Source organism: Gasterosteus aculeatus, chromosome 20, assembly GCF_964276395.1.
Source record: "Gasterosteus aculeatus chromosome 20, fGasAcu3.hap1.1, whole genome shotgun sequence".
In the NCBI taxonomy this organism is placed as follows: Eukaryota; Metazoa; Chordata; class Actinopteri; order Perciformes; family Gasterosteidae; genus Gasterosteus; species Gasterosteus aculeatus.
The window spans coordinates 15,934,197-16,056,092 of record NC_135707.1 but is presented as its reverse complement, the minus strand read 5'-3'; the positions used below and the strand labels follow the sequence as shown (position 1 = coordinate 16,056,092).

At 45.0% G+C, this 121,896-nt stretch overlaps 3 protein-coding genes across 5 annotated transcripts; 2 read left to right on the top strand and 1 right to left on the bottom strand.

Annotated features, from left to right (window-relative positions):
* The first annotated feature begins 1,039 nt into the window (after positions 1–1,039).
* macf1b (microtubule actin crosslinking factor 1b) lies at positions 1,040–20,529 on the top strand. Its single transcript, XM_040165199.2, has 40 exons — positions 1,040–1,782; positions 4,634–5,373; positions 5,559–5,615; positions 5,738–5,908; positions 6,449–6,615; positions 7,067–7,226; positions 7,336–7,420; positions 7,690–7,934; positions 8,031–8,150; positions 8,301–8,408; positions 8,523–8,741; positions 9,043–9,246; positions 9,336–9,567; positions 9,679–9,905; positions 10,001–10,123; positions 10,201–10,302; positions 10,732–10,833; positions 11,015–11,179; positions 11,391–11,546; positions 11,693–11,890; positions 12,439–12,567; positions 12,679–12,846; positions 12,932–13,087; positions 13,179–13,385; positions 13,491–13,610; positions 13,688–13,857; positions 13,935–14,094; positions 14,400–14,594; positions 14,837–14,962; positions 15,229–15,372; positions 15,568–15,756; positions 15,949–16,063; positions 16,150–16,316; positions 16,407–16,569; positions 16,735–16,889; positions 16,981–17,055; positions 17,225–17,342; positions 17,768–17,913; positions 18,557–18,677; positions 18,808–20,529. The coding sequence occupies exons 2-40, from the start codon at positions 4,714–4,716 to the stop codon at positions 18,831–18,833; spliced, it is 6,351 nt and encodes a 2,116-aa protein (XP_040021133.2). The 5' UTR covers positions 1,040–1,782; positions 4,634–4,713; the 3' UTR covers positions 18,834–20,529.
* A 4,513-nt stretch (positions 20,530–25,042) lies between these two features.
* Positions 25,043–30,376, top strand: slc52a3-2b (solute carrier family 52 member 3-2b). 2 transcript variants are annotated; one of them, XM_040166106.2, is made up of 4 exons: positions 25,043–25,341; positions 27,707–28,776; positions 28,907–29,030; positions 29,685–30,376. In XM_040166106.2, the coding sequence occupies exons 2-4, from the start codon at positions 27,743–27,745 to the stop codon at positions 29,895–29,897; spliced, it is 1,371 nt and encodes a 456-aa protein (XP_040022040.2). In that variant the 5' UTR covers positions 25,043–25,341; positions 27,707–27,742; the 3' UTR covers positions 29,898–30,376. The 2 variants fall into 2 exon arrangements, with proteins under 2 accessions (XP_040022040.2, XP_040022039.2); XM_040166105.2 differs by lacking the exon at positions 25,043–25,341 and adding an exon at positions 26,535–26,788.
* A 7,961-nt stretch (positions 30,377–38,337) lies between these two features.
* LOC120810967 (nuclear factor of activated T-cells, cytoplasmic 1) lies at positions 38,338–91,092 on the bottom strand. 2 transcript variants are annotated; one of them, XM_040166018.2, is made up of 10 exons: positions 90,536–91,092; positions 86,608–87,679; positions 84,770–84,929; positions 76,525–76,727; positions 73,916–74,088; positions 72,853–72,993; positions 64,488–64,543; positions 62,480–62,612; positions 56,158–56,823; positions 38,338–40,237 (listed from the first exon to the last, which is right to left on the bottom strand). In XM_040166018.2, exons 1-10 carry the CDS (start codon positions 90,654–90,656, stop codon positions 40,182–40,184), a joined length of 2,781 nt encoding a protein of 926 aa, XP_040021952.2. In that variant the 5' UTR covers positions 90,657–91,092; the 3' UTR covers positions 38,338–40,181. The 2 variants fall into 2 exon arrangements, with proteins under 2 accessions (XP_040021952.2, XP_040021953.2); XM_040166019.2 differs by lacking the exon at positions 90,536–91,092 and adding an exon at positions 88,806–88,988.
* Between the last annotated feature and the right edge of the window lie 30,804 nt (positions 91,093–121,896).

The window sequence follows — 121,896 nt, the reverse complement described above, 5'->3', positions numbered from 1 at the left end:
ATCACATTTATTCTTTGACATCACAGGGTGAAAGACTAAATACCAGAAACTAATATATTTTATCAGTATTGTTTCCCGTGAATATTTATCACTTTGTGTTCTGGCATATTGGTCTTGTTATATTAACTCGTATAAAGCATATCTAAATATATCTGTCATTCAATCAGAAGCCTTCTCCTTTAACTAATAACTAACTCTTGTGGATTTGAGAGGAGGCGGAGTAGCGGATGTCTGCATGGATGTGTGTGTGTGTGTGTTTATTGTAGAGGCTGTATGAGAGAGTGTGTGCTGTACATGCATGCAGACATTTGGTATTTGGTTGGCTGGAGAAAGACAGAGGGGAAAGGACTATAAGAGCACCGGCTTTGAAGCGTAGAAACCCTCTTTGTGAGACAGTCACCTGCATGCACGTTGGGTTTCAGTGCACCTGTCCATTAAGGTATAAAAAGTCAGTCATCTTTGTGGTGTTTTAAAAACTAGTCGATCCCACATCACTTGAATAAATAAACACCTGCCATCATTTCAAACGCCAGGAAATGCCAGCAGCGTTGCTGTAGTGGTATTTGTACACCGAATGTTTGGCGTTCTGCCTTCCCGGGGCAAATATTGTGACTTATTGAAACAGGGCATGATAGCATTTCACCATGGGGGTCCTTCCTTTGCTTTCCCATGCAAAGACTGTATTATCTGCCCATTGCCCCCTTATCTTTGTGTTTGTGAGTGTGTTTGCTTCCAGCCCCTTTGTTTCCAGACGGGCCGTAGTTGCGGTGGCTGGAGTTGAAAAGTAATCTGAGATGTTTTACAGTAATTAGTCGTCTTTGTTGCTGCTGTGGAGACTGCTGCACTGACTGTGAATGGGGAAGGGGGGACGGCGAGGGGGGGGTAGCAGGGGTGTGGGTCCCTCCTTTTGTAGCCTGCACTTCCCTCCCTCGCCGTCGAGAGAGGGAACGGTCTCAGGCAGCTGTCACTTAACATGTGAATGTTCCGTGGGCGGCCCCGGGGGTCTTTAGAAAACTCTCCCTTTTTTTGCCCCCCCCATCCGTCCCATTTTTCAAGCAGAAGCAGCATGGAGTTTCAGAGCTCCAGTCAGACCCGGAGGAGGGGCTTTGTTGGGTGAGAAGGGGCGAGAGAGTGAGGGGGAAAAAAGCCCGGGGGAAGGTAAAGGGGGCACTTTGCCGCCTCGCTGGCCGGTGCAGGAGCAACCTGGGCACCAGCAGCTGGTGGGAAAGGCCACCGCCTCATCGTTACCTTGCAACCGCCTCCGTCCGACCTCCGTGGGAGAAACTGCTGCTGCTGGCCGGGAACTGTGGGAGTTCAACTGAGCCGTCGGAATACATTGTCTCCATCCGGGCGCGCTATCCCATCGGCGGCGTTAACAGGGGAGGAATTCCTCTATCACAGCTCCCACAACAAAGAAGAAAGGAGAGAGGAGCAGAGCTGGTGGGAGGGGAAGTGAAGTGAGGGGAGGGGAGGGGGGGTGCGCTGTGAGGGGAGAGGAGGACATTGTTTGCCTGTGACTGTGGGCAACGGAAAAGCATGAGTTATCAGGGCATGTGTGAGTATGTTCAGAGAGAGTGTTTGTTTGTGGGCATGTGTGAATGAGTGTGCGATGGAAGGAGCATGCGTGTGAGGACTGTTCCTGTTTGGGATGTTGGAGCTTGGAGGCCATTCAAAAGGATGCTCAAACAAAAGCTGGATTTTTTTTCTTCTCTTTTTTTGAATGGTGATTGAGGACTGGCTGGATTCCGTTACTCATGCGGTTTGGCTCCACGGTGCTTCGGGGTAAGTGGGGTTCACGCAAGCTTCAAACCGCCAAAACTGCCAGGAACACACAGGGATTGGCTCCAACCGAGAGTTTGGTTTTGGACTTTGTACTTGATGGAGCCATGTGACGGGGAATGAGTCTTCACCTATTCTAAAAGGCAACATGGCAATGAGATATTCCAGTACAGAGGAAGCATCAGTGTGAACCTGATGCAGTTTGTTCTTTGTAAATAGTCTCTTAGCTGCTCTGATTTCACGAAATGTTTCAGATTCCTGATTAACATGGCCATTCATTTACCCAAAGCCATGCTGTTTTTATTCTACACACTGGCTCTGTGTCGCGTGTTTAGAGGGCTGCCTTTGAGATTAACGGGTGACCTTGTACGATATCCACCCTAAGATGTTTTCATTCTCACGGGTGGATGCACAGCTGCCATCCTTGATTAGGGACCACTACCCTGATTACTACTTCAGGACCTCCCTTAACGCAGGCACACCAGTGACACAACATCATGGCACTCTACTGTTGTGATTGATGATTATTATTCTGCTATTAATTCCAAACCCACCCGGAAAGTGCTTCCTGGATCATATGAATGTGTCAGTTGATGCAATGAATGAGACAAACATTAGATCTTTTGTGTGGTGTTTTGTTGTGAGGTGTTGCTGAGAACATTTGAAAACATTTCCTGTTTTGAAATTTAGATGAGAATTAGATGTGAAATGTGAAACTGAGGTATTCGCAAACAACAATTTTAGGATTGTTTTCATGTGTCGCTTGTACGCTATGTAATCCAATTCATCAGGAAATGGACTGTGGTCATGTATCATAAATCATTGTTGAGGGCGGAGAGAAGACTGTCTAAATGAAGGGCCATTTCAAAATAGGTTAAGTAATAGGATGGGTGGGTCATCCACAATAAGTCAATGGGTGGTTCCCTCGTTCTCTTTCTAATATCATTACGCTATGAGAGTGAGAGGTGCTTATCCGATACAGGCGCCAGGCATTTTGGGAGGGAATCTGGTTTGCTGTGGCTGTAGAAAAAAATAGGTCATCGTATTATTATATTCTTTCATATGAGGGCGACAAAAGTGATTTATAAGACTCATAAGAGAAAAGTAAATCGTATGTTAGCGCTTGTGGGCGAGTCTGGTAGACACAATAAAACAACACATTTGCATATTCATTTTACTAACATGTTCCTAGTATCCTTCCATGTGCACTCTAATGGGTCTACTCAGCATGTCCTCACATACTGTATGTTGCTGCGAGGACAAGGTGAAGAACACAGTGTTTTTAGATTTAGGAAACGACCACACATGCACGCAGCAGTAACCAGACACGACGCGCCCTCTCCCCTCTCCCTCCCAATTGTTAACCCGTATGAACACGGCCACAGACGCCGTCTCTGCCCTCCTCCGGAGACCGCTGGGCAGTGATCTGAGCTAACTGGGTAATCATTGATCGAGAGGCCGGGGCTTTGTCTGGGCACCGCTCTCTCATCTGACTGTGTTCTCCCCTGTGGATCCACTGACTACATCATCTGCTCTGCAGAGACATACACGATGTTGGTAATTACTTGCCTAATGCACATGGAGTCATCGTATTAAACTAGGTCATATTTGAGATTTTCATTCATTTAAAAACATGATATACAGTTGTTAATTATGATTAGTTTTGGGGGGACACAAAATGAGGTTTAATTCAGACACGGTGTGGATATTGACAGGAGCACAACGTTCTCCTCTGATGCAGACTGCCTGTGGTAAAGATAAGATAAGCTGCATATTCAGCATAATTATGCCTAGAGCAGAGCTGTAGCATAGTTACCCATCACAAATTCACCTCTTCTGCTTTTTTCCAAGGCAGAAAGAGATCCCTCCCAGTAGTTAGTTAAGCCAACATCCCAATTTCCCTCTTGTTGACCCATATCGGCTTCCCGTAGATCTCAGGTCACCAAGCGTGACCTGAGGTGACCTGTGTAATTCTGAATTAACTAGTCCAACCCAGCCTGCAGAGGAAGGACCCGTCCTCAACAGGGACCTTGTGATCTCCTGATGGGCTCACCTCCTCCAGGCCAAGATAATTACATTCACCCTTAACCCTTCAGTCAAAACAATGGAGGCACTGAGCTGAGCGCCGAGCAGACGGGCTGACACAGTTTGAAAATGTCACTTGCAGCGAGAGTCTTTCCGGGTAATGCAGGGATTTTGTTCAAACAATGTGTGATCATTCCTAGATTCAGCATTGTCTTTAGGCGATGTAGCAGTGGAGGAAAAGCCCAGGTTGTTTTGGTACTGTTTTCCCAACTACCCCGCGCTGCCCCCACGTTCCTAATCCCGCTCTTATTGTCACCCCTGAAAAATGAGGCGATGTCAGCGTTTTTTATGCCTGTCATAATTTATTATCGATCAGATCCTTAACGGGTTTCCCAGGATTGGTCCAAGCTGAGCTGGAGAAAGAGCTGGCTGTCTGCCACCGGTTCTGCGTGCCAGGCTCAACAGTGGGATCCTCGACAAGCCTGTCACATTGATTTCTAAGCCCAGAATATTTTGGTTGGTGTTGTGAGATAGATGGGGAGCATGTGTGTATGTGGTCCAGAGGAAGACAAAGGGACAGCGAGTATCCAGGCCAAGCGTCTCGGTGGTCTTTCGGTGCCAAGAAAAGGGCAATGTTGGCACAAATATGTAGCATTTAAAAGGATGTGAGGGACTTGTTCACGTTGTCTCTTTGCAATATTTATGGACTTTGCTGCGGGGAAGTTGTGCTTTTAAAGACAGAAGATCAGCTGTATATATTTTTCTTTGATTTACACAATGAGCAATTGTTCACTGCCTGATGACCCAGAGCCCCCTTGTCTGATTTTAGGTAGCTGAAGGATCTTCTGCATGCATGGCCGAGGGGCTTTACCTCACCTACTACCCCACTAGCCTCTGGGCTGAAGGATTATGGGTAACCTCATCAGCCGGCCCAGCTGCCTGGGTCAGAAGTCCAAGCATGTCAGGTCAGACGAGGCCTTCCTGAAGGAGTGCTACCAACGGCGAAGGGAACGTCAACCCGCGGAGCAAAATGGGGAGCCCAAACCCGAAATGGCGGTCAAAGACAAAACGGGAGAGGAGGCATGCAAGGAAGGAGAGGTGCAGAGGGACGAGGAGGCACAGGAAATCGATCACAACAGGGAGGTCAGGGCTCAAACTCCCATTTCGGAGAAACCCCTGCGTAGCTCTCCAACTTCCACAATCAGGAGCACCAGTACGCTGGACAACAACGCCTGGCACAGCAGCCCTTCCCCGATAAAAACATCCCGAAATGGGACGCTGACGAGGAGAGCTGTGCCTCCAGAGTATACCCGTTCCCCTCTGGCTCACCCGGACCGGGCCTCTGCCGAGAGGAGGGGCAGCTTCCAGAGGAGAGACTCCAGAGAAGGAAGCCCCTGGTCCTGGAAGACTCTTGCATCCCGCGAGGTGACGGAGGTGACGGAGGTGACGGAGACGGTCGTTACAGAGATTGTGGAAGTGACAGAGTATCCGTCTGGAGACAAAGGAGGCGACCCCGTTGTCACCAGAACTGTTAGAATCCTGAACGGTGCCGCCGAGGAACTCGCTGAGGTTGATAAAGAATACGTTCAAACACAACAAATCTTCCATTTCATCCTTTCTTCTTCTCATCTGAATGTCATAATACCACCTACTGTTTCTGCAAAATCAATGTTTGGTTCCTTTAACAGGTTGGCTCTTTTTAAAACAGCAATTTTGTCCATTGGAACAACATGTCCACTGTCTTTATTTTCCAGCTCCAAAGTGATGGACACTCAAGCTCAGATCAGGATTCCAGCCTGGATAGATGGAGAGTACGTTTGAACACTTTACTGATTTGAACTCTTTTCTCCTTGTTTTGCAACAGCTTCTCGAGAGCAGCATTTTCATGCAAACTTTAGCTAATCATATGTTATATACTCTATACTCTCTCAAGGGAACAAAATCTGCCTTGTCTCTGAGGGATGTTTCAACAGATTCTGAGACATTCCTCCAAAACCTGGAAGCTTTGCTCACATGGGTCAGTGAGATAGAGGAGCTCACAGCCAATCAGAAACCGCCATCCTCGGAGGTCAAAGTAGTGAAAGCACAGCTCCAAGAACAAAAGGTCGGTTTAAAACATTACATCACCTAATTTCTTGTTCCAGAAAACCGCATTCTACGTATGTTAGTAGTTTGAATACACCTGTAAGGTTTACCTATAGAAAGGTGTGCCGGGGTCACGACAAAATGCTCAACGGCTTCCTTAACAACGTGAATTCAGTTCCTTTCAGCCGTGAATGGGTGGTGTTCAAAGCCACAATGAGTCTTTGTGAACCTTTCCCGGGGGTATGAGAAAAAACAGGGTCTCCCACCTTTCCGCTGTAATCTCACCCATTGTTTGCTCTTTGGATGAGGTGAAACCTGCCTGACTCTTGACAATGTGAGCTTGACACACGAGACACGCTGACCCAAAGGCAGAAAAAACAAGAATGGGGCTTTCATGAAGGTTAATTCCTACTGGAAGCATCGATATTTCCCAAACAGCACTGAGGACTTTATTACTTTTACTTTTATTTTATACATAAGATTCTTTAAGTGGAGCTTTGAAATATTGTCTTTATTCTCGTGGTTCTGTCTTTCTGCATACGGGTACATACATCTACAGCTCCTGCAGCGCCTCCTGACAGACCGAAGGCGTAGCATGGACTCCATGATGTTGCAGGGCCCTCGACTTGTGGAGGCCCACCCCGGAGAGGAGGGGGAGCAGGAAAAAGTCAAGCTGGCTGCTCTCACACGGAAGTGGGAAGCCTTACAGCTGGGTGCGGAGAAAAGGTCAGCTACTTTTACTGGCAGTGCTTAATGCATGAGTCACAGAACCATCATTGTAACAAATTACCATCATTGTAAGTTTATCCAAAAGGTACAAGCTGATGACCTTTGACGGCTTTGTGTGTCTTGCTGAGGCGAGCTTAGTGTACAAAGTGGTCAGTGATCTGGCTCCGGCCATTGAAAGAGTTCATATCCCGGCACTCGGATAATAGGGCCACCAAATGAGGTGATTTACCAAGTTTGGCAGGCCAGCCTATTCGACCCGGGGTCCTACACCAAATTATAAACGACAGTGCTGCAGCATCACTGATTCTCTGAACAAAGAGGTTATTTTACGTTCGCTGAAGCAGCACTGTAGATAGTAAGCTCATACCAAACAATGCGCTGTCCCTGTTCAAGGTTAAATAACTGATAGCAGTGTTAGTGACCGATGGTTACATTTTGTTGTGGGTAGGAGAGCGACGCTGGAGCTCATTCTGCCGAGGGCCCAGCTCTTCCAGGAAGGAGTTGACAGCTTGCAGCAGTGGCTCATGTCGGTGGAACAGACTGTCGCTGAACTACGCAACGCGGAGCGAGTGATGCTGCGTCTCTCAGAGGCCACGGACAAGGCCAAGGTTGGAAATCCACCATGTGTGGTTCAACTGCACGTGCGGTGTGGTAAATGTGCATCGTGCTGTTTGAGTCAAGAATCATCACCGTGACCGTGTCTTCTCTTTGCTTTAGGCGGTCGTCGAAGAGATTCAAGTCAAAACGGCTGAGCTAGGGAAAATACAAAAGTCGGGACATGCTCTGATGGAAGCGATTTCAGGTAATAATTACTACGTATGGCGAACCTTATTGGCACAGTATCTTCATTGAGGCTGGAAAAATAAAAAAAACAATCCCCCAAAAAGCATCAGCTGACCATTTCACAACAAAATGTTAAAATCTATTCAAAATAATATGAATAAATAGCCCCATATTTGTTTTTTTTTGCAATCTGATTTCACTGTCAAACCAATACAAACAACCCAGAGGAGTTTCCACCAGATCTGTTAGAGAATCAATTCCACATGTTCCCTGTTTGTCCCGTTCCAGACGAGGAGGCCCAGCAGGTGCAGGAGAAGATGGACGCTCTGCGTATCCGCTGCTCTGTGCTGAGTCTAAGCAGTCTGGATGTGCTGCAGAGGCTGGATCAGGCCCTGGAGGCCTCCAGCCGCTGCACCTCCAGCCAGGAGGACCTCCACCTATGGCTGGGCCGCATCGAGAGGGAGCTGCTGGGGGCAGCGGGAGCGCAGGCGCATGCTGGAGACGCAGTACTATGTGCAGCAGAGAGACAGAGGGTAACGTTCCCGCACTAATGCACAATGAGCGGATGAAATAATTCTTTCTTTCATTCAATGAAAAGTAGTTGAAACGTAGCGTAATATGTTTATCAGCTGGAGCAGGCCGTGGTTAAGGAGGTGGCTTGGTTCAGAGACACAGCGCTGAGTCTTGAAAAGCTGAAAACTATTCACCTGGATCCAAAGCTCATAGCAGAACAACTTTACGAACAGAAGGTTTGGATTTTATACAAATTCTAACTGTAAAAGTAAACTGAGTGAATATTTGACCACAAACATTGCATGTCTCTGTCACTTGTTGGCTGTAGAGATTTAGTTTTAAGATTGGGAGATTAATTAAAACTGGATCTAATATGTCCTGAACAGATTTTGGCAGTGGAGATCCTCCAACACAGGTTCAACGTTGAGAAGATGGTGAAGATTGCAGAAATCTTGCTGACGTACAGTGATGAAACAGAAACATACGATTTGCAGGTATTTGCCACAACTCATTTCTTCTTAACTAAACGACTAAACATGTAAACAAATGTAATTTTTGGGTGTTTATACTTATGCAGTATATATTTTGCCGTCAACTCTCCCACGCAGACCCCGCTTGAGGCCTTGCAGGAGCAATGCAACACCATCTCAGCCACCAATTCCCACGTGGTGCTGCAGCTTGAGCACGCTCAGTCGCTTCTTCTCCAGTTCTCTGAGGGCATCGAGGAGGTCTCGCCCTGGCTCCAAGAAACCCAAACCCTGATTGGCCGGCTTTCCATGAGCACAATTAGCTATGAGGCGTTTCGGGAACAACAGGACCTCTTACAGGTAGAGGAAAGCTGCCTCTCCCAAATAGAATGCCAGCTTTTCTATTTTTTTTACCCTCTAATACCGTTCTTTGGCCAGTTGGACAAAGACGTCCTTTTGTACTTCACAATCTGTCACCGTATTCCTGAGCTGATCTCTTATAATACAGAAGATTACTGCTAATGACTTCCCAAGAGGGTTACCTTTCAACCTGTTCACTATAATGCTGTTTAGATTCATCTCAAATCAGCTCCTTTCTGAATTAAAACCATCCTCTCCATTAATACAATTAAACGTTTCTTGTTATTACTTGTGTCCTTAGGGCCTGAGGGAGTCTATAGCAGAGCACAGACCTTTGATAGCACGCTTATGCTCTTTGGCAAAACGCTTGTCAGAACTAAACCCCCTTCAGGGGGATGAGTTCAGTCGGAAGGCGACGGAGGCCGAGGAGCAGCACAGGACCATCAGAGACCGGGTCAGAGAGGCCGCCAACGTACTCGAGGAGTCGTTACCTCGATTTACGCAGGTAGGGCTGCATGGGTTCACGCAAAGAGATGAATGGATTGCACCAACACTTTGCAATATATGACACAACATATGTTCTCCCTTCTGTAGCTGAATGAGAGGATGACCCTGATCAGAGAGAGTCTGGACCGCCTCCGCAGTCACATGCAGACTCACACCTCACTTCAAGGCCTCACCCCGAGGATCCAGGAGCAGCTGCAGGACAACAAACACACCCGGACCGAGCTGTCCAAGCTGCAGCTCGACCTCGGCAGTGTGAAGACACAGGCAGATGAACTTCTGGCCAACACGCTGGCCGCTGGTGATGGATCTGTCGGTACAGGTAACCATGATTTCTCAGAAGCTATATTGCATACTGATGTTGACCTAGTACCCGAGTAAGTGGGGAAAAGGGCTGATCCTAAGCAATATCGTTGTTGTTTCCTGATTTTAGCAATACAAGAGCGTGTGTCCAGCTTGTCCCAGCTGTGGGACGAGACGCATGCTCAGGCTCAGGAAGGAGAAAGTTGGCTTTTAAAACTCTTGGATCTTGCCTTGAAGTACTGGAGTGACATCAACGATGTCACGGCCGCTCTCAGTGATGCTCAGCAGGCCATTTTGGATTTAAACGCTAGTCAGACCGACTCTGAAACAATCCGCCAGAGCCTCGAAAGCATGCAGGTTTGTCTGGAAGCTCTTAAAGGAATTACGCATGAGACATCCTCATTGTTATAAAGATGACAAAACATAAACTTTTCTATTATTCCAACTCACAGACTCTCAGAGAGGATATCGACAGTTTACAGGGAGATTTGGACACCCTAGGTGCTCTGGGAATGGATCTGATGTCAGCATGTGGCGATACGGACAAACCCGATGTCACAAAGAGCCTGGATGAAGTATGAAACACATTTGAATACAAATACGTTTTTTTAACTCATGGTGACTAACTTAAAACCTGTTTGGTGTCTTGAAGCTTTATTGCACGTGGAACCAGCTGATGAAACTGTGGAATGAATGTCACACAAAGCTGGAGGAGTCCTTGCAGATGGCGCTATTTTATCAAGACACCCTGCAGGTGAGTGTCCATTTGCAGTATTAGTGTATGTGCATAAGCCATACGCTAACAAATGTGTCATGGTCAATGTGTGTCCATATCAAACAGGATGCTCTGGCCACATACGCCTCCAACAAGCAGAGTAATAGAATCCAGCCAAAGTCACAGCAATCATTTGATTCTATTACAATACTGAAGTTCAGACTCTCACTCCCCGTAGTTTTCTTATGAAGCGACTGACAGATCGTGTGGACCTCTGCCAAAGGCAAATGAGATCAATGGTGCAAACTGTGTGAGACAGTGAAATGTATCGAGCTGCATTTACCAATTTGGGTTACGCAATTTGCTCTAGAGAAGATTTCTTCAATGTTAAAATCACACAACATGACGGAATGGTTGTACATTAAATCTGTATATATCAGTTATCATGCCTTGTTGTGCTGCTAATAGGGTCTTTTTGAGTGGTTGAAGTCAGCCGAGCTGAGGTCTACTGAGGAGTTCATAGTAGGAAGTGACCTGGAATCCGTCAAACAGCAACTACGTGATCTCAAGGTGAGTGTATATGCTGAATTACAGCCGCAACTAGCAAAGTTTATTCTCATATATGTACAAAATGTGGTCTCGTGGAAACAGGGCGTTTGGCTTTGTGTGGATTTTATTACAACAGAAAACATATCCTGCATGAGCATAGCTCATTTATACACATATATTCTCACTCTATTCTTTTCTGCAGGAGTTTAAGCGAGAACTTTACCAGAAGAAGATAGAGATAGAAAGCCTGAACCATCGCTTTGTGTGCCGGCTCTCTCCTGGCTCAGAGCGTCCAAGCTCCGTGTCCCCTCTGTGTGACTTCAGACAGCGCTGGGACAGCTTGGAGTCAGAGACTGTCAGCAGACAGGTGGGAACATGCAATCAGATTCTATTATTATTATTATAAGAATTAATATTGATATTAGCATGCTATTATTATATGCACAATGCTATCATGCTATCCATTAAGTTTAAAGTCATGTAAAGAACAGACTCAGCTCAGTTAGAACCTACCTTTAACTGGGAAAATGTTAATAATAATGATATATATTATTCTTTTTCTCCTGTGCCGACATCAGCATCAGCTGGAGTGTGCTCTGCTGGGTCTGGGCCAGTTCCAAAACACACTGGATGAGCTGCACACGTGGCTCTCCAGAACAGCTGAACAACTGCAGGGCAGTCGGCCAATCAGCATCGACCTGCAGGCCTGTGAAATAGAGCTGGCCAAACACAAGGTTGGTGGGGGCCTAAAAACAATGTTGAGTACTTATTATAACAGAGTTCCTCCTGTCATGAAGAGTGAAGCCAATATGATCTCCAAACACCTCCAAGCAATACATTTGAATCCCACTTTTCCTTGTTTGCTTTTTCCTCCTGCAAGGTGTTGCGTAACGATGTCATGTCCCATGTTCGCACGGTCGAGTCCCTGAACCAGGCGGGCAGGGGGCTGCTGGAGATCGGGTCGGGGGACAGCCCGCATGGTCTGCTGCCTCAGCTGGACCAACTCAATGACAGCTGGGAGTTTGTCCGCTGCGAGACTGAACGCAGGCAGTTGGAATTAGAGAACGGACTGAGTCAGGTAAAAATAGATACAAATATATATCTAAAAATAGATACAAAAATATATCTAAAAATAGATACAAATATATATATATATATATATTTTTTTTATGAACAAATAAATAACTACAAAAACCACAAAATTTCAACTTTCTCATAATTTCGATTTCTTAAGTCATAATTTCGACTTCTTATCTCTTAATTTTGACTTTAAGTTATAATTTCGACTTTCTAACCCTCCTTTGGTTTTTTTTGTGGCAAATGGCTTTCCATAGTTATGCTCTTTATCGAGAGCCTACATTTTTCTTTTGTAGTTTATCATGCGCCCTCTTGTGGTGATTGTAAAGATTACACACGAAAATGTGTTGACGTGCTGTGAACTATAAATTGTCGGCTTTAAAAAAAAACATTTTGCAGTCATTGTTCCTCTTATGCTTGAAGTAAATAGAATTCAAAGGGTGATGATAATTGATGTTACATCGAATTGAACATTGAAACTGTGTCACCATAACTGTAGTGAGCAGACACCAACGTCACCTTTTGCATTCATTGTTTTTTTTTTTTCAGGTACAAGATGTTACCATGGAGATCCAGGATCTCTTGCAGTGGCTTGAGAACACAGATCTGAGATTGTCCTCCTCTAAAACCGTATGGGGAATGCCGGACTCTGCCAGTGAAAGGCTCAATGCACATTTGGTAAAATGGATCAGACTTTTGACCCAACTTTTCATACACAAGAATGATGCAAAAAATAAGAAAAAAAAAGCTTATCAAGTTGAGACTCTTTATTCTTTCCCTCAACAAAAGGAGTTGTGCAACGAGATGGAGTCTAAGCTCCACGCTTACACCGACGTGAAGAACGCCATCCACAGGATGCTGGAAGGCAACGTTGTGCGGGGATCGGGCACCGAGCACAGCTTATCTATTCTTGAACAGAAATGGGCATCGGTTCTCAGCAAAGTCCAGGAGCGAAAGGTGATTAAACGCTTCGCATGACATCCCGTGGATCTATCGTCAACTGAGTAAGTCTTTTAATCCGATTGCCGTGCTCTTCCCACAGGCGAGGCTTACGGAAGGACTGAGTCTGGCCAAGGACTTCCACAGCAACGTCCAGGAACTTCTCACTAAAATGACCAAGTGTGAAGAGTCTATTGGGTTTCTTCCTGCTCCCAGCTTTGTTCTGGAGCGAGTTTGTTCTCAACTGCAGGAACATAGAGTATGCATTTTTACATCTGCTGTCTCTTTCTGCTCAGTATACAGATTTTAAACTGGCCACTAATGCCTTAAAATACTTTTTATTTGTGCAGACGCTGGTGAATGAGGTGAACGGTTACGGGGAGAAGAGGACCACCATGGAGAGCACAGCCCGCAGACTAATAGAGCTGAGCCGGAAGGAAGACTGCGATGTAATTCATAACCTAATCATGACCGTCCAAGACCGCCACAAAAAGCTCCAGCAGCGTGCTTCAGAAAGAGGCAGAACGCTGGAGGAGGTCAAAAAGTCTGCCAAACAGGTATGCGTACAAATACATCAGCTCCAATATGGGGGCGGGGGGCTGACCTCAGTCTTTCTCCAGACCTTTTATTTAATATCTGTCTTTATTTCTCTCACGCTTAAGTTCAATGAATCGTGGCGCCTGCTAGTGGACTGGATGGCGGAGGTGGAACAGACATTGGACACACACAAAGAGATCGCTGTGACCCACGAGGAGATTAAACAACAGCTGACTGAACAGAAGGTGCGATAGGTGTGACAATAAATGGCTGCATGCTGTATGTTTAGGAATGCTTCGCCGACCAATTGCTTTGTGAACAGGAGTTCCAGAAACTGCTCCGGTCAAAGAGGCCCATGTACGATGCAACATCTAAGAACGGACGTTGCCTTCATGAAAGGGCTCAAACTGGCCATGATAGACAACACGTGGAGAATCTCCTGGCTGAGCTCAAAGACACATGGGACACCGTCAGCGGCAAGTCTATGGAGAGGTACGGATCTGGGTTTACAGCTGGGGCACATTCATGTTTGAAACATCTACCTGAATGTTGTGGTTTGCTTCTCTCAGACAACACAAGCTGGAGGAAGCACTGCTGTTCTCGGGCCGATTCACCGACGCCCTCCAGGCACTGAACGACTGGCTGTACAGAGCCGAGCCCCAACTAGCCGAGGACGTTCCTGTCGGTGGGGACAAAGACATGGTCAACAACTTGATCGACAAACACAAGGCACGATGTTCAGAGAGCATTTTAATGTGTGGCCTCAATATTGAACAATGTTAAAGCGTAATAAATATCTTCATCTACAGTAAAAGTGCAGGATTCATGCTAACGTAGAATGTATTTAGAAGTATTTCTAATGCCTTGGTAGAACTGTTATCATAAGCTTGAATTTTCTTTCAGTGAATATACGAAAACATTTAAACTCATACTGAATTGTTGGTTATATGTCTGTCTTTGAGCGGCGTACTTTTCACCGTTTTGTCCAAAATGATATCTTACAGCACAATTGCAAATTCCGTTTTTCCCCTTAGGCCTTCCAAAAGGAGTTGGGGAAGCGAGCGGGATGCATCCGGACGCTGAAGCGCTCTGTGAGGGACCTGACCAGGAGCAGCACAGCCGACGCTCACTGGCTGCAGGAGCAGATGGAGGAGCTGGAGGTCCGCTGGGAGGTTGTGTGCAAACTGTCAGTCAGCAGGCAAGACAGACTGGAGGCCGCACTTCAGCAGGTAGTTCCCACAGATAATAAAGGTGAACGATAAATGAGCTTTTAGGTTCTTAATTGACAGCCTGACTGAAGCTGAGGCTGTGTGCATGAAACCACACCCAGACATCATTAAAATCCAGAACGCAGCTCTATCATATCAGGAAGGGAAAACAGATGACGACAGAGGATTAGACCATTAACAAAGTTGATAAATTAGCACCAACCAACTGCTGTTATATTTGTCGTTGTCTCTGTTCTCGTTAGGCTGAAAAGTTTGATGGTCTTGTCCACTCTTTAATGGAGCGCCTCACCGAGGCAGAGAGGATACTGAAATACGGCGTGATACCAGAGGAGGAAGAGGGCCTGCTCTCTTTCCGCAAACAGCACGAGGTCAGTATAACGCGATACTTCATCACTCCCTTCGGAGAAATGCATTCTGCTTCAGGGGGAGGTCAAAGATCAGGGTTTCAGTGTTATCAAGCGTTGTTCAGTAAGTTGGAGACTGAGTTCACTCGGTTCACGTTTACTCTGATCATTCATTTGTACCGTAACACTTAAAACCCCAAAAGAAATCAGCAAGTTTGAAATGACTGAAATGTTACACTGATGGAGAATGTGTATTTTACTGAATAACTGCCCCCATCCCACCCCAAAAGGTATCGATGGGAGCCCTGCAGACTCAGGCCGTGGAGCTGCACAACATCCAGTGTCTGGGTGAGGAGATCCTGGCTTCCTGCCATCCAGACTCCATAATCACCCTGAAGTCCTGGATCAGTGTCACCAAGACCCGCTATGAGGAGGTGAGAGCTTTTATTCCCCCTCCCCTCCCCAAAAAAAGCATGGTTTCCACAGTCATCAGATTTATTATGAGTAACGTAGTTGCTATCAGACGGGTAAAATATTATGAACGGCTTTGGCAATTAGTAAACTGGTAAAGTGTCAATTGAGAGCATCTGCTGGTATAACTTCCTCCGACTCCCTGTTTTCCGACTCAGGTTCACAGCTGGGCTCAGCAGCAAGGCCAGAGAATCCAGGCCGGCTTGGCAGCACTGGAGTCAGAGAAAGAGGAAGTCCAGAGGCTGCTGGACTGGATCTCCTCAGCAGAGGAAGCCCTCAACCTCAGAGACCAAGAGCCTCCGCCTGAGACCACAGAGCACATCCAAGAACTGATTGAGCAGCACACAGTAGGATTCTCCTCCCTCCTATAAGCTATACCCTTCTGCTAACATCAACCCCTAGCATTGAATAGTAAAATATGTGCTTAGCACTAATCGAATAACAACGCTTTACCGCCAGAAGAAACCACAAGCGGTACGTTACCCTGGTAACACGGAACTACAGTACTCTGCCGTAAAATGTGACATTCTTCTCTGCAGGTATTCATGGAAGAGTTGAATAAAAAGTTCCCAGAGGTTGAACATGCCACAAAGTCCTGCAAACACAAGAGCGTTTCCAAACGCCAATGTTCCCCCAGCAAACGGCCACTCACGAGTAAGCCAGCATGAAAACATTACAGCGCGACTTCATTAGTTTCCTAAGCTGATTCCAGACTCCCATGTTGTTGCATCTTCTTTCAGAGAGGAGGAGCACTCTGAAGCTCCAGCCTGTTGTACCTATTCCCCTGGAGCACCTCGACCCCCAGACACCAAAGCTCGGTCAGCTGGTCACTCAGTGGCAGAAACTTTGGCTCCTGGCAGTGGCGAGACAAAACCGCCTGGAGCAACAGCAGCTAACACTCAAAGAGGTTATTGTGCTTTAGTGTTTATTTCAAGAGATCATGATGTGTGTAGAGCCCTTCTCCCCAACCTGACCTTATCATATTTTCCCCTTTCAGATGGAGGAATTTGCAAACTTCGACTTCAATATTTGGCGAAAGCGTTACATGGTGTGGATCAGTCATTTGAAGTCACGGATCCTAGACGTGTTTCGCAGTATCGACCGAGACCAAGATGGACGCATCAGCCAGAAGGAACTGGTTGACTATGTCCTTGCCTCCAGTAAGACGCCCGCTCAGTGGTTCATTTTAAGTTACCATTAACAGAAACGAAGGAAATCATTACCTGAATTCAATTTACCATCACCGTCATCTGATGTTGTTGGCGTTACGACACCCTAGTTTCTCAGATTTGCTTTTCTTGAACAAAAAAATCTCTCCGCTGCAGAATTTCCCACCAACTCTCTAGAGATGAACGCAGTGGCAAACATCTTCGACGTGAACAGCGACGGCTTCATCGACTATTACGAGTTTGTGAGTGCCCTTCACCCGAGCAGAGATCCCTACAGGAGAACGCTGGATGCAGATCAAATCAACGAAGAGGTATGGACCCCGTGCGCGCACTGCACAACACATCCATGTGGTGGTTCACGCAATGTGACGCTGCGCCTGTTGCACTCTCGCCCTGATTTAGGTGAGTCGCCAGGTATCTCAGTGTAACTGTCCCAAGAGGTTCCAAGTGGAGCAAATAAGTGCCAACAGATACAGGGTGAGTCATCTTCGTCGACCATGAATAAGACACTTCAAAGGCAGCCGTGACATTTGGTCCTGTGAGTTGTAGGGAGTGACGGCCACACGGGAACATCAGCAACGTCCTATGATAGGCTGTGTGAAGCTGCTTGAAAAATATTTAACTAGTTAATGAATTTTGTCCACAGTTTGGAGATTCCCAACAGTTGCGGATGGTTCGTATCCTGCGTAGCACGTTGATGGTGAGGGTGGGAGGAGGCTGGACTGCTCTTGATGAGTTCCTGGTTAAGAATGACCCCTGCAGAGGTCAGTGCGTGACCTCTTATTTTTACAATTGATATTATTTACTATAATACTACATGTCTTCAGCATCTGGCACGACGGGTAAAGATTCTACACAAAAGTGTTTTCACTTTTCAGCCATGCCATATATTGGTAGAGCTTTAGCTGTTATATGTCAGATATTACTTAATTAAACATGCACAGATCTATAAAAACTGCTTAAAAATACGTCTAAATTTCAGTTTTTCGAAAAGTTTAGATATTTTTATATTTCTCCTGTACGTATACCATTTGAATATTTTTTTTTTTAATGACTTGCGCTGGCAGTATGGCTTTAATTATTTCTGCTCACAGTGTCTGCAGGCTATTGTCATTAGGAGTGGCTGCTATAAATGTAAACAAACACCTTTACAGTATTCTGTTAAATGCCCCTGCTGTGTCCCCGACAGTGAAAGGCAGGACCAACCTGAAGATCAAGGAGAAGTACTTGTCTCCAGCAGGAAGCACTTCCAAGGGTTTGACTGTCAGCAGGTCCAACTCGAGCCTCAGCCTGTACAGCAGCGCCTCGGCCCCCACCAGCCCCATGACACGCAAGGCAAGGCAAAGGCTGCACCCCGTTATCCGGGCATCTATACCTGCGTGTGCTATTTTGAGTCAACATGTTCTGAGACTTCATTGCTTTTTTTTCTTTTCCTCCATTTATTTATTTTCATATTCACCTCTTCGTCCTTTGAGTAAGACTGGTTCATGCATTTCTGCTTCAAGTTTTAACTTCTTGGTAGTTTAAAGGGAAAGTTTCCCTCCAAAATCCAAACTACATATGTTTTTTTTCTCACCAGTCATTCATTAATCTAGATTGATTTGGAGTTGTTGAGTGTTCTTTAAATGGGACGATGTTAAAGTCTAACAGATAGGAACTGCATGAAAGACATGTTTCTTTTTGGCCCTTTTAGCACCACAAGGCGAACTCTACATAGTCTCATTATATTCAAGAGGAGGCTCATACCAAACAATTGAGATGGATAAATAGCACCACTGCTAAAAAATATATATTTTTTATCTTTTTGAATTGTCAAAATGTAGAATGTTATGCTATATAAAAAGGCATACCAAGAAAAGAGTAACATCCTTGCAATTCAGCTGCCTTGAATGTGTCTTTTGAGCAAGATAAAAAAACTTTCCTCATTCACTTTAAGATATCGGACCTCACTTAATAAGCACAATATGTCTTTCTTCAGGCATTGCTTCGCAGAAGTTTCTCAGGTGACCGCTGCGTCCGTCCCAGGAGCTCCATCGCTGCTTTGGGATCAGACCTTCAGTTTACCACAACAGGGGATGAGAATTCTCCCTCACCATCAGGTTGGTCCCACAATTACTTTTAAAGGACATTTGCTTTTGTCATGCATTCATCCCGCAGTAAGTACAACTCTATCTGGATACAAAAAGATATGTTAACTCCCGCTCTCTCTCTCACTGTCTCACGGTCTAGACGAAGCTGAGAGGTTACCCACATGATGATCTCTGCCTCTGAGAACCACGAGTATGCTGCAGTGTTGAACCCAAACACTTGCCTTCGGGCCCCAAAACAGAGAGATAAGCAGAAGTAATGTGAGAAAGGGGCCAAAAAATGCATCAGTCACGTCTGAAGATCAGCCACTGACAGAAGAGTGATGCTCAAGGGTTTGAGAAACTGTGTGGAGGTTATGAGTGGACAATGGGGAGTCAGCAGATGCGTGAACCCTGGTGCATTGCATACAGTAGAATCTGATTAGGAAGATTGGAAAGTAGGAAGTTTTGCATGGGTGCTTATTGCATGATAGCCAGATTCTTGCTTGCACAGTTCTTTCTCCTGCTTGTTGTTGTAAAGATATGATACGTGAGTCTGGGAACAAAGGTCTGTCTCGGGCAGTAATGTGGTGTCAAAAAGGGACTCAGATCGCATGTATACATGGTATGTAAAGGTGTTGTGCTGCCCCCCACCAGCCTCCAAAATAACCCACATATACCAAAACCACAAGGATGTGAACGGTACAGTATGCTGTCTTTCAACTTTGTGATTTTATTTTATATTTCATTCCATTGAGATGACATTGTTGGCAGGGCCACCTCTGTTTTTTGTCTTTTACTTTTGTTTCACAGTTTTCAAATGTGATGTATTTGTATTGTTCTTTATTGTAAGAATGTTTTAAACACTGGAGATTGTGTAACGAACAATGCACAGATGTACAACAGGTCATTGTTGATTTGTAGAGATTATTTTCTCAGGATTGTTTTTACCTTTGGATGTATGTATTTCTATGGAACATTACTGTGAAAATGTAGATATGCGATTTCTTCGGGGAATGTTTTGTTTAGCACATTCTTTTCATAAAAATGCACTTTGCTGTGTCCTACTACTGTAGATAGGTTGTTTTACGAATTGGAAGACCTGTCAATTGTCTTGAGCAGGTGATATGTCTGGTATTAACAGAATAGTTATTTCAGTTGGTGTCCTTTTTGTCTCTTTTACCAAAAGTGGTATCTTTTCCAATTTCTCTATTTCTGTCTATATCTGTCTATCTGACATCCTCTCCATTTGAGAACTTGATTTTACTAAGAAATAACATGTAAGACACTCCATCTGTTTCCTCCAAAGTTTCCTCATGAGCTTGAAGATACCAATATGCATTCTTTCAGAAGAGATACTGAAACCGCTACTCTCACAAATTTTCTGTGAGAGCAGCGGCTGCAGCTCCACCATCAGTCTCCAGAAGAGGCTGTTCAATGCTGCACTCTGCCTGGCTTACACGCTGAGACTATTATATAGCAGTTAATACTGCACAATACGTTATCATCAATGGAAAGTTACATTTGTATGTGCACCTTTTGTACTAAAAATAATTGAGGTTGAAGATCATAATTCAAAGTATGTATCTTATTGCATTTTGTCTTTGCGGTTTTTAAAAGTCAAATGTTTTTATATGATGAAGTACCTTTTGCTTTTGGCTACATTGTGTCAATGTTGAAGAACGTTGACATGTTACTGTACTATAAACACAATATTAGATTTCACTTCTATTGCTATGCACCCTAATCTTTCTGTACTGTAAATGTTTCTATACCCAGCACTCATTCCAATGTCTTATTTAGGGAAACTCAATTAATATCACTAATGATTTCATGTCCACTTGTATAATCTTGTCAGAAAAAAAAAAAAAATTGATATTACACAGAGCTGCTTTTGTGTGGTGTTTTGGCAAAAATCTGAGTTCTTAGTTAATTTCCACATCCAGCAGTAACAAGGCATTCATCTGGTGAATGAGAGTTTAACATTCACTCTCTTTAGCTCTGTTTTTAGTCTCCACCATCTCTGGCTCTTTAATCGCTAAATGCGTTGCTAGTAACGAACTTTGCGATGTTGCGCAAGGCAAGTAGTGTACGGTGTTTCGCTTCGAGTTTTTCCATTAAAAACAACTTCCTGTGCTGCTCAAACAACGCTGTGAGAGCGGTGAGTCTACAAAGCTAAACAGCGATATTATGGCAGGAGAAGCAAAAGACGACAAGATTAAAAGGTTATCTGTCTGTTCATTACAGGCAACAACCGCCTTGGTCGTGACTTGTGACCCTTGCTGGAAGGCTTACAGGTCTTGGGACCCAAGTGGAAGTGTGGGGACCTAAATAGTGAGGGGCTAATGGGGGAATGGGCTGCAGGTGGGAAGGGCATGAGGACCAGGTGAAAAGAATGAGATGATTTCTTGTTGATGACAGGATCTGGAATGACAGTAGAGTTAATTGACAAGCAGGCAGGAGAAAAACTAATAGGATGGAGAATTCGTGACACTTGCTGTTTGATAAAATACTCTAAAGGCTTCAAACTTGATTGTGCTGTTATACGTTATAACAGCACAATCAAGATAGTATGTTGAGGTTATTAGTATCTGCTGTGTTTAGCAGTAGCTAAGTAGTGTTGCGCTTCAAAAATGAAGAAACTCCGGATGGACAGAAGACATCTTGGATTGAAGATTAAAAAGGTGATTCTCTTTTACCGTCAGTCCAGATGTTCTACGTGAATATGTCCATCTGCTGTATAGTTCTATATCACGGAAATGTTTGGACATTATGACCCAATTACAGGCTCTGGACTAAACCAAGAATTCTCCAACCACATTTAATGGTGGATAACAAGTTTATAATTTTAAAATACAACAATGTATTCAAAATAAAAATAAGTGGACGAAAAATATTTTTGGGATGCATATAGTTTTGACTCAGCTCATAATTTGACTGACTCGGTTCTGAATCTCGTTCAGTAAAATGAACAAATCTTTTTTCGAGTCATTCGTTCATTTCAACGGGGGGGAGGGGTATGTCCACTGCAAACACGTACATATTCTCATGTAGGTTAGTGGATGTAAACCAGCAGATACGTTATGTTAATGCAGAAATTTCTTTTAAATTAGTATAATGACAGTTTGGATTTTATCACACTAGCATTTAATTATCACCGCAAACTATTACGCTGCTCTGAAATGTAAGTAAAGTACAATAAACAAAACCTGTAATTATTGTTTGTGAACTAATATCATTCACGTCTTATTAACCCTTTTCAGGCGAAAGTGAACGAGGTAAACAAATCCTTTCTGTTTCCTCTAATAAACCCATGCAGGTCACATTAAAAAAGGATCCAACGACTCGTACAAAGACCCAGTCGGGAAATGAACGAATCATTTCTGTTTCCTCTGGTTACTGGTACTGAGCCTCTGCAGGTCACGTGAAAAATGATCCAAAGACTCATACCCGAAAACCCAGTCGGGACATTAACGAACCATTTCTGTTTCTTTGACTGAGTCTATGCAACAGTCCGAATGTCACGAGAAAATTAACGAATCTCTCTTTGAGAGGACTCGTTACTCCCGAGTCCTTGTGAAACGAATGACACATCACTACTTGACATAAAAAACAGTTGGCTATCTCAATAGTTGGCTGACTTTGGTCTGTGATAAAATTTCGGCAACATATTTTGTGAGTTATTATCATGTATTAGATTTGATTATTTCACCACTGCATCCATCTGGAACAGAAAAGTCCAAGCGCTATAGACTGTAAGGTTTTTTCACACATTTTCACACACATAAACATGCAGGCTGAATGGATTACATGTGGGGAAGAAGAGCCAACAAGTGAGACTACATGTCCTCTGCTGAAGCTCTTAGGCACTTTTTTTCTCTTTACTAGTCAACATATTCAACATTTGGTGCCCAAGTTATAAACATCTTAATAATTGAAATTATATGTGTTATAAACATGGATTTTAAGAAATCATTTAGCCACAATTTACATTTCAAAAAATAAAATAGATACCTGTTTTCCAGAACTTTAGAATATCTGAAGCTGAAATAACAATTTATTTTAGGAGTTGATGTGTTTCTTTTTGGGTTCTTGAGGGGAGGATTAAGCTAGTTAGGTTGGTTCAACTGATTTTAAATGATGGATCAGGTTCCTTTACGACAGACTTTGGTTTGCCAAGTACAGCTGAGGCTGATGTGAATGTCATTTCAGTGACTGCGTTTAAATGTTCTATTTACTTAGTTGAAGTAGCTAAAGTAAAGCGTCGTCAGAACAGATTATGTGTGTTTTTCCTGTTTTATTTTGACACTAACCTCTCCTGTCATTTCAGTTCCGGTCCCAGTGTTCCTACTGATTTTTGATTCACTACACCTGCACTCAATCACATGCCCCTGTTTGTCCCCCCGGTCCAACACCACATATAAACACTCCACTGCTTTCCATGTCCAGGTGTCAGATTGTTGTTTTTCTCGTGATAGTTTCTACTATGCTTTGTTCTGTTTGTTGGATTTATTGTGCCTCTTTCCTGTCAAATTTGTTTGCCTCTACGCGCTGACGTTCTGCGTATGACTTCTTGGTACCCAGGAAAAGACCTTGCCTTCCACCTCACCTTGTCCCCTTCTACCGCTGTCCCAGAAACGCTCCAGCATTGGGCTCACGGCACAACAAATACAAATCCAAATCAATGGGCAAAGTTAAATTCTAGCATTATCGTTATGTTGCTCAAATGTTATCTTGTAAAACTTGTAAAAATGTTTTTTTTTTAGGGGGGTGTTTTTACAGAAATCCAAATGTTTAGCTTCCTAACCCTGCAAGAAACATGTAATACATCATTAGGTCTTTTAAGGGTTCGGCTGCGTTATCACTAGCGACACCTATAGTGTTTTTTTTTGAGTGAGCCCTGAACACCATGAGAAGACTTTCGGCGTGCAACTATTAACTGGCCACCCATAATATCATGCACTCACAATTACAGTTATTCGTCATTCGCGTTACCTTGTTTGCTTGGTTAAAGAAACGGCTTCTTCTGTCAGCTTGACTTGATCTTGCTATGAATATTTGTAACATCTGTTGTGGAAGACTTTGCACAGACATCGGTAAAGAGATCGGTAAATAAGAATAAGGCTCTGAGTCAAATATGTCTTTCTCCGTTTATTTCCTTGCAAGGGAAAAACGGTCACAACAGCTACGTGCTCAGTAGACTGCCAAGAACCCTCCTCCTCCCACAACAGGGCCAGGCAGTTCTTTCTTATACCTACAGGCGGCCTCCAAACCGACTTGTTGTGTCTCTACAGGCAGCAGACTGGCATCTTATCGGCGTGAGACACTCCAGCTCAATTCTTTATCACACCATCCCAGCATTTGCAATTTATAACCTTGTTCATTCAATGAAACATTTTGAAGGGTTACATACATTTTTCCACATTCTGTGGCAAAAAGATTTCCCTGTGTACATTTGAAAAGTATGAGGTAAGAATAGACACTAGATTTAATGAAAAGTGTGCATTAGTACTCACACTTTATGGTATGTACTCACTTTCTAAACATCCTCGCTCTGTTTTGGATTGAATGTCACTGCCTCCCTTTTATATCATTACACAAATCCCTTTTGCCGCTGTTGATTTTACCTTTCCCCCTCTGAGTATCATATTTAATAATACATTCTCAATCGCACAAATTCAATCTGTGGATTCCCAGCTCCAGTTCCCCTCCCGTTGATGCCTAACAAGGGAGTCTTTGAGACTCACACGGACATGCGGAACCAAAAACACAGACATATTTGTTCAAAAACACGGACCAGCAGTCTTGAGAAAGAAAGCAAAGTATTGTACTTCTACACAAATCTTCACAATGACAATCCTGACTTTGTGTCAAAACAACACTGTCCCGTGACTGGGCCTCACGGTGCAGCAGAGCAAAGAGGGCATGCAATCAGCATATATGAACTTTCACTTGTTAATTCAAGCATCCTGCTGTTACATTATAGAGACATTTCATCATTTGAACATGTGTTAATCAGGGCATTAATAATTTAGTTGGCCAAATTTAACAAGGTTTTAATTTGTTAGTAACACAACAGTAGACTTAACCTCACATCCAAAGCTCAAGTAGTTGTTTTTTTTTCAGTATTAAAGGGAATTTGCTCTACTGTACTTTTATGGAGGACACATAGTGCCAGTGAATGCAGAGGTGGGGGCACTCAAATGAAGTACCATGGCGCTGGTGCCCAGCAGGGGCCATTCCATTAGGCTGGAATTCACGCTGAACAAAAGCCAGACTGACCCTGACAAAACACCCACGGAGAAAGCCCAGAGAGCCGTCCAAAGGCCTCTTCTGCTTGGCTAAGCTGCCCACACGTGCCTTGTAGAGAGATGGGAAAAGAGTATTAAAATACATCTGATTCAATCTTTACCCGTTTCAACATTTACTAAAATCTCCTTCCTCCATCATTCCATCCTCTCTAGTTCTTTCCTCTCTCTCCTACACCACCCTCTTCCCTCCCCTCCCCCCCTTTTAGACTTTCAAAACTTCCCCCCCCTGACTGGGCCCTCTGCAGTCACCTGACAGACTCAGAGATCCAGCAAAGTCAAATGCAAAGCGCTCCGGTTCAGGCATACCCACAGATATCAGCCGGCCACTGTGTGTGATCTGAGTAACCCGGGATAAACTGCCTTTGCCCGTCCTTTCCCACGAGCAGGTAGGCGGTATCTTGTCTTATGTAAAATGATAAATAGAGGTTATTTAAAATACTCTGTTTTGTTCTAAGCTGTGTAGTTATAAAAGGAGGAACTCTGTCACATGAAGAAATTATTCTGTTGAAATTTTTCGAAATAAACACGAAAAGTTACGCAAAGTAAACCCCAAAAAAATCTAAATAAGCTCTGGCAGGTTTTCCACTGTGCTTTTTAAGCAACTGCCCTCATCTACAACAACCTCATCTATTAATGAAATGATGATGATGATTAATGATAGACATGCAAAAGCAGTTTTATATTATAATATTACTTAAGCCTACTGAGGACATTTGTTTTTAATTGGTTCAACAGTAAATGTGTGATTGCTAATTAAAACAAAATATCAGTGTCAATCCACAATAGTCAATAACACTCATTTCCACTCACACTGTATATGCTGCATGACAATGAATCCTAGAAATAGTTAAATCAGCCTTTTAATGTGCAATGCTCTACAGCAGCATGATGTTTTTTAGCCGACAACCGTGACAAAATGTGCTTTGATTGTCTGTAGAGTTTTATTTTGTTCTTGTTTATGGTGTCTCCTCAATAATGTTGCCTTTACATGGATGGCTACACTTAGTTTTTTTTGCAATTAATGCAAAAGACTTTTCGCTAGAAACCGCATTACTTGTGTTGGGCACTAATGACACATGTCACAATTTCAAACATCCAACAGTCTTTGCTGCTGGTAGGTCACATATTTCCAAGGTTTGTCGGAGGGACGCAACCAGATGCCCTGCCAAACCTTTTTGAAAATACCGCTTTTGTGTTAAAGATTGTCAAACTAGAAAGGCAACTTATTAGGCCAAACAAAAGAAGTGCTGGCACAGAGGGAAGCCAACAGAGACCAAGCAGGCCATGAGAATTAAACCGAGGATTAGCGTGTCATGTACATTATCTCGTACATCACTTCATTGAGTGTCGGACCGAAAGCTGGCTTTACTCTCCCACTCCCACTGCAGCCTGTGTGTTTAAACGAGGGCAGGCCACAAGGTCGTATGCTGGTTGGGGGAGGGAAATGAAAAGGAGGAGCTATTCTCGCCGAGGCCTCTCCCGTGACTCCTTTCATCCTACTGCTGATCTCACAGGCACACCCGGAGCACATGGCTCCATGATTTTGAAACGGCACACCAATGGAAGGATAGAAGCGTCAGTTGAGGGCAAGTGCGCCTGAGCAGCTCCTCCCCCCCTGTAGAGTGCAGCACCGAACAGGAAGTAGAGTAAGACCGAGTGTGTGTGTGTGTGTGTGTGTGTGGAGGAGACAAGGGGGAGGTGAATGCAGACATGCACACACGCCAACGCACCCAGACTCCGAACCTGAAGCTGATGTAACTGATCAATACAGATTGACTGTTTTTGGAAGGAAGGAAGTGAAGTGAAGCACTTGCTGGTTATGTTCTGACTGAGGTAAGAGGGATATTCTCACTGTGTGAAGGATGTGAGGTTATGGGATTTCCTGGTTAACCCTGATCAAGCAGGCATAACCACATATTTAAAGGGACCAAAAGGATCCCGGTTGATTGTAGTAGTTTAATATTTAAGATTTACAAGAGTAGTCAACACAGTTACCAATTTTGAAGAATTTTAAATGATACAATGATGCAAATTAAATTCATTGGTTGACTGTTTTTTAGGACCTTTTTTATTTTTTCGGTAAAAGAAATACGATATGTATGTTTCACTAAAAGACCGTTTCACTTTGATCTCCATTTAATGTGTTGTTTATATCACAACCTTGTGGGGCTCATTTCATGGGAGCAGTGTGTCAGTGGGTGAAAGGTCAGGTGTTACCAAGTAGAGGCAGGGATGGCGTGAAGTGACCCAGTAAGGGAGACTGGGAAGGTCAATCCCAGCCCCATGGGGACGTGCTTTTTCATTGACACTGGAATTTTATTTTGATGTTTTTGGTTCAGTGGAGAATGTTGGAAACAACTATTTGATGGATTGCTGTGGAAGTAGGTACTCTTACATCCTGGTCACTCTGAATGTAAAACTACTCCTCATTATGTCACCATTTTAACTTGTTTGGTTTGTGACTAAATACCTTAAAAACTACAACGACATTCTCGTCGGACTTGGTCGTGCTTTGCGCGTAATGCTGATACGCCTTTTCCCAAGCAAAACTGGGTAAACATGGTAAACGTTACTTAACATCAGCATTTAAACTTTGTTATGGAAAGCATGCTGGCAAGCTAATGTTCGCTAAAAGCTACGGACTCAAACAGGTGTCCACAGAATTCTTGTCTGCCAGTTAAACAGGTGCATCCGCTTTAGCTTTTTTTCATAAAGTTGATAAAACTATTCTGTTTTGCTTCCGTATTTCAGATTGTGCACGTCTACCTTTTTTGATCGACCACCATCATGTCGCTGCTGACCCACGTACTGGCCTGCCTGTTCGGTATGGGCTCCTGGGTGGCCATCAACGGGATGTGGGTGGAGCTACCCCTGGTCGTACCGGAGATCCCGGAGGGCTGGTATCTGCCGTCCTACCTCACGGTCATCATCCAGATGGCCAACATAGGTCCTCTCTTCATCACTCTGATGCACCGCTTTCGCCCCCGGGCGCTGGATGAGCGGCTGATCATCTACTGCATTGTGGGGTTGGGGATCGTTGCTACGTTCCTGCTGGCTTTCTTTTGGAAGCACACGGTGGCGATAGAGGGCTCTTTACACAGTGTGCCGCTGCTGGTGTTGAGCTTCCTGCTCTCCGTGGTGGACTGCACTTCTTCTGTTACGTTTCTGCCTTTCATGATGCAGCTTCGGCCACAGTACCTCACCACGTACTTCGTAGGCGAAGGCCTCAGCGGTCTGGTGCCCGCAGTGGTTGCTCTGATACAAGGCGTTGGTGTGGTCCACTGTCAGAATGCCACATTGGCTAGTGCCGCCAACAAGATCGCTGACAACGCTACGGTCGGCAGTGGGGAGCTGCAAGCGGTCTACCAGCCAGCTAAGTTCTCTGCCCAGGTCTTCTTTGTGTTCCTCAGCGCCATGATGGTCGTGTGCCTCGTAGCCTTCATCCTGCTCAACCATCACCCAGCTGTGGCTCGAGAGAGAAACAATGACTTGTACTTCAGTGGTGATCTGGGCTCTGGGAAGAAAGACGAAGGTCTGTCTCTGCACGCCCAGACTCCAGAGCAGAAGCCTATGATCAGCCCAAGGGAAGCCAATAGGAGGGAGCCCAGGAGCTCTTTTGGGAGGGGGACGTATAGCAATCTGGAGGCGGTGTTCATCTTTGTTGTACTGGCATGGGTCAATGCCCTGACCAATGCAGTGCTGCCCTCAGTGCAGTCCTACTCCTGTCTGCCCTACGGGAACAAGGCTTACCATCTAGCTGCTACCATGGCAGCTGTAGCAAACCCAGTGGCCTGCTTCATTGCCATGTTTGTGCCCATTAGGTACGTAATGAGTACTGAAAAACATCTATTTACATTGTAGAGATGTATTGAAATCACAGACAACCAGTCATCAATATGTTTCGTCGAGTGGTTCAGCGTAACATTGAGTGCTCGGTTATTATTTCTGCAGGTCTCTCATCTTGATGGGTTTCTTGGCTATGGTTGGTACTGGATTTGGAGGGTACATCATGGCAACGGCTGCTCTAAGTCCCTGCCCCCTGCTGGTCCACAGTGACTTTGGAAGTGCAGTCATAGTAAGTATTCTGCCAAAACATTTCATCATCAATATACTTTATTTAGACGTTGCAAAAATGCTACTTGATAGCAGTTATGTTGGAAACTCATGTTCTCTCTTGTAATTGGTAAACTTTATAAAATAATTAAACATGGTCACACTTATGCTCAGTGTTGTGTGATTGTGAGGTTTTTAAATCTAGTTGTGCCAAATCTATTTCCTATCTGATTAAGAAAATACTGTCAATCCATGTTTGTTCCAACTTCATGAACGTTCTGAGGAAAGCTTTCAGCGCCACAGGTCTGTTGATTGTTGTGAATTAGCTGGTACTGGTTGTATAATGCTGTCACCCCCTGCTTTTCTCGGGGAAATATCCCCACTATATGTCAAAGGGCTCATACAGTGATTTTGAAAATGAAGCTTCACAGTAGTACTGTGAAGAAAGACGTGAAAAAATAAAACTTTGACTAAAGAGCTTTTAAAAGTCAACTCTTTGTTTCAGACTTTGCCTTTCAATGAATCATATCAGTTTCTGCATATGTACTTTTCCTTTCCACTCAATAATAGTAGCTGTTTATTTGTAAACCAAATTCTTACTTACTTATAAGTACTTAAAAGTAACAAGTTAAATGAATAAACAGGTTTTATATAAGTGTTTTTTTGTGTGATGCAGGTGCTGGCCTGGGTCCTGTTTGTCCTCTCCCTGTCCTACGTGAAGGTCATCATCGGGGTGATTCTTAGGGACGAAGGCCACAGTGCCCTGGTGTGGTGTGGAGCGGTAGTGCAGCTGGGCTCCATGGTTGGAGCTGTGTCCATGTTCCCATTGGTCAGTGTATATGGACTTTTCAAGTCAGGTGATGCTTGCAACACAAAGTGTCCAATGTAGTGAATGAATATGTTTAAGTTAAACACTGCTGTACAAAACTGAAAAATGATGTGTGAGCTTTACATATTCCTGTTGTTACAGATCCACACCTACAACAATATCACTCCCTGATTATTATACTCATTTGCTCTAATGAGGGTCAGGTTTAATTTTCTACAGATATCTGTGTTGATTAACGAAGCTCAGCACAATGATGAAATGACGTCGACATTAACATGTCGGATCTCACAACACCACTTTGTTGTCGAGCATGTTACAATTCCTTCTCAATTTAGAGGTCAAAGCCAGTTTACTTGAACTGTTAATACGATGTGAAAGTATAATTGATGTTCTTTGAACAAGTGGCACCTGTGGCTTTAAAATGTGACGGTATTTTGAGACCGTACATTGTTGTACATTCTAACGCGCTTTGTATATGTTAGTTGTGTGGAGAAACTGTTCAACATTACCAAATAAAACTTGCCTTAACACTCCTCAAACATTCTCCCTGCCCTCCGTCAGCTGGGGCAGAAGGTTTTACGGCCATGGGTAGACCGGGTAGATGGGCAAACGGCACAATAGCCGAGCAGGGTCAATGGGCAATGGAGGAGGGAGGGAGGGGGGGGACACACAAATAGCATCAATTTGCCTTAACTATTTTCGATTGTGTGTTTTGGTTTAAGCGATATCAAGTAAATAAGGTCACTTTTTGAATGTGTTTGTGCAGTAAAAGTAAAACCAATAATACACACAATATATCCACACCCAGATGGACCAATCGCCATGAGGGTCCCGATCATCTGCTGATTTTATGGTGTCATTATGGTCCGCGTCTATGCACTCCTCTGGATTGCTCTTCAGATAAATAGATTGCTTTATTTTCAATATGTACTGCAAAAAAGTAACATATAATGATAGTCTAGTCTTACCAGCTATGGTTTGAATGTTTTGCACATCATAATAAAATAAGTGCTCAATATATACATACAATCTTTATATGGTGGAGCATTCAAAAGTTGATGCGCTTGAGTTGTCTGCGTGACTCTAGAACCAACACTAGATGTCACTGCATGATTATTCTAAGACCCTCAATAGCAAATGAGGCGCTCATCTTGCCTGCACCTTTCAAGATTCCAGTAGTGCTCCACGTTTACACGTGTGCAGGGCTGCTCAAAATGAGTAAAAATTGGTTGTAAAGAAACAATTCTGGTTAAATAAATGAATCTTGGATATATCTTGTAACATAGAAACATCTTAAACTCTGAGCATGTTCAGTCATTACTTGGTTCTTTCTGCTCTTCATATTTGTTTTGCATTTGCAAGTATACATTTACTGTGCCTCTGTACGGGGGGGGGGGGGGCATTCTCTGGATAGTTTGCCCAGGTCATCAGAGTCATGTCTGCATCATATCCTTCTCACACTAAATCAAAGGGTCTGAGCCATGTAGGTGTATACGTGTGTGTGTGCGTGTGTGTGTGTGTTCATCCTTCCTCCACTCCACTGGGACGTTGAGGAATGAGGAGCTCAAGGCCGGTCAGACTCTGATTCAGATTCAAGTGGTTCCTCAGAGAACATCTGGGGTCATCATCTCCTGTTTCTCTCACTACACCTCTTTATCTCTTCCAGTAGTTTTCTTTGACTTATGGTGTGCTGAGTTTAAAGGGTGCAGACTTGTTTGGAACGGATTCCAGCAAAAGCTTGAGTTAGGTGAAGTCTCACAGGTGTCTGATTCAAAAAAATAAATAAAAAGGACCCTTTCGGTTTTTTTATGTCATGATACAATTCCACTGAGATCCAGACAGGTGTGGAGTCTCGCCAATATGAATGTGAGTGGCAGGACGACCCAAGTGAGAAAAGGAGAGAAAATGTGAGTCTGCCTTATCTTTCAGTTCAGTCCAACTATTTTGACTTCTCCTTTTCCTCCCAAGCTGCTTGTCTTCCTCAATTCAGGCGCATGGCAGACTTGACCTTAATTTCAATTCAAAACACATGAGGGGAAATCTTAGCCCTCGCTGCTCTTTATTAGGCCATCATGGGATTGGAGTATGCAGAGAATGATTGAATTTTGTGAGAAGGCCAGGAACGATCACGTCTCGCCTTCCGTTATGCAATCGACCATTCCCCTCTCGCAACGCGACGTCTGGTAAAACCTAGAGAGGGGTGAGGGGGATGAGGGGGGCGCTAAGGACTGGAAACCTCAACGTCTCGACCAAACGACAAAGATTTCTTTTCTACGAAATGACTCAGACAATATAAAAGTGAAATGCAGCTATCGTATGTACATAAAAAAAAGGGCCAAATGAGATGTGAGTCACCACATCAAAGACCGTTGTAAAGGAGTGTTTTTACACTGTAATGCATGACATCCTATATTTGCTCACAGACGGAAACATATGGGCCCTATACAAAGCCCCTCGTACCGTTTTATTTATACGATTGTGTCACGTCTGTTTTCCCCCCGATGACTCGCCCCCACCTGCTCGGCCCACTTTGACAAAGTCCAGGTTAAAACTCCATACGCACACGTTATCGCCAACTTTTTCACACCCGCTGTGTTTGATTACACCACCGCGACGTATCCTTTAAATGAAGCAAGAGAGACTACCTTTCCCGTTAAGTCCATTATATTCAAATGGGCTGAGCCTTTTTCTTTTTTTCCTTCTTCACAACAAGACATAAAGTAATCAAAAGTTAAAAGCAAACACTCAAGGAGGCACTTAGCAAAAAAGAAAAAGCTTTTATGATAAAACATTCATATATAGTGCAGGAGACAGGTAATCCTTGAGGATGATAGGGTTGTCTTGTGGTCAGTTTCAGTATAGTATGGCTTGGGGAGCCTTGTAGATGAATTCTCCTAATAACATCCCCGCCCACCCCATCAGCCAGCGGAGAGAATCCAGGCAGAAGAACTAATACCTGAGTGTATTTCTTCAGTGGTGTGAAGTAGGCCTTGAAGAGCTGTTGGAGGCTGCGGTAAAGTAGGGTTCATTACCTTGACAGACTGATGACAGCCAAGACCGGCTGAGATGCGCACGGATAGATACAAAAACACAAAAATAAAGGTTAAATAAGCCGCTGTGCAATGGTTTTGTATATGAAGCAGAACACCTTGGCTATTAAAGGAAATACATCAATGTTTTCTGGGGCTGTAAAATGTAAGATACCTTTTCTCAAAGATCTGTTTGCTGAAGACATCCAGATCAACATGTGACTGTCGTGAAGCGACGCATCCGTCTTTGCTATGAACGGGGGAAAAAACGGAGTGTTCAAAGGTGGATTTGTACCTAATTAATACATTTAATTGTTTAATACATTGAAAAATGTATGTATGGCTGGGAGGTGTTTTACTGTGCGATTTACTTACCCACGACTTACCCACAAGGATAACATCGTCCTGAAGTTTGCTGATGACACCGCAGTGTTAGGACGCATCACTGGGGGGAACGAAGCGGCATACAGGAGGGAGGTGGCCAGTTTGGTGTCATGGTGCGAGGATAACAACCTCAGCCTCAACACTGACAAGACCAAGGAGCTTGTAGTGGACATGAGGAAGGAGAGGAGACCTCACCAACCACTTTTCATCCAGGAGCTTGAAGTTAAGAGGGTGAGCAGCTTCAAATACCTCGGGGTCCACTTCGGCCAGGACCTCACCTGGACACTCGACACAACACAGCTGGTCAAGAAGGCTCAACAGCGGCTGTACTTCCTGAGGAGGCTGAGGAAGTTTGGGATGTCTCCTAAGATCCTCAGCAACTTCTACAGCTGCATCATGGAGAGCATATTGACCAGCTGCATCACCGTGTGGTACGGCAGCACATCCACCATGGACCGCAAACGCCTGCAGTGAGGACAGCAGAAAAGATCATCAAGACCCCACTGCCCTCTCTGCAGAGCATCTACCACCGCAGGGTTCACAGGAGAGCTGCCTCCATTCTCAAAGACCCCACCCGCCCCCAACATGGACTGTTCACGCTTCTGCCCTCAGGCAGGAGGTACAGAAGTGCCAAATGCAGGACCACCAGACTGAAAAACTGCCATTAGAGCCATCAACAGCTGAGAGGACTCTATAACCTAATCCACAACTGGTCTGCACTTTAGCTTGTTAGGATTCACTTACTGTTACTGTACTGTTCATTTATCTTGCACACATTTCATTTAATTTAGGTTTTCTTCTTTTACAACCTGCTCAGTTTTGCACTTTTCCTCGTCACCTCATTTCTTCCTTATCCTCACCTCATTTTTTATTTCATGTACATTTATGTAAATATTGTATTCTTGTTCTTATTTTTATTTTAAAATTGGTCGACTTTCCGGAAAGGCAAGTACAAGAATTTCAATACAAAGTGTGTAAACAGTGTGTAAATGACAATAAAAAATCTTTGAATCTTTAAATACAATATGCAGAGGCAACTCTTTCCTACTCTTATGTCAAGGTAAGCTAACTTTTCCTGCCGTGGCTTCATACTTTATCCAAACGCAGTAAAATCTGTATTTTCTCATCCTCACAGAGGTTTACAGGGAGCCAGTGGAGACGCAAGAAGGTTACACGCTTCACCAAGAAATCCACCTCGTAGATCCCCTCTCTTTCTCAGACTCATGTGTTTCTATTGATGAGCAAATCTTCGATTTTTGCTACACCTGGTCAGGCTGTTCTGAGTTTCTTCCTGTTTCCAGTCTTTATGCTTTAGGCTAAGCTAACTGGCTGCTATCCCTATTTATATATTTTCCTTATCAATGAAAATGTTAACTTTTGCTTTAACAATTTGAGATAAAAAAAACAGTCAACCAAATCAGTGCTGTGCTCCATGAATGTAGACCACATGGAGTTTGTGGTTTAACACTATTTAGTATAACCTCTACTCCTCTTTGGTCAAATTATAACCAAACCACTAAAGCAGAAAACTCTCACTCCTTCATGTCGGGAAGTCGGTTTGCATGGGGGGTCAGCTTTAGGTCATGCTGGGCATCCATTAGTGGCCTTATTTAGAGTCTGATTCCTTTAAGAGGAGTGATTGGCCAGCAAAGACAAAGAATCATTACCTTTGCCCGCCCCCTCCCTGCCAGCAGTCAATAATGAAGGATCATTAAAATGAATAGATGGACATTCCCCTTTTCTCCGGATCCTTATTGCAAAATCAGTGTCAGGGGAAATGAAGATTGAGCTCGGAGGAGGCGTCTAAAAGCCTCGCAGTGATTGTCGTGAACTCATCTCCAGTGCCGGGCTCCTTTATCTGCTGTAAGAGTCTGCACCTGCCTGAACTCTGGACTATCAAGGGCTTTTACTGATGCCCATTAGGAGCATCCCTAATGTGCACTACAATGTACTTCAACATGAACATTCTGCATATGTAATAATCGCAGAATTATTGTTTCGGATGTCATGGAGGATTTTTTTTTTTTCTCCAATGAGGATAGAAAGCTCTCTGAGTGAAAGTGGTACTGAAAACATTGACTTTGAGGTGGAGAATGGAGAACTCCAGTGTTCAAACAGAAACACTTTAAAACTAATACCCTTAATTAACAGTCACCAATGATTCCAGGAGCGTTATCGCACCGCAACCAGCTACTGGAGCACAAACTCCAGCTCCCGGCGTCCCAGCAGGCTGGTGGAGCGCCGGGGTTGTCTGCTCACTGGAGGTCCTTCCGTCTCCACGGGTGGAGTAAATAACTAACTGGTTAGCACGCTTACTTCACTACATAGAGGTCTTTGAGCAACATCTTCAAGGTTTGTTGATAATATTACTTAAAATTCCGCCCGTATTGCACACATTGAACCTTTTTAACGATAGTTCTCACTTTTCGCATTCCGTCTGTTTTTTAAACATCTGTCCCACCGCTAAATTTGTATAAGATCTTGCACAACATTTCACGCATCGCAAAAAAAAGAGCGAATCAAGCTGAATGATTGCAGATGGAGAATAAAATACGGCACAAGATTTTCCAGGCCCCCATCTGGTTGCCTTTCGGAGCGTCTCTCTTTTAAAGTGTCTTTTAAAAATGTGATTTGTCTGTGGGTCCGAAAAGATGTGACAACGTCAGCGGGTCATCTGCTGATCCTGTCACACGTGAAACGGTCCCATTAAAGGGGTCGGTGTACACCTGTGGGGCCCTCCCAAAACCCCACCCAAAACAGATTTAAAAAACACATGTAAACACATGCTCAAATCCGCACACATGTGGGCGTCTGGTTCTTTCTTTATCATCCATTAGGTAATTGATTACTCGGTCTGTTTATAGTCATCTGACACACAAAAAAAGAAAAATCACCAAAACTGGCTCGCGGGAGTTGAAAAAAAAAATCCAATGTAGGACTGGCTCATGGGACAAAAGGGTCCTAAGCATGGTCAAGCAATCATCTCTTTAAGTATCTCTTAAAGCCACCCCCGTGGTTCTCTCAACATGCCCTTCATAACAGAGGCATACTGAGGATTTACTGCTTTCAGATGGCCGATGAGAGACGAGGGCAGCAGCTCCAGCGCTTATGCACTCACTTTATAAAAGCCTGAATCAAGGGCTCTGTGGGAATACAACGAGGGGGGGAGAAGCAGGGCCGCAAAGACACTGTTAATCCACGCTGTGAAACTTCTGAGTCCATCCCTCTGCCAGGTGCTTCGAGCGGGTGGACCCTGGGGAGGAAACGGCACGCGCTGCAGTCATCATGATCGATGAGCGGCCCTCGCGTTGCCTGCGCCGATGTCTCCACGGCGGCATTGACTGGCGGATGCTGCGTCTGCCAGTCATTCATCCGTTCAGTCAGTCAGATCAGTCAATCAAAAGTGAAATCGCTACACCCCAAACAACGTGATCTCATCCCTACTCGACATTTTTAGCCCCTTGGGTGGAACCATAAGCAGCGGTTCGCGTAGTATCTTGATGCCAAAGGGACGTGTATGTGTTAGTATACGCGTCCCTTATATGGGGATATAGTATATATTTTTTTTAAAAACCACTTATTTGGGTTATAAAAATCTCTGTGTTTCGGTTTATGGTGAGTAGGTTTATAGAGTAACAAAACCCATGAACATAACGTCATGTGACTCAGAAGCATAACGTGCTAAAACACACACACGTGTTGTCCTGTGCTTGCATGACGTTTTCAATTAGAGGACTTCTCAATCTTTCTGCCACTTTTGTTGCTCTGAGCGTCCGATACTGACACGGATGGGTCGACATTGGAGTTGAAAGCTCACAGTAAAAAGAAAGGGTGCCTTATGCCACCAGGCTGGTCCACAGATAACACAATCAGCGCCGACAGCTGTTATATCTGGCAAATGTTTTCATCCCTTTTTGTATTTTTAGCAACATTTTCATTATTCTTTCGTCCCAGCAGGCTGGCTGAGACTGAGAGACGAATGCATTTGAGTTGTAGTTTACGTGTTATTAGCAGACGGCGTGTTGTTAGTGATAATGAAGAGTTAGGAGCAAAGCAGCATGATATTCGCAGGTACGTTTATATCCTGTCTAACGTGCCGCGGCCGCAACTACGGCCCGGAGTCATCTCGCCACTGTGTCAAAGGGTACGGCGCCAGGCCAAGGTGAGAAGGACAGGGTGCCAGGAAAAAGGGGCGTGACCACATCTGCAAATAGTGGGGCTATTTTGGGCTCAGCCCGGTTGTGCAGGGGAGCGCCGCCTAGGCCTGCCTTCTGTCACTATGGCGACGGGCGCTTCAGAACTTTGCTGGGTGGAAAAAGTGTGGAGGGACTGGTACACGGCAGCGTGGCGCAGATCCCACGGCGCGGTGCTGTTTCACTCACAGATACCCACCACTAGGAATACTCGCTGGAAAAAACACAGGCCTCTGCTTGTACTTGGCAGATGCCCAGCTTGTTGCTTTTCATCCTGTTAAAGTACAGTGGTTAGTGTGTTTGTATTTGAAACAAAAGTGGAAGGCCAAATGCCGTCTGTTGATGGATTTAAGGACCTTGTTTGCTGGAAATCCCGCAGGAAAAGATTGTAAGATGTAAAACACGGAGCACCTGTAACTTTTTGTGAGGGTAATAAAGTTAAATAGATAATTAGATGTGAAAATTCATTCAAATAATTGAGAAATTTGTATTTTTGCACCTTAAAAAACATGTTTTTCCCTCCTCTTGTCAACGTCGAAATGTCTCCATTTCGGGCTTTATTAGAGATTTAGGTACAGGTTGTCCTGTCAGAGGTTTACTAAGGTCAAGCCATATAACACAATAAAATCACACAGCCAAGTGAAAGTGAAGGCCTTAAAAGTAAAGCATAACCACATGGGCCATAAATAGTCAAACAATGGTTTTTGAGGAAAAATACTGAATCCATTTCCAATTTATTTACTATTTATTTAAACAAAATGTATTATTTCGGACATTTTTAAGTTCCTGAAAATAATCTACTCTGAGCATTCAAACATATTTACTTTTAGCAAAAGAATAAACAAAAGGCTTTAACCATTGATGCATATACAACAAAGTGATTGAGAATGTAATGTATTGGTCAACATTATGCCATTTATTAATTCATTGTTGAGAACACATTAAATGCACTTAAACACATTTCATTTTTCATAAATATTTCATAATAAAGAGAAAGATGTTTCACCTTGTGCCTACAGAGAAAAGCATTACAGAGTTGCAACTATCTTGTCTTCAAGAAAGAGAGTAAGGCACAAAAGAGACACCTTATCCATACAGGACATAGTCATGCTATTATACTAAATATCTGGAAATGTATTAGGAAGCTATATAAGTTACTGTCAGCTAAATGATCCCCAATGTAAGTACACTGTGCATGCGCCAAGTGACAGATATCATGGAAAAGACTGCAGCTGTGTGAAGGAGGATTTGATGAAAGTATGTTTATGACCCGACAGTGGAAATTAATCCATAGCATTTGGTCTGGATGCAAGGAAACCTGCTCTGTTTTTACGGTAAAGTGCATAATGTTTTTGTTTTTTTTGTACGGGGAACCGCGCTGCGCTAAAGTCTCCGACAGAAAAAGGAAACGTGGACAATAATTTCACCAAAGATAAAATCCTTTGGTTAAAGCACATCAATTATTGCCAGCTGTAAGTAACAGTCCTGCCAACTCCTCAGTGGAATCGAATGAATGACGTAAGTCAGTAAAACTGAGCCTGCCGCACGCTTAGATGACCCCGTGCTAATTTACATGGAAACTTACAGTGCAGAAGGATTACAGAGAAATATCTACATCTACATCCCGGAGCATTCTCATCTAAATTGAGCAGGTAAGCATACCGTTGTTTAACTATCATATAGCAAGGGGAAAAGACTCCTCTGATACCTGCCTTGGTAAGCCCGTGTAACCAGGTAACCAGGTACTGCTGTCATAGGATATGTACTATATTTTTCTCGGATTGTCTGTGCATGATCATGTCGTGGTCTAAGTAGGAGGGCTGGACGACCGGGGCAGGTGGATACAAAAAAAACACAAAAAAAGGCACTAAGGTGAAAAAAGCGTAATGCAGGGGAGTAGAAATGGTACAAGTCTGGTACAAGGGGAAGAAAAAATGGAATAAAGGGGAAAACTAAATAGCAAACTGCATGATATAAGTATAAGGCATACATGAGTACATTTTGAAATACATGTTTATACAAAAGAATATCATACAATAACATTCAGTATAGATGAACAACGAGATATTGATGAGGAAGCGAGACAAAATTCATTTCTAGTCTATTCACAGATTCCCTACATGATTTTCAGCCTTTTATTCTGTTTCCCTGTAAACAAATCATTGAAATGATACAAAAAAGTCATATAAAAACCATTCGCATTTGAGTCACTGCCGCTGTCGTCTGCTGTCAATTTCACTGCTGTAAGGCACCAATTCGGTTGAGGCGGACTGAGCGCACAAACAAATGAACCAAAATGATGAAGCACGACATCCATTGTCCCATTATCTTGTCCATGCATTAAACTTACAGATCACACTCAAAATGAAGATTGTCATTTGTCAACGATAGAAGTATTTCAGTCTCATTGAGCTGTTTGGTCCGCGAAACAACATCTGCTACAAGTTAAGGCAAGTGTAGTCGTATACGTTGCCCCTGATTTCACTTCCCTTTTTGGAAATTTAACATTCATGTGTTTGTTCAAATAGAGCTTGCCACTGGTTGTCATTGTGGGTCTGCAGCGAGCCTTTGAGCCGATGGGGATGATGGTCAGTGTGGGAGATCCTGGTCAAAAAGGTATTCTTCTCCATCTGGATCTCTAGTTTTTTGGTCCTCTGTGTGTTGATGCCGCAGATGTTTGAGTGTGTGTGTGTGTGTGTGTGTGTGTGTGTGTGCTGCTGCAGAAGACGTCTGGACATCTATGCATGAGTGTGCACAGAAATGCTTGAGAGGTCGTTCCTGATGATCTCGTTAACTGTGGAAAGAAAAAAGAGGTTGCAAATTGTTACCAACTTTTTACTTTATGTAATTTCAGCATTTAAAACACTAGTAGGTTTTGTGCGGAGCGGTGGCGTACAGAGATGAGGCTTACAACAAGAAGGTTGTCAGTTTCAGACTGGCGTGCTGGTTATGTATCTGTTTCTATCCTGCAGATGACGGAGGGGTCAAACTAATACAGGACTTTCACACAGGAGACAGCTGCTTGTCTCCCATGTGGAACCGACAGATGACATTGACTTATTTTAAATCACGTGTGTGACTTAATTAAATAATGTTACCGGAGAGGATAAATTGAAATGAGAATACAGTTCAGTGTCATGGAATCTAACTTTGCAGGACACAGTGTTGCCAGTTGCCGATATGGGACCAAGCAAAAGGGGCCTTCCCCTGGAGTCCTCAAGGGACTTGAAATGTTGCCTCGAACTAATGAAATCCCATCAAATACGGCATTCATTTATTTCTTAATTACTTGCTGGCTGCAATAACTACCGTCGCGTGAGGCAATGCTGAACTGAATGTCAATGTCATCAAGTTGAAACACAGCAGCTGCAATCCAAACACTTCACCGTGGTTACCAGCCTTTTTAAAACTCCTATCTGCCCCGTACACACATCTCTGTTTTGAAGTCACCATCTTGTCTTTCCTGCACTAGTTCCTGTGCCCGCCACTTTCCCACAGTCGGGCAGACACAGATCTGTCCGCTGCCTTTATCTGCTCTGTGTTCTTTGGCAAAACAGAGGGAAGTGGCTGTGAAGATGGCTAGGACCCCGAGCCCTGCAGCGCAACGCAAACAATAAGCTCCTCAGTCATAAAGCTCGCCGAGATAAAGTGGGCCGATGTCGACGGAGAGAGAGAGAGAGAGAGAGACAAAGTCTGGTGAAACACGGATCCGCAGTGAGGAGCCGAGACAGGAAGTCCACCCACTCATGCCTGCAGTTTGTTATCACTAGATACTGTTTGGCAATTGGCATGGCATCACCACTGATCAACACCAATACAAGAGGTTACAACAATTCAATGTTATCGGTACGATGCCATATTGAACGGCTTAGGTAACTTTTTATTTACAAAAATGGTGCAGGGAAAGGAAGCGCAGACCAAGGATGGAGACATAAAGGAATATCGAATAACACAATAAATTCCGTAACACAATAAACAATCTGTCACAGATTGCATTTTATTTTTAAAAGAGGTAGGCCAGACACGTATAGCAGCAAGCCCTGCTTTATATAGCCCACAACCCCCCCCTCAAACAAACAGATTGCTAGGGACTCACCTCCATAAACAGGAGGAACTCCCATTGGAAAAATCCCACCTGTGCCAACACTGCTGGGTGTTTTCAACGCTATTGCCCTCCAGGCCAAACATGCATTTACACGCTGAGTTTATTTTTAGCTCTGCCATCGCAGGACACAAGCGGGCACATGCGAAAATGAGAGGATCAAACTGAAATGTCGCTGCTCTTTTCTGCTAGCCGTGGTGAGAAATCTGCTCCAGGTAGTTATGAAGAAGGGAAGGGAAAACCCAACAGCTCGGTGGCAGAAAGCCACACGCTTTCTTTCCTCTTTTCAGTCATTGTAAAAAAAAAAAAAGAAGAAAAATAGTGACGTCTCCTCCGCCCACACTTAAACTGAGGTGTTATTTTGCTCGGTGTCATCAACTAATATTTTCCATCGGCATGCTCAATGATGTTCCATTCTGAAGAGACAAGAGATAAACAGAGAAGAAAGGTGAAACTATGGTCTCCATGTACTCTGTCAGCAATGTGAAAATCTCAGAAGCAGGATGTGGCCAACTGTTATACCGCAAGACAACACCAAGCTGCTATATATAGCTGTTCAAAAGGGTAGCTCACTTTGTATTTGCACCAACTTCTCAGAAACGGAGAAATTGTAAAGAACAGTTGAGGAACCAGAATGTGCAAAGAAACACATCAACAGGTATTTCCTTTGAATGCATGTGAACGTGCTTCATGACAAACCTTTCAGGTTGTTTTTCATGACAGACACCCGATTCAATTTAGTTTAGTTTGCAAAAAAGGAAAGAAAGTGAATTGATTTAATTTTGCAAAAAAAGTAAACATTATAAATGTTGATAAAATATCAGGTGTCAAATTTCTGCCACTGAATACAATCCTGTTTTTCCATTTAAGTCAAACTTCTCGTTTTACTGTCCATGAAAGGACTAGATAACCACAAATATGCAGGAAATGAATGAGGACATTCTGGGGAACATTTAGTCCAAGGAGGACACCGGCTCCAAAAATGAATGATGTGCTCTGTAAACCAGGCTGCGTGAAGCTAGTTGCAATGTTAAAAACATTACGGATGATAATTTGTGTTATTTCAACAAAGAACGGTATGTTATTTAATCCAATAATATGTTTGCTGTCAGGCGTGTACATAAATTTACTTTTTGTAGCTTATCTTTATCTTTCTCGACAGCATTGGAAACTTTTTTTAACTATTTAAAAAAAAAAAAAAAACCTTTTTTCCAGTTGCCCAGGTTAATAATGGAAAGCTGTAACTGGGAGGATACTATTTCATGACTAAACAAGAGCAGTGGAAAATTAAACCCCAAATATTCCATTGCTTTAAAAAAGAGAGAGAAAGAAAAGAAAAGGCCAACCCTGCTAGTCTTAGTTAAAAAGAGTGACATCCTCTATTAGCCGTCGTGCCACAGCAACCAGTGAACTGCAGTCCAGACCTGTCAGGGCGCAGAGCTAAGACCCAGGTGGCTGTGAGGTCCATTTAAAGGCAGGTGTGAGAGGGCCTCACTTTACACTGATGCCAACCTTGTTAAACCGCACAATGGACAATTCGGCTCCTTTGTGAAGGCCTACCAGTGTTTCTTGGCAAGTGGCTGGCGGCCAGTACGGCTGCTGGCTGAATGAACGTTGACGTCGCTAAAATAACCGGTCTGTACGAACCGTGACTCCGAAACGCAGTGTGGCTCAACTGTTATAAACTCTTCCTGTGCAACCGGGCTGGTTGTCTTTGACAGAACATAACAGAAGGACCCGACCAAAAACAGCACAGCTTTAAAATAACACAACGGGCTGCACAGGTGTGGCCGTGCGGCTACGGTGAACTGAGGGATAAAGATTGATGGTCAGAAGAGTAGGCTCGGCTTTCTTTGACGGAGGCCTTGTGCCAACGCGGTGGTCTCACCAGTGTGGACGACGAGGATTTGTTTGATGCCGTGCTCATTGTCAGTCGGGCTTCTCCGAATTATTCTGGGAGGAACTTGCGGAGATGTGATGAAGTGAGCGGAGAATATGTACTTTTTGAGCACAAATATGAGTCGCCGCAAATCAGACGAATGGGTCGCGATTTCAAAAACCAATCAAAAGACACGTCGAGAAGTATTGCGTTTTATGAGAACAATTTGCAAACTGTAAAAATGTTACGTATTTTTGACTGGTATTAGAAAAAATAAAAAGTTATAGCATTCTAGAAGTTTGTACTCAGTAATCCAAGCATGACCTCATTTGTCTACTCTGAGAGTTCAGAGTGAACCTGACCTGCACTGGGGATTCAGTTAGCATTGTTAGAGCAGAGTGCTGCGCATTGGGGTTCGATAACAGCCGGGCTTCCTCAGAGAACAGAGGATGCCCTATGTGGTCGGGGGAGAAGCACAGCCTCGAGGCCTGAGAGCCGCTGCAAGGTTCCTGCGTAACACAATCTCCTTCGGCCAAATCAGGACTGACTGGCAATGACCTGAGAGAGAGAGCGAGAGAGAGAGTGACTTCACCTTCTCCTGGCTTCCCTCAGCTGACCAGCAAAAACACGACCTCTGAACTCTAGTTTGTAATGGAGGCTTCCTGCAAGGCACTCGGGTTCTCACTTGGAGTCTCTTGATACCAAAGTAGCTGGAGGCACCTTCCTGAGCTTCTCTCACTTTCACTGGATGAACAAACGGCAGCTGTGCGAGGGTCACAGACCTCCGCACTGTAGCCAAAGGGAAATGTTTCCAACGCTTACTCGTACCTCCTGTAGTAGCACATCGGGTTTGTGAGAAAGCGGAGGTGACTTTCCGTCTATTGTGGCCCTCACGGCATCATATGAGGAAATAAGTCTGAGTCACAAAGGCTTTTTTTTTACACAAACACAGATACATTCTGGGATCATATTTTTGAGGGCTAAAGGAGATCCGAATTGCTTTCATGTGATTCGGCAGGAAAGTTAAACTGCCCAAAACTTTGCTTGGAGAGAGACAATTGAATTTCCCGGTACATATTACTTTTGTTTCCCCACTATATCAAATCTTCTCTTGGCCTCAGCAGAAACACTTAATGGACAATTTGCTGCCTCCCACGCACGACCCAAGCGACTGGATGCAGGGAGCGAGGCTTGGAGGCTTATCGTGCGCTGATAACTAGTAGGCGTCAAAAATAGGGAGGGGTCAAAGGTCAGAGCGCACATAAATGGCACAGGCGGAAAAGGGAAATACAGATGGAGAGACTGCGACAGAAGGAGCAAAATGGAGGGAGACCCAATGGGTGTTCCCACAGATAAACACAACTGGAAAGAGACGGAGCGTTCCACTAATACTTCATCATGATAAAGTGCTTCATAAATTCATCTGAGCCTCGCAGGTAGACAGCTTCTAATCCATCGCAGGGATCCCTTTGGGCCTAATGATGTGATGATATGTACAGACAGCACAGTTCATCCCTACAGCTACAGGCGGATGTGTGAAGCAGTGGGCTTTCCCATGTGGAACCACTCAGTCTTCTCAAATGACATAAGACACGGGGAGAAGATGAAGAAGAAAAAAAGGAGATAGGGCTGGAAAGCCGCAGTTTGTTTTAAAACAAAGCGAGAATTCACTCTGAGAGCTGAGGTTTTACAACTGCCCTGCAGCAGCTGTGTGGTACTGCGAAAACACAGCTGTGCCGTGGACTGCAGACTACACACAACGTGAACAACGACGCATTGAAATGTGTGACTTCAAGTCAAGGGGGTTATTTCCACTGGTTTGATCCTCCTCTGATATTCTCTCTGTGACCGTTGTCTTACCGTCCAGCAGTGCTGAGGATCTGAGTTGATAAAAGACTGCGCTCCAATCTTTTGGGCTTTGTGATTGACCTGGTGTCGGCCCTCACCATGCAGGCCTTGTTGCTGCAGGTTGTTTTGGGTGGTATGTACGATGTATGTGATTGACGGGTTGCTACCACGCTGTTGACCTGCACCGGGGTCGTTTGTGTTTTCGCCTCTAAACTTTAACCCTTTCACGTTTTTTGCTCATGAGCATTGAATGTAACATCGGTCGCCTGAAGATGTCTCATTCGGCGTTGGGTTGTATTTAGCTCCACCCACTGGTTTCCTTTCTGATTCCGAAAAAAACAAGATGGTGAAATGCCAAACAGCCGGCTTCAAAGAAGAGACAAATGATGAGATGGCACCGACGTCATTCAAAACTAAAGGGTGGTGCCATCAAACGTTATCATTGACCGATATAGACAAGACTAAAACCATCTCTTCCCTCCTCCGTCGTCCTTTGTGTAAACAATAAGTGCTCTGATGTCACTGAAGAGACTTCTAGTCAATATGTCTGCTGCTGTTTTTAGTCAAGAGCTCCTGGCTCAGTTGGATGGGACACGAAGCAGCATGGAGAAACACCGACGACACACTCAGTGCATCATTTGGCGACTCAGAGGGGGACTGGGCTCTAATGTGCCTCTCTTTTCGGAGGACATGCTTTATAGTTGACAGCAGAGTTGGACATGTTGCTGAAGCGAACGGCCGGACCCGGGAGGAATAAGCTGTCTGCTTGGTCCAGATTAGAATCGCTCAAAAACACTAAAGCAGCCACTAGAAATGCCGCGATTCGCGCTTGAGACCCCGTCGAGCGGCGGTATCCCAAATTAGCAAACCCAAAGACAACAACTTTTTACGGCGAGCCCCGCCGCCGATGTGCTTATTTTGGCCACAGCAGTGCGCGACCTTTTGTCTTTGATCTCGCACGGTCTGCTGTGCCTCTCCCTATCTCACCTCACTCTGTCTCTCTTTGTGAGCCTGCCACTTCCCTCTCCCTCTCCTCCTCCTCCTCCTCTCACTTCCTCCCGGGCCCGGGAGGCCACGGGTGTGCTCACTCGAGGCCGGTCTCCTGGGAGGATGAGGGGGAGGTGTTTACATGGTTGGAGCTGCTCTCCAGTGCCCTCATCACTGACTTCTCTCTAATCATTGTGCAGCCGGTTTCAGAGTGCAACGGCAGAACAAAACAAAACGTACATATTAACAGTCCAGAAACAATGAACTCCTTTTAGTTTAAGAAACTGATGTTTTTCATAATCTTGTGACCTTTGATATGTGTTTTGGATTTGGACCCCTGGGTCGGGAACCATTGATCACACTCACTAGGTGCCATGTGGAGTGTATACAGAGCAAGGGCATAACCATGGTTTAGACATCGGGGGGGTCCAAATGAATACCATTCCCCATATTATTATTTTTCGTAAGTGCATGGCCTACAATAATATATTTATATATGAAAATTCGCACATTTAAAACATAGTTTCGAGGATTATATTGACCATTTAAATTCACATCTAAAGGAATAGTGTCATTTCTCTGTGACAGTGACTGAGTTGCTTACTATTTACTGACCTTAAACACACCGACCAATTACAATTATGCTTTTCCAGTAGTACTGTAGCAAATAGGATCGCTTCCAATGGAAAAAGAATGACCACTTACTTAAAATGACTGCCTATGTGCAATTCTAAATTGCATTAAATTTCACATTAATTTCTCACCTGATCATCTGCATGTCCAGAGCGTGTCCCCGTCTGGCCACTGCTTTCATCTCGCCTGTGTCTTTCCCTGTCTCTCTCTGTGACGCCTGCATTGTGACCACATGTCATTTTATCAGAAAAACAGCGACTCGTGCTTTTATGAGGCTACTCGTTTTATTTGCTTACACATTTAGCTCGGTATCAAGTTACTTGCTGTCTGAAAAAAAACGCGTATGCTCGGCTGCTGGCACAGTTTTCTCCAGTTTTCTCTCGGCGGTACGGTCGATTATGTGTACATAGATATATTTTACATATTTTCTGCTGTATATTGGGGGGGACAGATTGGTACCATGTCAATTTTGGGGGGGACACGACCCCCCCCCCCCCAAAGAATGCGTGGTTACGTCTATGATACAGAGTATATTTTCTACAGAAAAAGAAAAGGGATGAGACAGTTCCGCCCACTCAGTAATTTTGATTACACACTTCAGTTTCAGTTGTTTCTGAGTTGTATTTATTTGGCTGCCGTGGAGCACAGCAGAACTCTACAATCAAAGTGTTTATCAGAAGCTTGCATTGAAGTTGAGAGGCTGAAGAGCTTCTGACATTCGGCGCGCACGGACGACTTGAGACGCGGAGGAATCAAAAGCTCAGTGTCACACAACTAGTGAAGCATGACCGTGTAAAGCCTGAAAATATATCGGAGTGAGTAGAACAGACATTTTTGCCGTTGAGATATGAAAGGAGAGATTAAAACTCTTTGCATGGCTCATTACTGATGGCTTTATGGTAAAATAACCAGCCATCTGATAAAGTCAAGGGGATTGATTCAGAATTAGAAACGTATGCTCCCGCGGAGGCCAAGGCGGACGCCTCGAGATTTCACTGGTTTCAAAATTGGCACACTAGGAAAATAATATGAACATATTGAAGCAATCACACTTCAGTGGCCTGCAGCCGCCTGAGAGCAAATTTGGCTGCGCCCTTGCATACGATGTATGATTTATAACGGCGTTGTATTGAGCTTCTTTAAATCACCTGTAGTCAGTTGTTACGTGGGATTGCCGAGTTGTTTTCTTTTGTTCAAATGCCGAGAAACTGTGCTCCCCGTGTCAAAAAGGGTTTAAAGTGCAAGCTTTATTACTCTCATTGCATTACAACGCATACTAAAGGTAAGTAAATCTTTAAAAGCTCCTCCTGCTCCATTCAGCATCCCCGCTGAGCTCCAGCGCTCTGCACCGAAGCAGCGGTCTGATTAACACTCTGCCGGTCTGCTGAGCCTCAAGTTGAATGCGCGGGGATCCTAAACCGCTGAGGAGGAGCCGACCTCGGGGCACAGCGTGGGTCAAACCGGGTAGATCAGCCTGGAGGTATACAGAAGGCAATCTCGGCTAATGATACCCGTACCTCCTTTCCAGCGACGAAAGGAGAGACGAACTTTCATTGTACAGTTTGTGCAGACGGGGAGGGCGACTCTTCAGGGGACCGTAGGTGAGGAAGACACGTTTGCTGTCACCTGTAAATCATATAACTGCATTTTTCACCTGCTTCTGTTCGTGCCGCTTCGAATCACACAGGTTCTTCAGTTGCTGGGGCTTAGGGAGCGAACCTGCCAACTAAATGCCTTCGCAGAGAAAAGAGCCTGTTATTTTTCTCTATGAAGCAGTAAATCTAGCTGGTTTAATTAAAATGTTCATGACACTTCTGCTCACGATGTTTAAAGGGTGAGCGCTGTAACCCAAGCTCTCTGTTTATGTAAAAAACAACAACTTGGAAATAGAAAATTGTCTGATATGTAAATATCTGCTGTCAAAGTCGTGTCAACAGTTTATTACTTTTCTTTGAATTGCTTTGAAATGCTAAGTAAGGGATGTGGTAGAGTAAGGTCAGTTAAGTGCCATGCTTCAGTGCTAAATAGAGCATAGCAGTGGGTTAAAAGCCTCTTGGCCTTTTTTGGAGCTAAATGCATTGACGCGTTGCGCCACCATAGCCTTTCATCAGTTAATCCCTCAATACTTAACACTATTAAAAAAAAAGGCTTACTGAGCGCGAAAGGATTTCCTTGTTTGTTAGCACGTTGTTTTTTTTAGTAGGAACTGAGCTCAGCTGAGTACAATCGGACGAGTCAGGGGACCCGTTGGTGTTTACAACTGCCATGGGTCACAGTTCAGTGGTTACGATCATTCCCTCCCCTGAAGTAAACCCTGGCACCCACTGGTTTGGTAAGTCTCGGCACTGCACGCGGCCACTGGTGGGAGAGGAAGAAAATGTGATCTTTAACTTTTTCTCTGTTTATCTTTCATTGACTTTTAGTGTTTGAGCTGTGAAAACTGCCAGGGAAAAATCACCAAGATTGCGTGCTACTTTCTTCCATCTCAGATTTTCCCCTATTTCTTTTTAGTCCGTCTGTGTGTCTGTTTCGGCTTTATTTCCGATGTTTGACCTGATTCTCTTCATGCTCGCTGAGTATTCCTGGGTGTGAGGACATGCTGTATTTTCAATCCCCCAAATCTTAAAACACTAAAATACATCTTATGACTGGAGGCTGTTCCTCCATTTGAGGCCCATAACTTACAAATAAATCACCGACCCTTTCCTCAAGTGTTTGTCTCAGGAAAGAGTTGGATTGAAAATGATTATTATCACTTCCGACACGTTCACCATTGTCACAGTTGCACTTTGCGTTCCGTTTTTTTAGAGCGATATGTCAAAGGACGGCAACTCCGAAACAGTGCACACGGGCATTGAGTTTATTGCCCTGGAACTCTCAGTCCATAACGTTTTTTATCTGCATCTGTATTTCCCTTCTGCATGCCCCCCTCCTCTCCCCCTTTATGACTGACTCGCTCACCCACCCTCTTTTTTCCTGTGGTATCTACACTAACTCTGCCAAGAATTGGAAAATCCGACGGCTTTCCCCAACCCCACCGGCTGGATCAGACTTCTCTGTTGACATCCGTGGGGACAGTGTACTATTTCACTGAGCTAAGAGATTTCAGATGAGGGGCTGTTATTAAGTGGTCTGGGACGGAGACCCGCTCCTGTTTACTGGTGCCACAGGTATTTACATCCCAGAAATACACTGAAAAACACTGAAATTGCAGTGTGGGTTTTATGTTAAAGTGTCCAAAAGCAAGACACCCCGCGAGCTCCAGGGATGTTGTCCAGAAGCTGATCCTGACCCCTGACCTGCCTGTGGAGAGATTTGTTTTTCTGTGAATGAATTCTGCTTGTTGGGTATTTAATATGTTCCCTCAACTGTATGAGTTTTCCATATGCTCATATTTTTAGGCAGGAAACATCCAAGATTGAAGGCCAATTTATGGTTTCTAAGCATGCTCGGTGATTGCAGTAATATCAGACATTTCCACAGAGGAACAGTGTGTTATACTAATTGCAGTAGTGGTGTAATGGTTGCGGGGATTACAGAATGTTCTTCTAATTACTAAAAACACTAACATATCATCAAATCATAACCTCGGAGCTGTGCACGTCGGCCACACCGCCGCTTTGCCCCATCAGCACCTGATGCAGAAAAGAGGCTAAATCTGATCTGGCCAAAAGGAAATAAGCAGATGCGGACCTGGACCCCAACCATCACAAAGGCACAGGTAGGAACCTCGCAGCCCGGAAGACGGACGGAGACTCTCCCAGTCATCATTTGTTCCTGCGATGAGTGAGGAAGAGGAGCGTCTGGCGCGGTGCGGTATAGTGCCACGATCACAGACGTACACAGCAAAGGTCCCGGCCAAGCCGCAGGCCCTGTGTGAGTCCTGACCCGCTGTGATCCGCGTGGCTCGGTGGCTTTCCAAACGCGTGTTTCCCAAACCTCAGAATGTGAGCCAAAGAGGCCGAGCCCCTAAAACTGCTGCGTCGGGAGAAACTATGAGAAATACATGAGGTATGACAAACCGAAGTAATATAACTTCGATGAATAGAATCCAACGTGTTTGGAGAAGAAAGGCCTGTGGCTTTTACTCTGGTATTCGTTTTTTACCTTTGATGCCATGTAACTGATTTCCACACACAGTCAATATTGTGCGTCTTTTAGACGGCTTGAAATAATGGAAAAAAATCAGATCCTTACAGTAGCAAATCTCACAAATCTGTGTCACACATTTCTGACATTTGGGGAAAATAAACACTAAACCCATTCAAAATCAAAAGTCTCACACATAAATGCGTGCGTGTTTCAGACCCTAGACACAAAGGAAACCCAATTTGTTTAGATTATTTAGCTGAAGTTTTCAGCAGACACATTCTTTCTCAGTGACTGTGGATATTATGACAGAGCGACTGAAACCAGACCAGATCCTCCTGGCTAGCACGAACACACATAAGAGCCAGCGCGCTGCGGTAACTAATGGACTGAACTCTTACAGATTCATCTTGCTGTGCTTATCAACTAATAATATCCCCAATGGTTTTAAAAAGAGATAAAAACCAAAGCGTCCCGTTGTCACCGTCATGTGTAACCACTTAGACTCAATTATTTGCTTAACTGCAAGCAATCTTAGACAATAGTGTCTATAATTGAGAGGGTTTTGTAATATGTGTTTCAAGAACAATGAAAAAGTGATCAAAACCTGGAATGTAAAGGCTCTCATGTTGAGCCAATGGGACAGAGATAAAAGAGATGTAAAAAGAAACAGAGGGTACGAAGGTAATCCAAAGGACTTCCACTTAACTGTGAAGCTGTTCCTCTTCTACTGCACACACGTCATGGCCTTCTCTGGCTTACGTTACTGCACTTCCATTGTGACTCCCACACCACAATGCTTTATACTACAATATAAGGTCATGTTTAAGCAGACAGTTGCCTGCGTTCACAATCAAAAGTGTGCAGCACTTTGTAAGATTTGTATGGTATGCTTTATGAGCCACAGCGCTAACTCTAACTCAGGACAAGAAATAGCTTCACGTTTGCTACTGAGCACATGAGTTTGAGTATTTGGTGAGGACCTTAACATCCGACAATGGTAACAGCCTTTGCGCCTCTACTTGCAGAGTGAAAGTAATGGTTTTGGATATTAATGAGAAGAAATTGAATCAAATCTATTGCTGATCCAAAAACTGTAGTTGTTCTCCCCATCAAAGGGGTTTTCATTATTTCCTGTGCCTTTTTAAGAGGGGGTGTCGTATGTGTTCAGTCTGTAAAGCCTTCTCAGGCAAATTTGTAATTTGCGATTATACAAAATATAATGCAAACGATTTAAGGTGGTACATGTCTTAAAAGGCCACCTACTATTTTTTACTATGCCTATAAAAACAGCAAAGCTCTAAATTTAACTTACACCTCGCTGTGTGCAAACAGGAAATACTTTGAGAATGCAAGCAGTGACAAGAGTAAAAAAACAACAACAACACATCCTCCAGTCATAAATAATAAAAAAGCCATCACCCTTCTTCTTGCAGCCGTCAATATCAATATGTCTAGAAGGAGACTGTGTTCTTAGCATTGCACTTAACTACAAGACATCCTTTCTTTCTGTGCACTTTTAGCTTGAGATTGACCTGCTCCTAAAAGGCCAGGTGGGGGTCAGAGGTGGAGTGTTGTGAAAGCACCGGCAGTCAGCACTTCCCCATCGCCCCGATCCTATTAACTAAAAGAGACACGGGACACACAAACACATACCGTCTAAAGGTACAGGAGCAGCTCACTGCTTCGGTGAGTCCCATTAGACACTTCAACCTCCACTTTAATGAACACCGCACGCACTTCCACCCCCCCCAAAAAAAATCCTCTGCCTGTCCTCTGACCCTCTCCCAATCCCAGCGGCAGCCTTGCGGCACGCTCCAATGTTAGCGACTCAGCATGTTTTCAGCGCGGTGCGGACGCGCTCTCAATCATCATTAGGGGTTTTTGCGGAGTCCTGGGGTCTGGGAAACGTGCCAGAATGTGTTAAAATTTCCATGAGGAAAGCCTTGAGTTGCGTTCGGAGGCATCGGTGGTGGACGGAGATCCTCAGGAAGGCCAGAATGCCTTTTTTTTTTTATTATTTAAGTGGCAGGCCGGCGGGAAGGCGGAAAGGAGGGCCGACAACAATTCTGTTTTCATTTTGAGAAAAACAAGCCTAGTAGGGTTCCAAACGGATCAACTTTGAATTGGGGAGGAAACAATCACAAGGAAAACTAGCCAGTAACGCGAGGCAATCAGAGCACATATGTCAAATGTCAAAAAATCCACAGAGGCTGCGTTTGCGCTCCGTGTTTTTCTTATTTTGGGGGAATAAGGGCCCTCTGTTTCATGGGGAGGCAGCTGGTAGAAATCTGGCCCTCCTGATTAACACAAGCTCATTTGCTGGGTGCCGCGTTCAGCTGCACTTCAGGATATCACCCGTCGCGGCGGCGGCTAATCAGACGGGACACGCGGCCTCACAGGAGCAAACTGCTAGCACAGCCAGCGCACCGCTTACTGCTCTACACACACGCGCACATCTGCAGCAAAACACACGCAAACACCCGGGGTATGAGCTCCGAGCGAAGGGCCTTCGACGCGTGATGTGAGGCCACGATCAAAAGGTGTCCAGGCGTGTTTGTGCGTGTGTTTGTGAATGGACGTGTGCGCCAGTGGCTGTTTGAGAAAAGGTTGTTTTTAGGTCTAATTAGACCCTGTTTTTTTTATAAACTATCCTCTTTCCTCACAGTGATGCAGAGATACTCAAGTACGCAAAATAAAAATGTCCTGCCTTATTTGAGTCGCACTATGCGTCGGTACTCGAGTCCTCCAGGAGTGTTCGGTGTTTCATTTTCAACTTGCTTCCATTTCGTAAATCTGCTGCTTTTCCAATGAGGACTCAAACAGGTAACAGCCAACATGGCGCTGAGTGAAATCAACGTTGTACATCTGACTGCCAACTGGATTCTTCCCATAAAATCTCATTGCAGACAACCAAATCGTTGCCTTGTGTCTTGCAACGTAGCGAGTAAGCTTCTATCGCAGCAGAGGGAAGAGTTTAGCAGATTACAATGGGAGACTGTGTACGGCAGTCGGGGGGGGGGAGGGTTCAAATCCCAGACTCCCTCCATGCTAACCAAGCTCCTTGTGGTACAGTAGCTCACCGTTGATAAGTTGAGTGATTTCTCATGGGCTGTGTAAAATGTGAGCCTGGCCGGAGAGACACATTTCCTCTGGCTGATGAGAGCCGGAGGCCTCGGCGTTCGAGCGTGGGAGGCGCTCCGCTCTTGGGGAAGATCAAGTGTGCTCCAGCAGACTCCAAATCACCACCCCCCCCATCCTAACCCCCCCAACCCCCCCACGGCCCCAATTGCCGGGGAGCGACGCTGGTCTACGTTGCTGGCGTTAAATCACTGCCGCTGTGGTGAGGTCATCCACTTGTCTCCCCCCCCCCTCTAATGGAGCGCTCAGCTCGCTAACATACGCTGGTAATGCGTGTGGACAGGGAGACGGACGCCCTGCAAGCTGCCTTCCGATCTTATTTATTTTAGCTTAGGGCTCGTTCGAGGGGTTTGGGTTAGGGCCGGGCCGGGCCTGCGAGCAGCAGATGCCTTTGGAGTGTGCTGTTACCACCGCACACTTACAGGGCCTTCGCAGGCTCACCACAGATGCTCGCGCAGACGCAGCGCACTGAGGTTTTTCAAGAAGCTGCTTCTCCTGTCCTTGGTCAATCAATACGCATTCCTGCACGTCCCTAATGCAACTGTAATCGCTGGCTGAATACATCTGGCCACCGGGGTTGGAGGGCGATTGGACCTGCTAAAGTGACAGCGAACGGAGTAGTTGGGGTGAGAAACAAGATTACGTGAGTTCACCGTGGCATGGCTGTGTACATTTGGTGTATTTGCGTAGTGTTGGTGTAAAAGGACCTCCTCCCAACCTTGTTACAAAATGCAAAATGAAGCTACAGTTTCACTTCATCCAATCAAAGCTGAAATGAAAGCTTCTGCCTGCCATAACTATTGAAAACAGTCCAAAATTCAAATTTGTTTCAAATTAGATTTGCAGAACATTTCCACAAACTCAAGGAAACGAAAGGGGGAGAAAAGCAGGAGAGAGAAAAGAAGAGTTGGAAATCAGGTTATAGGGCTGACAACAGACAGTCATCCCCCCTGTCTCTGTGTCGTCTGTTTATGTGGTGAGGACTAATGGGACTTATCGCGACTGACAGATATGCTGACAGCTACATTTCAACTCAATTACAGTTCCACAGCAAAACTCCCGTTGTCCCCTCGTGCCTATCACTCCTCCACTTCCACAGCTGTTGATTGAAGTGTGCACACACTCACACTCAACATCGGTTTTCTGAAAAAAAGTTGGACAGGAAGGCTGATATTCCTGAGTTCAGTGGGAGGAGGGTTAACATTTCAAACGCCATTGATGTGCTCCACGAATGTGTGTCACAACAACAAGTGGAGCCTCTGCTAACAAAGATAACAGGTTAGTGACCTGAGAGACACCATGTGAGATGGACACGGGAGGCAGTAAACCCCACCACGCGGTGGTCCCTGGGGTGTGGCTGGTTTCATTGCCAGAGGGAGACCAGTGACCCCGCAGCCTCCCCTGATGACGACAGCCGCATGGTGTCGACTCCATGGGGAAAAGACGGGAAAACAAAGCCTTTGCCTTCCGGCCCCCAGCATCACTCCCAGAGCGATGGGGGAGGAGAGAAAAAAAATGGCTCGGCTCAGGAAACCCCTACCTATTGTTTTGCTTCCTTCATTAGTCCTTGTGTCAACAGTTTGGTTGGCTACGCGTGTGCCACTGTTTTAGTTCTGCTGCTCCCCCGACTGACCTCACTCTTCTCGTGTTTTGACAGATTGTTTCAAAATCCCATCAAGGCAATTCACCGTTTCACAGTGAAGCAGCCACTTGGACAACATAAGCCGGACCGCATGTTTCACCGAAAGCAAATAAATCTGCCACGGTCTAAAATTAAACAAATGGGATGTACATCTGCTGCCAGAATTCTATCAGGAAATAGTGACGGGTCCAGCAGGGTGCGGCCATGTGTGGGGGATTGCAGATAAGCAAGAGGTGTTAAATAAATTCAATGTAAACAGCCATTTCTCTGGCATGTACAGAGAGCTCATTAGGAGATGCTTTCATAGTGAAAAACAAAATGCCTCCCGTTAGTCAAACTGTTATCAAATGGAAACTTCACTTCACAACGTCACTTTTGTTCGTCTTAACTCACCATCATCTAGGTACATCTGGTCCAGTTCCTGGGGTTCCTGTTTGACGGTGATGCCCATCGAAGGGGGGCGGGCATCTTCGGGTAACAGGCCGGGTGACCTCCTTCCGGTCGGGGCTGAGCCGGGTGCCGCCTGAGCCGGACCGGGGCTGTAGGCCTGAACGAACGCACTCTCCGCAGTCCCCCCAGGGGTGGAGGGGTGGGAAACCGGGGAGGATGAGGGACTGCTGTTGGCATAGATAGGATGGTAACCGTGGGGCCCCGGGCTGTTGAGGTGGATGGGGCTGCCTTGGGAATGAAGCACCCCTAGGGGTGAGCTGTGGTCTGGCGATGCTGGGTGGGTGAGGTTGGGGTGGCCAGGGGTCACCTGGATGGGGGGCACCGCAGGGCCTGGCTGTGCCGCATGGGTGGGGCTGTTGGGGAGGCACTTGCTGTATGCCACGGGGGACAGGTCATGCAGGGTGGGGCTGGAGCTGGGGGACGACGACGGCATGGCAGCATGGCGAGGCGGGCAGGGAGGGTAGCCACCAACCAGGCAGGCATCGGGATCGGCTACAGGCATGACGGGAGTGAGTCTGGGCCGGCTGTAATAGGGCTTTGAATGCATGGGCAGTCTCGCAATCCCCAGAGAATCATATTCATCATTGGGTTCTGTCTTTATTATCGGTGCTGGGGGGAAAAAAGTAGAAAGAAAGGTGGAGATATTAAAAAAAAAAAAAAATGTGCAGGGAATCCACGTGGCGCATTGAGCGCACAAGTGAGGCTGAGTAAAGCAGTGAGCAAAGCACAGTTGTGGCAGCGATACCCTCCATAATCCAAACAAACAACCACCAGTGGCTACGGGCTCGGTGTCAACTTGGCTGAGCTCTCTAATAGAGACCCCTCTCTACCGCGCCTTGAAAAAAAAAAAAGAGCAAAAGAATAGGGGGGAAAGAAAAATGGATGAGTCATCAGTGTGGAAAGCCACAGCTGGCTCTAATAACGAATACGGCCTATTTTCTTTGGACTCTCCTCCAGCTCTGATATCCAATAAAAGACAACTTTAAAGGACTGGGCTGCTGCTGCTGCTGTTGTTGCTGCTGCTGCTCAAGGAGCCCCGGACCCCAAGGTTTCCTCCACACTCTACAAGTAATTGTTTCTCTCAGGACCAAAACATAGAGGGAGAGGGTGAAAAAGGGAGATGATTTGATTTTGATTAGGCCGCCTGAGCTCCTTAAGAGGCTATGGAGTTGCGCCTGTGGTTTCAGGAGCTTCAGGCCCCGGCTAATGGAGGAGAGTGCAGTGGCCACACTTTATCATCCTGCCTCTTCTCTCCTAATCTCTAATCCAGTGCAGATCGTCTGCACCGTTTCCTGATTGCTTTTGACGGACAGGTATCGCATGCTTCCTGTTTGCCGTCAAATGCAGTTATCCAAAACAGCGTTCTATTAATTGAGAAATTTCACAACAGAATGATACGACCTGGGCTGAGAGAGGGAGAGGGAGCCACGTTGACAAGCTCGCTGCTGATTTATTCCATAAGTACATATAGACAGAATGAGCCAGAGCGTTGAGACACCCGGACGCATAGCAAAGGCCTCCGAGTCACAATGGACACACTGTTTCTATTTCTACACATTGTTAAAATGCGTTAATGGGCGTGGAGGGCGTCTGACGCCAACAATTAAGAGTTCCCGGTTCCAAGTGACGTTTCCTCATAGGCGTACATACGTGTGAATACATGCCTGTCTAAACTATATGTTCGCAAAATTGAACAGTCAAAAGCAATGTTTTTCTTTGTCAATTATTCATCGGTGGGAGCTGCATTGGCATTAATCACGCTCGTGGCCTCTGAGGGCGCTGAGATGCTGCGCCATGATAACTAAAGCCGGGAGCACATTTACGTCGGCCCTGTCTGCTGTCAGAGCCCAGGGACCGGGTCAGGTATCTGGGGCAGCATCGTAGTGCGAGTCCCATGATACGCTTGGGGGGTAACAGCCAAGTCACATGGCTCACGCTACACCCACAGCCTCAGTGATTCTCTGTTGCCTCCATGCCTTCAGTTTTTTTTGTGTGTCAATGGATGGCACAAGGCCATGGAGTCAAGAGGTGAGATGCCCCAGTTGCAGAGTGAAAATATTGTAATAACCATAAAAACGTCATGGTTACCAGTCCTCGTGGTTAATGATGATTTACACCAATAGAAAAAAAAGGGATGAAAGAGGCAGATTGCCTATGGCGTTAAGAGTCTGTATCTTACTCTAGAGGCCCTTCTTAAGATTAAACTATTCATGTCACAAGATGTCCTCCCTTTGACTGAAACAAACATGAGAATTGAATTTAGGGGAATCAGCAGTATCTCAGAAGAGATGGGTGACTGTCGACCTTTGCAGCCCCACTTGTAATCCAGTTAAAGTTTAAAGTGTATTTTAAAAGTCCAGTTGGGTGTATTGCCGTTTTCATTTCGAGTGAGGTCGTTTGTCAACATTATTTTCCTGTATTCCCTCTGACTTTGAGCGAGACTGGCGACTGGCGAAACAGGAAATCAAATCATGTAGGACTAATAGCCCTTCTTTTAACTTTCAAACACCCCCCCCCCTTGCTACACATATAGACAGAGGTCTCTCCACCCATCTGTGTGTCTCCTTTCCACTTTGTGTGAGAGCTGAGAAAACAGATTCACCAAGCCCGTCCCAACATCAGCTGGCTTCTATTTCCTCCCAACCTGTGGGTTACGGCCCACAGACAGTTGATGTGGCGCACATGGTTTTCTCTCCATCTGTCTGCTCGCATTAAACTGATCATGTAGGATCTGGGTATTTTATTGAGCACTCGTTTACCTCTCAAAGGGAATAGAAATTGGGGGGCCGTAGATGTGCGTTTCGGCGTATTTGATTAGGAAGATGATGTAGACCTTGTCTACTTGTAGCCATCGGACAATCAAACGAGTCGGTTGCGATGCGAACGCGGCCGGACCACTGTGGCCGCGCTGAATCCGCTGGTGACGTTTAACGCGGAGCAGGTGGTAGTTCTTTGGCCTTAGTGTGCTGTAGGTATGTCTGACAGAGCACAAAGGCGTAGACATGACAGAAACAGTTCAGCCTTTGTCTGGGTTTTTTTGGGTGGGGGGAAAAAAAACATGATTGTGCAAACATTTACAAAAAAACAAAACAATGTGTGGTTCATTTAACTTTTCCTGTAAGTGTCATAGAACATGTTCCTGGGGTTCCAGCTCCAACCACAAACCAGCGGAAAGAGCCGGCACGCGTTTGCGTTAAGAATAGAACTCCATATTACAGAGGAATCTCCGGACGGCCTTTAAAAATAAAGGGGTTCCGAGAAGTTCTTCGCTCATGCGTTCGGTCGGTGCCAGGACTTTTTTTTTTTTTTACTTTGTGCCGATTCTCGTCCAATGTGGTTGGTGCCAAATGTTTTTCTTATTCGAAAAGCGACACGTCACGTCTCCACTCACGCAATCGTTATTGGAAGTGAGCTTGGAAAAGAGGGGCTCATTCCGGGAGCCAGACAGGGACGCCGGCCTCTGCCTCAAGGACAAGCAGGCCGAGTTAATCAACAGTAAATGTCTCCGCGACTCATCTGCTGAACGCAGCTGTACCCCACGTTCAACAACTTGTGAGCACATTTTGTGGTTTTCACGCATTTTGCTTAAATAAATTAGGATTACACAGTTTTTATTGACCTTTGTGGAACGCTAACGGCTGAAGGGCATTAAGACACCTGACCCACATGCTCTCTGGCACACTGCGCAGCGTTAAACACACATTTTGAAGAAGCTGTTTCTGCTTTAACATACCCAATGACGAGGCATCAACAGGTCAACAGCATCCCTCTAATCATATCACTGAGGCCCGTCTTTGTCTGTCAGCGAGAGTGAGAGCAGTAATGTCTCGTCGTTACGCACGGCCTCTGATAAGACGTTATAGTTTGACGTTTTGGAGGCAGGGCGAGGTCGAGGAGAAGATGAGGATCTGCTCACAAGTAATATTCTCAGTTGAGCTGACACATCATAGTGAAACTCGGCTTCAGTGTTCAGGAACAGTAGGTTTCAACTGCATTTGTATTAAAAAAAAAACACAAGATGGTCACATGTCCTCAATGGAAAATAGAGGTGGTTTTCACGAGCATCACAAGTGTTTGCTTCATCCTTCCGCTGTTTCAAACGAGTCAGGCTATGTAAAGGGTCGGCTTTGCCTTTTTATAGAAGAGTGTGAAAGAAATGTTCTCTCTAAACAACGTCAGAGGCCACAACTGCTCATAAAGTGGGACAGCGGGCCGGAAGAGTCTTTTCATACGAGCCAACAAAAAAAAAAAGGTGTTGACAACAGTGTGTGAGTGTGTGTGTGTGTGTGTGTGTGTGTGTATGTGTAAGTGTGTGTGTGTGGGGGCGTTTTCGTCCTAGCCCACCCCGAGTACCTGGCCACTGTGCTGGTTGTTTTGCTCAGTGTTGACACACTTACACACACAAGAAACACTGGAAGCTGCAAAAGAAAACAGCTTCATTGGGATTTCCTCATTCTTTGCTGCTGTATTGAAACTTTTAATGTATTAATTATCATTGTCAAAAAGGGACAATGATGTTAATCTTTAATATCACAGAATTACAGAGTGCTTTTTAATCGGATAGCAGTGATCAGTCAATAGCATTTTTGCAACTGTATCAATATTTTAATTATCCAATTATAATTACTATTGTTCTCAAATCTCTTATAATGTCATATACTTTTTCTTTTGTCTCCCAGAGGTTTTCTCTTTGCCTATGACATTATCTCTGTAGTCTGCCTATAAGCTGTTATTTACATTCACCCTCTGATTTGAAATACAGAATATTTGGTTTTAGAAATGTTGTATAATTTTTTACATTTAGGGTTGGAGTGTAAATCTCAAAATAGAACTCAATAGCTTGTGTCCTTTGCGAAGACATTGGCCCTGCTTGTGTGGTCCACACTGTACTTGTGGTTAACTTGGCAACAAAAGACAGAACACAACAAGTCGTCTTTTAATTAGAGCTGTGTTTATGTTCTGGGAAATGACTTAGAGATGCTTAGAAGAGGCTGATAAGCCTCTACAGCTCCGCCCTTCTTTCTCCCTTTCTTCCCCCGCGGAAGTACATTTTGTGAAAATTGATCCGCTATACAAGGACACACTGGTCCACTTACCCGCAGTGAACGTTTTGCTCATATAATCCGGCATTTCCAAATAGGGAATGCATGACTTTCTTCCAGGTGCATTGTCTAAAAACTCAAACACACTTATCTCCTGTGGCCATGAATACATCTGCTGATAATCTAAATGTCATATTGTATTAACTTAAAAAGTAATGCATGCTCTTCCAGCAGCATTAGATCCATTAGATAACTGATCAATGAATACAAGGTAACATTGTTTTATTCTAATGGATCTTTGCTGGTTATCTAGAGTAAGATGGAGGTCTCGTTTCTGGTTGGAGTCCCTACACAGGCCGGGACAATGTGGGAAACCCGCCCTCAGTAACTGTGGTTCGGTTGCCAGTAAATATGTCCCGACTGCTTCAGTCTCGCTGCTTGAAAGCCAGAAGCAACGGATTTGCTTTGCTAAAAGAAGACCCAGCATGCATAGTCAACAGATAAAGATAAAATATAAACCGTATTCCAGTCAAAATGGTTCTGAGTGCTACACAAGCTGATAGTTTGCTTGCGCCCATTGCTAAAAGGCAATAGCTCTCAATGACCATTTTGAGGCTGAACTCTCCAAACTCTCAGCAACACATTCTTCAAATTCCACTGTGAAAGCCATCTATAAACACTGAGGCCAGGGACACATGATGGACACAGAGAGAAGTATTCCTGGGTTTTCAGGTTACTACATGAATGACGGGGCAAAGCACTGCATGGTATATGCACATGTGTGTGCATATGCATATGTGTGTGTGCGTGTGTGTGTGTGTGTGCGTGCTTGTGTCAGAGGGGGCATTTTGTGAGGCGGGGTGTGAAAGTCAAGTCGTCGGGGGATTGACTCCTCATCGTCAGCAGCGCTCGGAGGCTCTGTCACTCAGCAGGTAGGCCTCATCGCTGGGGAACGCCGTCTCATTGCAGAGTAAACACACCTCACATCTTCTGCTCTCGCTCACAGGCCATGCGGCCAAACGGCGACGGGCACGAGGTCGCAAAACGTTCGGCCGAGAAAAAACGGCCCGCCGACTTCGTATGGCACTTAGACGGCCCGCCGATAAACTACGATGGAGGGATGTCAACGTCTGGACAAATGCTCTAAGTGACGAACGCAAAGTGTGCAGCTTGTGACATTTTTCAATTAAAAAAGAAGTCAAATCAATATTTGGGATGTTTACCGTGAGGAGGCAGGTAGGTGAAGCGCTGGTACTGGCTCCTCTTCCTCTTGCCGTTGCAGACGTAGAAGTTCACCTGCACCGGGCTGGATATTCTCTGGTTCCTGTACGGCGGGATCTCCGCAACAACAGTACTCTAAAATACAAATGAGATACCGTAGGATATTTCACAGCTGCCGATATCATGAAAATAACTGTGCATTCGTCAGTCGTATATATACGCATCAGATTTCACTCTCCGACTGCAGCATATTAATCAACGGCTATGTTTATTTAACATTTAGGATACTGTTTCCAGGAGGCTGGACGGGAGCTGATGTAAATGAGCTCGTCTGGACCGTGTAGCCGCAGCAGGAGGCCCCATGAGGTCGGTTCAGTGCCCGTGTTTATCTCTGAGGAAAAGCCCGGGCTTGGCCTTGCACTGCATGGCGTATTTGTTTGCACAGCCATGCCTCCCTGTGGAGAGGCTGGCCTGTACCCCCCCCCCCCCCCCCACCCCACCCCTCCAGGCCAGACCTCGGCAAGTCTGGACGGATGTGAACTTTCACTGCTGTCTTTATAAAAAAAAAAGGGAACATGGAGGGAATTTGTCAGAGTTTGAGTGTCTAATTCCTGGGACGGCTGTCACTCTCGTTGGGGTCCAAACAGACTAGAAAGACAGGAAGCAGCTTTTTAGTAGGTCATCGCTGTGGATGGAGGGAAGCCGCGGGGTGGGGGTTGGAGGTGAGGGACTCTGCGGGCCTCAACCCCGCCCGTCTGCCCTCCAGATGACGACCAAGAGAACATGCAGGTGGCTGATTGAGCGTGTTCCGAGCGCGCGTAGAAGTGTGCACATGCCTTTTCTCTCTCCATAACCAATGAAAATTAGCACGCCCTGGATGGCAATAAAAACACTGTTGGGCAGGCAGTCTGGAGCACTTTAGGGTAGCCTGGTGCCAACTGACACAAGAGAAAGGCCAGAACCCTCTCGCCTTCCCTCCCCGCTTGTTTGTTGGAGCCTCAAATAAACACGCATTAGTATTTGTCTTTCATCAAGCCTCGCCTACCCGCACCGCCGCCCCCGGCCGAGCCTTGCATGCCCGCTCATTTTTCAGCATCTGGGAGCCCAGCCGTGGCACATCAGTAGCCCTACAGGCCAATTAGACCGCAGTGCATATTTACCCTCCTGACGCAACCAAAGTAATTTACCTGAGTGAAATAGCAACAACAACAAGAAGGAAAAAACACCCTGAAGTTGCAGCATTTGGATGCATGTGAGCTTATTTGAAACCCTGTGCGAGTGAAAATTGCATCAGTTAGTTTACACAAATAAAGGGGGGAGTTGGAGGGGTGAGGATGAGATGCTGCTGATGAAAGGTGTCAGCAATGCAAAACACGTTTTTGCAGATCCTGCACAGCCATAACTAACCTCAGTGAAGTCTCAATTAAATCAAGAGCCCAACCGACCTTCTGGGACACGTAGAACAACATTTGCTTCGTTGCCTCTCACCCCGGTTTATGGTAACACAATCTGAACGTGTGGCTAAGCTTCAGCGAAACAACTGGACTGGGTTATTTTCTCATTTCAGGTCACATGAAAAGCAGCAGGTAAACGCAGGGGTGTAATCAACTCTTGGCTGCATGATCCCAGCACAGACGAGGTGTTCAAGTCCAATTCAGCACACCACAGTGCTTTGCTGTGAAATAATCGTCTGGCTATTCTGGGAGGACTGTGGCGCGTGTGTCTGTGTGTGTGTGTGTGTGTGTGTTTTTGTAATCCCTACAAAAGGCAAAAACAACAATGCAGCCAGTGTTTACTCCGTTAGGGGATGGAGATTTTGTGAAAATTCTATCCAGGATTGCATGGGCTAATCAGCATATTCTACGTTGCATCTTGTAATGCCTGAGCAAAGATTACATCATTGCAGGGGACACAGATGAGGATGAGACAAAAAGGAAAGCGTGAACGTGTCATGGGAGGGTGGGACTGCAGACAGTCGCAGTATCAAATGAGTCCTCGAGGTGCACTTACATTTTTGACGGAGTCCCTGTCAACTTTGGCTTCTGTCTCCCACAGATGATGCCCATCTATTGGCAAAAGAGTAAAATACAATATTTAGTATCATGGCACAAGCAAGCAAGACCTTAGAGGGGTGGCTTTAATCTGCATATAGTAATTGTTATTAGTGAAGGGTGCTGATAAAATAGTCAATATGGTTATTTTATAAAAGACATCAAGCAAAAATGTGAAACATTTTAACTTCTCCAATGCATTTCCTAACTTACCGGTAAGTCTTAGAAAACCTTTTTTTCAAATTGATTATATGTACATCCATCCGTGGTATTATTTTCGTCAAATATCTACATTATTTTCATTTTTTGTTATTGCCAGGGTTAATCCTAAAAACACAGAAATAACCTTTTAGGTCCAATAATTATAATTTCCAAAAAAGGAAAATGTAGTTGAAGGTTTTTGAAACTTTTGAAAATAATTATGAAGTTAAGCATCAAACGGCGATATCTTCAAATAGGACCACCCATGATCTCTGTTGAATTTGTCACTATTTCCGATGCTCGATGAGATATCTTTCTCTTCTCCTCCCTTACGTCTATTCTTAACTGCGCTGTGTGGAAAAAAAGGAAAAAACAGCAGCTTTTGTTCTCTTTCTTCTCATCTCCGTCTAGTCGTGATAAGGAGGTTCCCTTTGCTGCCATGCAATAAAAGGCCAGTAAGGTACTGCAGCTGTTGGAAGTCTGCAGAAGCTCAGCTCACATTCTTTGGGTTTACTCCGGGATTTCTTGCCACACCTTAGCAAACAGACTCTCGGTGCTCTGCTTGGGCAATCAGCACAGACCACACTGCATTTCTTTTTTTTTTTTCTTCCTTTTTTTCTGAACCGATGACTCATTAGGGCTGTTAGAAGTAACAGAACAGTCTTTGTGTCACTGGCGCACCACGTGAGGTAATACGGGCACTTTGGCAGCGCTACTGTACGTTAGCTGGGGCCAGCGGCAGCCATGACTTTAGGCTGAAACGCCGTGCTTTGCTTCTGGGACAGGAAGCCATCGGATAAGATAATCAGAGTAAGTCTCCAAAGAACTGATAGCGGCGTCGAGCAGCTCTGGAAGATGTAAAACTCTCCCAGCAAAGAATTCTGTTTTTCACATCAAGCGGAGAGTGAAAGAATAAAGGGTCTCCCGGTTTGGTTTATTATTGCTGAGCTGTGGCAGTGGAGGACCGTGGTCAGCTTTACTATTCAGAGGGTGAACATCATTGGATATCTCTTTCCAAAATGGCCGTATTAAAACTCAGGGAAAGCAGACGCTGAACAGATCAGATAAGGGTTTTCTATTTGAACTTGGGGGAAGCAGAGTGACATGTGGAGAACTGTGCCTCGCTGCGACGGAGAGGATGTGGGTGACCAGGGAAATTGAAGCGGGGCCCCATAGGACTGCCGCGGGGCACGGAAATTATACCGCGTATTTGGCCGGCGCTTGAGATACCGACAAAGAATGAGAGCCGCACAGTGACGCTTGCGAAGCGGCTCAGAGTGTGGAAGGACGATCAGAAGCGAGCACTTGACAAGAGGGAAGGTCAGAGACGAACAGGGATGAGCGTTCCTCATGTTACGTCTAGGGGAACCAAGAGGGAATCTCACCCGCCTCCGCTCTGGGACACGCTCCAAGAGGGAAACCTTAGAACACGACGTCAATCGTAACCTGCACAAGTAAACATGTTTTTCGAACGCTCCTTTCGCGTTCACTCTGTCTAACTTCTTCTCTGTCTCTGTCTCTGTAACCTTTTCGCAGCTCCCGGACACTTTTTGTTCCCCCTAAAACTTGTCAACAATTACTTCATCAGACAGAAAATGTGAAAGTGAGGCAGGAATTGGGACGGGGCCACATGTAGAATACCTCTGCGAGTCAGAGAGCGAGTGCCGTACGACTGATAACCGCAGGACTTTCCATTCTCTTCTTCTTCTTCTTCCCTGCAACATCTGCAAAATGCTTCTGTTCCCGACAACACCTCCGCCTTCGCGCAGCCTCCACCCACGAGCAAAGTAGACACACGCAGCCACAGTGTCCTCGAGCTTTTGTTCAGGCCTTCGACTCGAACGGTAAGAGCGGGAACCGCGTACAACAGAAGGAAGAGGAGATGCGTCCAGAGAAGTCTTGCTTCAATCCAGTGACATTTAAAAATAGAAGTGAATGGAAGCACTCACACAGAGACGACTAAACCAACCTCGTTCCTATCGCTCCACATGACTCACATGTCACACTAACATCTACACACACGGCCAGGACTAAACGCTCATCATCAGGCAATTGGGCGTCTTGGACTCTTCTTTGATTCTTGACAACACGTAATGTTGCGCGTGAGTTGTTAACACTGCTGAAGTGAATCAAATCTTTTGAATATTTTCACTTTGGTTAATAATAATAATAATATTTATGTCTTTCAAATGGTTTCATAAAAAGGCAAAAAAAAAACGGCTGACAGCAAATATATTTTTAAGCATTTTCCATTCCCTGGCTTTAACAAAGACAGCCGAGTAATAGCACCTCTGTCCTCATAATGACCCATGTTTTGGTTTTCAACAGGTGATTTTTTCTTCTCTTAAGAAGTGTTATGTAATGCAAAACGCAAATATTTTTGTGAGCGGAAAATATAGTTCACATTCATAATTGCTGTGGTTTTCTTGGAAACAACCCAGATGTATTTTGTAATACTCCTGAAGAGGTTTCCTCTCTACATACATCAGGTTTATATTGGGCTTTACTGCCGCTCTGCTGCTTCTCCCCACACTGAAAATACTTCAGTAGTTTTTTTACAAATACTTTCACAGCAATCATGTGTTGTCCAATAAGGAGCAAAGCCAAAAGGCCAAAAAGGGGTTCCCCCCCATGACTGATCCTGCTGCCCCCCCCGGAGCACCTGACCTCTGCCAATCTGGGCAGTGGTGAAACCGGAGAAATGAGGGGCTGCTTCAAATTGAGAGGCTTCTGTGTAAATCAAGACCTGACGGTAGATCCATGATGGGTTTATAGGCAGGAAGTGAGTTATTCTTGGTGTAAAACAGGGAAAGCGTGAGCGGACTTGACCCGCATGCGTGCAGGCTGAGGAGGAACGCGGCCAGCAGCGACTTTTTTTCCCTTTTCATCAAGGCTCCAGCTGTGTGGCATTGAGTCTGAAAACGATCTAAAGGCCGAGCGGGATGGCTGGAACATCATCCAGACATTTACTTTTAGTATAGTATTTGTGCTCACGTGGAAGTACTCAATGTTGGTTGATCTCCATAGTGGGTCACACACTATATCAGAAACTCCACCCTCACTGACGGAGCCTAGAACTGAATGTGTGGGGAATGTTTTTGTGCAGGATCGCTTTAAGAGTTCTCCGTACATTCAGGTCATTAATGAAGCATTTAACAGATATTAGCTATAAAAAGATGTCGTTTCTACCTGTGTGGGTTGTTGGTCCTAGCTTCCCTATGCCAGCCGTGCAACCATCCGGACCTGTGGCGTTGTTGCTGATATCATTACGTTTACCATGGCCATGCCAGGGGATGTGTTAACACCTGAGCTATGACACATTCAGAGAAGTTTAAAGAAAGGACAGAGGCCACGGGACGATCTAGACGTGTTCTTGATCTGATATCGCTGTGATCCCTTTGAAGTGTAGGCGTGTAAAGGCATTCCAAAGTGTTTTGCAAAAAAACATTTTAGAAAAGAGGCTTTGAGAGGGAATTTTTTTCACCATTTCGCTAAGCTTCATCTTATAACTGAATCCTAACTTTGCATTGTTACTCCTAAAAATGTGTGCACTGCTCGGATAAGGCTCTTTGTGTTGAGCGAGCCTCTAGTAAACCCTGTTAGCAGTTAGCCACCGGCTGGGCCGCTGCCATGTTGAGAGGCAATCTAACTGCTCCCAAATCAAAATCCACCGTGCATCTTTAAAGATGGCAGCGGCATCTTCCCTCACAATAATGGATGTCATGGTTGGCTGTTTTGGTGTAGTGACCCATCCGTTTCTCTGCAGCTTTGGACCTGACGTGATAGATGCTTCATGTTGGGGGGGGGGGTGGCAAAGGAGCATAAGAGGTAAAGTCCCTGCAGCTCTGTTGGAGGGCTCCTCTTAGAACTACAATTATCACACGTAACCATTGATTTTGGTGTCCTGATTAGACGTATACTGTAACTCACACTCCTGTGATCTCTAGCCTGAAGCAGGGGTGGAGGCCGACCTTCCACTGCCATGGTGGCAAAATATGAGCCAGGATTATGCAAGGTTATTCTAGCCCGAAGCCAAAGGGCAGTCTAGACATAGCGCTAGAAGTACAATACATCGACCGATTACTCTGGTGCTTAGACTTGTCCACGGTATTCGGTTCAGCGGATTATAAACAGTCTGTGAATGAACTCTAACAGCACACGTAGGGTGAGGCTTGCGCTCCTTGAATAATAAAAGGTACGCGGATCCGAGCGGTTGAGCCTTTTGCTCTCCACGTGACAGCATAAATAGCCAGGGGCTAATAGCTGTTAACTCTTCTGTCCTAATGTTACAGATCAAACTGGAGCTCAAACTTCTCTTAGTCTTGGCTGTCCGACCAGCCTGCAGCGGAGGTGGACAAGACCAGACTTCTCCCCGCTGCAGTGCAGGCGTGTGTGGTGCAGCCGAGCTCAAGGCAACGTTCCAACCCGACCAGATGTAAAAACTATCAAGCTCACCAGGGAATTCCCTTACCTCCCCTCTAAGTCAGAGTGTAGCCTTTCCCCAGCGCGCTCTCTCTCTCTCTGTCTGTCTGTCTGTCTCTATTTTCCCTGCCTCCAGCACTTATTCCATCCAGGGCGAGCTAGAACGCACACTGCAATAGGTGCGCCAGGTATGTCCTCAAAGTTCCGCTCCAAAAGAGCGGTTAGGGAAAACCGAAACACTGACGCAGCCTCAACACATACATATAATGAAAAAAGAAAATGAGCACAACTATGCAAAAAAAAAAGATGGAAAGTTTCATAAATTATTATATTGCGGCTACGTGGAGGGTACAACTCTCCACCTCAGAGAGAGAAAAAAAGATAGTCTATTAAAAATACATGTCAAGAATAATTACGATTGAAAAGAATGTTTGTGTTACAGCAGAAAAAATACGTGGAGTTTTTGAGTCTATCATTATCCGCCGGTTTCATTTGGTCTCTATGTGTGGTCTGCGATGAACAAAAAAATAGCAAGAGCATTAATTCATTCAATGAAGGAAGAAATACTACTTCTTCGCTTCATAAAAGTCACATGAATGTTCCTGACATTCATTCAATAAATCAAGTCATGAGTGCGATCACTATTCTCCGACGTCTCCGTACACAAGGTCGCCCAAATCGGAATTCTAAGGACGCCCTGTCTTTCACAACTCTCTGAGGGTCTTCCCTTTTCCGTTTCACCCCTCCACAGGGAAGCCCTTGCAGATGACTCACTGAAAACACTTCCTACTGAACAACGCAAACAGGCCCGCAGGCGCCCACGACATACACGACAAATAAAACCACACACACACACGCACACACGCGCGCACACATGCGCGTGCATCTTGTGGATGACGAGGTGGAGCAGAGGGGAACGACGTGGCGTTTGAAAAGAACAAGTAATTCTTTTTCAAGGCGCATTAAGGTCTCGCGCAGTGACAACAACAATGCACTCTGCTCATTTGGTACCGGGGACGTCCCGCGGGGGGACGGGCAGACAATCAAAACAACAGAGAGTAAAGTGGAGAAGGAGTTAAGTGGCTGTGAAAGACATCATTTAACCGTGCAGCAGGTTGAAATAATATTTATATGCAGGTTTTTCAGAAGGATCTGCCTTTAAACTGCCCATAAGAAATAACTACAAACGTGCCAATCTATGTTTATTTGTACTAGTGCAATACGTACAATTTATGTAAATGTTCACCCCAGAATTAATAATATTAGGCAGATGAATTTGAATATAAAATGTTGACTTTTAAAGTGTCAACACGTTTAGCAGCGAAAATGATTTGTCAAGGAAGATTTTGGGGGTCTTTGTTGTCATCGCTTAACCAGAAACTGTTATTGGGAAATTGTTGATGTCATCCATTATTTAAGAGTCAATTAATGTATTGACATCTGCTCTTGTTGTTTTCCCAAGCAGGCCGTTCCAAAACAGTCATCTGGGTATGTTTGTGCTAAAAGCGGCAACATCCCTGAGAGTGTGAAAGCAAATAGAAAGTAGAAATACATGTCTTCATGATTCGCGGCTGTCTCATTTGGGCTAATAGGCGGACTCGTCTTGGGTTATTGAATCATTCAGTTGGATTGGGAGACTCGAAGGACCGTCTGTTGCTCCTTAGGATTTGTGGAATTTTCTGGAAGGTGTTTATTGGAGTCAATTTTGGAAAATGAGCAGCCGTCCTGATCTTTGATGGCAGAAACGGTAAAGGCTGTCACCACTGTGGCAAAAGTAGTGATTGGTGTCGTGCAAAGAGCTCAGCCGTGCGTGTCCCCCTCTGTGCATAAGCAAACGTCTGCGAGTAGTAATTATTGCGGCGTAATGCTCTGTATCCACGGGTGCATTTAGCCATGAACTTTTCCAAAGGACAATAAAACCAAAGTTATAGAATAAATCTGTGATTATAATTTTATTGAATTAGTTTTTTTTTCCTCCTCGTTCCAGTTTAGTCCTTCTAAATACACAAGAGAATTTTTAAGCCTGAAACACATCATGATGTGTGTGTTCCAGTGTTTAACCTTAGAACGCCTTGGAAGTGGAGAGTCATTAAAGTTAAGATAAAAGCAGAATAAGTACAATGTATAAGACTTTTATTCTCAGCTTTTTAATTCTTTGTGCAATTATTGTAAAGTGTCGATATTGTACACCCTCGCTATCATGGCACATTTAAAGAAACGTTTTTATTAATGTGCACTGTCCCGTACCCAAATAAACCAATAATAAAAATACTAAATAAATAAAGTAGTAGACAGACAACCTCTCTCTCGATCTCTCTCTCCGTCTCCACACCACACAGACGGAAAACAGACCACTGAATGTTGATGGCAGGCGCGAGTGTGGGGATCCCACTAGAGCAGAGCTCCATGCCGGCTAATGTCTTTAACGGGTATCAAGGATAGAGGTAAGAAGAATAAAAGGACGAGGGAGTGAATGGAGAGAAAAAGAGGAAGCGGAGAGCGCAAGGGGGTGAAAAAATGGTAACACAACCTTGAAGGGGTCATGAGTCTCAAATAGCTGGGAGCAGCGAGGTGGCGGCGTTGTGTATGTATGGCCTCTCCTCTCCAGGGGATCCCCCTCCATGACTAAGTAAAGCAAGGAGGAAGGAGACCCCATATGACCGAGTTCATCCACCTCCCTTCACCCCATCGCTACCTATCGCTGAACCCGGTAAGTGATTCAGAGTGCGAAAGCCTTTCAGCTTGTCGTATTTTAAAATTGACTTTTTTCTTAAAAAAAAAAAAAGCAGGACTTTTCCCTCCCAGCGATACAGCTCGAACTGCTGAAATGATATCTGGGATTAGATGGACCCCTTTCTCGTTTACTGGGGGACATTCTTTTGTCATCAAACTGTTAACTCTTTTAACTTTGTACTGTTTGTAATTATGTATGTAGAAGACTTGATCTGGCTTTCATGAATTGTGTCTTGAGACATTAAATCCATACCAATAAAAACATGGTTTATTTGTTCATCTATGCATCAGATCAGGGTATATTTTGTATTGATAGTCTTTATATATAACTGCCATGACCAAAAACCCTCTTGGTGACGTTTGGTGTTGAGTAAAAAAAAAAAAATTGTATTTTTTAGTTTAACTAGTAGATCCACAATCATCAAATAGTGAAATGACTGATCATTCACTGGGTGGATATCGTCAGAGACGCCTCCCACATCCTTCCTTACCTGTTGCTCATCGTGTTTCAACAGACTTCAGCGCTATCGCTGTGCTTGACCTTAGCTTTGCTGTAGTGGGTGCAATCAAGGAAACCATCATTCACACTTCACTGCCGTGGTCAGTATCCGGCAGAACGGGTGAAATACACAGAAGTGAGAGTAAGTGAGATGGTTAAATGTCACGAGCAAGGGGAGGGAGGGCAGAGAGGGAAAGTGAGAGAAAGAGACGTTGCACATGCCCTGGTTGTGAATCATTCCTTAACTTGTGGCGAGCACCATTGAACAGGCAATGGAAACTACAGCAAATGTAAATACGCTTTGGTTAAAAATATAGTGGCTTAATGAACACCACATGTGGCTCTCTGGCAGCGCCTGCTCTATTTTGACGGGACGAGAGACGGAGGAAATGCAACGGAGGCAAAGAGCGGGAGAGAGACATTTGCAACCGAGGGGCGGTGAACACGGCATTGGCGGCGGCGGACTTACCCTGGGCCTTCTCCACGAACACCACCTTGGAGTCGGGGAGGAAGTTGAGGCCGCTCAGGAGCATCATCTTGCCTCCCGTGGCAGGGTAACTGTCCACACTCTGCTTCTCCACCAACGGAAGCTCCTGAGCCGAGCGCTGGGCTGCGGGAGGGACACACACATTTCAATACAGTGTGTGTGTGTGTGTGTGTGTGTGTGTGTGTGTGTGTGTGTGAGCCCATATGAACTCACTGGCTGGTCTCCATCCACTCCAAGAAGCACAAGCCAGATGAACAGCAGTAAAACCGACTCATCAACTTTAATACGATGATTTCATGACCCCTGGCTAATTGGTTTTTGGCCAACCGCCGCACTTTAAATGACATCAAAAGAGGCGGACGACTGGTCCAAACAACGTATTCATGAACTGATCCTTATGTCACAATTTTCCATGGAGGGCCTGTGGCCACCGTCCTCACTGTCGCTGTTTTCTGTAACTGCGGCCTTTTGGATGGATTTGGGGATCAGATTCACAGAAGCACATACATTGATTTTCACATAAATGTGAAATCTATTATGCACTTAAATCTGCTGCATCATTTTAGAAATTGGTACTTATATTTACTTAGTAAACCTCCTCAGTAATGATGAACTAACTCAGATTAACATCCATTTTAGCCCATAAACTACAATGCCAGCTCTTACTTACCTTTAAACTTGAATGGGCTTTCCTGGGTGCTCATAACAACACACCTTTACGCACAATGACAAAGAAACAGAGGTTTCTTTCAATGCGCTCATTCAACCGTGCCAAAACTGGAGGCTGGCAAATGACCTTTATGGAACCTGTGCTAATGCGGGAGGGCTTACCACAATAACGTGTGCATTCAGTCATAAAATGAGAGTTAAAATAGATAACACCTGTGTCTGGCAACACGTACAATGCATCTATTGCCTCAGGGAATTGCTTTGATCACATAAAGCTTCAGGGGCCTTGAATTTTCTCCAGCAGGTTATAAAATAGCAGCTCAGTTTATTGGATTACAACAATGGTGGCGAGTCCGTTTATTTCTGCCCAACTTACAGCATTCAATGGGGTTGGACGCAGCCTGTAGGGACAAAGTCCTGCCGTTGGGCTGGTTGATGTGCACACGGAACACCAATCTCACGCGCGTGTTTTTGCGTCCGATGTCGGTTTCTCCTTTGCGCAGCTCGATGTCTGAATTACGCAGCTTCAGGATCCCTGCACAATCAATTCTGGGACAAGGGGCGGGAAAGAGTACGATTTAAACATATATTTCAAAGGGGACATTTTTTATTCAAGGTAATGGAAAAGTGACTTTGTTTCAAGGCAGACATGCATGCTTTTACAAAACAACTGTGTCAGGAAAGCCTCCATTGTTGCTTTCCTTATTTTTCATCTTGTATTCATGCAAACTACTCGGAACACAAGATTTTCACCAGAAAATACAGACAAAGAAGAGAAATGGGAGCGAATTGAATGACTCTGTCAGTTTAAAAGAGTAGCTGAGCATTAAAGAACAGCAGAGAAGCCCGCTAGTGTTACAGATCAAGCACTGGAAGTCCACTGGAGCACGGCCGTGTCGTTATTAATACCGCATGTCATCAAACACACAGTGTTGCACATTGATGGCTTTGCATCACAGTTTTTAAGGGTCACGGTGGTCCAGGAATTAGCAGCTCTCTGACGGAATCCTCAGGACTGAGCGCGCCATCCCACCACGTTCCCTTCAGCTGCAGTCGGTACACACGAGAGTCCCTTTATTGCTATCTGAGCGCACCAAACCTCTCTGGTCTCTTCACACCATTGGAGCCGTATACGCTTGACATGTTTAGGGGTGAAAAACCCTCCGTTAATCATTGACATGTGTTGCGTTACGACTCTTTTTTTAAGCCGTCTGTCTTTATTTTATTTCACAATTTGGAAGGGAAAGGAGTGAATTCCTTTTGTGGAAAAAATGCCTTCATTTTCTAACATGGTCTTTCATGAATTTAAATATAACAAGTGTGGCTGGTAAAAAAAAAAAGTGAGCGAATACGAATGGAATATGGTTTAGCACTTATTGAATATTGTAGCTTTTGGGCATTATTATTATTCCTAGAGCAGGGTAAATGTCAGGTTGTGTACCACTCTATTTTTCCTCTTGACTTTTTCTTTCACAATTTGGATGAACAAGAAAAAAAAGAATGTGCATGGTGCAAGTGTTGAATATTGTACTTTGTATTTATGAGCATGTTCATTTGTTTAAGCATGTACTGTATTACTAAAGAAATAAAAAATACTACCTAATACATAGCATGATGTATGTGTATGTGCATGAGAGGGATTTTCTAGAATAGGAAAGAAAGAGATTCAAACCGCCCGACCGTTTGATTGCATTCTCGACTGTTTGCATCCCACACAGCGAGCAATGATCACTGGCACGAGACCGAGGGGGGAGGTGGGGGGGGGGATGCTGCGTTATCAGAACAACTGTTAAACAGCTCAGTGGAAAGAAAAGGTTCAAGACTTCTCTTTGACTTTTCAGGTAGTCGGGGGAGAGAAAGAGAACTTTCACTCCTCTTCCTCTAGCGTGTGAGCTCACGTAAAGGGGGAGCAGAAACTTCCTCTTGAATATGTTTTAATATCCTATTCATCCTTAGGGACACATTATGTCAAATGGGTGAGGGGCGCTCATAAATACATAGATACATAATAAGGGATATTGTGGTGTTGTTGAAAAGGACTGATTTAAACAAACATGAAAAAAATCTGTATTAAATCGTAAGCGTTTTGTTTTTTTTCATTTTCAAACCGGTTGGATAAACCTGAGGTGCAGCGAGAGGTAACGCGCTTATGTAACCTTGGTTCGGATACAGCGGTTTTATCCATAACCCAGAGCTCTAGGCCCAAGTCCAACTAACTCCACTGCAGCGTAGTCTGAACGGAGCCCCAGGTCAGGAGCTAATGCCCGGACACCCTGCAGAGCCCAGTCCCCTACTGCAGGTCTGCAGAATAAGAGGCCCAGGCTGATTTACCTCAGTTTTACCACACTTTTATGAAGCAAAATGTGTCCATTTATTCCTGTTTGAGCTCAGATCTCATTTACAGTAGCAAATTAAAGTAGGTAAATTGTGCAATATCTCAACCTTTAAGTGCTTCAGAGTTGGCTAACAAAGCTACTGTTTGTTTGCTTTTGTAAATTCAGTTTTCTAAATTGTCATCCTCACACTCACATAGTGTCTTGTTGGGGATTGTTTTGCAGTGTTGTTGATTTAGATGTTTGCTCACACCGTCAAGATTTACTGCAAGACTTACTGCAAGTGAACACCTCTGTGGGACACCTTTGTTTTTCCTAATAAAAGAAGAATGTCTACTTCGATGGCCTATATTTGCATACGCAGGCACTGAAGACTTGAACAGTAATTTAGTACACTTTTTATTCTTTTATTTATTGTTTAACAATTGCCAGTTCTCATTGCACATTGTAATCAACGAGGTTTAGGGAGATATCGTGCACACCAAACAACGTGAAGTCTGTTTGTGGAGGTATAGTAAGGGGGGAGGTGCTGAGGAATGGAAACAAGTGTGGTGTGTGTTATTGTGGGTGTACTTTAAAGAAGGGGCTACTCGGGAAGAATGTGAAAAGTAAAAGATTTAAAGGTGACTTGTGAAAGTCTAAAGGAACTCACATTGCTCTCATGTTGTTTTCAGGCAGCAGAGGGATCTCCAGAACTTTGGTGTTGGTTTGCATGACTTCATGGCTGGCGGTGGAGACGGTTTTGCCAGTGATGCGGTGGACCTGGTAGAAGGCATGTGGGCGCAGGAGGCGGTCGTCTGCGGTCCCTATGAACAGCTGCAGGGTGAGCGGCTCGCTTTCCATGTAGCCATAAAGCTGGCGGGAGAACAAAGGGACCCAGGTGAGAGGCAACTTTTTTTAAGACCTCCATCTCAGGCAACCCCTCATTTAGGAAACAGAGATTGAATCACATCGGCTACTGATTGTTAAAACTAAGGCTTTTAATGACAGCTCTGACATGGTGGAGGGGCTGATACACGCGCCACTTGTCTTTGTTTGTCTTTCGGTCGGGTCGGAGACCCTTTTTCATTGCCGCTGTCCTATTTTAGCTAGTTCTCCATTCCTTTAGGATTCGGTGAAGGTTTCTTTTGTCTGGTGTTGGGATGGAAGATGACAATCATCTCGGGTCGGCCTCAAGGTGAGAGTTCATGAAACTAAAGACATTGACGACCATTACTAAAATAATAAGCGTAATAAAAAGAAAATCAAAACTGTTGTGTGCGCAACATACATTTAGATTCTAATAACTGTCTATATACTGTAGGTACGGTAGTGTCCAATTCAGCATACATTACACCTAAATTTAATAAGACTGAAACAGTTTGAGGGGCTTGGCATGCAGTCGGGATCCAGCCTTTTCCCTTTGGGCAGTTATGAACTTGCATTATGATTTCCATTAAAGTTTAGAGTCTGTGTCCCACTGTGATGAAAGAGACTCCTGTATCAGAACCACCACTTCAAACAACTACCACTTCCTCCGGAGGCCTCCATTAACTGCTACTGCTCAAGTAATAAAAAGATCAAATATTGTAAAAAAGAGAAGAAAAGCTCCATAGCCATGCAGAGTTTTAAAAGCACTGTTGACATTTTGGGGTCGAAGCCTCTTCATATATTGAGTGCAAAGGGCCAATTTACCTTCAGCATCCCTGGATCATTTTCTGACAGTGTTTAAATAAACATTATTCGATGATTCACACAAGTGAAAAATGGCTTAAAATATAAGGCAGGGTTACAAATTCCAAAGTGAGTTTAAGGACAACTGATACCTTGTGGGTGATTTCTGAATAAATTACCAACCAAATGTGGATTCTGGTGGAACTGAGTCACTGCAGACCTCCCAGTTTAAGTTTGCTCCGTGCAGCAAAAAGTGGTCTTATGGTCAAATGTGTGGATGTGTTGTGTGAAGATGGAAATCTGTGTATGTCTATGAACCGACGACTGCAAAATCCATCGGGTTTCAAACCGAGAGAAACCCGAGAGGACTCGGCTGGACCTCTTTGGATCCGCTCAGGTGGCTCCTTGACCGCACATAACATTCACTGCGAGGGATCACTTACAATGGACCAGGGCTCGCCCCGCCATGGCCATCTAAAAAGATCCCGCAAATTGGTCAATTACTGCAGCGCATTGCTACTGACCAATTTTCTTTCAGCTCCATCCGAGTGAAAATAGTGGTAGTCGTTGGATGGAATAAAAGACCCCTGTTGTTTATCTAAGACACTGAGTCATATAGCAAAATGCAGACCACATGTAACCTATGACATAGTCTGATTAATGGCTTTATAATCACCTTTTGTGAGGGCGGGCAGAGATGGGACTGAGGAGGTAGGTCGGCGGAGGACTGGAGAGCTACGTCATTAGTTGTCTGTGGAAAACAATTCTGCAGTCTCATGGACACCTAATGTCTTTTGTTTGTGGACTGATTTGTCTGCACACCGTATTAAACGTTGTCTGGCCGAATCATAAACATGGCGATGGAACGCCTTTGGTCTGTACTTGACGACAGATCTTTTTGGATTTGCGACCAGGCGGGTGAAGTAGAGCAGTTTTCAGTATTAATTATGTTGAGTACAAATAGGATATAACTATTAGGACAGCGGAGGAGACCATAGATGTCTCAATATTATCAGCAGCCAGTGGTGACCTTGCTTTGCTTTGATTCAGATATCAGGGAAGTGCAAGGAGAGTGGTGAAGCCAAAGCTCTCGTTCATCTCCAGTTCCAACCTACTTTTCGCTTCAGCTCCACGTAGTGTATCTAGCAGCTGTCTTGACCTGCAGACACATGCTAGTCATCAGTGAGTTAGGCCGAGGTCAGGGGCTTCTTGAAGTCTTGGCGTCCCAAGGGACCACTTCATCTACGCGGTGATCTCACCGGCAGACCCCGCTCTGCTTGTTATATTTTACTTATGGTGTCACCAGTGGTAATTATCCATAGCCACACATGCTACCAGTTACTTGTGTATTGACTCGTACGAGCGCTACGGTGGAGCATGAGGTACAAATCTGGAACGCCGGAGCGTTAAATTGCATGACGTTTCCCTATGATTTAATAAAACACAGGCAGCCACGCTACAAAGCCATGTCGTCTGTCACTTTAGCCTCAGTAGACGTTTTTGGATGTCTCGGTGACCTCCAACCATTACATCAGCTGCCACGTGGCTGTAGGGAGGCCCACAAGAGAGGCAGGAGGGGAGGCGGGGAAGAGGGGCGGGGGGGGGTCTTTATCCCTTCACTCGTCTTGCGGTAGCACACAATGACGGTGGCGTCCACGCTCAGAGCCGTAGTGACCTCATGCAGGAGAGGAAGTGATTAATGAGGTCAGGTAGTCCTCTTGGTGACGCTGGTCTTCCCAGAAGCAAAGGAAGGCGGTCTAGTCCCCCCTGGGCGACCTCCCCCGACTGCTTTACCATATGTGCCCCTTTGACCCCGCTTCGCTAAGACCCCCCTGTGCTTCTGTGATGCTTTCCTCAAATGCACACCACAAACAGAGCACGCAACGTACTTCTTTATCATATTCTCAAAGGGGAAATAGGATAGGAATAAAGTGAAAATAGTGTATACCTTAAGTGTGGGCTGACAACAGAAGTGTCTCACACACACACACACACACACCTGTGACCTCAGCCTTGTGTTTGTGTATAATGCGGCCTGTGAAGCTGGACCAGAGTGCATATAATTTTGTCCAGATGAGCTTTCCTAGCTGTGACTGCAGCCTATCTGGCACCCGTGCTGTATATTTATTTTGAGATAATCTAAACCGTTTGAATCTAGGATTGATTTGCAGCTGTTTTCAGGGTGCCAACTCTTGCCACTGTGTCAGCTAGAACCATTTACACATCCCACCGCAGGCCGACTCGGCACGAGCAAATTCTTCAAGCCGAGGCTCAAGTAAAACATTGCGGATATGGCAGATGAGGCATTAATTGCGTAATTGTACGCATCTGTATCGTCTGGGTCAGTTGCGATGATGTGGACGAGGTGTCGGGGCAGAAAAAAGGGAGTGCATGCCCTTTCAACCACTCATCTCTCAGTCCTTTTGAACTCTTACAGCTCCATCATCTGTATCAAAAGTTACAGCCCTTGGCATACAGCTCCCAAAGTGTTTCTTTTCTCCGCTAGATTCTCTTTATTTCACTCACTGAAATCTGAACCTGTTGTGATTTAAATTATGATACAGGGTGTATATATCTTTCATTCTTCAGTTTTCTTCAGCAACAGTGATATGTCTCAAAGCTGCAGGTACCTCGTTGGTTCAAAGACAGGATTCCAACATGCCCTAATAATGACCTGCCGGTGAATTAGATTGCTCTGGCCTGGCTAGAGATGAAGTGTGAATAAACTCTACAAGCCTGCAGTGGGCTGCCTGCTATCCCTCGGCAGTGATTTCATCACTTCTTGGAGAAATGTCATGACTCGTAGAGGTCCACGTGGCGCAGAGAGAATTGAGAAAAGGAGAAACAGAAGACGACTGGAAGCAGCAGAGGAGGGTGTGCGTGGAGGGGTATCAAGCCAGGGAGGAGAAATACAACAGCAGATTCAGGCCTTTTCCAATTATCAAGCCCCCCCCTCTCTGTCAAGTGCTGACAGTACCATGGCCAGCCTGTGCTGTATCCAATTAAATGTACACTCGTCCAAGTTGTCTCTCCTTCCAGACCTTACTCCATCAACCTCATGCCCCACTAATGTCTTCCGTGCCTCATGTTGAATGCATAAGGCAACATATGCAATCCTTTAATGCAGTTCCGATCCATAGCTCCAAAAGCTGCTCCTTTTTTATAATCAACCAGCGAAAGTTTACGTTGAAGCGAGCACTTCGATGCTACGTCATGGAGGACATAGTTTCAAGCTCTAACCCATGTCTAGACCAGAGAGGGTCCAAATCCCACATTACTAGCACATGAGAGCTATATCCCAAACCTACAGAGAATTAGAGTAAGATGATTCGCGAGTAACTGTTGTGCCCCCTCCCCCCCCAAACGCCACCACTACCCACCGGTGTCTTACCTCCTAAATCTGCGGGCTGTCTGATTATCACCTCAAACCAGTGAAAACGATGCACATTTCGTTCCATTTTTTCCACATGCTATTAACTGGTAATTAGTGGTAGCCCAATACCAGTGTAAGGGAAGCCCCACAGATGGAAAACCACAATTTTAGAGTGGCATAAATACCCCTTTGGGCAATGAATAACAGCCCTGACTAAGCTTTGACAGCACTACAGGGTACACCGTGGCTCTTGAATATTCAAACAAGAGGCGGCAGTAGATTTAACGATCAATTAGCAGTATAGGATGCTGCAGGATGAGGGGTCCTTTTCTTTTCGTCCAGACATTACACAGCCAGCAAGCGCCGGATCATAAGGTGAAACCGCACACATGCGGAGGACCGAGCACATGCTTGCCAAGGTCTTTCATGCTGTTGTGGCGGAAACGTACTGCACATTTGAAGCGTATTACATACAGTTGCAGAGGAAGGGAGATGGGTATGAAGTCACGCACATGTTAATAGGGACGATGGCCACATCCTGTTGAAATTACCCCGTGTCTGTTGCGGCTTTCGACTTAATGAGAGACTGAGTGTATGTGTGCGTGTAAGGGGTAAAGCCCTATAGGCCAGTCATTATCCTACACAAACTAGCCGTACACAGGACTTTGCTGCACGCTGTGCGATGGGTTTAATACTCCACAGGTGTTGGTGTCTGATGTTACGGAAGGTCTGGCAGATGTCTGTGTGTTTCCTCGCCGAGGTCCTGCCTTTGGAACTTCTTCAGCTGAACCCACAATTCAGATCAGAGCCAGGTCACCGCCCTGTTCATCCCCTTCCAAGACGTCCTCCTCTTGAAAACCCACCCCATCAACAAATGTTGTGGTTACATTCTGAATGCAGGTAGACGACGTGGTTGTTTTTATTCTGAGCACGGCTTTGAAAGTTGTCTGGCATAGCTGTGGTGAGAGAAAGAAGAGCCTGGAACAGTGTGAGAGGAGCCGATGGAGTAGCCTAGATCCCCTAATGGTGCTGTGGTCTGTTGCAGTAAATAAATTGGAAAAGCAGCCGCGGGGGTCACGAAGTAGACCAATTGGGAGACAGTAGGTTAAAAGGCTGCGGATGCGGAGGAGGACGACGAGGGAGGGGGAGGAGGGGGACAAGTCCAGAATAAATGAAGGAGATTTGGAACAGGAAGCGCAGAGAGACAGCGCAATGCAACAAGGGGGTAGTGAGTCGAGGTAACCCACCCATAACCGATCTGGAGGTTTTCATCAGTGTGCGGTTGGAGCACAGACACTCCATTCTCCTCGCCCCACAGTGGGTGCGTGGGGGCCGCACTGGTGCGGTTGATCTGCCACAGCCTAGGGTGACGTCAGACCTCACAAATGCTAAACCTTCTGGGCCGTTTCGTCAAGCAAACACCTCTGCATGTTAATAAGCAGCAAGACAACAAGGGTAATCGAGCAGTTGGGCGTGCCGGTTGGATTATCTGTCAGTTGCCGTCTCTGCTGGGAAAACCGTAAACTGTCTCGTCTTGTTTTTCAATCTTGCTGTTATTTCCATCCACCGTTGCTTTCCAACACACATGTCAACATCACTCACACGGCACGTCTGGTCATCCATGAGCCAAAAAAACAAAACAACAGCTATCGTTGAACGAGGGAGGACTGCCGGTGTGGGTTTGGGAGACGGTTGAAGGATGAGCAGATCACAAGGAGTGACATCCTTAGTCCCTTCAGGGAGGTAGGCAGGCACATGTGCATGGAAAGGGGAGGCGGCGACCGATGGGTGCTGGGGTTCTCACTCCCATCCACCCCCACCACCGCCATGCTCAGCCAACCTCGGTGCCACCGAGGCCCTAATCAGCAGGATGCAGAACATCTCCAGGGGCAGCCTAGCCAGGCATCAGCTGCCTGGTGACTCCCTTCGCCCCTTCTCTCTCTCTCTCTCTCTGTACTTACTCCAGTCTTAAGCACAAACACACTTCCTTTGCTGCTTCCTACACCCGTGTCCCTGTGTCTTCTCCTTGACTGCACCTCACCCATCTAGTGCCTGCCACCGATTACCACAGGACGCAGGGGACTGAAGCGTGCTCTATCCTCCTCAACAACGACATTTCGCTCCAGCGCTACAACAGAGACTAAGAGAGCCACAGAGAGCGAGGGAGTGTGATTTTTTTGATTTCCACTCCAAACTGTCCAAAATATCTTCTTTTTTTACAGTGTCATCTCCAGCTTCCACACATGATTGCGTAATCATTGAAGAAGTATCTTTCCCTCAGCTGCCATGCTGCCAGGGGTTTCAACATTTATGAAACCTTCGAGGTATTCAGATTGACTGCCAGTGCCGCATCAAACGCATAAATCACTCACCGAAAAAGGAAAGCGCAAACTATGCGAATATGAGGAAGGTGTTACGGTAAAGCGTCTGTTATAATACCTTTTCAATGACGGCTGCTCGCCAATGATTGGACAACATACATAATAACACTTGCAAGGTTGGCAATGAATTGGTTTCATTCTCGTATGAGCCATCGATGTAAATTTGGACAATGCAAAGACAAACAGGATGCTTACTCATGACATATTTTTACTGCAGCCCCCAGTGAGTCAGAAAGTGGTGTGAACTAAATCAAAACCAACCTCAACTGCCACAGCTGTGCAGTGCAAGCCGAATCCGTTTAGCCTCATTTGTGAGGTGTGACGGAGAGATGTTGATTCAACCTCATGTGGACTTACAAAGGTTTGGAATGAAAGTGAATAATAACCTGCATGCACAGAGACAGGCCTGTTTATAACAACACGTCGTCCAACAGCTGTCAAGTGCCTTTGACATTGGGGACACGGGGATGTGCTGACAACATTTATTTACAAAATAATGATAATTGTGTGACACGGAAGGGGCAACTCTGTTGGGTGAAGTGTTGGTTGGATGATAAAATACAACATCTGCTACCTGATATCTTTAAATCCAGTCAGCTACAAACTCAATAACTGCTCCTATATATATTATTAGTACGCACAGCAGTTTCATTTGGAATTGACGACATTGAAGGGTAAACTGACGCTCAACCTTAAGGACATACACACACGCCTCTAGATCCCCCACCTTAAGTAAACCAAGATGTCAACGCAGTGTGATGGTAGAGTGCAGAGAAAGAAGCACTGTGCTGTGGCGAGGCTGACGTGTGATATTTGCGTGTACGCCAAGCACAATAGTGAGAGACGATGGTCCTGCTCTATACTAATTGAGTCAGCATGCACTGATGCTGGTCCAACCGACCGTTTGCAGCAGTAGATGACTCCAGAGAACATTAATAAAACGGCAGAAGAAAAACCTGCAGAAACATATGTCACTACCTAGTGAGGGTGCACGTATGCATCAACTTATATAGTCTGACTAGCAACGCTAATTTAATGAGCTGTTGAATATTCTGTATGTTGTTAAAATCTCATACACTCATGTCTCTTTAGTGAAAGAATGCAGAAGGTTTATCCATTGACTTTGTAGTTGACCTGTACTATTTTGACAGTAGTTGACCTGTACTATTTGTAGTCACAATTTAATCCTGCAGAATGAGCTGTAAGAGTTTTGCAGATAGTGTTGATTTGAAAGCACATTACATAATTCAAAATTAAACTAAAAGAGGCCGATTTGATTGAAAGATTTCTTTAGTAAAAATAGGAGGAGAGAAAAGACTCAGTCATCCAAACTTCACTGTCACTAGCTTGTTGCTGGACAGCACTAAATGCACATCTCAGTGACCACCTATGCTCTAAGGACAGCAAACTAATAAGCACAAAGCTAACCGGGTACCAGATGAACACGAGTGTGTGCAGTGAATCTACGAACCACAGAGCTGGTGACCTACCTGCACTACAGGGTGGCTGCCACACAGCGCCTTCACGGCCCCTCGGCTGCCTTCGGTCTCATAGTGGGCCCTGTGGTGGGACTTTGGCTGCACCTCGATCTGCAGGTTGTATGGGCCGGAGCACGACGGGAGCTGCCAGTCAAGAGCTGGCAGGGATGGACTGCAACAAGATGACACATTTATATTATTAGGAGAAAATAAAAACACACAACACGTCTGTTTCATACTCTACCGCTGATTTATACAACAGTGTCTTTACTTTTATGGGAAAAACATTTGGTAAATCTTTGCTGAAAAAACGGTGTGTAATGGTGTGTAATCTAATCAATTAAAGTAACTCCTTGACGTGCAGAACTCCTCAGCCCTTGTATTTTAAAAATAAACCAGACTTAGACCTGGTTAGGGACCATTGAGTTTTGTATTAGGTGTGACAGGTGGGAGTCAAGAAAGTGACAGTGAGACATTTCTATACATTTTGAAACAAATATCAATCATAAAATGATAGCTGTGTAATTCAAAAGAACAGCCACAGTGGTTTGAAGACAATAGATGGAGTTATACCACCGACTAAGGTCAGCGATACCCCATGATATTTCTTTCTCAGAGCTGCAGCTGGCCGCCCTTAACATCATTGTTCTTGAGATGGAGAGTCAGAGCTTCCCACGTGAACACCGAAAAGATATCTAAAACAAAACAAACATGTGCAAGACAATATTTCGCTATGCCGGATGCCTGGTGAACGCAGAGCCCTGACCCGGAGGGTGGCTCAACTGAAAACAATCTCTGGCATCTTTGTGGAACCAGCGGGCTGTTTGTTGACCCAAAACGAACTGATTTCCCCCCACGGGGCTTTATCGGCCCAGTCAGGGCATGACATCAGGTTAGCCACACAGAAAGAGATGGGCTGATGGCGCGACGGACCACAGCAGCCAGCCGACTGATTAACCCACAGACTGCTTCCCTTTCAGTCAGGCCTGTCACCATTGCTTCCTGTTGCTCACTATCTTAATCAAACACTTGATTTCCTCCAGGAGGCTGCCTTATTGGCTTGGGAAAAATGCCACGACGGACACAATTGAAACTGAAAAAGCTTCTTTTGCTCAAAAGTCAAAATCAATGATCTAGTATATGAGTTCACCCATGTTTGTGTGCGGGTTGCCATGGCAACGATGCTACGCACATGCTTGCGGGGCAACTCCAGTCCAATAATATTTGTGTAATAGTTTTGATCTTCAAAGTCCTTTTGGAAGTGAAGGGCATGAAACATTTGGATTTTTTCCTTTTTACATGGCCTTTACGATGAATTAGCAACAGAAAATGGAAATGAAAAATGAAAAAATGCAGCAACGTAATAGTGTTATTGGATGAATGGTTTTTCCTTTAGACTGTCTGAAAAATCTTAAAGTAAAGCTTTCGGCCAAATGTGTTTGTCAAAATAAGTTAACATCTGTGTGTGCTTTAATATCTTCTCAAGGCAACTGAGAGACAAGACGGACGGGTTGGTTTTCATATTAACTGCAGTGTTTCCCATAGGATAACAACTTTACAAGGGGGGTATTAGTCGGGCCAGCCAGGGGGTATTAGTCGGGCGGATTGCGCTTTCTGCCACGTGTTGGGGCGTAGCTGGCGTGCAAAAAGATATATATCAATATATAATATATCCCATGGTATATGATTCAGAAGCAAAATGTTTAATTTAACCTGCTTGTGATGGGATGCTACCACTGCAGAGTTGGGTTAAAAAATAATATCATGGTAGGGGACACACTGAACTGGTTGGGTTTTTATGCTTTATCTTTGCTATAGTAATACAAGATTGCTAAACTGGTTCCACCTACCTGAGGTAAGGCTTGGGTTTAGACCAGGAGTAAGGATGCTGGGGCACATCCAGGAACCCTCCACAGTAGCTCTCCTTCTTGAGGGCCAGGCGGGAGGGGTAGTCCTCATGGCACAGCTCCCCATCGGGGTCCAACTTCAGGCTCATGGAGTGGTCCAGCATGGTCTTTCGCGTCTTGATTGGGATCCCCTCCCCCATGTCCACAACCCCATCTGTGGTTAGAGCGTTGATGGCGGCCACGATGGCAGAGTTGGTGTACTGGTTGGTGTTGGCCTGCCAGATCTCATCTGTTACACTGACCCTGGGGGATCCATGTGGGGACGGGGTGGGCGACTGGTTGGGTGAGCAGGATGTCTGACGGTAGGTGGTCCCATTAAAGCTGTACTTTCTCTTGCCCATGCCGCCGTTGTTGACTCCGCCGCCTCCACTGCAGGAGGGGGAGTTAGGCCGGGAGCCGCGGGGTTGTGCCGGCCAGCCTTCCTCAGCCACGGCTCCTATCTGAGGGGAGGTGGAGGGTGAATGGAGAGGGGGAGCGACGGGGCCACTGGCGTGTGGGCAAGACATGAGCGTTGATGAGCCTTTGGGAGAAACGCAGGGAGACTGCCAGGGAGAGTTCTGTGGGGAGTTGTCGTAGTTGTAGAAGCCCGACTCGTAAGAGGACGCCTCTGAGTTACAGCTACGGGACGAAACGCTGCTTGCTGGGCTGAGGCAGCTGGGGTCACGGTAGCCGTCGGCATTGGGCAGCGTCAGCGTCACGATGGAGTTGACGCCTCGCTTGATGATGTGGTCCTCGCTATTGCTCTCCTCTACCTCATCCTCGGGATACTGGCTGTAGGCGGTGATCTCAATACGGGGGCTTTCCAAAGCTGGGGCCCCATTGGGTCTCAGGCCGTGGGACAGGTAATAACCTGGGGCTGCATGGTTATCATTTTGGAGGCTGTAGCCTGTCTGGTGGCAAGAGGAAACGGAGATGACTGGGCTTGACTGTAGCGTGTGATACTGGGTAGCGAGGCAGGGGTTGCCCATTCCCACCGGAAGGGACAAGCTGACATTTGGTGTGTAGCTGTATGCATCTGAAAAGAAAAAGAAGCATATTGTAATTATATGGTATAGGATATGACAAAAAAAACACTGCAAAAGCTCAGAAGCACTACATTATGGTGCTAATTAACCATGATTATATTTTAGAACAAAAGCCCTTTACAAATCTTACCAATGTGTCCCGGAGCAAATGACTGCCTCGCTTCTTTATAAACATCTGGAGAGACTTAGCAATCATCTCCGAGCGTTTTACTGTTTGTGGTGGCTGCGTAGTCGCGAGATGCACTGCCAGTCTGTTTGTTTGATCAGTTCATCTAAGGCTCCATTTGGCACTCCCTGCTGTCATACGTACTCTACCCGAATTCCTCCAGCAGCGCTGATGGATGCCTTATTTGATTGATTCCATCACTCACTGAGTGAATTAGTCCCTCCCCTGTGGAAAACTGACAGCACTCTCGCATCGCTCTGAGCATGTGATTAAGTCAAAGAGAGTTTGCTGCAGCGTTGCACACAGATGGTACTCACACACAAACGCACACAAAACAAGCGGGCAAGGAGATCCCTGGCAGACAAGTGCACTGACAGCAGACTCAGTCCGAGGAAGCAGGTAACAGGTATGCACCTTCGGGTGGCCTCGTAGCGGCACATGTTGTAAAGCTAATGTCAGCCTTTGAGTTGACAATGTCAATGAGGGTACAAGTGGTTAAAGAATGAAAACCAATCATTGTGAAACCCAGTGAAGGGCATTTCCCTTGATAGAGCGCGCTATATTTGTCAATCACGATGCTGTGCATCACATGAAAGGATAAATCCGTCACACTAAATGTGTGGGTCTTAAAATAGGTCACAGGTCTATTTTCAGAGGTGATGGTGCGCCGCGCATCAGAAAAGCTCAGCATACAACACGTTGAGTGACGCCTAGGACACTTTTTCTATGTGGCCAGTGACGGTCCACCTTAACAAAAAAACGTAAAACAAAAATGATAAAAGGATAAATGTTTAAATGAAATAAGCTTTTTTGGGGGGCTAAACACAGACACTTTTACTGCTTATTTTTTGATATATATAACATAAAATTTGCAAGCACAGAGACGTGCACTCGCACTATGCAACATACAGGACAGACAAAAAAGAAAAGACACCATCTACTGTACCCACCTCCTTCATGTTCTTTCTGGACGCCCTGGCTGTACTCAAACACAGAGCTGAAATCAAACTCTCTCCCCTCATGCAGGAAACTCATCTCCGGCGACTAGGTTACACACTAAGATTCAACATACAAACGAGTGCAGGCCTTCGGCTCAGTCCCCTCTGATGCTCTTCTCCTCTGGTTTACCCTCTTCTAGTGCTCAGCAGATGATAATGCCCTGCCCACTCCACCCGATGGGACACACCTCCTCATTTCAGGTCTGACTGACTTTGCCTGATAGCTGCTGTGTGTTTTTTTCTGTTTTTGGATGTGTATGCTGTGGTGCTCTACGCCACAACCCACTTGACACCTCCTAACACCCACTCAAACACGCACCGGGGCTTTCGCTCCCGTGTGCTGCATGATCTTGAAGCGTGGCTATTTACTGGGTCACACGCTTCACGTCTGCTAACACAATTATTGCAGATGATCATTTGCAGGCGGAAGCCAGTAATAATAATATTTTTTTTTAAATCAGTCTCACACTCAAGGCAGAGTCGTTCCAGTTGCATCCAGTGCATTCGAAACGCAGAGCAAGCAGAGTTCATTTGGAAAAACATCACACAGATTATAGCGTGCTCTTTCAATCCTCCACAAATTTTCCCAATTACGCTATCACGATCAAAACTCTCTCCCCACAGCAAAAAAACAGCGTGACTAAAGAATGGAGGCTTTTATCCACAGGGATTGTGGTCTATAGGCTGGGCTCAGACTGACGGGACCTCAGGGAGAGATAGGTGGTCGCCCACAGAAGTCATCTGTAGCCTGTGGAACTAAGAACCCAGGGGCCACATATCACACATGGCTGACTATGGGCTATGGCAAAACACAAGCCAAGGGTGTGTGTATATGGGTGTGTTAGTTTGTGTGCATCTTTACGTCTGAGTTTATGTATACGTGTGATAATAAAGCAGCCCTTGGCATATTGCTGAAGCACGTCTCATTTTCAAACACGCTACCAAGAATCCCAAAACGCACAGATCTCAGTTTTCACTCTCTCGCTCATACACAGACACGCATACACGTCTGCAACCAATTATATGGCTTAGGACTGAGGGACTGAAATGACTATTAATACAGCCCGCACCCGTCCGTCTGAAAGCTCAAAGACAAAAAGAAATCCACAAAATCCACAAAAAGCCAGTTACATAAGCACTGGGAGACACCGAGAGTTAGGACAGACTTTCAATGACTTCTGATGGATCCAATTTGTCTACGATAAAGTGGCTTTAAATACAGAAAAAATAGTTTTTCTTTCTAATGGTAAACCAAGGCTGAATCATTAAACTAGAGCATCCCCAAACAAGGCCCAGGGGTTGACCTCTGATCGTGCTGTGCACGGGAAGAATTAAAAGTGTTTGGATTTTGCATTAAGAGAAGTTCAGGTGAGAACAACAGCGTCAATATTCTTTGCATAAATAGAGAAGCACCTGCAAGGGTGAGTGCTAATTTGATCTATATGCAGAGAGCAATCATGTTTATGCATGCAAATATTTTCTAATAACTAGTAATCATTCATCACACTGACCAGATAACAGTACAGATACTTGCACTTGTGCCAACATACCTGCATGAACCTTAATCGTGGAATAAAACAAAAACAATTCATTTGCAATTCACAAGAATTACTTTTCACTAATATCGACAGCGCGTAAGTGTAAAGTGTAAATACGCTGTTTGAAACGTGGATTGACGTTACCTTCTTCTGCAGACTTCATGTCGGCGGCGAGAAAGCTGAGAAGCTGGAGTCCCCGCTCCTTACCGGCTGCTGCTCCGAAGCTGAACTTGGAAATGACGCGCGGGCAGAAGGTATCCTGCATTCAACAAGCGATGCGCGCAACTTTCTCCGGATAAGGAGAAAGGCTGAAAACCAGCAACGCCGAACCGACACTTTCGCGAGGAGCTGAATCACTTCACGCACCGTGAAATGAACGCATCGCTCGCGGCCGGGGCGCACAACTTGCGAGCGGCGGCGGCGCGCGCGCTGGAGAAGAAGTCTGGTGCCGGTCGGGGGCGGAGAGGAGCGAGGCGCGCAGGTAGGGCTGCTGCAGAGGGCGAGCGCGGATGAGGTGAGTTTGACTCTCACAGCCCTGATGAGTCTCCCCGGGTGGATGACGCAGAGAGCGGTTTGTCACAGGGGCCGGCTCCCGTGCTTTTAAAGCTGGAAAACACCCTGCGTGCTCCCGTCGGTGCGCCGCCCATCCACGGATGACGCGACCGGCTCCTGCAAACCGATGTCTTCTGCAGCGGGATCCCATCGGTGGAGGTGGGAGGTGTGTTTAAGATGTGTGCGCGCGCGTGCATGCGCGCGCGTGTGTGTGTGCGTGCGTGCGTGCGGGTGTGGGTGTGGGCGACTGACATGAAAACAAAACAAAAAAATAATAAGAACGAAAGTTTACACTTGAGTCGCAATCGGGTTTTTGTGTTTTACATAATTGGCTTAAGTCCATTCCAATGAACTTTCACAAACTGAACCTATAAACCTTGTCTTAGATTATGCATTCTGTTGCATTCAAAAATGAGGCCGGACGGACAGAGGTCATCGCAGATCAAACGGTTAGAATCAAATGTATTTAATAAAAGAGATGGTGTTGTGGTAAAAAGAACATCTTAGCTGAGGAGCCGCTGGTCTCAGCCACCAACAGGCCCCAGGTCAGTCCTTTGACCATCCCTAGTGCCCGTCTGTCGCCTCCACCAGCGAACTCCAGAACAATGGTTCCTACAGGTATTTATACCAATGCTTAAAGGTGTGAAAGTCAGTGTCCACACCTCTGGGAGTGGTCTTCTGGTGAGTTCAATGTAACTCGGATTTCGATTGACCCTTAGTCAATATCAGTTGTTGTTCAAGTATTACATGCATGCATTCCAGTTGATTACATTATATCAAATACAATCATAACTGCATTGGTATTATTCTATTACAGTTGCAGAATTAGTGGTTTTACAATATTGTCTTTACTTTATTGATTACACAGTTTCAGAATCATGGCTGTATTCTGGTGTACACTATATGCATTTTTATTAACTTTATGAACCGGGTCGTATATTTGTTTCTAATATCCTACAATTCTAACATCCTTTTATTTTCAGTTGTGTATCTAAAGATGTGGGTTTCATTTTTCCTGGGCAGATTAAGGTGGGCCAGTTGTGCCCAGTTGTGTGAGTTTTAGATTGTGAAAGTGTGGCTTCAATGTTAATTAAGGAGTGAAAGTTTATGATCGTTAGTATATTGTTCACTTTAATGACCAACAAAGCTGACCAGCATACAGTTTACCTGCTACATAAACCTACCACAGCTCAGTGATAGTTACTGTACATAATTAGGATACTATTCCTCCGTGTTTTTCAGAAGCTGACCCTGACCTGCACTTCCCTACAGAGGAAGGGGTGGAAGAGGGGGGGGGTCTCCTCAACAACACAATATCATATTTCAGTACACTTCTACTGATATGAACATACTGTCCTTCCTCGTTGGGGCAGATGGTGTTATTATATAATCACTGACACTATTCAAACATTCAGCAAAAAATCAAAACGCAAATGCTATTCAATTTCAGTTTCACAGTTTTGCCCAAACCAAGTATCCCGAACCACGGAGGGAACAAACACACCGTGTTCCTCATCTCAGCTTTCCAACGCTTTGTATCAGGTCAGTACCCCGTTAATCTGCGGGCATAATTCCTGTGCTAAGGAAGAATACTGAGGTTCACGCTTCAGTTTACTTACTCATATAACCCATTATTAAATTAAAGTTCCATTATATGACTTTGTTGTTATTTTCTGGGGTTATTAACCGATGGAATCATAGGAAAGGTAAAGGTCACAACTCAAAGAGGTGTCATTAGACACGACACATGTTATAGTAATTGGTAAAACACACACATTGTATTGCTAGGCCTTAAAATGTTTGTGTTGGTGCTGCAAATGGCTTTCCTCATAGTAACAGTTGGCCGATTAACGACAGCCTAGGTTTATAAATGCAGTTTTCGTTTGTAATGATAATGTGTTATAATGATGAAACATTTAAAAAGGAACACAGTCGGGTGAGCGGTTCCCGTTGAATGTGTGTCTTTTGGCAAGTGCAAAGCGCAGAATATACAGCCTCCATTATGTGGTATGTAAATGATAATGACAGAAACTCCACATAACAAGTAATGCCGTGAGTGAGAGTGCTGGTAGCTGCTTGAGCACAATTAACAACGGCTTAGACAAGCTACGGTGTAATTCCTTTTGAAAACGGGCCAGAATGAAATAAGAAAAATGACTCCCGCGAGTCTGAAATGGAGCTGGCAAGCTTGAGGATGATCGCACATAATCAGAAGCAGACTGGCTTCGGCGGGTGAGCAGGCTGTGGGGCGAGCGGGAGCACACTGCGCCGGGAGCGGGGGGGGGGAAAGTAATAGCTGTGTTTTCTTTGCCTACAGTAGCTCGCCGGCGTCGGCTGCGGCTTGGCGGACGCGCCCCTGCGAGCTCAAAGATGAAGCAGTGGCATCACTTACTTCAGCAGATGAATTATGACGCAAACCGATGCGGTAAAAAAGAAAAAGAAAACTGAATCTGATTGGCAGCGTGAGTGGGATGGGTATACGCAAGCTGCCGAGCGACTTTAAAACCCTGTGGCGTGGCATGGTTCAATGGCGGTCCCAAGGCTTATCTTGATGGATTCTGTGCTACTGAGTAAAGGCCCATTAGCCGACAGTGTCCGTCAACAACAGTCAGGGCCCTTCAGAGCATCTCTGCAGCGACAGACGTCGGGTGGTCGAGCAGCTCATTTGCAGAGAATTGTGTGTAATCTAAAAAGCTGCACGGTGCAATGCTTCTCGTGATGTAAGTTACCTCTTCCTCGGGTTCGGTTCACGACAGTTACTTTACTGCCTTTCAGGCTCATGGTTCAAATCCCTGCTACAGTTGAACCACACATGCGCTAAGGTTTTTTTCTTTATGGGATTTGCCAAGATACAGCCTCCATAGTTGGACACTTCTGGAGTTGCGGGAACGGTCCAAATCGTAACTCAGCGGAGGTTCAAATCCGAAGAGCGTCATAAACAGCAAGTGAGAGTAAGAAAGCTGTGAGGTGCCTTTTTCTTTTTCTTTCCAAGTTGCAAAGTCACAGCAGATGCCGTGTGTGATTTGCCGAGGCCTATCCCATGTAATATGTGAGTTTCATACTTTTAGAAAGTTATCTCAGTCTGAATGGCATTTGGAGCCATCCGGGTTCCAAAAAGCAGCTTATAATGCAAGTCTCCTTTACTTTGAACGTACCATTGCAGACGTTTATCTTTCGGTTCAAGTCTTTGATTAGTTTCACAAAAGTAAAACCATACAATTCTAACGCTGCAACCTTTTATTGTCAGAATGTCATCTTTCTCGCCGTGTGCTGCAACCTCTCCCCTCATACCACCAATCTGGATGTTAGCATTCATCGTGAGCCGTTATTTATTTATATAACGTGAAGTGCATGAGTACTTGCCAGACAATTGATGTTTATAGTGATTGATTTTCTGTCATTGTCTATACAACAAGTCGCAAATGTACTTTGATGTCAAAATGCACAAACAGAAAAACCTAAAAGCTTCAAAAAAAGTCAGAATCAGCATCCAGGACGTTTACGTGTCTTCCTTGGCAATGCACAATTCAGATTCTCTGTGCTGCTGCATTTGGCCCCGTGACACTGCACGTACTCAGCAGCCACCACATGTCTGCATCGGAGGCGCACTACGTGTCGCGCTCAGATTTACGAGCGGCTCGCTCCTCGCTCGTGCGTTCCTCCGAAAATAATCTTATAACAGACACAGGCTGCTTTCACATCGGAGCAGATTGAGATGTTGCTATTGTTGTTTGGATTTTCATGGCAAACAGGACATTGTGATGTGCATGAAGAGTGCCTCGCTCCCCCGTCCTTAAAATGTAACGCCAATTTTACCGATGGGGCTGCTGATGTGATGAATGACAAGAGCTAGATTTTTCAGTATGAGTTCTCTACATAATGCCAGTTTCTGTTATGTTTTTACTACCAGTGGTTTGGCTCAGGCGTCACGCTACATCTGGCCATGGTCGGAAACAGTTTCTTCGAATGTTAAAAAATATCACCCGAAAATGACAAAAGTTGACAGCATCCAAGACTCTCAAAGTTTTGGGTTTGCCGTATTTATTGGTCGAGATGCCATAGGATTGCCGTCATTTGGGAATCCAAAAAGAGCTTGAGCTCGATGGTGATATTGACGTGGGCACTAACGAGAGCCGTATACCCGCAGACGTGGAGCTAACTGGGTGGATCCCTGAGATACATCAAATTCCAGGCTTCAAAAACCGAGCTGTTCCCTCAAAACGGCACAGTTAATCCTCTCCTTTTACAACATATAATTCACGTTTGACATATCCGGGGCAAATGTGCACAACTGTGCATCTTCAGTCCCCTACCCTGTTATTATCTATTAAATGTTTTGTTTTTTCTTCTTCTATGAGCTATAACTCGAAGCGGGCATCTTGCAATAGCTGTAAACACTCATTTGTGTGCACTGTGTCGGTACAAGTCTGGCTGCGAAGCGGCGATGCACCCTGCAGCGGAGGTGGCAGCCGCTGCAGCTGCAGACCCGATTGCGCCTCACCTCTTTTCACTGCGGCCTAATGAGAGCGGACGACAGTGTCTGCGGTCGGCGAAGGCGCGTCGTGAATGGCTGCGGTCTCGGGCCCGTCCTTTTGGCACGAGTGCGGCGCACACCCAGCGGTGCACACTTCCCCACTTCTCCTTTTCCTTTTGTTAGCATTCAGACACACGGAGGCGCATACTTGAGCGCTCTCAATGGAGAACTGCTGGGAGCTATCTTAGGCATGTCTGGACACTGCTGTATGTTTAGCTGCCGAGATTCCTCTTCTGAACAGGAAGTAGCGTACACGTCTGGCTGGTAGACGGAAGGAGCAGGGGCCGTCACCGTCACACGGCCATTGACTAAGATTCTGTGCCGGCAGAAAATAGGGAAGGAGCAGTGTGAGTCTGGCACTTTGTCACAGGTGTTTACGTGGACGTGCTCCAGATGGATCTTTTGTCTGCCACGTGGCTGCCGTCTCGATGCAGGTTTCTTATTGTAAGTGAGAACAATATAAGACTTAAAAGCACTGCTACGAAATTCCAGATAAAATCCAGTGACTGCAAGAGAAAAGAAATGATAAAATATGAAAATGATCTACTGTTTGATCTTCTCTGGATCAAATGCAGTCCGTCACGGTTGGATACTGTGTGTTGTTTTGTTAACTAATGACCTATTATTGGACCCTGTCAGTGGTGTTTTTCTACAGTTTCTTGCTGACAGTGTGCGATGTGATAACAGCTCCACCATGGGTACTGTATCTTACCCACATGTGTAGCTAATTCAAAACCCGTGGCCAATAACAGCTTCTATAGGTCAAAGACGTACGACCTATGAGACAACTTTCCTACATCAATTCTAACACAGGTAATTACTCAGGCAAGACATCTGGGGAGGGCAATATTGTCAGTTTCAAACAAAACAATGTGATACAAGCCCCCCCCTCCCCACACACACACACACACACACCCACACACCAAAATGTCTATCCATTTACTTTTGTTGCAATCCCAATAATGGTCAAGGGATTATGAGGGCGGATGGTTTCATTTTTCTAGCCTCTGACTGTCACATCCAGGTCCATTATGGTGATTTAAACCCAAGCATATATGCCAAGGCCGTTCTTTACTGAAGGGCTCTCCCGCCTGGCTGCTCTACATTAAAACACATTTATATAGTCCACCACAGCCAGGGTCCTGTTTATGTGCATGGGTCACTCACAAATCTGAGCTCCGTCTCTCGCCGTCTTGAATCATTTTGTCGACTGAACACTGAGAGGTGATTTGTCACAGGCAGTCACCGTTTCCATTGCTACTTTACTCAAAGACAAGATGACAGGAGGTTTAGTGATGTGGATTTTGTTTAAAGAAAAACCAGAGGCCCTCAGTGAATTTCACTTCCACACACGCTTAGAATTTCCACGATAATTTCTTCAATGCAAATATGTGTGTGACCAGCCTTCACTAAATACACACTGCATGGTGCTGCACGCACTTGTGAGGGTCAAGCTTCCCCGCTGCTGCTCAATGACGTCACACTCTTTTAATCATGCAGGAAGCAGGAAGCAGTGAGCTTAGCTTAGCTTGGCATGGCTGTGAAAGTAACAAAGCGCTTCTCCGGTCCGGGTGTCAGAGGAGAAGCTCGTACAGCACCAGAGTTACAGTACAAAGACAAAGTTATCGTTTGGCACTTTAGTGTTACAGTGACAGTAGATGCAGAGGAGGAAGGTATCAAGGCTTCAATGCTGCTGCACAGATGCTTAGCAGGGCCTTTCATGCACACACCTAAAAGAACCTCGAGGCAAGCTGCTGCTGGCATTCTGTGACCCGTCCTTGGTGTTGGTATTGAAACGTCATAAAAAGATTAAAAATATCTCCACCCTGGCTTACAGCGCTGCAGCGAGTCACACTCTGATCGGCTGGCAGCGGCTGTGACGAAGGAGCCGAGGAAAATAACCCCTGCTGGACGTTATTTTTTTGGGGGGGGGGTTGTTGGACCGAGCCCTGTCTCCTTCCTCTTTTTTCTCAACCTTTCCTGTCTCAATACCATGCCTTCCTTTTGCACAGCCCCTCTGATGGGATCCCCTCTTCTGTTTCCTGTTGTTTGTGCGAGTTGCCTGGAAACGATGGCAGCTTTCCAGGTGGGAAGGAGGGATTTTTTTTCTTCTTTTTACTGGTGTGCCCGGGGGGTTTGACAGGTTACGAGGTCAGCACATGGGTGGTATGCCTTACAGTTTTTATGTTCGCATTGTGATATATGGGCCGTGTCCCCCTCTTTGATGTTAAAATAATGTGAAGATCTCATTTTTAAAACATTGTCCAATCGAGGGAAGGGATTTGTAAATACCAATTATAACTTTTAAAAGACTTTTAAAAGATTTACTTTTGTTCATATCATCTGTGCTTATATGCTTATCTTTATAATTATCAGCTGTTTCTATTTTATCAGGCTTGTATGTGTCTCTACATTACTGCCCCTGTCTAAAATTATAGTCTTACCATATATTACCAAAGTTAAAACGTGTGCTTTTTTTGTTAACTCCTAAATTATTGTCACTATGGCAAAGACGATCAATCTTGGACAGTGAGAAGTGAGCAGATGAGTATTCAGTCGGTTGCAATTAATCCTAAACCACACCAATAGAAGTCACCAAAAACATTAAACCAACATGTCATTCTTATATAAAGACATGGAGACACTTTGACGTTTTAATCCAAGACGGGATTTTACATTTTTTTGTGTGGCTCCCTAAACGTGCTAATGAATCAAATCTTATTTTTTGGATTTCAGACCGCTGCATTTGCCCGCAGGTTCAGGTTTAACCCCGGAATCACGTTAAGACTTTTCCAGTCAACTCTTTAATCCTCCTGCAAATTTTCTTTAATCCTCCTAATTGCAATGTGCTAATACACAAACTGCCGTATAATTGATGATCCTCATGATCCTCCTTCACGTGTGAATGTGAAAATGTACGACTCAACGTGCGCATGCACAGACGACAGACACAAACGCTTGTTGAAGAATGTTGTGATTCACGCTGTGTTATTAGTCAACCCTCTCCTTTGATTCATCCTCATCTGGCAGTGACACGGCAGCGGCGAAGATGCATCACACGGGCCGCTGCGGCGAGGCCGACGTGCCTCCACACCACCTGTGCCCACCACAGCACTGACAGATGTCAGGTTTTACACCGGACTGTGCTCTGCTCTGCAAGGCCTTTTTACGGGGTTTAACAGGAACCACACATGCGTTTAAAAGCATGTGCTCAGATGAGAGGGAATCACGTGTGAATTCCACACACTCACATATGCACGCACATGTCAGCCCGAAAGGAGAAACTGTTTTCCTTTTCTCTAAATTCCATTTCACGCCATTCAAAAGCGCCGTTGAGATGAAACCAGACATAATAAAGTGCTGCTCCGCAGGGAGAGAACACGCCGCCCTGCTGTGGATCCTTCTGAAGTCTTTCCCCTTCAGCCTTAAGCGTCTCCCAGGTCCCTGGAAACCTGAACTGGCGGTTTGTTTTTCACTCGAATCCGACAGCGGGTGTTCCCGACCTCAGACGGCGATCCCAATCAGGAGGAATACCCTGATGCTGCAGTTTGGAGCCTTCTGCGCCGAAACCAAATAGCATAATCGCGTAACAAGGGATTCCTCTGCGGGACACACAGTCCTGTAGGAAAGCTGGCTGCTGCTGCTGCTCCTGCTGATTTTTAACACGGTTTATTATAAGAGCACAACTTCAGCAAGTAATACTCTCAATTTACTAATGACCGCCTTGTGTGACTGGTTGAGGTTGTTCCTCGGCTGTGGCTCCCAATGATACAGTCACCTGTGCTGCTCGCGTGCAGCACAGATCAGCGTTTTCAGTAAAAAGATGTCACATTTTCTTCCAGATTGACTCGAAATGTGATGAATCACTAAAAAAATGACTAAACACTGCGGTGGTGCGGAAGTTGTGTGATTAATAAAGCATTTGTGAAATGTATAAGACATGAGGTGGATGGCAGTTGCTCACTCAATAGACAGGCTACTCTCCTCGGGTCCTCCTGCGAGAGGCGAGAGGATCCAGGATTGACTTTCAACGGCCAGGGCGGGATTGTGTTCCCACCTTCCACGGGCTGGGCGTTTTTTGTTGACATGATGGCCCGCCAAGTTGTGTGCTGTGTCGCAGGCTGCGCCGTGTTGTCTAACAGGGCACGGCTGGAGCCAAAGAGAATCTGTGTGTACACAGAGATTTCAAATTATACAGCGTGACGCTTGTTTTATTTATCCAGAGCCTCGGTTGGGATGTCATGAATCCGCTTTTCGAGGACGCCGTCGCAGCTCCGCTCCCATGCAGCTCTGCCTGGCTCACCTGGTGAGCTCATTGAGTGCACCTGTCAGCCCCACCCGCCTCATCAGCTCCATCACTGTGCTGCTCCCCTCAGTATGTAAACGCCAGTCGCTAACACACTCGTTGACAGATCATTCTCGCATTCATGCAAAAAAAAAAAAAAACTGACTCGGCGTGGCCCTCCGACTGGTTTCCCGGTCCCCACCGTCCCCCGTTGGGACTTCTCTGCCTGTGACTCAGTCTTCTGTCCCTCACCACCCGATTGTTGCCTTTGCCTCTGCGCCGGTAAATCGCCACTCGTCACTGACCACAAAAAAAGCCTCTGGTTGCTCTGGTTCCTCTCTGCCTGACGGCTTGGCGTTCCACCGAGTGATTCCTCCACGTGCGCTGATCCGAGACTGGTTTCCTGTTGTGTGTGTATGTGTGTGTGTGTGTGTGTGTGTGTGTACTGTCTGGAAGAAACGTTTGTCCTGACTGTGTTCATCGTGCTGCATTAGGGTCCTGTTACAGAAGCACATTTGTTTTACTGCTATAGTGGACTAATTATGTGGACTAATTATTCGTACTACCAGAGTATACGGTCCAATATACGTGTAAATGGATTCTTGGACTATGATGCGTCCCCCCCAGCGTGTCAGCTCTGGCAGCGGGAGGCAGTGTTACTCAGTAGCTCCCCATGTGTTGCAACCTCACCGCTATCCACGTAACTGCGATAGCTTCTGGGAAACCGTCTGGTGCCATAATCATGCTCCGGTAAAAGGAGATCATGAGCCAGGTTAATCCCTAAGAAAAAAAAATTCTGATTTATTGATGTAGAAAGTTATTTATACACACACACACACACACACACACACACACACACACACAGGTGTGCATGAACTTGCAGACCAAGAAAAAGGTCCGTTACCAAATATAAAGGCTGTCACTTCACTTTCATTTGGGGCTTTATGTGTAAAATACATCTGGACAATATAATTTCACACATCGTCACTTTGACAAACAAACACACACGCACCTTCCTGAATCCCTCACCGTTCCCCCCCGTAAGAAAATAAAGCTCAGGTCTTGTCGGAGGGAATCCCTGCTACCCCAGCTGAGAACACACACTCGGCACGGGCCCCTTGCGCCGTAATCCTCCAACGGCCTGAAACCACGTTGACCCATCGTCTAGAATGACTCAATGCCTCAAGGCTTCCCGCACTTCCCAGAAAGCCACGCCAGGCCATGAGTACAGAGGCCTCCAGACGCACCAGATTTCCCAATTTTGCCCTCAATTGCTCCCCCATCGGAACACATTAGCAGTGGGTCTGTCTGTCTGTGTGTGTGTGGTGTGTGTGTCCTCTTGTGAATGCCAAGATCTTTAAGGTGGAAAATTTGCCCTGAAAGTCTTTACATGTCATCATATGAAGCAGATCTAGAGTCCAGGCACACAGTGCAGACTGGCTGCCATGCTGGCATTTATGTTTTTTTTCATACTTTTATTTATTTTAAGCAACCAGACGGTTACGAAACCTACAGAGCAAATAGGTTATTACGGGTCTGTTATGGATCCATCGTGTGGTTCGGGATGGATGCTTTGCCAGCGTATGCAATAAAAATAAAAATGACAACTTCACTATAAAGGAGCAATCTATGAAATTATGAGTAATAATATAGCAGAAAATAACTATACGTAAAGCTGCGTGTGTGTAACTTTCTACTTGTTTTATTGACATAGCCAGAAACACAGTAGCGATATGATGAAGTGGGACGGGGCTTTGCTTAAAGTCATCGTTGATCTCTTGAAGTTAAATCTCACCCCAGAAGCAACAGAGTTGCTGCCAGTGGAACGACACTCAAAGAGAACATTATGTTTTTGGTGTCAGTCCACCAGTAGAGAGCGAGGCTCCGCGTGTAACACCTGCATTCTTTTTAGAGATTCTTTGGGATTCGTTTTAGAATTTACAGATTAGAGTAGCTGTCACTTAATTGACTGTGTGGCTTATCAAATGAACCGTGACAAATTCAGGGAGTTGGTTTGAGTTGATGCCTTTTCGTTAATGTCTTGACGCTGCAGGCGGCGGTTGACAGCTTGTGGTCTTTCCTCTCCGGCCTGGACTGTGTCCCACGTGTTGCTGCTTCCACCTGCTGGGTTACTGGTGCATCACATCATGAAATAAAAAGCAAATAGCTGAAGAGAACCACCATTGTGCTTGCAGTCAGAGCACTTTTATTTTTATTTTTTAATGTTAAATAACTTCCTCGTAGTTGTCTAATAACTAATGAATTTGAGAAATACATCATAGAGCATACATTGGGTATTTTTATCTGAGAAGTATCATAAGACAAATGTACAAATTACTATATTATTACTCTGATAGAGCGTGCTGTACTTTGCATTTTCATATTATCATCCCTATAGGAATATAAATAATGGGACTTGATTAAAGGTTGAGTGTAAAACAAAGACTCATATGGCACTTTTACATGTGCATTAAAGAGGAATGGTTGATGTATGATTGCCCCATCTGGTGGAGAACTCGGCCATTATTATTTTGACTTTATTATTACTAAATAGTGAGTGTAGTTTGAAATGGCCTGTTTTTGCTGACATCCGAACCTAATCTTTCTTTTGGAGTCAGTTGTCTACATATTTTGCTTCACAAATACGTCTTCTGTCAAAGTAGTGGAAAGAAAACATCCACAATGAACATTTAGGGACATCTTTTAGTGCTTAGTCTCTTCACCCTTGTAGATTTTTGTTAAACTCTGCAAGATGTTTAAACTCTTGTTCAATGTAAGATAACAGAGGGAGAATTCATTGTGCCATTTGATCATCTGTATTTTAATCCTACGTCAACTGGATTTACGTATTTTAAAGTGCACTTTATTTATTTCTCTAAACAAGATAATTCCAGCTCAGTACCGCTTCCATACACCAAACATCCCTTTATTCTGAAGGTTTTAACTGAGGGGTTTGTTTATATATTGTTCAAACAATGATTTAGAGAACTTTTTTTAAACATAGACAGTTTGTTTTATGGTTGTGAACAGTATTTTCTGGTTTATGAAGTAGAAATACAAATTCTTTGACTAATGTGTCAAAAATGCATGGTTTGTGATGTGGAAATGTGTACAAATTAGCCAATATTTACTTAGATGATGCATCTTTGCATATTGAGATGTATAATAAATAATTGCCTCCTTCCGTTTAATCTTTTTACCCCACTGCTGTTGCGTGGTAACGCCGCCAAAGGGGCATTGTGTGCAAGCGTCACCGTCGATGCAAACTGAGCCCTCTTGCACGAAAAGTAGCTACCGCTCCGGGCCGACAGTTCTGCACGGCCCTCTCCCCTCCTTGCTCTGCTCCCGGGCCTAATGCTCAGTGAGTGATCCCATCACTGGCTGTGCAGCAGCGCGGCACATTCCGCGGGTGCAGCGAGTGTGAAATAAGGGAAGTGTAATAGTGATTGAAATTCAAATATTTTGCTCATATTTCCCACAACTGCCAATTCCTGTCTTTTAATTAAAAGCAGACGATGGTGATGTCATGCGTGGAGGCGCGAGGGGGACGGGGCAGGTCTGCCTCCCGGGCCACAGCATGTCACACTGCACAATTGCCAGAATATCAGATATCTCGATATACAAAAAAAAAGGGATGTGTGTTACTTATGCAGATGTAAGGTAACCTAACCTACTGAGAAAATACCTGGGGAGGCGGGTAAAAGAGAGGACAGGGGCATTATTATTAGTCAAAACTCTCATGGGAACATGCTCCACTGGTAGCACAATATGCCCACTATACTGCATGCACATTGGTCTGATCAGGGAGCGTTCAGTTCAGTCAAATATCACTTCTCCAACCTGTGCCCGCGTCGGGCCTGTTTGCTTCTGAGTGATGACCCTCACAGGGCACAGATGAAGCAACACTAACAGGTAATGAGCATCCGCGTCCGTCAGCCGCTCGTCTGGTACATGACTAATAAACATGCAGTGGGCCGCGCGGGGGTTATTTAAAGGCTCGGAGATGGAGGCCTTGGCAGAGAAGAGGGTCTTTTTCTTGTCCCCCGTGTCACTCTGTGTCAGCCGCATTGGCAGCATTCATTAGCCTGAGTCAGATCAGCGCCGTCAAACACGTGATGGTACGCACACACGTGTGCACAAACATCCAAATGCACACACGCGCACCTGCACACACACACACAGAGCGACACGCGGAACGATGCCACCATGTGGACGAAATGTGGAATGGCGGCCTCTGGAAGCAGAAACGGGGTGTTGATGGTCTATAGTTTACATATGTAACGCGTTTTTATTATGAAACAATAACTTTTATTAGAGGTAGAAGCACTGTGATCAGGTCTTTATTGCTTCTCATAGATTTGTATAGAGGAACTGCTAAAAAACAGAACCTCGTTTAGCTTAAATATGCTGTGCATCTGTCCTAATTATTTCATGCTTTGATAACAATCAGTAGTCGAGGAAATACTTCCCCTTTTCTCATGGAAAAGTATCCGTACCACGATGTAAAAGAGCTTCGCTCTAGAAGGTCCAATCAGCCAAAGTGGCTGAGAACACCTGTGGTGCTGTGCAGGGCCTTTTAATAATAATGAATACCATATATTTTACATCGCGGTAAAAAGGTAAGAGTGAATAATGACTGCAGCACTTGAATAAACGATTAAAGTATAAATATAGTTGTGAAATACAATATTTGCCTTTTTAAAATGTGGGGGACAAGAAGTAAGAAGCAGAATAACAGGACTTTCCAGCTTTTGATTATATTATAAACCTGTAGTGTCGGCCAGTGTCAACCAAAAGTATTCTTACGTAGTTAAAAATGAGGGAAAAGTCAACCATGACAATCTTAACTGCAACAGAAAACATGTAAAATTCCATTTGAAGCCCCCCAAAAAAACCTAATTACAAAAGGTCAAATTGTTCTTGAATATAATCAGCACGTTTAACATTTGAATTGTAAATTTGAGTCTTGAGGGTGTCATTTATCACTATAGTGTATTTCTATTTTTTGTATTTATACAAAACACATTTATATGTAAATTGTGTCTACATAACAATCCAAAAATTAATGATTTGCCTGCGTGATGGGTGCTCAGTTTGTGGGGTATTTCTTCATTTAAAACAAAGACAACACAAACATTAACCTCACTCATTTATTTATTTACCTATTTTTAAGAAAGTGACTAAATGTCAAGTTGCTTTGATTCGGATAGTTAATTTAGTCTTTGAAACATAACAAAGAGAATCCGCGGCATGTTTTCATGAGATATGAATATCGGAGCCCCGGGGTGTCATTCACGCACGCCTGTTTCCACTGTGATGTGTCACAAGTCAACACAGTGTTTCCATTTATTTCTAATAGGAAAAAAAAAAGTTAAAGTGCTCCCTTTTTCTATTCCCGTATTCATTCTCCATCCCGTTTACAATTTGTCAAAACCCAATAAAATCAACACTGCAGGGCCAGTATGAAATCACATCAGCCTCCCAATAATTTACCACAACGATTAGCGATGACAAACCACGAAGGCATATTACTTTGACCTGTTCATAATTTGCACCATTGTTATGATCGTGACATATCGTCTGTACTTACTCGTGGGAAGGCCGTCTAATCAGGCTACTAGTGTAATTAAATCAACCTGCCCGGGGCTCTTATTGACTCGCTAATACGGCCGATGCGATATGACTGTTATGACCTGCCGCTCGCAGACATCCATCCATACATGTTAGCCAAGCAATAATTGCCTGAGTGGAAATAGGCCGTAATGTATTGAGAGCAGCCTCATAGTGATGAAGCAGGGGCTGGAAAGAAGTTCCATACGCACACACACACGCACACACACACACACACACACACACATGTTATACATACACTAATTAAATGGATTAAAGGGAAACACTGTGCATGCATCACCTGTATTTAGCATCAGAAAAAGGAGACGGTAATTACTGTATTTGTGCATGCGCGCCGTGTAATTTCCACCATGGATCTCTGCGCACAATAATGTCAAAGCTCATAATCCTTCCAGTGGTTTATTAAAAGCACACATGCTGCAAGTGTGTAATTGATAGAAAACTGCAGAGGCGCGATGTGGTTGATTGCTGCACGCCGCAACACTCCAGGTGGCAACTCTCAATTTCTGATCTTGATGAGTCAATTCAATTTTTTTGAGATTCATGAAAATGTTAATTACTTTAACCTGAATTGACAATCTGCGGAAATGACGCGGTGGTGCAAATACGCCACAAGGCAGGGTGTTATTCAAGAGACCCGAGAGCACAGATTCATAGAATCCACATCGCTTGCATGACACGTGTGCTTGTATGCAAGGTGAATGTGCTCTGGCCCGTCGTTCATTTTCCACGAGAACAGATGCTGGACGAGACGGTAGCCGTTGCTCTGTGCGTCTGTGACGGGATACGGGCCGAGGGGAGGATTGTGCTGTGGAGTTCAGCGGCGGCTCTGTAGCCTGGTGTTGCATTGACAAGCTCAAACACTTTCAAAGAAATTCTCCCGTGTTGTACACTGATGCCGAACGCATGTTGTGATGTGACAAAAGTATGGCAAAAGTAAAAGCTAAAGGAGTTTAAATGGGCCTTTTTTTACCCGTATTCATACGTGCATTGCTGTCATTTAATGGATTGTTACACTTCTACAGGTGATTTTATACGTCTCTGAAAAACCTAATTTGTGCATTCATTTAAAGTTAATTCAAATGCATTCAGTTGTGCATTTGAGGCATTTTCTTCTCTTTTTTTCCAGGTTATTGAAGCCGACAGCCTGTCTTGATTGCCGGCCGTCTCAAAAGAATCAGGAGAGCATTTTAATTAAAAATAGTCAAATTACCTCATGGGAAAGCAGGAATCGTTGACGAAGGAAGGTTGGCTATTTTGAGGAGGTTCCTGTAAAATAAATCCATCTACAAATGATAAAATATGAAAGTAATATATAAAATATAATGATGCTCATCGGGCTTAGTTTGAGCCATTTGACGTCAAAAAAAAAAAAAAATTGAATGCGAAATGTACCTTCATGTGCTTACACGTAATACACCCACAAACATGAACACACAGACTCTCTCACACATACACACACACACACACACACACACACACATACACACGCAGACAGAGGCTGGGACGACCCTCAGCCAGGATGATACTTCTATAAGGAGCATGCCCTCGCTCTTGTTTTACACAATAGCCTCTCACAACTGTAAAAGAGCCCCTCTGTGTGGCGAACGAAGCACTTCTCTCCCTCATCCCTGAGCGAGACACAGCCTCTCTGAGAGAGTGAATGTGTGTGTGTGTGTGTGTGTGTGTGTGTGTGTGTGTGTGTGTGTGTGTGTGTGTGTGTGTGTGCGTGTGTGTGTGTGTGCTGTAGGAGGAGTGAGAGATTGGCAGAGAGAGAAAGAGAGAAATGAGACAAATAGAAAGCAAAAGTAACCAAAAAGAAAGAAGGAGAGAGATTTGCTTAACATGTGATCACCAGCATGCAGGCGAACATGCAGCACAGTGCAGTCCTTCTAAAATGATCCCCAAATGATTTGAATCCGTAACATAATTAACCATCGAGCAATTCACAAATAATCCGGTAGCACTCAGAAAGAACTCTACAGTGTTGATCATTACGGGAAGGGAAGTACTTGTGTGCAACCGTGATGTCACTTTCTTCCCTCCTCGTTGTGACCTCACCGGACCTTCATGTGACTGCGACCTCCGAGAGGCCACACGGGGGTCAAATGTCAAACTGCAATAGATGTCACCCTGCTCACATGGCCACAGCCAACCGCACGATTAGTTAGATACATACATTTAGATAATGTGCCTGCCCCCTAATCTATAAGGAGCCGCTCCGCTCTTCGGCCCCCCGGACCGTAATGTACTCCATCGTATTTATGGTCAATAATTAAAAGGGAATAGCGTGCATTAAAAGCGGTCTCTACTTAACAGATCTTGACTAATGAGATTAGGATAATGAATAGACCACTTTACCAGCTTGGCCCGGTACAGCGGCCTTTTCGCTGACGGCTGCTGAATATGACAAGGTTTGCATCATAAGCCGGTTCCTGCAGAGGGGGTTTAGGTGCGTGGATTAATACCCGAGGTTACGGAGGCCAGGCTATTTGTGTTAATGCATTAATCCAGGAGAAAAATACGCTGGACCTTGACTCATTTTGTTTGGGTATTCCATAATTCGACAAAAAATGAGTGGCATTTTGTTTTTCGCAAAACGCAATCATCTGGTCGAACAGAAAAGAGGCCTGATTATTGATCAGCAGCGAGCTACGCAGGCTTTGCAAAAGTACCGTTGGGCAGGAAATCAAACTTTGGAACGGCCACCCCATGAAGAACTTGAACACACTGCTCTCTCAGCGGCCCGTCTCACGCGACAAAAAAAAAAAGAGTAAGGACCCAGAGGCATAAATATGATCCGTCTTCACCGCTACCGCTTCCTCCCTTTAGCTTCTTCTGCCAGGGCGAAAAAAAACAACCCCCTCGCATGTAGGACACAAGCTGCGAACGATCCGGCGCCGCCAGAGGTTAATTTTCAATTTGCACAGCAAAGGGTTCCCATTACATTTTGACCTGCAAATTGTGTCTCCCCTTTAATAACCTCATCATTTCATTTCGAGGTCCCCTTGTAGTTTGGACCGCGGCCGGCTGTATTTGGTGGGGGGCCATCTGTTTATTATTTAGCCGGTGCTTGGCTGTGCAGACGGACCGCATTAGAGAGTTAGAGGGGTAAGCGGGAGAGCGGCGATACCTGGCCCTGGTAGGGTCTTTACCGGTCTCCCCGGACCCATTAAAATCCTGTTAACTTTGATAATCCCTGGCAAGAAACCTGGCCTCCGTGGACCACTGAGCAGGAAGTGCCACTGTTTAAGAGGTCATAACATGTTGTAGAGCTGCGGGTGGCTGCGGCGGAGGGTCACGTAATGACGCCTGAGAGGAGACACAAAGGGCAGGTTGTGCAGCGTTGGATATGATTTAATGGACCTTTCTCAGACGGGGAGATTCTCCCTTCCCTGTGTGGTTGGTTTGGAGCCAACTGTGCCCCCCGCCCTGTTACTCCCCCGTTACCCCCACCTGTGTCAAATGGATGTTATTTGGTCAGTACTCTTGACCCTTCTCACGGTCTGAGAGATAAATCATAGTTCTGCACCACTCTTCTTATCTTCTGATGATGTCGTCATCAGTTGGGGTGTCGTGTCAGATTCCAAACCAAGCTAAAAATACAAAAATGAGTGTTATCATCACTTTTCTGATATAGGACGTCAAATTCCAAACGTTTCCTTCCTCCTCCCCCCCCCCCCCCCCCTGTCGTTTGCCCTCTAACCGGTTCATAATACCTACTGTAAGCCCCGCCTACTTGATGTGTGTCCAAACAGTCAGTAGGACAAATGATGAGCTGTGGCCATGGGGTTTGCTAAATACCAGTCCAGCTAAAGAACAGCATCACACGTCTGTGTCTTTGTGGTCTAAAGACTGATACTGTTGTTTTATAGTGAGGACAGTCATGTGGTCAAATGGTCTCATAGAGACAACTAGTATTTCCCCTCAAAACCTTAATCGAGAAGGTTTTCCTACTTTAACAGTGTACCCGAGAGTCCATACCTGCAGTCTAGTAGACATAAACAAACAATAATTACATAGAGATGGGAGCTCAGGAAATGTTCCAGTAAACCGCTTTTGCAAAGGGTTAGAAATACAATCTTAAATATTAGTTTATTCTAACTGTAAGGGCCTCTTACAAGCTTTAGTGAAGCGTTCAGTCACTTCTCACACATCAGTGGTGGAAGGACAGAGAGGAGTCGTGTGATTTCAGCTGAGATATCTCCATCCCTCTATGAAGGTATATATTTATAGATATCCACCTTACATTTTTGACGGTATGAACACTGAAGCATATGGATGAAAAGCTACGATCACAAAATGCTGTTATGACACTTTTTAAGTTCTGGGCAATCAAATTGCATTCCAATCCCTTTCCAGTTTCAATAAAAAAGGAGTTTTACACTGTCTGTACAGCTTCTCTTGTATTGAGAATGATCACCAGAGCAGACGTCTGACCGGATGCTGAAGCTGGACGTAGCAGGTGTTACGAGGGCTCCAGCATTAACACCAACACCTGGTCTGAGGCCCCAGAGAACACGTGCTGTGCAACGCCATTAGTCAGCTATGTAGATCACAGATAGACAAGAGCTAAAACTGGCCTTCAAAGGAGTAGCCCTCCCTTCTACTCGTGCCCTCCTGATAACATTTTATCATCCCTTTTTTTTTGTTTTTTTTAAGGGGGGTATTTCAAAGTGATCCGGACATTCTGGGACAGGAACAACTTTGCGAGTGTAATTTCTCCTCGCTGTGTATGAAAATTTAAATTCCTCACCGCTCAATGGGAAGCAGAAGTTGTAACGAGCCAGAAAGCCTCAGCATGTGCTGCGAAATTCCTTCATCCTTATGGTGTCGATTACCAAGACCGGCAGAGGGAGAGGAGGGGGATGGGGGGGGCATAATGAGAGGCGCGGTGGCACTGCCCTCTATCTAGAGAGAGCCCGCAGTCCAAACTATCAGCCTCCTTTCATGATCATCTACTGCGCAGCAGCACCGATAATGAAGGCTGCAAAACGAGGATGCATCGCTTTTTCTGTTGTTGTTTCTTTTTTTTTTAAAGCAACTGCGAGAATGTGTTTAATCCACTGAGCCATTTAACATTCCCCCTGTAAAATGGCATCAGAAAAAAAAGGGTATTTTCCGAAACACACTCTGCATCCTTTTGATGTCTAAAGTGAGCTCAGACGCTGATTTGTATCGAAATATTCAAAGCTCTTGAGCATTGAGGAAGACGGAATAGCGTAACATCTGTATGCACAAACCAGGAAAGTAAAGAAAATTCTTTTTCGGGAGGATTAAATCAAACGTATGGGTTAACTAAGCAGGGCTCAAGGGTCAAAGTAATAATGTCTTGTGTCACCATCGACGATTCCTTTCGAATACATTGACAAAAACACATGATTGGTTGAACCTGACTAAGCAGTCGTCTCAAGGCTTTATTGGCAGGCCCGGGCGTCCGATTTCTCTTCTTCCAAACGAAACCAATGCGTTTTTTTGCTCCTCCGTCGCTGCTCATCCTTCACCCTCCCCAATGCCGAGATGCTTTGGCACAAGTGGCGCGGTATTCTGTGTCTGCCACCGGCCACAGACGGAGACATCGAAAAGAGGACACAATCTTTCCCATGAACTCTTCTCCTGTCCTCATGGCATGAGGATAACCCCCCCCCCGGTCTCCAAAGTGAAAAGTGATGTATTGATTGGACTGCTCAGTCTTTAAAGGGCACATCCAAGCACTGGGCAATGACCGTATGGGATCAAAGGTCACCAAAGGGCCCTGTTCATAGCAAGGCCTTCCTGCAAGAGGGCACAGCAACTCCCTTTATGATCCTTCATTACATTAGAGGTTAACGTCGGCCCTTTTTTCCATCCGGGGAGGGGGGCGATCTGAACTAGAAGAAGGAGCTCTTGGTGGTTAACAGGGCAGGAGGGAAGGACGCGAGAGGATGGGAGGGTACATCCGTGTCGATTCCCCCCACTGCTTGTTCCAAGAAAACGAAATATTGATCAACCTCACAGGCCTAGTAACAGAGATGGAAATAAAGAAGACTATCAAAGGAAATTTGTATTACTTGTCGAGGTGTGTGTGTGGGGTGAAGGTGGTGAAGGGGGGGGGGGGGGGGTGTTTATGCAGGGCAGCATTTTAAGCTTGTGAGTCGCATCCATCAGCCACAGGAGGACAGGTTATTTTGTGGAATCTGTGCAGACAGCCATGAGGCCCGGGCCTCCATCTCTGATCGGCGTTATCGGCAAAGCCTGTGAACCTGCGCAGACGTTTAAATAATTAACCAGGCGCACATTTCTACAGCCCTCCTGATGAGGGATGTGTACCTCGTTCTCCTTAAACCTGCGTAACTGCTTACGACAGTACGGTGCATTTTAAAATCACCAAATAGTGCATTGAAGTGCTATAAGAATGAAGCCTTACCAATAGTTTTTTCCTTTCTTTTCGACAAACCAATGTTTGACAAAGTCATGTAGGCTATGACACCGAAAGAGCCTTTCACTTTGAAGTATGATATAAACCAAATTTACCACAAGCACACTTTTTTCTTTCCCAAGAGCACACAAAAGTAGGATCAAAAGTAGGAGCAACAGGATTTTTAGTGTTTATCCCCAACCATCGATTTTATCTTTATTTAACAAACACTACCAATCGTACTGTTGCTCTGTTTTAATCTAGTTCATATGGCAGTGTCACTGGAAGCTCTTATGGCTAAAACTGAAAAAGTCCATTTCCCTTCACCGAATAACTTAACTGTTTGCAATTAACCCCCATTAAACCCACACACACACACGCACGCACACGCGCGCGAGAACACACACATCATTGATAATCCCCAAAACAGCTTTCTGGATTTCCGGCCCTTAAACAAATTATGACAGGGCATCTTCCTCGCCGATGCTGACCTCTTATATTGCATGTATTTATTAGTGTCCTCCAGAAAACACCGTGCCTATACTGTGGTGTGTGTGTGCGTGCGTGTGCGTGCGTGTGTGCGTGTGCGTGCGTGAGAGGACGTTTGTAAATCCTGGAGTGGAAGCAGTCGGGCAGCAGGTCATAAACGCCAGCACTTTAGGATTTCCACATAAAGAAAACAAGTGCAACAGCCTCTCTATCCTTTCCCACCTCCCCCTATTTTCTTCCGCTATGGACCCCCTGCCCCCCCCCGCCCCCCCTCCCCCTCCCCCTACCGCTGTCGTTCCACTCATGATCCAGGGAGATGTTATCGCTCCTTTTAAGAAAGGAACAATCAAGATTATACTGTAAATTATCCACGATTATGGCCACAAATCTGGTGCTGGAGCAAAGGGACGGGGGGGGGGGGGGGGGGGGGGGTGATAAAGTAAACTGAGATGCTTTTCTTTTTTTTTCTGCTCAGTCCGTCTCTCCTTTTATCCGCCACACAAACAGATTTATGGGATAGAGAAGAAAAGGCTTTTGTGGACGGTATATCTTTCAAAAACAGTCAGACCTTCTGGGAGGAGGAGGGAAAAATGTGACAATGACATACGTCTTCAACAGCTTGTGCCTTTTTCTGTCTTATAGTGTGTGTGTGTGTGTGTGTGTGTCTGACGATGACATAATCCCTCACGCACCGAGTCAATACTGTGGAGAGTCACTTCTTAAACACACACAAGCTGAGTGAAAGGGAGAAAAAAAATAAAAATAATGAATGAAACCGTCAACCCTCTCAGAGTGTAAATGGAAAAGGCCGCCGCGCTTTACATCCTCCTGGTTTCTGACTGCGGCTCATCACGGGAACGACGGAGCGGAAAAAGAAAAAAGACAGACACCTTGGAAGTCTATTCATGTCATACAGTAGAGGAAGGGGGCTTCTATCCCCCCCTCCCCCCCATGTCTCCTCTGCAGCTCCAACCATCAATTTAGCTCTGTGGTGGCCAGTCAGCCCGTCTCCGTCCCAGCTGTGTTTGACACTATTTATCTGCTCTGGTGAAGCAGATCATTTTTGATTATTAACCTCCCACTCGAAAAAGAGAAAAGCCCCCCCCCCCCTCGAGGTTAAGGCGCGAGATGACAACCTCACGCGATCCCCACCCGGGCAATCAGACACGCGACTGTTGCAGCTGCCGAGACACTCCGTCAAATCGTCCTTTGAAACACATCTCGCTCCTTCTCTCAATACCCTGTCCCCCCCCCTCCCTCTACGTCTTCATTCTCCATTGCTTCTCTTGAAATCTTGTCATTTGTCCCCCCCATCTTAATCTTTGTCTTCTCTCTCCACTCTCGTCGCCCTGCGTCTCCGTCTCTCGCTTGTCTCTCTTGGTCCATGTGCGCTCCCCTGCCCGTTAAATTACAGTCCTCTCTAATAAAAGGTTGAACTTTCTTTACTCACTCATGTGGATAAAAAATCTGCCAGTTTCCTGCTGTTCCAAATTCCTGCTTGGGAATATTGGACACACACACACACACACACACACACAGGGACCCTGCTACGCCTCATCGTTAACATTTCTCTCCCTCACTTAAAGTGTCACACATGCTAACGTACGAACGCGTGCACGCACAAAAATGAAGCGTTTGTCAACCCTTCTTACCCTGCTGCTACTAAACCCGTCTCCCTGACATCTCTACTCTATACACACCGGTGCCATTACGCCTGCCCATCCAATAAATTAAGCCCATTTACTCTTCTGAATTATGTTATGTTTATTGATGCTCGTATAATTTGATTTCACACAAATTCTATTAAAGATTATGCTCTCTGTCACAGAGCAGCACTTCCAGGAGAATGGGGGGGGCGGGGGGGCGGCGGGGGGTCTAATCAGGTTATAATGGATCTAGAGACATGCATTACAGTTGGACTACACACAGTGCACACACACACACACACACACACACACACGCACACGCACGTAAGTGTCATCTTAATAATGCAGAGTCAAGCCAACGGATCAATGGGCGCTGTGACGATGCCGTCAAACTGCACTAAGTGACAGGAAGCTTTCAGAGCTCGCTATCAAAAGGAAGTCATCTCCGGGGGAATATTCTGTCCCCGTGGCCCTGCGGGGGGGGGTAAAATATGTCACCTCGGTAACAGCTGTGTCAAAAACAACACACAACTATGCGTGTGATGCTACACACAAAGGTCGGTTTGACCCTTTAGGTGCATTATTATGAAGCATTGAAACTGTAAGCCTGATCGTTTCTATGGTTAACATTCTATTTTTGAAAGACGGCGCATTCGACTCATCCAAACATATTCTTCATTCACGTCACATTGGTCTTTTATGATAAAAGAAATTACGGAATCACCGTGACTTTGTGAACTACCACAGATAAAAGTTTCTGCTCGGCCTTTGGATCGCTTTCTGCACTACAGCACAAACTGGGAAAAGACTACTTGTCTGGGTTATTGAACGGACGGCTTTGATTCACATATCCAACAAAAGTATACTAATTTGTGCTTAAAGGTAGATGAGTAATGATCGCAGCGGGATGCAGCCAATCCGTCACATTGTTTACCATTAATTAATAGATAAAGACATGCAGAAACGTCTTAAATCCCTGATAATTAATCGCAACTTTACTCTACAACTAGAAGGCCAACTGATCTCACACAGATTGGATCAGCAATATTTTATAAACACCCACAATCGTATTTTATGGATTACCACTAATCTCGTCATAATAGTTTTAATGATGTATTATAAATGATAAAAATATAAACAAAAGACACAGCTGTACTGATTTTTGAAACTTCAATTTATACCATTTTAATTAATTTATACATATCTTCTACAGAATGAGTTGTTGAGTTAATGGATTTAAAACTTTCCCATTTGTTTGTTGCATAAAATGGGGGTTGCATATCCCTTATTAGGGGACTAGCCGCTGATCCCCATCATGCAACAATTAAAACTGAATAATAACTGCAATTAAGAGCAGGCTGACAATCTTCTGACGTTGTGAAGCTTCACGTCAGCTGCTCCTGAGTCATTGCTCCAAACTATAATCTTCCACAACACTACATGGTTTGCCCTTCTTTGTCATGACAACGAGTAAGAGCTTAGTCACAGTGAGCATGGAGACAAATAGGAGGATTTATGTTGCTATTATTTAGAAGGGATAAGTAGCAGATGATTGGAGTCCACATTTACATTTTTGGGGCGCCGGTGACGCCTTTGTCATCTTTTCATGTTGAAACTACTTCTCCTTTTCATCCCTCCGTGAGGTGTACAGTACACAAATTTGGTATATTCCTTAATTAGAACAAACAAGAGGACGAGTATGTGCCGAGACTGCCCTTGTGTTTTTCTCTCGCTTACACTTCCCTTGTAAAGTGACAGGCTTATTAAGAATAAGTTTCTCCAACACCTCCCGATAAACCATTTGTGAGGCTCGAGGTGGAGTTCATCAACGGCCTGTAATAAGAGCCACGTAGCCTCGGTCCACCATGGCTTTGTCTTCATTTACCCGCCTGTACATGTGTTGCATTCAGGTTTAATTTAGTGCTTTGATGTATTAAAAAGAGCCAGAGGATTTCCAGTGGCAGGCTCCCCAAGGTGGGCCGCTTTCAAACGTAGCTTTTTCTTCATTCCTGCACTTAGCTGTATTACAGATCCCTGAACTGTCCAATTTTAAAGAAACATGCCTCCGAAATAGCAGGATAATTGTTTTTTTTTTCAGGCGATTCTTGCGAAGGTAAATCACACGTGGCAACCAGGCGAGGTTTTAAAAAAAAAAAAACCTGAGCGGTGGGGTTGCATTATGAGAAGAGTTCTGTAGGTTTAACAGATCGGGTTTTAATTTATGCCGGGTTTTAAGGCCTCAATAGCGCGCTTGTCTGTCCCATCCAGCTTCGCAGGCCAGCATTGCAAAATTCATAAAAATTATAATTGCACGCATTGCCATTATGAAGTGCAACAACAGATACGGCGATGACTAAACAAGCAGCAATCCAAACATCCCGTCATCTGTGTACATCTCCTGCAAAAAAGGTTTACAAAACTTCAAAACAAAAACAAGAGCAGAGGCATCCGTAAACCAAATGTGATGACACATCAAACCGTACACCAAACAGAGCTGTGCTGTCATACACTTTCTGTTGTTTTATTTGCCCTGCTCAGTGTTTATAGGAAGCAGACACAAAGGCGAGGGGGCTCGTAGCACTACAGACACTATGTGCAGGACTAAAAGGGAGGATTGACAGCTTTGTTTTTGCTCCCTTTTGCAACGGTAAGTGCTGCAATGCTGCAACAAGAAATCCACGTTTTCAGAGTTTCATCCATCCTCATAATAGTGTTACTAAACAGTTGCACCTCTAAGCGTTCACCCTCCATCTCCCAGTTGTTAATGCACTTCCCATTACTCCCCTTTCCAACCGGAACAGACAATTGTTCCAGACCTTGGAACTTATTTCTCCTTTTTTAATGCCTCTGTGTGAAGATTCACAACATGGTTTTAGCTTTCTGCTGATTGTCATCACCCGTGGCCTTTTAAAGAGACAAATCTGATATTGGGTGTTGTGAATCCTCTTATCCTGCGTCACATCCATCAATCTGTGCTGTGGCTGGAGTGCAGGGATCCTAATCGCTGTATATAATAATTTCCTTTTCCTCAGCCTACAGTGTTAATTTCTTGCCTTCGGCTGATGGTTCCGTGGGTGCGGGCACCAGTAATGATGCTGACGGTGGAGCAGTCAGTTTCTCCCCATCAACAGCCAAGTCCTGTCACTCGCCCAGTACACAGTACAGGCTGCGTTGCATTCCGGTCTACTGAGGCTCAAAGGGACTTACAGTTTATTTGACTTTTCAAACAGATGGATTTCTTCTTCCCTGACTGGTCTGTAAAGACGTCTTTTTTTACATTTTCTTACCGTGGTAAGCCGGGATCGTATTAGCCACAATATCCACACCTTCAAACTACAGTAAATGCTATGCTATCCCACTGGTTTTGTGGAGAATTTTAGCTAAACCTACCAAATTAATTATGTTCGTCCTTATAATATAACATAGTATGTTATAATTACAATGAAGCAGTCTTTGAACTCCTTCCTGTTAGAGTTTCACATTTATACTCACTGTCTAGCTGTCTAAATGTAGTCAAGACAGGAGAATAATTAATATGAATGTGTTAAGCTCTCAAGAGAAACCTTATTGCTGTGCCCTGACAAAGAGCAGAGAATAAATATAGATAAATATTATATTCATTCACACCTTTGCCCTCGTATTTTAAGCCTATAAGTGTGCCAGCCTGCAGCTCATCGGCTGTCCTGTTAAACCCAATAAAGACAAACCTCAGCGTTTTAACCAGCTCTGTGCGTAATGTGTCCTTTAAGTCATGTAGAACTGTTTTCTGCGCACACGCTCTGCATATTGGTTCCCCCGTCCCAGCGGGTCAGTTTCAATACACCTGGCATGCTCCCAGTTAACAGATGTTATGCGCTGTCCTACGTGTCCACGTGCCTCACTTTATGCTTTACGCACTAGTGGGCACAGATGAACGTCGCTATGGTAACTTCATCCATCTGCAAATCTCACCGGAAACGTATCAACCCCCCCTCCCCCCCCCCTCCCCTCTCCACAGCAATCCCAATCAAACCTAATTATACCATATTGCTTTCTTGTCCAACAATAAGGAAGGTTGCTGGGGGTGGGTGAGAGGGAGAGATTTAATGTAATTATTGAGACACCTCTTTCTCTGCTCGCCGTGGCAAGAGTGAGATGCGCCGTGATGGACGCCGCTTGTCAAAATGCCTATTGATGAAGCGCAAAAACCCCAATTTGCAGTCATAAGGCAACTACCTTCCAATTATGTTAGTGCCAGAGCATTCTTCAAGCCCAGCAACTCCAATCCTTCTCTCTTTTCTGAGTGGCTAGACCATTGCCCTTGGCAGACAGGTACCAAATGGGCTGCTCTCTGCATGCTGCCTTTAATGTTTTATTGATTTGCTTAGCATACACCCCGATTCAACTCACACACTCCGACGCCATTGCCCTTTGTACTCTGAGTCTGACCTGCCCCACATGAAAATTACGTTATTGAAATATGTTAAATCCCCCCCCTTCTCGGAGAGAAAATATCTCCCCTATTGATGGATCTTTCAGGGGCCAGCAGGTTGGTAATATCAGATCCCCACCCGCTTAATGACTTCTATTACTACAATTCTATCGCCCCCCTCAACCAATCAATCATACGAACTAGGTAACATATCAAAGCCATGAATAAAATAAAAAGGGGATTAGAAGATGTATCTTCCAATTTTCATGTCAGCTATGGATAAAAAAAAGAAAGTTTGAGAAGCGGGTGAGATGCGGTGAATGTGACTGCCATGGAGAGAGAGAAATGGACCAAATATTTGAAAGCAGAGTTGTGAAATTAATGAGCGAAGAAAATGCCGCCCGTACGACAAAGGACGCACGGAATCCTCAATTTCCTCGTCCCACTTAATAAGAGAGCTCACAATCATCATTCAGTTGACTACAGGGGATCCAATTACCTCGATCTGCAGATGGTATCGGCGAGCAACAGAGGCACACAAATATTTCTTTCTCGATCCCATTGTAGGCGAGAATAATGATTAAATCTAACTTTTCTCTTGAACTGTGAGCCCAGAGATGTATAACAACGCGGTGCGCACACCAATTAAGCCGGGGATACTTGCACGCATGGAAAGATGCATGCAAGTATGTGGGTGTGTGTGTGTGTGTGTGTGTGTGTGTGTGCGTCCGCGCTCACATGTTAATGATGAATACGTGTCGGCCGTGTCCTCAGACTCCCACAGCAGAGGAAGGGACCCTCAGACAGAATACACAACAGGGGACGGACACGGCTTATTCCCAGACAATGTCAATAGCTCAAGGGTAAAATCATTTGTTACCGCTGCGAAATCCCTCCAAATGTATACATTTATTATTGTCGCGCTTTAATTGATCGCAGGGCGCCAAGAGAAATACCAAGGGTCCGTAATACTCGCCTATCTCATTTACAAATCACACTTCGGAAAGCTTCAAGGACGCGTGGGCCTCCTCTAAGACTAAAAGCGTAGGAAAAAAATATCGGCTTCCTTCCCTCGATATTGCCAAGTAACACATTAATCTGCCCGCCTCACGTTAAGCCCGATGAGGCATCGCAGAGCGGGAGGATGAACGCTCCGCGAGTCACAATGATATCTGTAACGCCACGGATTTGGTTCATTTAAATGTTTGGGATAAATTCCCAGTACTGTTTTAAGGAAAATTTCAATGTGGCACCTGGAAGGATGTGGGTTTATTACTTGATCATATTGAACATGTGTCCTGTGCACGTGCATCATGTCTAGTTTACCTTTTAGTTTCATTGGGAAATAATTCAATTGAAATGAACCGAGGCTTCTTCTCATGAAACTTTCCAGAATGTAAACCGGATACATGTTCACATGCTTCATTCATAACATTGCTGTGCTTCATAACATCACGCCAGTAGAAATGATAAAGAGTGGCCTGAATATGACAAATATTAAAGTTAAAACTACGTTGCAAACTTTCCGGCTTTGGGAAGTGCTGATTGTGACTTTTCATCCCCCGGACCTCACAACCATCAGCTTAACTTCCTGCCCCACTGTAAAAGGCTTCCATCCACCCAGCGCTGCAGGGGTTAACTGCCCTAATTTTATATTATCAGACAACTGCGCTGCCTTGGTTTTTACGATATCTGTCCACAGAGGAAACTATCAATTGTTGAGGGCCTGCACCGACCCCACACACACACAAACACACACACCATCACTGTATTCTCACTGGGACCACCCAGGTACAAGAGGTGATTACTTCAACATCTTTGGGTTACGGCAACGCTCTCCCACTGCAGCAACACATCATCATCATCATCATCATCATCTTCACAGCTTGGCCGATTAAAAGCCTCAGCTTCGCTCGGTACCTTCCATCAAAACAAATGAGTCCGTCCCCTCCCTGCCCGTCCCGGTTCACAATTGGATGACTCGCCGTTAGCATGTCAAGTTGCACTCTGCAGCCAACCTGTTCACGCCTCCAGAGTCATTTCGCCTTGTTTATTCTCTCTCTCGCTCTCGCATTCCCAAAAAATGAATGTCATATCCAAACACACCGCCGCAATTATGTCTCCCATTCGGGCCGCGCTGGTAATGTCTGTTTAAAGCCATAACGCGTCTGACATGCGGCGTGTACGGCGACATCTGTTCACGAGCCACGCAGCCTCCCCGCCAAAAATTAACTTCCTATTGTGATCATTTTCAATTGATTCTTTATGAGTCATTTCAAAGCTAATGGCTTGTGCGCTGCGCGCCGAGGAGAGGACCTTTGGGAGAAGGTACCCAGACAAACAGAGGGATGGGAGATGAGTCGTGTGCAGAGCGAGACCGAGGGGGCGAAGACAGAACAAAGTGATCAACAATCTGCCAAAACGTGCGCATAAAAGACCACAATCACGCAGCTCTCATCCATGATTATATTCCAAAGTGCCTATTATGTCGCGTCAGAAAACTACAGTGAGAGGTTGACACTCTGCAATAAAGCAAATAATTTCCAGTTGGAGGAACAGAAGAAAAAAAACGTTAATATGAGGGGTGGAAGACGGGGTGAGGAGGATCTCAGTTAAAGGAAGTGGCTAATAAGGTTTAATGGTGCGTGTCAGGAAGCCACAGTATGCAGGGGAAACACAGCTGGATTCATTTTGTAAACTATTTGATATACACATCTATCCCGCTCACAATTATCAGCTGCTCTCGGGCCACTGGGGACAGTTTAGGATCTGCAATCAGGGACATTTTTTCCACGCTCTTCAGTTGTCAAGGCAAAGGCCGCGGTGTAATTCTGTGAGAGCCCGACAGGTCGAGTCGCACCCAGCGCTGCCGAGGAACATCGTTATGCAGCCGATGCACAGGAGTTCCTCACCCTTGGAAGCACTGCAGCTTTTTCAACATCCCAACATGAAGGTTAACGAATCACAACGTCAAATGAAAAAAAAGGTTTCTTTAAACTTTTGCACTTAAAGTTATTTATTCAGCTACACTGGTTTCACTTGTTCACCAACTGGGCACCTTGCCTCCGCTCAACTCGGTACCGACCGGGTAGGAGAATGTATTTCTTTCTTAAACCGGACATTTACAGTCCGATGCGTTGCTTGAAAAGTAAACTGCAATGTATTATCAAATCGTTTTATCATTTTTTAACAAATATCTGCATATGGATGCAGAAGAATAAATGTATTTATTAAAGGTAGCTGAATCAATGTTGGTTCAGAGATTATATTTTGGCCTGATGTGGTCCACCTCTCTTGATCACTAAGAATAGAAACGAGGAGGCTTCCGATACCAGAATCTACCAAAGCCAGCTTTCTAATATTAGTCGGTTGCCATGGGACCAACTCAGCGGATCGAAGCCCAGATGCTGTTTCCACACATGTGTCTTAAAGCTGAAAGTCAAATTTGATTTGAAAAAGAGTAGTGACGCTACAGCTGAATGACAATGAAGGACAATTCAAAAAACAACCGTACATCATTGCTTAAAACAACTACAAAATGCCAAGGCATGGGTCATAAC

Coding starts and splice junctions, on each gene's coding strand:
- slc52a3-2b (XM_040166106.2), top strand. CDS start 27,743: ATGTCGCTGCTGACCCACGTACTGGCCTGCCTGTTCGGTATGGGCTCC. Junction 28,777..28,906: donor GCCATGTTTGTGCCCATTAG/GTACGTAATGAG, acceptor TTATTTCTGCAG/GTCTCTCATCTTGATGGGTT. Junction 29,031..29,684: donor ACTTTGGAAGTGCAGTCATA/GTAAGTATTCTG, acceptor TGTGTGATGCAG/GTGCTGGCCTGGGTCCTGTT.
- LOC120810967 (XM_040166018.2), bottom strand. CDS start 90,656: ATGCAGGATACCTTCTGCCCGCGCGTCATTTCCAAGTTCAGCTTCGGA. Junction 64,544..72,852: donor GTTCGTGGAGAAGGCCCAGG/GTAAGTCCGCCG, acceptor TTTTGCCAATAG/ATGGGCATCATCTGTGGGAG. Junction 56,824..62,479: donor CACCTACCTGCCTCCTCACG/GTAAACATCCCA, acceptor TTTTCCCCCCAG/CACCGATAATAAAGACAGAA.
- macf1b (XM_040165199.2), top strand. CDS start 4,714: ATGGGTAACCTCATCAGCCGGCCCAGCTGCCTGGGTCAGAAGTCCAAG. Junction 9,568..9,678: donor TGATGGATCTGTCGGTACAG/GTAACCATGATT, acceptor TCCTGATTTTAG/CAATACAAGAGCGTGTGTCC. Junction 16,890..16,980: donor CAGATCAAATCAACGAAGAG/GTATGGACCCCG, acceptor GCCCTGATTTAG/GTGAGTCGCCAGGTATCTCA.